The sequence below is a fragment of the Protopterus annectens genome, chromosome 15.part0, assembly GCF_019279795.1.
Source record: "Protopterus annectens isolate FY-2018-M chromosome 15.part0, PAN1.0, whole genome shotgun sequence".
NCBI lineage: Eukaryota > Metazoa > Chordata > Ceratodontiformes > Protopteridae > Protopterus > Protopterus annectens.
Window position 1 is genome coordinate 654,588,623 of NC_056749.1, and position 125,399 is coordinate 654,714,021.

At 40.2% G+C, this 125,399-nt stretch overlaps 2 long non-coding RNA genes across 2 annotated transcripts; both read right to left on the reverse strand.

Annotated features, from left to right (window-relative positions):
* Positions 1-45,893: 45,893 nt before the first annotated feature.
* On the reverse strand, positions 45,894-50,908 carry LOC122789987. The gene is made up of 2 exons (XR_006362899.1): positions 49,084-50,908; positions 45,894-49,037 (listed from the first exon to the last, which is right to left on the reverse strand). It is a non-coding gene; the product is annotated as an uncharacterized LOC122789987 (long non-coding RNA).
* A 3,432-nt stretch (positions 50,909-54,340) lies between these two features.
* LOC122789988 lies at positions 54,341-121,422 on the reverse strand. Its single transcript, XR_006362900.1, has 3 exons — positions 121,313-121,422; positions 95,378-95,456; positions 54,341-55,403 (listed from the first exon to the last, which is right to left on the reverse strand). It is a non-coding gene; the product is annotated as an uncharacterized LOC122789988 (long non-coding RNA).
* Between the last annotated feature and the right edge of the window lie 3,977 nt (positions 121,423-125,399).

Below are 125,399 nucleotides of genomic sequence, written 5' to 3' on the forward strand. Positions count from 1 at the left end.
AGATGTGCCAGGCTAAAAAACTGGTGCATGCGACCTACGGCAGACATGATTGCAGCTTTACTCACAGCTGCATCAGAGAATAGCAACCAGGACGATGATCAGACTGGCCATTGAGATGTACAACTCTCAGAAAATGGACAGTTCAACCTTTCCCCAGAGGACTTAAAAATCCATCTGGAGTTAAAGAGACTTGAGTTTGATGCCAAGTATTTGGAAATAGAAGCAGCAGAGAGACTGAGGCATCTAGAGACTGAGGAAAATGAGAAACTGCAATGCCTGGACACTGAGGAGAAGGAGAGGCAGAGGCAACATGTAAAGGAGATTCTGACTCTTCGCCAGAGTCATGGAGGTAATGGGGAAGGGAGTAACCAAACCCCAGAAGCAAGAAAGGTCAATAAATTTCATCCACAATTTACAGAGGGCTATAATTTCAATAGTTTCATTCATATGTTTGAGAGGGTATGTAAACAGTATGATGGTGGACCAAGGGCTCTGAATATGGTTCCTGACCTCCTTACTCAATGGTAAAGCTGTAACTGTTCTTTCTAAAATGTCTGATAATGACTGCTTAAATTATAATGTTGTAAAGAATTGTTGGCTAGAAATTTTTTTAACAATTGAAGCTTATAGGAAAAGGTTTTTTGAGCACAGACGCAAGGCAGATGAAAGTGTGTGTGGCTACGTTGCTGAGCTAAGCATTTATTTTCATAGGTGGATGAGTGGATGTCAGGTCACCACTTTTGAAGGGCTGGCAGACCTTTTGGTGAGGGAACAAGCCCTTAGCACTTTGCCTGAGGACATGAGGATCTGGTTAGCTGATAGACAATGTACTACTGTAGATGAGTTGAGGAAAAAGGGAGACTTATACCTAGCAAGCAGGGCATCACTGCACAGGAAAGGGACACCCAGTGCTGCTCATGGGTCTAAGGGAACCCATGTTGGGCAGCCTAGACTGCCCAAACAGAATCTGTCAGTATCAAGGGAAGAAACTAATCCAGGTACAGACCCAGAACCTAGGGTTAAATATTTTAAATGCAACCAGTGGGGCCACACAGCAAATAGATGTCCATGGAGAACAAAAGGTGGGAGAGCCAGTAAGTGGGAATGACAAAATGCCAACACTACATTGTCTTTAGACAACAAGTGCACCAAACGACCACCCTGCAGATGTCCTGATAAGGAATGAGTTTGGTAAATCAGTACCATGTGTTCATGCAGCAGTTACATGCAGTCAGGCTTGGAGACAAGCATGTGGCTCTGGTAGCCTGAGGGAGACCCAGACAGACCGCATACTTACAGCCAGGACTGGTGAGGTGGTTACTTCAGGGAGGGAGCTACCCTATAGCAGTGAGACTGAAGGTAAGCCACAGCTGCTTGTGGATACTGGTGTTCCATTGGACAGAGTGACTGCAAGGGCAGAGGTGAGTAGTAGTACCCAGGCTGACAGTGAGGCACCGCTGTCAGAGGATGCCAGACTTCCTGTGGAAGGAGAGCTGGGAAGGGTTACTAAGAGACAACTGCTCAGCTCTCAGACCCTACATTACAAGGCCTGAGAGAGGTAGCTATTGAGGCACCTGATTCTCAAGGGAAGGGGGAATCTGTATACTGGGGTAAAGGGTTATTGTATAGAGAGTGAACCCCCTGAGGGAGAGCTAGAGGATGAGAGAATACAGCAGTTGGTAGTGCCCACAGCTTATCTGGCACTTCTAGCCATAGTCCATGATATTCCCTTTGCAGGTCATATGGGCATAAGACATACAAAGACACATATCATGCAGAACTTTTATTGGCCTGGGATTTCCAGAGATGTAACAAGGTACTGCTGTGAGGAGTGCTAAAAGGTAGGCAAGGCAACAGACAAGGTGAAAACTCCTATGATGCCTTTGCCTGTGATTGAGGAGTTATGTCAGAGGGTAGCTATGGATATTGTGGGGCCTGTGAGTACCCCAAATTGCACAGGGAAACTGTATATCCTAGTGGTAGTAGATTATGCTACCAGATAACCTGAGACAGTAGCTCTGTCCTCCATTGAGGCAGAAAAGGTGGCAAATTCTTTGCTAGAGATTTTTAGCAGGGTAGGTTTCTGAAAAGAAATATGGACTGATAGAGTTGCCAATTTCATGTCAGACCTGCTGACTTGTTTGTGGCAGTACTGTGGGGTAAAGCACCTAAAGACCGCTCCCTACCATCCTCAGACTAATGGTCTTGTTGAGAGTTTAAACTCTACAATCAAGACCATGCTACAGGCATTTGCAGACCAGTTTAAGAGGGAGTGGGGCAAATATTTGCCCCATCTGCTGTTTGCTTACAGAGAGGTTCCCCAGGAATCCACAGGTTTTTCACATTTTGAGTTGCTGTATGGGCATAGGGTGACGGGGCCTCTAGATTTATTTTGAGATGCGTGGGAGGGTGAGCGTGAATTTCACAAGGAGTCTGTTGTGGCATATGTCCTAAACCTCAGGACAAGGCTCAAGGAACTCATGGATTTGGCCCAGGAGAACCTTGCAGAAGCCCAACAGCAGAAAAAGGTCTTGTATGACAGGAATACTCGAGCTGGAGAGTATGCTGTAGGGCAGCAGGCAATGGTTCTCATTCCTGTCAGACACAACAAGCTGCAGGCAGCTTGGGAGGGACCCTACAAAGTGGTAAGGAAGGTCAGTAATGCTAACTACATGACAGAACTTCTAGGTAGGAGGCAGGGGCACACATTTTACCATGTTAACATGATGAAAACCTACCATAATAAAGAGGCCCTTGTGCTGAGTATTTGTAGTGGATTGCAGGAAGAGTCTGAGTGGGATCTGGTGACTGATCATCTCAGTAAGACTCAGACTGACACCTCAGTGGAGGGGGTAGGAACATCCCGGCAGTTACCCCCTACCCAGGTTTGGGAAATCCAAGCAGTGTTAGGAGTTTGGGACATGTTCCCTGAGAATCCAGGGTGAACCCACCTGATGCAGCACCATGTGGTTACAGGAGCCCAAAGGCCTATTAAGCAGGCCCCTTATAGGGTGCCTGAGAGAGTGAAACAGACTATGAGGGAGGAGATGCAGGAAATGTTGGAACTAGGGGTAATTCATGAGTCCAGCAGTCCCTGGGCCTCCCCAGTGGTACTGGTACCAAGGAAGGATGGCAGCACCAGGTTCTGTGTGGACTACAGGAAATTAAATAGTCACACAGAGTCAGATGCTTACCCCATGCTTAGGACAAATGAAGCCCTAGAGCAGCTGGGTGGGGCTAAGTATCTTACCACCACCGATCTTACCAAGAGTTACTGGTGGGTACCCTTGACTCCCAGTACTAGAGAAAGGTCAGCCTTTGTGATTTCTTTTGGCTTGTATGAGTTCACAAAGATACCCTTTGAGATGAAAAATGCCCCAGCAACTTTCCAGAGGCTGATAGATCATGTTCTAGCAGGAGCAGGAGATCTTGCCCTTGCTTACCTAGATGATATTGCTATCTACATCCATTCCTGGCAAGAGCACCTTCAACATGTCAGGGAAGTGCTGGGCAGACTACAGAGGGCAGGGTTGACCATTAAGCCCAGCAAATGTCAGGTGGGTATGGCAGAGTTCCTGGGACATTGAGTGGGAGTGGTAATATCAGGCCAGAACCTGCCAAAGTAGAAGCGATTCAGGCATGGTTTGCATCTGTTACCAAAAAGCAAGTGAGGGCATTTTTAGGGACAGCAGAGTACTACAGAAAGTTCGTCCCAGTGATAGTACCATAGCTGCTCCCCTCACAGACCTAACAAGGAAAAACAGGTCAGATAAGGTAGTGTAGACCCCAGCATGTGAGCAGGCATTCCAGAAGTTTAAAGGAGCTTTGAGAGGACCCCCCTGTGTTAACCAGTCCAGATTACAGCAAACAATTTGTTGTGCAGGTGGATGCTTCAAAACCATGGGGTGGGGGCTGTACTTGGATTTCTTCAGAGGAAGAAGAGCACCCAGTGGTTTATCTCAGTCATAAGGTCGAACCCAGGGAGGAATGCTATGCAGCTGTAGAAAAGGAATATCTAGCCATAGTGTGGGCACTGCAGAAACTTCAGCCTTATATGTATGGAAGGAAATTCACTGTAGTTACAGACCGAAAATCCCCTAACATGGTTACATTGAGCCAGCCAGCAAAATGCCAAGTTACTAAGGTGGAGCCTAGGATTGCAAGCATATATGGCAGTGCAGCAGCAATGCGAATGCAGATGGGCTCTCAAGACAAGGAATAGGGTAAGGTATTCCCAGATAGGCTCAACCCTCTCAAGCTACATTTCTCAAGGGTAACTTGAAAAACTAGCTTGCGTTTTCAAAGGGGGGGGTAGAATTGTGAAGGCTAACAGCCCAGCTAGCCGTAATTTTGTAAATAATTCTGTTATTTGTGAATAGTAATATGATTTGTATGCTTGTCTCACAAATGTTAAAAAAAATATATATGTTCTGTACTGAGCTTCAAGAATGTAACCATAGTGTACCCTGCTGGAAAAGAGGAGAAATGTGTATAAACTATATGCCTATGCAAATGTATGTTTTAATGGTAAAGGCTGGAACATATGGAGTTAACTTGCAAAACTTCAAGAAAATAAGTGGAAATTGTTTACTATTCTGTTATCTCTGTTTCAGCTCAGAGCGCACACAATTCCTAGAGTTGTAGGTTTTTCTATTGTCTGGAAACAGAAATAATTACCAGTTTTAAATGTACAAGTGTGTAACTGTTTTATGACTTCTAGTCCTAGGCAAGCTTCCAAGATAAGTATTTTTCACAGAGAAATGTTAAATTCTGTTGGTATCTGTTAGCCTGGCAACTGAAGGCAGAGATAAAAAAGAATTATGCAATCTGAGTTAACCCAGCAGTAATATCTGATAGTAATTTAAGAACATCTGAGAGAGAAAGGCAGTGCATTTTATAGCTTGTCTTGGATCTGAACACATCCATCTTCAGCACTTCTCATCTGTATTTGCCTTGCTCTGTAAGTAAGACTTAAATCATAGTATCTCTCTTAGAGCTAGATAGGAAAATAGTAAGATCAGTTTAGCCTATTTTCTGTATTTATGCGAGACTGTCCTGCATGTTGTTTTAAAATAGTTCTTGTGATTCTGAACTTTGTTGTCACTGTGTTGAGTAATTGAGAATTCTTGTTCTTTTATTATTATTAATTTATATTTAAACCTTTTAATTGTGGCTGGTTTATTTAGAGATATTTAAGCTCTTAGAGTATTTGCATGTATTTGGTGACACTATATAGGCCACTCTTTAAATAGCCTTGCTGTTAGTCATACTTACCATTTGGATAATAGTAACATTACACAGTATAACTGGTCACCCTTTGGGAAGGGCCTTATAGTAGCTGATAAGTAAGGGTGGTTGGTGGCAGTGATTACTACCTTATAGTCTGTGCAGAAGGGGGCATAGCTAGTGAAGCTGTGACAGCCTTTCCCAGGAGTGTGTGTTTGTATATAAATCAAACCTCAAAGTGTGTGTGTGTGTGTGTGTGTGTGTGTGTGCATGTGCGTGTGTGTGTGTGTGTCAGCTACTTGGGCAGGGACACAAAGCACTGGTTGGACAGAGAGGGTGCTGGTGGTTTTGGCTTGACCACTCAGCTGAGATCTTAACTCTATAGCTGTGCCAGTGGGGAGTCTTATTGGGTCTTGGAGAGAGAGGGAGAAACCAGCCCCAGAGTGACTGTGATCTCTGTGTGCTCTTAAGGGAAATTTTACTTTACTGTGTGTGTACTTGTCATCCTCCCAATGTGCACATCCCTCACTGGTGCTAGTAGTGAGGATTGACACTCCTTGATTACTGGGGCAGTGCAGGAGCATCACACACCCGATGGATAGCCAAGTGGCTCACAGACAGGACCCAGGATGTAGAATTGGTGCATCCACATTTACAAGAGGCAGTCACAAATAGAATTCCTCAGTGATCAGTCCTTGGACTGTCCCTTTTTGGCATTTACTTCTTTGAAGTCAAGGCCAATGTCAATGGTCTCCAGCTGACTAAATTTGCAGATAATTGCAAATCAGGAGGTGCCATTGAATCCCACACTGAACAAACATTCTCCAGGAAGGGCTGACAAAGACAAGCAACTGGTGTCAAAGCCAAGGACTAAAACTAAATGCCAAGAAATGCATAATAGTATCCTTCAGCAAGTCGTCTACCCGTTAACTATCATATTTACAACACACCACTTAGAGCTGACCCAGTAGTCAGGAACTTAGGAACACACATAAGCAGCAATCTACCCTTTGACCATCATGTATCTACAGTACTGAAGAAATAATTCTATGTTCTGCAACTTATAAACAAAGGTATGGCATCTAAGTCCCATGAACTCATTGTTCTACTGTATTTGGCATTCATCAGACCTATCATTTAGTACAATGCCCCCTTTGGTATGTACCTAACCAGGCATATCCAACAACTGGAATGTCCACAGAAGAGGTTCCTCACTACAAGAATACATGGTGTATGCAAAATGTCCTATACAGAATGCCTCAAGGCCCTCTCCCTGTATTCTGTCTATTGTCAGATCCCACTCTGATGGACGTTCTGCATATCCACAAACAAACATCACAATTACCTATTCTAAAAACTTAAGCCTTGTCTGTGATATAAAAAGTATCTGCTGGAGAGACAGAGAAGTATACCTGAGGCTACCCTGTCTCTAGGAACAGGCTCTCCATCTGTGTGAAACAGAGTTCCTCCTGAACCCAATTCAAGTGCAACTTGGACAATCGGATGAGGAAGAGTAAATTCATCCCTGGTTTGATACCTATGTCTCTAATGGACAGAGGCAACCTGTTAATGGTTTGTCTCCCAGGCCTCTGCTTGTAAATGTTTCATCTCCCAAGCTCCTACTTACACTTAACAAGGGTATCAGAACTTGTGAAAGATTTGGGATGATTGGCTAGGCTTAAAAAGGCCCTTGTGGTCATTAGCCTAGTAAACACCCAAGAACCTATTGGTGTTCCCCACCATCAGAGAGTCATGTATATTCCCAAGAAAGAATACCTAGGTATGGCCAATAAACTGTGTGACAGCACACTGACCAAGATGGTACACTTCAGTTACACATCACTCGAAAATGTGCAGGAAGGTCCATGAAGAAGGGTGCATTGTACAACAGTTATTGCTGTGATGAAGGCTGGGGACCATGAAGTTATGGCCTCTGATGTGCATATTCTTCACATACCCAGTAGTTCTGTTACATTAAAGGGAGTAGTCAGCACTGTGACCACATGCTGGTGTATGTATCACTTACCCTCTACCCCAGGACACAGGTCACATACCTATTGGTCTGGTTTTAGGGTGTGATGTCCACATTATAGTTGGGTGGGGTGTCTCTGTCCTGATTCAGCAAATCCCTCTATGTGTCTTGTCAGTGCAGGTGCTGTCATGGCTGTGGCAGCAGTCTCTGGTATCTGTTGATACTATCTGTATTATACTAATATTACAGTTGGAGTCAATGTTTGCCCACAAGTTGTAGTCCTTCAGGTAGCTGTTTGGACACAGCATGTTTATATCATCTTTGATGTCAGTCACTTAACTATTGGTCAGGAAAGGACCTAGCAGATACCCCTAATGTACTGAACTGATCACTGGACCTGAGATATATGTCATGTCACATATTTCTATATAGTGAGATGCCAAGTATGTCATACACTGGTCTACCCATTTGGTGATACAACTGTTTGTGGCCACATACAACAGTGTTGATTGAATACCTAAGTGTGAATTTTTGTCAAATGCCTTAATCTGTTCAAGTTCCACAAGATGAAACTGGAGATTCAACACAGGATATTGGTTCAGTCCCTTTATTAGTAGGAAAAGGAGGAGGGGGCAGGAAACATAAGTGCAGATGGATCCTTGGAAGCAGTGCTGAACCTTTTGAAACACAAGTAAATTCTAAAAATAATGTTCTTAACATTCCATCTGTTTTGTCAGATTCTGATTATATGATACTTGATAAAGGACTGAATTTTATTCCCGGATTTTTTGTGTCGGAGGATACTTTTGTGGAGGATCTGTATTCATTCTGCAGATTACTTGATCTTAAACTGCATTTCCATGAAGATGGTTTAGGTGGTGGTAATACTCATCCTGGCGGCTTCAGGTTTCATAAATCCACATTCATTCCACCTATGAATAAAAATGTAGAGATATTTCAAAAATGTATTTTGAAAGAACTGCATTTCAGTTCTAACTATAATACATTTTTTTTCCTCCTAACTTATCGGCACCAGAAAGGGAAGCCTTGGATAGGTTAAGGAATAATAAAAACATTGTTATTATTCAAGCAGACAAAGGAGGTACCATAGTAGTGATGGATTGGTTAATGTATGCTGAGGAAGCTGATAGCAGCAGGATGCCAGATTTTATACATGTATGCCCATTGACCCTACACCTAAGTTTAAAAAGGAAATAGATCATTTTTTGGAAAATGCAGTTAGTGAAGGAATTATTGATAAGAATACATAATTTAATTTAAACATGAAGGATCCTTTACCACAATATCTATACCTTTTCCCGAAGATTCATAAAGATGATAAATCACCGGGGAGACCGATTGTATCTGGGAAAGGTTCTCTCACTGAACCATTGTCTGTTTAACTAATTATCTTAAACCTTTGTGAAAGGTGTTGGGGCATGTTTGCAAGATACTACTGAATTCCTTAATATCACATCTGATACTCAATTGGAGCCTGGATGGCTAATGTGTACACCCTGGACATGATTTCTTTATACACTAGTATTCCACATCAGGCAGGGTTATGTGCATTGGAATACCGGTTGGATAAAATTCTATTATACAGTCTAGGCTTTAATACCTTTCTTCTGTGTTTGGCAGAACATGTCCTCATAAAAACTGTGTTCTACTTTAACAGTATGTGTTATTTACAACTTAAAGGGACAGCTATGGGTGCATATTTTGCACCCATTTATGTTGATTTGTTCATGGGTTATCGTGAACAAAAGATTATTTATGATAGTAGTCACAATCTATTTCTTGATGAAATAGATATTTGAGGACACTTTTTGGATGACTGCTAGATGGTGTGGAAATTGGATGAAGTGTATTTACAAGAGTTTGTTCAATATTTGAATGAAAGAAATGGGGTATCAGATTTAGAGTCAGTTGTGATCCTGTGTCTATTTCTTTTTTGGATGTGAATCTACTTAGACAGCAGTACGGTACATTGGCCAGTTCTGTATTTAGGAAACCCTTTCATTCAAATAAATTATTGCATGCCTCCAGCTGCCACCCTAAGCATGTTATTAGTAATATTCCCAAGTCTCAATTTATGAGGATTCATCGTATCTGCTCTAACACAGACAATTGTATGCATTTCGACCAGGACTTGATTAAACATTTTAAGGAATGTGGTTACCCCATAGCTAAGCTGGTTAAAACCAGCAAGGAGGTCCAGCAACTTTGTAGAAGTTATCCACTTAAATATAAGAAATCTGATGATCAGAATGATAACATTAAGATTAGATTTACCACAAGCTATGGTAGGAATACACTTCAGTTTATGGATCTGATGTAACACCACTGGGACATCTTATTGGCTGATGACAGACTGCATGACCTGTTGGGAGACAGATGTTCATTCTCGTTTCATAGAGGAAAGACTTTGGGTAGCCACTTCAGTCGTTGCAAATGTAATATAACATCCGGCCATTTGTTGCAGGTCACATTGAATGGTACTAGGGTAGTTGCGTGTTTTCCGTGTGGGCACTGTTCCTTTTGTAAATGCATTCATCAGACTAAGGAACTTACCAGTAAAAACACACTACAGATCTTTTCTATAAACACTTTTTCTAATTGTAGTAGTGACTGGGTCATTTACCTTGCACTATGTACTTGCTCGGCTTTTTATATAGGCCAAACTTCCAGATCTATTAGGCTTTACATTTCTGAACATCTCAGTAATATTAAAAATAAATATTCTACAAATTCACCATACAAGCACACAATTGTACATACTTCTGCTAGTTTTAAATTTATTATTGATAAAATATTGGGCAACAGATGCTTTAAGACAGGCTAGCATAACATCTTGAATAAAAAGGAGAAATTATGGATTGTGAGACTGGGTGGATTGTTTCCACCTGGTTTGAATGATCACTTATAAATTTATTTTTGATAATTGGCCAACTAATTTTGATGACACGTATATATAGTGTGGTTGACTGCAGTTAATATTCATAGGTTCATAGGTAGATTCATAGGTAGGTATTAGATTATTGGCCCTAGGGCCTATATAAGCCTAGCCAAAAAAGTACCCTGGCTTTTGCTACCCAAGAAAATGATTTTCCTGTGCCCCTGTCGAGTAGAGCCATAGAAGTGATCCCCAGGGTGAATTTCCTATTTCCCATCCAATCATCAAGTGCTAATGAGGAGCTTTGTTTGATATACATAGGTAGTTTGTTCCAGAGTATGGGAAGTCTCTGGAACAGGAATCTATTCCTCCAGCATGTTCTGTTTATTGTGGTAACAAGGTTTAGGTCCCTAGAGTGTGTAGCTCAGAGGGATTGGGATTTCTTTAAGTGGAACATGTCCAGCAGCTCTGGGTCTGACATAGCGTTGTATGTTAGGCAGAGATCATCTCTGATTAGGCGATATGTGACGGAGTAAAGCTAGAGTTTTCTGAGATGGTCTGCATAGTGCATCTATTTGAGCCCGGTAATCCTCTTTGTGAAGTATTTCTGCGGCCTTTCCAGTTGTTGTAGATGTCTTGTGAGGTACGTACCAAAAGGGGCATCATACTCTATAATGGGTCTAATGAGTTATGAGTAGAGGGGAACAATGACCTCTTTTTTTCTGGATGAGAAACCTTTTGTGATGAGGTGTGCCACACAGATGGATTTCCTGACTACTGTGGCAATGTGATTATCAAAGGAGAGACTACTGTCAACCTGTGTCTCAAGGTCTCATCACACTTTTGGTGTTAAGTAGACTACAGCCTATGTGGTAGTTCATGGGTACAGAGTTTTTACCAAAAAGGATGACAATGCACATTTTGGCATTGAACTTGAGGCTATGGCTTTGACACCACACATCTGTCTCAGTGAGGCCCTTTTGTAGGATGTCCACATTGTTAGGAGTTTTGATTATGGCTTCTAGTTTGCATTCATCTGCAAACTTCATTAGCCAAAGACCTTCTGTGTTAGCCTGTACTTCAGAGAAGTAGATACCGAACAGGAGGGGACCCAGGACTGAACCCTGTGCTACTCCACTTGTCACTGGTCTGAAGTAGTATTTGAAGTCTAACAGTGAGCCAGTTGTCAACCCATCTTGTGACATAGGGATTTAGGGTCTATATTATAACAATGAACGATCAAATGATCGAACGTTGTTATATCGAAATCAAAAGTTTGAATTCACAAAACATCGAACAACCAGAACAGCGATTTTTTTTTTCAGGGAAAAAAAATATCGCTGTTCCCAAAAAAAAAAAAAAAAAAAGACATTAAAACATTGCATAAAGTGGGAGGCTGCGCCCCCCGCACCACCCTACTTAAATATACCAACTCCGAGATTGCAGTACAGTGCCAAAATTGGCAAAGTGATGGATGCGGCCAAGCGACTTCTTTCCTAGGGAAAGAATTCACTTATATGCCGCTTCATCATTTTGCCTTTTCGCCATTTCAAGTTCAACCAAGACGCATTTGACAAAATGCATCTTCATTCATCTGATAGGAACCCAGGGATTTATACCTAGTTTAGTATGTTTATCAAAAATTCCAGAGTGGTGGATGGTGTCAAAAGCCTTGACGAGATCTAGATAGGCTGTGTGAACCACCTTACCCTCATCTACAGCTCTGGTGACTGCATCAAAAAAGTCTATCAGTTTAGGAGACATGATCTGCCTTTTATAAACCCAAACTGGGTGGGATCCAGAGTTTGGAGATTACCAATGTCTTTGCTTATAAGTTTGATGATGATATGTTCCATGGCCTTACAGACCAGGCTCGTCAGGCTAATGGGGCAGTAGCTCCTGGGGTCCATGGTGGATCCCCCTTTGTGGAGTGGGATAACCATTGCTGTGTGCCATTCATTGGGCAAAAAGCCTGAGTTGAGGCTATGATTGAACATGGTACTTAGGTGGGGTGCTAGTTCATTCTGTAGTTCATGTAGAGTGCAGCCTGGGTTGTTGTCAGGTCTCATGGATGCTGTGTTCTTGGTTTTGGAGAGTGTGGTTTTTACCTGTGCAGTCATAATTACAGGAACTTTGCATTCTTCTGGTATAGAGATGGGCCCTTTAGGGGGTGAGAGGGGGTAAAGTTAGCACTGAACCTATCTGCCAGGATTTTGGCAATATCAGTTGGTTCTTTATATTTCGTGCCATTGTGCAGTAGAGTAGATCTGAGTGTTGCCATTGAGATTCTTGACATAGCTACAGAATGCTTTCTGGATGTCTTTAGAAACAGTGGCAATTTTGTTTTTGTAACTAGCTTTGGAGGATTTTATGAGGGATCTCAACTTTTTACTGAGGCTGACCAGGGAGTTCCTCCAATAATGGGATTTTACTCTTTTTTGCAGCAGTTTCTTTCTTCTGTTGTAGAGTTTGTTTTTGGCAGGGGACCACCAGATTGGCTTCCTTTTTCTGGACGATAGCATCTTGGTTCTATTAGGGATAGGATGATCCATGCACTCGTGCTTATAAAGTGCATTTGTGTAGGATTCAGCAGTTGTACCTCTATTGTCCATCTGCATGGGTGTCGTGAAGTTTGCCACTTCTGTTTTAAGTAGCATGAAGTTAGCTTTGGAGAAATTTTTTACGGTGGTTTCCCTAATGGGGGTGGGGGCAGGATTATGCATTGAGAAAGGCCTTTGGACCAACACTAGTCTGTTGACTGTGGGTTGACTTAATAAAGTCGGTTTAGTTCCCATTCCAGTTGGCGCTGGCTGTTTTTTGTGTTGTATCATGCATGCCCTCAATGACCTTTTTGAGGACATCTATCAGATATAACAGACCTGATGTACCAGTAACAACTCTCAAGTCTGTTGCACACACCTGGAATATTACATTAGTGTACATGTAGAAGAGATCCATGATGACAAAAGTCTACTTCACAGTAAAGGAGAGTCAGGATGTTGCTATACATGCACGCATTAGGTGTTGTCCCCACAACTCAGTTGGATGCATACTGATGTACACATCATAAGTCATGTCATCAGATTGAGAGTTTAGGATTGTATGAAAGCACTGTAGTTAAACCTCATTACAGCACTAACAGAGTATAATGCACATTTGTACATGTAGCAGCTGGAGAGACCAAAGGGCTTTCTCAACAAGATAATATAAGGCCTAATGCACCATGCCAGGATGTATGTGGATAGATTAAAAGCCATGTCACTATAGACTTTACTGTATAGGATGAGATGACTACTTCCTGGCCCCAGGTCAGTCTCTGACCATGCCCTGGTTAGAGTACTGCATATCCAAAAATGTGATACAGCTGATGAAATCAGCAGCATCTGTTGAGGAGAAGATAGTCTCCCACATGCTGGTGTAAAATAGTCTCAGTATTGTCAAGCAACAGCTCACAAACACCCCCAGTTGACTGCAGTGTGAGTAGAACCCATACCTATGTACAGAGACTACATAGCACAGTACTTTATACAAGTGCCACAGCTCAAGTCCGACTTGAAGCATGTTAGACAACACTTTATAGCTGATGACATCGGCAGTGCCTGTTGAGGAGAAGATAACAGTGTCCCACATGCTGGTATAAAATGCTCTCTGTAAAGTCAAGCAACAGCTAGCACACACACACACACAGTTGAGGCAGTGAGAATAGAACCCCAACCTAAGTGCACAGATTACAGAACACAGTATTTTACACAAGTGCCACAGCTCATGTCCGACTTGAAGTCTATCAGACAATACTTTATAGTTGATGACATCAGCAGTGTCTGTTGAGGAAAAGATAGCAGTGTCCCATATGCTGGTGTAAAATGCTCTTTGTAATCTCGAGCAACACACACACACACACACACACACACATGACTCCAGTGAGAATAGAACCCCTAAGTATATGGACTACAGAACACAGTACTTAATTGCAAGCACCACAGCAAAAGTCTCATTTATACAGGAATGCAGGTGAACTTATAGTACATGATATGAACAGACCATGTGGGAGGCTGTATGAAATTCAAAAAGCAACAAAGGCAAGGGTATATTCCAACAAAAACTTTTAATGTAAGCACTTTCAAACACTAGAAATAAGTGAACATCAGACAAAATCTCATTTACAAATGTCAAAATATATAGGATACTCCCTCCATGATGTCATAACCATTTTAATCAATTAAAGGTATAAAACACCCTAAAAACATTTGTTAAAACAATATACATCAACAGTTCCATTTTAAATGCAATAATAATCAGCATATACTTAAAAATATATTTCAAACATACATTAAATAATATATACATATGTATTAATATATACACATATATGTATATACATTTTATGCCCTCATCTGTCTAGTGATTTCATTTTCAAAACACATTTTATACAGTAAATATTATTAAGACCTGGGTACACAAAAGCATTCAACCTGAACTGCCAATGTAGTCCCCTCTCTTCCAGTAAAAGCTGCAGTGGTCCTCCACGAACGTCCTTTTTAACTTGGTCGATAATATAATACAAAAAATGATGTTCTGGGTAGTCAACCACATGCTTTGCTAAAGCATTATTAGGGTTCTTTTTGTTGATGCTGTATTGATGCTCATACACTTTGAAATGCCACTCAGTTTTACCGATATAGAAACCAGGGCATTTCTGACACTGTGCAGCATAAACAACACCAACACTGTTGCAGTAAAATTTCTCCCTAATTTTAAATGTACCATTGTTAATGGAAAATGTCTTTGTAACAGCCATAAATCAAAAAAAAAAAATTTTTCCACATTTTCACATACCAGAAAAAAGGGGAGGGAGTTGTAACTTATTCGCCAAGATGTTTTTCAAATTCCTACCTCTCCTAAAAACTATTTTCAATTTCTCTGGTACTTTAGAATGAATATTAGAGTCTTCCATCAACATAAACCAAAAATTATCTATGATATCCTTCAAACAATAGGAATCTAGAGAAAAAGTGGTAATAAGTTTTAAGGGGAATGGCTCAGGCTCACCATTATTAACTAGTACTGAGACTAAAAAGTTCTTGTGTCGTTCTATTGTTAGGATCATCACAAATCACTGATGGAATAGCTGAGGTAACATTCAAAATAGGTTTAAACCAACCATTATATCTCTTATTTCTAACTTCAAATAAAATTTCATCCACCAGTGTCATAGGGTAATCTCTTTTGATAAACATGTCCCTCAATGTCTCACATTCATTAATGAACTCATGTTCCAAAGAAATCATTCTAGCAGCTCTCACCATTTGACCCTTAACTATGCCCCTTTTCACATGCAGGGGGTGAGAGCTACTAAAATGTAAAAAAAAAAAAAAAAAAGAATATGTTTTCTTTCTGAATATTTGTGATGTGTACATATTTTTTGATAAATCCTTTCTTAACAGAACATCCGAGTAAGAAATAGCCTGGGTATTGAAGTCAAAAGTAAAAGTAAGAAAGGAAGTAGAAGTAGACATGAAATCAACCAATTCTAGAGCTGTCCCATAACCACCATTCAAAATGATAAAAATGTCATCCAAAAACCAGGTATACCACACTACTTTTTCTTTAAATAGTTTAAATTTAAAAAGTATTTCATGTTCCCACCATGCCATAACATAATTGGCAAAACTCCCACCACAGGGAGACCCCATGGCAACCCCGTTTATTTGGAGATAATATTCATCTTTGAAAATGAGATTGTTGTTGGACAATACTATGTCCAACAAATACCCAATTAAATCTATCTCATCACTGCATACCCCTTTGTATGTCAAAAATTCCCTAACCCAATTCATGCCTAAAAATCTGAGGAATCACATAATACAAATCATTGACATCAGTTGTTAGGAAATTAAAATTAACATCAAATCGGACCCTGTTCAGTGAGTCCAAAAAGTCCCAAGAATCTCCGCATATTTGTACCTCTGCTTTTAGATGTTTTTTCAACTTACAATCTACCACTTTGGCACACCTGTATGTCATACATTTCCTGCCATCTACAATGGGGTGAAAAGGTGGATTTGCCATATCTTTATGGATTTTGTGTAAGCCAAAGATAACCAAGGTAACGGGAGAAATCATAACTAGCTAATTTAACATGTCCACATTGATCCTATTTTCAATAAATAACTCGTTAATCAAAAAATTTTCTTTATGTACAGCCCCATTAAACTAATTCAAAGAAACCTTCTGGTAGGTGTTTGTTTCTAAGATCTGCAAAATCTTTTTCTCATATTCATTGTTGTGAATAAAGATCAAACCTCCTCCCTTATCAGGCTTTAGAATTCATATACTTTGAGACCTTAATTCCAGCACATCATTTTTAACATGTGAAACGTTAGATTTAACAAACACAGGAAGTTAGTTGCTTAAAGCCGTTCTGATGTTAATCTCACATATTTTTTCAAATGCTGCCAACACATTATGCAAAGGAGGATTAATGACACTTAAAAGTCATTGCTATATATTTTTACATTTGTAAATGAGATTTTGTCTGATGAAGTTCACTTATTTAGTGTTCGAAAGCACTTACATAAGTTTTTGTTGGAGTATATCCTTGTCTTTGTTGTTTGAGTTTGTTTGTGTTTTAGGTTTTTTACAGTTTGAGATATGGAAAGTGGGTGCTCCAATTCTTTGTCTTTATTCTCTTCACTAATTCTTTGTCTTTATTCTGTCAAGAGAATGTAATTACACCTACTGAGGTGAACACCACAGGAGATTTAACTCAATACACGACTTCCAGAGTGGATGCCTTAACGGATAAAACTGACCATTTTAACTCCCTTCCTTGTGGTCAAGAGAGAGCTGAAGCTAATTCAAGGGTTGCTGAGCTACTTTCTCCAGGTTTGTTACCTTCAATTGGTTCTAGGCATGAGAATTGTCATTATTCCACTGTTGTATCTAACCGTCAAAGAGGTAGAAACGAACCAGGTATTCTCTTAGAGGTGAGGGACCTTAACATTACTACCCCCTCTCTCATTGATTGCTTAAATTAAGTCTTCACTTGATGTTGGTCCAACTGGTAGTGCAGTGCGGTCACAGGTTACAGCACCCAACATTACTATTGTCGACAATTTAAAAACATTTGACAGTAAACTTTTTAAGTTTAAAAAGCTGCAACTCAAAGTGTCTTATCTGCGTGTGTTAGATTAAGTCTCATTCCTATGGGCCTTTGACACTGTAAATATCCAGTTGACCTAATCTGTAACTCTTCCTTGCATAAAGAATTACTTCAACTATTCGATAAGCAAAGTTATGATTATCTTAACGTCTCATTTGGTATTATAATGAGCAAATGGAACTTTTGGTGCTTGAAGAAAACGTTAAAAAAAGACGTGGATTTTTTGTGGTACAAATATGAATTTAACCGTATCTTTGCTAGTATTGGCAACACAATAAACAAATTAAAAGAAAATAAAAGGAAGAAAATGGAAAGAGATAGGTGGGATTATGCTAACGGCACTGTGTATCCCCCTCCTCCTGTTGCTAACACTCGAACAGCCATGGACCAATCTACGTCCTCTGACAAGTGAGAGGATGGGTTTCTTGACACTGATTCAGCTGATAAGCAGGACATTCCCTCTGACAGCAAACAAGACAATGAAAGTGATTTCGGCAATAATGGGGTGAGACAAAGTGAAAGGTTGAATCAGAAGAATACAAAGGGTGACCAACAGGGTTTTCAGGTTGGCTAACAGGGGAATTGGCAAAAGATACCGAGAGGCTGTCAATCCAACCAACCCAATGGTCAGAAGAAGAGGAACAAGTGGCTTCACTGATTTCTAGCAACCATTTGATTTCCAGTTTCCCAGGAGGAACTTTACCAGCATTACGAATTTTAACCAACTCCACTAAGGATTTTAACACTTACAACTACACTAACTTTGAACCGCCTGCTGAACTAATTGAATTTCTTGCTTCGGGTTTGTTGTTTGTTCCTACAAAAAGGGCAGATTTGTCTGGAACCTTACTGGACTTTAAACTATCTATCCGTAAGTTAAATCTTCATATTTTGTTTAGTAATTTTAATAATTTCAGCAATGAGGGTTTCAAGTGTCATTAATCCCCCTTTGCATAATGTGTTGGCAGCATTTGAAAAAATATGTGAGTTTAACATCAGAATGGCTTTAAGCAACCAACTTCCTGTGTTTGTTAAATCTAATGTTTCACATGTTGAACATGATGTATTGGATTTATTAAGGTCACAAAATATAGGAATTCTAAAGCCTGATAAGGGTGGAGGTTTGATCTTTATTGACAACAATGAATATGAGAAAAAGATTTTACAGATCTTAGAAACAAACACCTACCAGAAGGTTTTTTTGAATGAGTTTAATGGGGCTGTACGTAAAGTACATTTTTTGATTAACGAGTTATTTATTGAAAATAGGATCAATGTCGACATGTTAAATGACCTAGTTATGATTTCTTCTGTTACCCCGGTTATGTTTGGCTTACCCAAAATCCATAAAGATGTGGCGAATCCACCATTGTAGATGGCAGGAAATGTATGACATATGGGTGTGCCAAAGTGGTAAATTGTAAGTTGAAAAAACAACTAAAAGCAGAGGTACAAATATGCCGAGATTCTTGGGACTTTTTGGACTTACTGAACAGGTTCCAACTTGATGTTAATTTTAATTTCCTAACAATTGATGTCAAGGATTTGTATTGTGTGATTCCTCAGATTTTAGGCATCAATTGGGTTAGGGAATTTTTGACATACAAATGGGGTATGCAGTGATGAGATAGATTTAATTGGGTATTTGTTGGACATAGTGTTTGTCCAACAAATATCTCACTTTCAAAGATGAATACTATCTCCAAATAAATTGGTTTGCCATGGGGTCCCCCTGTGGTGGGTGTTTTGCCAGTTGTGTTATGGCATGGTGGGAACATGAAATACTTTTTAAATTTAAACTATTTAAAGAAAAAGTGTGGTACACCCGGTTTTTGGATGACATTTTTATCATTCTAAATGGTGGTTATGGTGCAGCTATAGAATTGGTTGATTTCATGTCTACTTCTACTTCCTTTTCTTACCTTTACTTTTGACTTCAATACCCAGGCTATTTCTTACTCGGATGTTCTGTTAAGAAAGGATTTATCAAAAAAAAAAATGTGCACATCACAAATATTCAGAAAGAAAACATATTCTAACTTTTTTTTACATTTTAGTAGTTCTCACCCCCTGCATGTGAAAAGGGGCATAGTTAAGGGTCAAATGGTGAGAGCTGCTAGAATGATTTCTTTGGAACATGAGTTCATTAATGAATGTGAGACATTGAGGGACATGTTTATCAAAAGAGATTACCCTATGACACTGGTGGATGAAATTTTATTTGAAGTTAGAAATAAGAGATATAATGGTTGGTTTACACCTATTTTGAATGTTACCTCAGTTATTCCATCAGTGATTTGTGATGATCCTGACAATAGAATGACACAAGAACTTTTTAGTGACTCAGTTCTAGCTAATAATGATGAGCCAGAGCCATTCCCCTTAAAACTCATTACCACTTTTTCTCTAGATTCCTATTTTGTGAAGGATATCATAGAGAATATTTGGTTTATGTTGATGGAAGACCCCACTATTCATTTTAAAGTACCAGAGAAATTGAAAATAGTTTTTAGGAGAGGTAGGAATTTGAAAAAACATCTTGGAGAATAAGTTACAACTCCTTCCTCTTTTTTCTGGTATGTGGAAATATGGAAAATGTAATTTTTGTAAATTTATGGCTGTTATGAAGACATTTTCCATTAATAATGGTACATTTAAAATTAGGGAGAAATTTAACTGTAACAGTGTTGGTGTTATGTTGCACAGTGTCAGAAATGCCCCGGTTTCTATATCGGTAAAACCGAGAGGCATTTCAGACAGAGTGTATGAGCATCAATACAGCATCAACAAAAAGAACCCTAATAATGCTTTAGCAAAGCATGTGATTGACTACCCAGAACATCATTTTTTGTATTATATTTTAGACCAAGTTAAAAAAGGAGTTCGTGGAGGACCATGGCAGCTTTTATTGGCAGAGAGGGAACTACATTGGCACTTCAGGTTGAATTCTTTTGTGTACCCGGGTCTTGATATTTGTTGTATAAAATGTGTTTTGAAAATGAAATCACTAGACAGATGAGGGCATAAAATGTATATACATATATGTGTATATATTAATACATATGTACATATTATTTAATGTATATCTGAAATATATTTTTAAGTGTATGCTGATTATTATTGCATTTAAAATTGAACTGTTGATATACATTGTTTTAACAAATGTTTTTTAGGGTGTTTTGTACCTTTAATTGGTTAAAAGGGTTATGACATCATGGAGGGAGTATCCTATATATTTTAACATTTGTAAATGAGATTTTGTCTGAAGTAGTTCACTTATTTATAGTGTTCGAAAGTGCTTACATAAAAATGTTTTTGTTGGAGTATGCCCTTGCCTTTGTTGTTTTTTTAGTTTGTTTGTGTTTTAGGTTTTTACAGACTGTATGAAATTGATGTGCAGGCATGAACAAGTACCAAAATACTGGCAATCCATGTAATTGCAGAAGTAACTGAAGGATAGACACATCTGCTCTGGTGTGTAGACGCACACAAATGCAGTTGCCTGCAGTGAGAACGGAACCCCTACCTAAGTACATGGACTACAGAACACAGTACTTAATACAAGAGTGCAGGTGTACATGACATAGGCACACCATGTGGGGGACAACAGGTTCTGAGGCCTGCATAGGCACATAGCTTCATAGGTTCATATATGGGTACTAGCCTGATAGCACTATGGTGTTTAGAATTCTAGCTGTATAAAAACACAAGTACCCTTACTGATCATAGTTGGATGGTCATTTTAGCAGAGCATGTTTATGAGCAACACCAAGTGGCCCTATCCATCAGGGTCATATGTAACAGCCCAGAGGTAACTTTACAATCACCCAACCAGTACTCAAGGTTGCACTTGAACTGGGTTCATTGAGGAACACTGCTTCAAACTCAGTGGGATCCTATCACAGAGGAGTGTGAATCATTGTGGGATATATCTGTCTCCACAGCATGTTCTGTACATCACAGATTAGATTGAGAACCCTGGGGCAAATTACAGTTATTCCAGCTGAATTGCAAATGTGCATCATTTCCAGAAGGGCAGGGTCCGAGACTTCTTTGCAGGGCAGCCATAGGTCACCTCTCAGCTGGCAGCATGATAATGAGTGTAGTGACAAGTATATCAGTCTTTCCATTTATGTCATGGTTGGGGGCCTGGGAGTCTCGCAGGCATAGTCCTGTGTTCTCTCCAATTGCTGCAGGTGTCTGGTGAGCTACAGAGAGATGTGAGCATTGTAGTCCATTATTGGTGTGATAAGGGTAAAGTACAGCAGATGTATGACTATCTGGTCTTAGATGTGATATCCATATGTATGATGTGCACAATTCAGATTGCATGTCTCACCACTATGGGCGCACAGTGGTGAAAGTGTATATTGCTATCAACATGTGTTCCCAACCCTCACAAGACCATGTTTGAGCATAGTGGGGTGCTATGTATATCATAATTAGCAGGGGGTACTTCATTAATAAAGATGACAAAGAGTCATTGTATGCTTAACGTTCAGCACTTGAGTCTGTCACCAATCCTCAGTCTATGCCAGCCCCTACTGTAATATGTTACCATCATTGGGGGACTCTATACAAATGCATCCAGTTAACAGTCATCTGCAAACTTGGTAAAACACAAGCCATCTACTGCTGTCTGTTCTTCAGGGAGGCACTTCTCATAACAGTTGAGGGCCCAGCACAGATCCTTGTGGAATTTCTAGTGGGAGAGGTGCAGTTCCTAACTTTGAGTGCGTGTGCGCACTGTCATTGAGCCAGTTGTCTATCCATCTAGTACTGTGTGGCCTAATTCCCATATGGGATATCTTCACTATGAGACATAGATGGGGGAAAGTGCCAAAGGCCTTGAATAACTCAACATAAACAGTATGTTCTGTTATCCCTCATCAAGGTCTTTGGAGTCAGTATCCAAGATGTCAACAAGGGTCAATAAGCAAAATCTACCCTTGCCAAAACAAAGACGGGTAAGGGTGAAGTGTGTTGAAGGTCACCTCTGTTCATGCATTTTCCTGCAGTAGCATTGCAGAGGAAGCTTTTTAGGCATATGGGTCAGTACTTGTAGTTCTGCATGTTACCAGACTGATGTGTATTGCATAGCATACATTTCATATTACATTTTGTTGTGCGGTTGATATATGTGTGGAAAAAGTATTGAGGCCCCAGAGTTGTAGTGCTTTGTGGGGTGCCAACACATGCATGTATTTTAAATATGACATACAGTCAGATAGGGCCCTCACTTTGTAATGTTTCTACATGTAATTTCATGTCATACAAAGGAAATGGAGAGTAAAGAGCAGTAACACAGCATAATATAAATATTTCCATAGCGTGGTGAGCAGAGGGTTTGAACAATGGTTAGGCAAAGTGCATACACATCAAGATACATGTTTGAGCGTAGGCAAGCAGTGGGTAAATGTGAGCCACATTGCTAAAGTGTGATAGTATTGAGTTTATGAAATACACTGGATGCTTAACCAACTCTGTGGCAACACATTAATGCACTGATGCATTCCTTTTTTGGTCCAGATGGTACTAGGTTCAAATACAGGTGTATGTAATACTTCAAAATACTTTTCATTACAAAATGATAATGCAATGACATGATTTACTGATATGAGTTGTGTTGGTGGATTTTGCTGCCGCTCACCGTCATTGCACATAGGTGTACGATACGCACCTCCTCACAAAACATGGAGCACAAAAGCAGGGGGAAGAACTAAGTCTGACAGTTAGTGTTAAGTCTCTGGAATACACTTGCATCTTAACGGACATGTTGCTGCAGCTAATGCAGAGATGCATTCCTTTCTAGGGCCAGATGATTACTTGTTTTGAATGTAACTGTATCTAATACTTTTAACTACTTTTGCATTGCCATTGCTGTGCACGATGCGTACCATCACACAATAACGCATTAAAGGATAGAAATAGGAAGATAGGACAGTGATGAAATGGGGAGCCAGCAGGGGGGAGAACAAAGGGAAAGCAATACAGGAATGTGCAGGAGGGAGGTAGGAAAAAAACATAGCTATCCATTGCTTCAACAGTAAAAACTGATAATATATGTAGATGCTGAATTTAGACCGTCATTTCCATAGAGAGTGGTGACCACAACATTTATTTATTTTGTTAACATCTGTTTACCAGGATAGTCCAGCTGGACAGCTGGTGTCCATTTTCAGCTGAGTCCTGGGGAGAACAGCTCCAGAGTAATGAACAATTTATAGTAACAATCAAGATGACAGTTTAGGAAACGTGTAGAAAGGTTAACTAGCTATTAATGCAGAGAAGTACAGATAGGTGATCACACATTTTACAGACAAGTGTAGGTACAGTGTTATGATATTACAGAGCATTAGTATATTTAGAATAGAATATTTACAGTATGTACAATGAGAATAAGTGGAACACAGTATTATTTCTCTAAAGCATCAGAAAATAACATCCTCCAGGGTGGGATTTCTGGGAGGTCCATTGCAGTTACATAAATGGTTGGTGTATAGATAAGATTTCAGAAGGTTTTGGAAAATGGATGTACATTTTTGTAGTCTGAGGTCAGGAGGCAGGGTTTCCATATTTTTCCAACTTCGTGAGGGAAGAGAGATTCCCTAGAGCTGTTTTTACATGGGATATTTTCTATCAGAGCTTTGTTACTAGACCACAACTGTCTATTTGAATTATAGAAGTTTAGGAGGCTGGCCAGGGCAATTTTTTTTCAGGATAATATAACATCTGGTGTGCTAGGTTGAGTTGGTGGCATCATAGCAAATTTGGGAATTCTAACCAGTGTACCGTTTTGTAGGGATTGGCAGTGGTGCAAGCATGATCTGGCATTGGTAGTGAACCTGGTGATTTTGTTACAGCATGTGGAGAGTTTATTAATGTCAATTTTATTTAGGTTTTGTTAACACTGGGCAAGCATACAGTAGTGTTGCTAACAGATGGGTTCTGGCTATTGCAATTCTAGCCTCAGCAGTTAGGTACTTTTTACAGCAAGAGGGTCACTATCTTATGTACTTTGGGGATGGTGAGGGATATATGTTTGTTGTGTTTTAGCTATTGGTCAGTTACAAATCAAACATGATCATGTACAGCCAACTGGACCAAATCAAGTGTGTCAAGAAGACACGTGAGAAATGGAGAGCTATGTATGGGAAGATTTTTTTTCTAGGACAGGTGGTCATTATTTTTTTGTAGAGAGAGAGTAATGTTGGGGAAGGGACATACATATGTCTGGGTCTGGTAAGTTGGGAGGATTAGGAAGCAACTGCAGACAGACAAGACAACAGACAGGAATGGTGGTGGACACTATGGATGGGGTCAGGATGGGGACATCCAGGACCCATGGTCATCAAGCTCAGTGGCAGTGAGAACAGAGTACTCATCCACTGGACTATCATCATGGTTATCTCACTCTGCCACTGGCTGGAGTGCCGTCTGCCTCTCCTCCTCCTGGTCCTATGTAAAAATGAGGGAGAGCAGTCCCTGCATCTGGTGTAGATGTGCACAACCCTATACACCCATCCCTGGCAGTTCAGCACAGGTAATAAACTCACCACCTCTGCCACTGCTCCTGGAGGAAACCACTGGACCATCCTCTGGGCAGAACTAGCTTAGGAGGCAGGTAGTACAGGGTCAGCAGAGGCAGTGCTGCCAGGTTGACTCCCAGACTTGCTGGGCAATGGTGCCAGGGCCAGTGGAGTGGGGGCAGGCAGATCTTGTGGGGCAGACCTACCCCACTGTGCTGTGCAGCATTTTGTGATGTGGTATACATGGATGACATGGAGACATTTTGACAACACAATGATATAAAACAACCAAAAAAATAAAATAAAAAACAAAAAAAAAATAAATAAAATGAGAGAGATAAAGGTTGGGCTGAGAGAAAAAAAGAGAAGATTAGTACCGTCATATATAATGTACAATGATTAATACAATTATTTGACTATTATCTTAACCTTAAGACTAACACCTACTAATAGATAACTATCCCTTTTAAGGCTACCAGCTCCTAACAGATGCACATTTACAGACTGCAGCAAGTACTCCTTTACATCTGCATAAATTGCACATATGCATGTTCCAGTTATACAGATGACAGTTTACAGCAGGGCATTTCTGCCATTTGTATAGAACTTTTAACTTTAAACCTTTAAGTTTCATATAATGTAAGAATTAACAGTATTGTGTAGTTGGGAGGTGTGGTACTTGAACCCACCTTCTCTGACTAAAGTCTAATATTGTACTCTTGGTTTGTGCTACAGACTAATGCATGCATATTTGCTTTTATAGTTGAGATATGCATACTCAAAATGGCACAACTATATAAAATAACAAGCAAGTTATCTTTAACTTTTAATGCTACAATAACACTGCTCTTCTGCTGCATACATACCACATGCCTCCCTCATCCTCACCAGTCTAGCACCATGGGTCCTAACTTTGCACTTCCTTTCCATGGCAGGTGTGGAAAAAGTAGAACTGTACAGAATACTACTATGAATACCAGTCTTGCCTATATTCAACTTTTAAGTCTTACAAGTACTCACTGTAGTTGATACTTACACATCTGTGGGATGTTCTCCGTCCTAAATTTCTCAATCCAATGTTTGAGGGTATCCCTCCTCCTCCTCCAGAGGTCATTGTAGTGATGTCTACATTGCTCACCAGTGCAGGGGATACCGGTGGAACTGGTTACAGCCCAGGCCAAACTATCCCAAGCCTCTGACTTATCCTGGGACCCAGAATAGTCCACCTGCAGCAACCTGGCACCGTGGTGTTTCACCAAGAATCCAGCAAAAACCTACACACTCCATCTGTGAGTCCTAAATCTCACACCCTTTCCACAAACACCTGCCATGTCCACCATAGATCAAGAGCATTGGAGAGTGATGGTTTCCTACCAGTTCCAGTTATCTTATTTACTGGGAATGTGCACACTATTTGAAAATGTTGCACACTGCTTACCATTGTGCAAACACGGTGCTCGGTAGGGGGGGGGGCACTGCTGAGCAATGTGATTGAGCTATGGTAAGCGGTGTGCAACAGTGGCAAGCAATGTCATTTCAAGGTTATTTGATGTACAGGCAGTTGTGCAAGTGTGTTAGTCAAGAGTGAAGGCAATGTCAGTCCAGACAGCAGGAATATATTTATAGGAACATAGTGCATAGTATACCCACAGTCAAAAAAACAAAGGTTGCATACCCTGTACTAGAACCCAGGACCATCCGGACTCCAGCCATACACTTACACCTGCTACCACAGAAATAGTTACATGACATTCCCTATTTTAATAATCATTCTTAAGGTCTCATTATTAATTACAGGGCAATGTCATTTAGCAGGTTTGCCCAATGCTCATTAGTATTAATTGAATGCATTTGGTTTAAATTTTTGGTTGTCTGGGTCCTGTCTACTTCCTGCATGGGCCAGTTGTCCAGTTTGTGCATTGCCACACTTTGTGCAAACCACTTAAGCATAGACAAACCTAACATTCATTTTTCTCTATTTCCATTGTTTGTGCTAAGCAGCGCATTGTGCAAACATTGGCAAAGGAAAATGTGACATAACAAAAAAAAAACAAAACAGAGAAAAGGATTCAAACCCAGTACCATCTGGCCCAAAAAAGCAAAGTATCAATGGAAAGTAACATGTACTGCTACAGAGTCGGTTAAGTAGTAGGTGTGTTTCATAGACTCAGTACTGCCAGACTTCAGCAATGTGGCTGTCGCTTGTACACCGCTAAGCAGTGTGCAGACAGGTACATCTCCCATGTGTATACACTTTGCTAATTGCTGAGCAATGGAAAATTAAGTATTACTGCTTATGGCCCATTTCTTGTGTATGACATGACATTACATGTGTAAACTAAAACCTGAAGGCCCTATCTGACACTGTCATATAGTTACAATATATATACTATATATATATAGTTACAATACAGCCATGTGTTCCCCCCTCCCCTTCCCCAAGCACTGCAACCCTGGTGTCTCTGTACCTTTTCCACACATATATCACCTACACTACAGAAAGTAATATCTAATGTATCACATGCAATGCACTTCAATCTAGTAAAATGCAGAACTACAAATATTGACCCATAAGCCTAACAAGCATTATCTGTAAGGCTAGGGAAGGAATCCGTCTACAGGGACATAGGTGCCCTTTAACAATCTTGAGTCGACCCATGCTGTATTTTTCCAGGATAGATGTTGCCTACTGAACCTCGTGGACTTCTTTGATATTGACCCCAGAAACCTGGATGACAAATAACAGGATATACCACCTATGTTCAGTTATCCAAGGCCTTTCACAATATCCACCATTCATGTCTCACAGTGAAATGTACCATATGTGAATTAAGCCATACAGAACTAGCTGGATAGCCAACTGCTTCATCACAGAACACACACATACAAATTTGGGGATTGCACCCCCCCAGCCACTTACCAATGGGATAGTCCAAGAATCTGTGCTGGGCCCTCAACTGTGTGGTAACTACTTTCCTGAAGCACAGGCAATGGTAGGTGGCCTGTAGTTTACCATATTTGCAGATGACTTAACTGGACAGTCAGGTAGATCCCCCAATGATAGTAACATATTACAAAAGAGGCTGACAGAGACAAATGATTGGTTCCAAACTCACAAACTGAAACATAAAGCAAACAATGCCTCATTGTCCCCTTTGGCAATGAAGTGCCCCTGAGAATTATGATATACATAGCAGCCCTCTCAGCTCAAACACAGTGTTGTGAGACTTGTGAACACATGTTCATAGCAATCTACACTTTCATCACTGTGTGTCCACAGTGGTGAGACACACATTCTGCATTACACACATCATACATCACATCCAAGACCAGGGAGATCATAGCTCTGTTGTACTTCATGTCATCAGACCAGTAATTGAGTACAAGTCTCCCCTCTGTCTGTACCTCACCAGACAAGTGCATCAAGTGAAGAAAAAAATAGAGATTTGTGACATAACATACATGGAAAGACTAAATTACCTGTCACTGTACCTACACTCAATGGAGGCACTACTTACTCAGGATGATGCCAATGTTTGTGCAGTCACAGAGACATGGTTTAGGGGTACAGAGAGTACTCTGGCCATGAAAAGCTTTAATGCTGTCCACACATTCAGGCCACAAAATGAACATGAAACTACCAAAGGAGGAGGTGCATCTATCTTCATTAAAGACAAATACATCTCAAGACTGGTTAAGCGGTATGACTCCCTAGAGTTACTTCAAGTCCAACTAACTGTTGGAAAGACCCCCTCCACATCATTGCTAGGTACAGGACCACCAATGTGGATCATGAAAACCACACAGTGCATTCCTGGAGCTACTTGAGTCACTCATAATACAGCCAAACACCCTAGGCATGGGTGACTTAACTACCCTTCCATTGATGATGGGATACATATACGAGCATAAAAGTCTCCCTAAGGTTCATGTACTTTGTAAATGCAAATACTCTGGAAAAGTTAGTCCACATCCCCACAAGGGGCTTGAAAGTCCTTAACCTAGTACTCACTAATATGGGATATTGCTGTACCACCCCATGTGTGAGACCTTCCCTGGTAAGGTCTGACCAGTCACGTTGAATGTAACAATCGTACCTGACCCTACTCAAAATCCAAATGGTTGAAATATTTCTGCAAAGCAAACTATAGCCTCCTAAGCCATGGCATAAATAGTTTCAAACCTCTTGCCACCACTGACAGTAAAGACACGTATACAGAGGTCACAAATGCCCTGTATAAACAACTTTACAAGTGTATAGACTTAGCCATCCTAGAATGGATCAAATGTTGCTCACGAAAAAAACAAGCCACCCTGGTGGATATCTAGCATACATAGATTATACAACAAGAAAAAGAAACTGATCTCCAGGAATTAGAGGGAACAGTCTCAGCAGAACACCATCATTCATAGCTTGAACAAGCAAATTAGACATCTTCCTCTAAAGCTAATTACAAAAGTAAATTAGCATCCATAGCTAAGGATATCACAAGGTATTCTTTAGCTATGTCTGTAATGTAAAATGGAAGGTCCAGCTTTGCACCAAATTCATAGTGGACGGTACCACTCATGCTGAACCCGAGGACATAGCCAACCTATGAGCAGACAGGTTTGAAAAAAATTTCACACCCCTGTCTCCACCAATCATACCCCAATGCATACTTGTCACCAGATGTTCTTCGTGTTTCACTGTTGCAGTCATTACATTTAGGGTAATCTGCTGGCAGGTTGCCCTCAGTCGGCCTGATTAACAAAGTCTTGGGTCCTGCGTCGGTTGCTGTCCCTTCTTCCATGACGTCAGGTCGTCAGGAGTATAGAATATGCAGCCAATGCTATTACATCAGTCTTTCTTGCCATGCAGTGTCCGAAGCAGAAGCAGTTTGCAAGTGCCGGTCGGCAGACTCCTCAAATTTTCATTTTCGGGTTTCAGAACCGAAGTCTTCAACTAAAAAGCCAAGTACCCCGTTGGGGAAACTTTTCTTGCTCTTTACCGATGTCAGTAAAAGTTAATAATTGTATTACTTGTGGGAAGCAAATACCTCATAAGGATTTTCATTTGTACTGTATTCCTTGCCTAGGCCCTGACCATGACGTACCTTGTTGTCAGTTTTGTGCTTTATTTAATCAGCGCACTATCCGTCGGTATATTTTTGCTTCTAAATATTTCGGTACTCAGTTTAATTATGCAGAAATGACATCTGTTAGCAATCAGACTACCAGAATACCGAAAAAATGCAAAGAAAAAGACAGACAGGCCGCTGAGGTCCAAAACTGCCGCTGACGCTTCTCCTAAGCCAGTCACCAGTTCGCCGGTACTCAGTGAGGCGCTTTTGCAGCCCCTGATACCCGCTACTTCTGATTCGCAGGCCTCTAATAAGACCCATTCAGAGTCTGGTATGCCACGAGATGCTTCACCTATGGAATCCGCGGATGTCTCTACCTTGGATGGGTCCAGAGCCTTCTGAGAGTGTATTCAGGCCTACAGATTTGTATATTAAACCAACACCACCTTCAATATTAAGGCCAAAATCTCAATCTATGTCTAAAAAACTGATGCCCAGGCCACATGTTCAGGCCCCTATGCCTAAAAAAACAAATGATCAAAATGGCTGAAGATTTAATTACTTTAATCAGGGGTAGTCAACCCCCCCTTCTAAGAGGCCTAGGGCTGAACTCTACTATGAATCTTCTGAACAGGACTCTGTTTCTTCTGACTCTTCTAATGAACAGGATTTGTCCATACCTACTTATGAGGACTCTGATGCAGAGGATTCCATTCCTTCTGCTTCTCCCCCTGAAGATTTTTCTTTTGGGGAAACTTTACATACCTTAAGGGAGCATTTCCACTGGGAAAGTCAGGATTTTTCTGAATCCAAAAAGAGGCTTGGGGATTTCCTTCTTCTTCCTCAGCATAGGCCTTTGGCTACGCCTCCTGTACTAGACATTGTTGATGATGTGTTTTCAGAATCCAGTATGGCCCCTGATTCTCTGCCTCTGGCCCCTTGTAAGCCAGACAGATACTACAGGGTTCCAGACTCCCACAAATTCCTTTTCAAAATTCCTGTTGCGGACCCTGAAACCATTTCTCAGGGGCCCAAGGGCATTAAGGCTTCTACTGCTAAAAATCCTATCCCTTCTGGTAGACTCCAGGGCACTGGATAGATGGGGTAAAAAAGGTTTATACTTCTGCAACCTTGGCAATCAGGGCTTTAAACTCTCAATTCCATATGCTAAAATATTAGCAGCATATCATGGGACTGCTTAAACAGAAAATGATGTTGATTTCTGACTGTGTGGAAAATAAAGATTTACAGGATTTATTGAATTCAGCTGAACAAGTTGGAAAACATAATTTGCAATGTGGTTTTGATTCTTTGGAGGCCTCTTGCAGGGCTGCTGTTACTGGGTCTGTGCTTAGAAGGCATGCTTGGCTTAAGGAGCAATCTCTGCCTGATCATGTTAAAGCAAAATTGTTGGATGCTCCTTTGCAGCAGGACCGTCTATTTGGCAATAAGACTGAAGAAGTTCTAAAAAAGATGGAAGATAAAGCTAAATTTATGCAAGCTGTGAAAGATTTCTTACAAGTACAACCTCCAAGATTTAGTAGGCACTGGCCTACTAAGAACTGGTCCTTTCCAGTTCCTCCCAGAGCCACTCAAGCCAAACCCAGACATTCCAAAATCACCAGGTTTCAGTCCCAAGGGACTTTCAGAGCTAAGCAATGGGGTGCCTCCTCTTCCAAATCTGGAAACAACAAGACACCTCCCTATAGTAAATAGTCTCAATGACGTTCCTTTAGAATTACCAATCACTTACCTTTTAGCCGCCCCTTTGGGGGGAAAACTGGCATTTCATGCAAAAAACTGGCAACTTATAACCCAGGACAAATGGGTTTTAAATATAGTGTCCCAGGGATACAGATTTCATTTCCACACGTTGCCAACAAATCAGTGGGTAGAGGCTCAGAAACAAGTACTTTCCCTCAAACATGGGGGCTATTCAACTAGTACCAGAAGAGGAAAAGGGACAAGGTTTCTATTCCAGACTTTTCCTGGTACCCAGAAATGACAGATCATGGTGTCCAATTCTGGATCTGTCTACGCTAAACACCTTTCTGGACATTCCAAAATTCAAGATGCTGACTCTTCAGTTACTTCCTATGCTAGGCAAAGATGCCTGGTTGGCAACTCTAGATCTAAAAGAGGCTTACCTGCATATCCTAATCAGGGAATTTTTCAGAAGATACCTCTGCTTCAAAGCAGGTTACTTGCATTATCAGTTCTCTGCACTGCCCTTTGGCTGATCTACTGTGCCCAGGGTCTTTACAAAGTGTCTGGCTCCAGTAATTGCATTTTGCAGGCAAAGAAATATTCAAATATAGCCATACCTGGACGATTGTCTAGTTCAGGCAGAAAACAAGGCCATTCTTCTAAAACATCTGGCGTTTGTAAAAAGGGTTCTAACTTGTCTAGGGTACACCACACCATAAACAAAAAGTAATCACAACTAGTACCCTGTCAAAAAATTACATTCCTAGGTGCAAGCTTGAATACAACTGCCCAGATGGCTTTCCGTATGCCAGAAAAGCAAATTCAGTTGGTGACTTACTTCAAACAGGTGGCCATAAAAACCCTGCTATCTGCGAGACAAATACTGCAAGCCTTGGGGTTCATGTCCTTCCTGCATTCTTCTAATTCCATATGCAAGACTGCATATGAAGAAACTTCAGTAGTACTTAAAAAGTTTATGTAGTCAACATTGTCACAGCCTGGAAACAATGATTCCTATTATACTTTGCCTGCAACTAGAGTTCCTATGGTGGGTAGAGGCCTGCCACCAAAACAAGGGACTGCCATTCACACTACCTCCTGCCGCCCAAACCCTAACTACAGATGCATCAAACTGTGCATGGGGGGCTCATCTGACAGGGAAGTGCATTCAGGGCAAAGGGAGCCCACATCAAATGCACCTTCACATCAATCAAAAAGAAATGCTAGCTGTACAGAATGCACTGACAACCTTCAAGGACTACCTTCATCCAGGGCAACTAATGCTAAAGACGGACAACACCACAGTTATGTGGTACATAAACAAGCAGGGGGGTACACATTCCTACCCCCTCTGCAGACAAACCATGGTATTGTGGAACACAGCCTTGAGCTATCAAGTACAACTACAAGCCCAATTCCTGCCAGGAAAGCTGAATATTTTGGCAGACGATCGAAACAGAAATCTCATGGACCCACACGAATGGAAACTGGAACCACGTTTTTTCGACCTGTTGACATGCAAATGGGGGAGCCCAGACATAGATCTCTTTGCCTCACCCCAGAACTACCAGTTGGACAAATTTTGCACAAGAACTCCTTATAAAAAAGGCTGGAAAGTGGATGCTCTGTCCTTCAGCTGGGAAAAGCTATCAGTCTATACCTTTCCCCCTCTGCCTTTGCTCTCCAAAGTTCTACTAAAAGTCAAACAGGACAAACCAAAAGTGATTTTGCTTGCTCCGAACTGGCCTCACCAACACTGGTACCCACTCTTAAGCAGTCTGTCAAAAATTTCTCCATGGCACCTGCCTCAGACACCTTCCTTACTATCTCAGCAGAACAACCAAATTCTGCACCCTCAGCTCCAAACATTGAATCTTGCAGCTTGGCTAATCACTTAAATTCCCCCTTAGCAACCCTCAGCAAACCTGTGATGGATGTCATTTTGGAGGTGAAAAGACCTAGTACTAGAAAATGTTATGCGGACAAATAGAAAAGATTCTGTGCCTGGAATCTCTCTCAATGGATGAGCACAGCAGTGCCCAATTTACCTCAGATTTTACAATACTTAACTGAGATGCTTCACAAGGGCCTATCTTTTTCTTCCATAAAAATCCATGCCTCAGCCATTTCAGCTCATTACAACACAGAACCCCCCCCCCTTCTCTCATCCTCTGATTAAGCAGTATCTCAGAGGGGCCAAAAACTTAAGGCCACCCAAGAGAGCTCCAACTCCTGCCTGGGACCGTACCTTTGTATTGGAGAAACTCACTCTACCTCCTTTTGAGCCAGCTGCTACTGCAGACTTAAAATTTATTTCCTGGAAAACAATCTTCCTTTTAGCAATCACTTCGGCTAGAAACCCCTGCCTGGGACCTTACCTTTGCATTAGAGAAACTCACTCTACCTCCTTTTGAGCCAGTTGCTACTGCAGACTTAAAATTTATTTCCTGGAAAACAGTGTTCCTTTTAGCAATCACTTCGGCGAGAAGGAAATCTGAATTACAGGCCCTTATGGCAGTGGAGCCTTTCATCATCTTTCATGCAGACAGGGTGTCACTCAGGACCAGCCCATCCTTCGTGCCCAAGGTGGTATCCAGTGTGGCTCTTAATCAGTCCATTCATTTGCCAACTTTCTTTCCCAATCCACAGAACAAGGGGAAGCAGATTCTGCATTCATTGGATGTGCACAGACAGCTTAGATTTTACTTCGGCAGGACTAAATCTCGAAGAAAATCTGAACTGCTGGTAGCATTTGCTGCAGGGGCAGAGGGAAAGGCTATTTCAAAGCAAAACATTTCCAAATGGATAAGCCATTGTATTCATTTCTGCTAAAAGCACCATGGAAAACCTATCCCCCAGGGGATCAGATCCCATTCCACCAAGGCTGCATCTACTTCTACAGCCTTTCTCAGAGGTGTTCCTACCAGGGATATTCTAGAAGCTGCTACCTGGAGTTCTGTTCATACTTTCACGAAGCACTATCATTTACCAATTTTCTCTAAATCCAGAGCTGGCTTTGCCACTGCTGTTTTGCAGGGCCTTATAGCCGGTCCTAATACTGTATAAATCCATCCTTCTAACCTTAGCTTTTGGGAATCTACCCAAATGTAATGACTGTAACAGTGAAACACAAAGAACATAGTACAGTTGTGTACACTTACCATAAATGTAGATGTTCTATTCACTGTTGCAGTCCTGGTTACCCTCCCTCCAGCCCAGTCTTTTCTCTTACTATGCCTCTCCTTTATTTTACTACACTTAAAAGCCATTTTGTTGTATTTGCTTTTCTATGGAGGTATATATTTGTGTGTGTTAATTTATATATTTTGCTCCCCATTTGGGGGGGCACCTAACATCTGGGGCAAGAAAAACTGACGTAATGGCATCACCTGCATGTTTTATACCCCTGACGTCATGGAAGAAGGGACAACAACTGATGCAGGACCCAAGACTTTGTTAATCAGGCTGACTGAGGGCAATCTGCCAGCATTGGTGACCTTCAAACTCTGCACCCAACAAAGTTTGGCTTTGTTAAGGGCAGATCATGCCTGTTAAACCTAGTGGAATGCTTCATGAGTGTCACCAAAGCTCTGGATGAAGGCATATCAGTACATACTGCCTATCTTGACTTGGCCAAGGGCTTTGACACAATCCCTCACTCAGGCATCATTGAGAAAATCACCCAGCTGGGAATTAACCCATACATCATCAGATAGGTAAGCCAATTGTCTCACCAACAGAACACATACAGTCATAGTTGGGGATTCCACCTCTACCAGCAGACCTGTTACCACTGGTGTTTCACAAGGGTCCTGTGCTGATGCTCCTACTGTTTGGAATCTATTTCTCAGAAATTCAGGTGATAACACATGGCCTGTGGCTCACCAAGTTCACTGACTGCAAACTGTGTGCAATCACTGAATCCCCAAACAATGTCAACATACTACAAAATGGACTGACATACATAAATGATTGTTGCAAAAGCTACACACATAAATGTAACCCCAAAAAATGCACTATTACCCCATTTGGCAAAGGAGACGTTCCTGCAAATTATGCTATTACTAATACTCCCCAAAGTTCAAACCCAATGGTGAGAGTTTTGGGAACGCAGGTTGATAGCAACCTCAGCTTTGATCATCACGTGTCCACAGTGGTAAGGCAGGCCTTTTACATTTCACACCTCATAAGTAAGGTTACAGCATCCAAGACTAAGGATATTATCAATCCACTGTACATATCCCTCATCAGACCAATAAGAAAATCCATGGGCTTCAACACATGACCTACACGGACAGACTGAAGGTCCTATCACTGTACTCTGCATCATACAGACTGCTGAGAGGCAACTTGTGCCTAGCCTACAGAGCCCTTTTGAACTCTGCCTTAATAGAAATGCTGCACCTGTGCAAATCAAATGGGACAAGACTCGCTCACTGTAGGGACCATAACTTAGCCTGTGACAGCAACAGAACATGCTGTAGAGACAGATATGTCTCCCAGAGGTTGCCATTCCTATGGAACAAACTCCTAATTCACATGAAACTGAGCTCCTCAATGACAATATTTAAGTGTAACTTGGAGAATTGGATGGAAAATCATAAATTTACCCTGGGGGTTTCATCTATGTCACTCTTAGACAGACAGGGGCAACCAGTGCTGATCATGGATTTACAAATATGGACTACATATCTTGATCTATAAGGGAACAATGTTACAACTTGGCTAGGCTTGAAAAGGCCCTAGGGCCATTAGCGTAGCATCCTCCTATGAACCTTATGAACTTAGGGCCATTATGGTAGTAGCCTTGTACGAACCTATGCAGGCCTGCCAACATCTTGAGTCACACATGGCCTGCTGATGTCATGTACTATAAGTTCAGCTGCAGTCTTGCAAAAGGCAGACTTGTGCCATGGTGCTTCCATTACATAGTGTTACCACCATATTCTCAACAAACAATGCTGATGTCATTAGCTATATCAGATTTTTGGATATTCTGTTATCCCACCAGGGCATGGTTAGACACTGGCCTGGAGGCCAGGCCGATGTCACCTCATCCTATACCAGTCAGATTACAGTGATATGGCTTTCACTCCATTTACATACATCATGGCATGGTTTGTAGGCCCTGTGTTATGCTGAGAAAGTCCTATGGTCCCTCCAGCTGCTGCATGTGTCCTATGAGACACATGCAAAATAGTGCATTATACTGTATTACTGTTTTGATGAGATTTGACTACAGTGCTGCCATACAATCCCATGATTTGAATATGATGCAGTGTGTATGACATGCACCATACAGTTGTACTGGAAAAATCATTAAAGAGGGAAGTTAGAAAGTAATGATGCACATTGCAGTTTCTCACTTCACAACCCTTACAAGAGCATTCAATATAAAGCTGTGAAATTATGATGCTATCAGCTGTATAACTTGCAAGGCCAATATAACTAAAAGGTACAATGACAAGTTTAACACAAATCCAGATATACTAATCATTAAGTTAGCTATGCACCCTCAGCATCAGTCACAGCTTTTGTATTCCTGAATCCAAAGGATAGAAAACAGGGATATGGCACAGCTATTTGCACAGGGTGTTTTTTGTGTGTGTGTGTGTGTGTGTGGGTGGGTGGGGGGGCTAGACTGACACAAAAGGTTGGAGAGTATGTGTGAGAAGGAAAAGAAGGCAGACAATGGGATAAAGCAACAAAAAGCCAGTGAGACAAAATAAGTGTGCGTGTCTGTACAGGTTCTGTAGATGAAATCTGTGTGTCTGAATGAACACAGCTAAGTTCTGTGCTAGCTCTATGTCTTGGTCTATCAGACAGGTGTGAGCAGTGCATGGTGGAGGTGGCAGTTCATTGTTGTCATCCTCAACTACAAGATCTGGCTCTGCCAGGAGTTGCACTGGCAACATCCACACCCATGGTCATATGCAGTGCTGCTACCTGAACAAGACCGATGTCTGCTGGATGAGCTCCCCATGGCCTGCCACATTTGGGTGTGGACAGCACACTCACTGACAGAGCAGTGGCAGTACTGCAACTATCGGAGCGTGATCTGGAACAGCCATGTTGGTGGACAGCAGATGATACGGCTGACCTACAACCACAAGGATGGCATTCCCCTCCAGCAGACATTCCATCATGGACACTGCTCATTCCATGACATACACCCCTCATTCCAACATGTCATTCATCTGATCAAGTGAACTGGCAAGACGGTGGAGCAGTCATGCATGTCAGACTGTACCACATTCACAACTCTGAGCATTTGTTTGGAGCAATTACAGGAATGTGCCTGTGACTCCATGATGGCCCTAAATATTCATTGAGTGGAACGGAAAGTGACACCTGCACTAGGTGGAGGAGAGACAGCTGTCCACCTCCGAGCACCCCATCAATCTTCTTGTGTGGCACTTTACCCACACTGGCTACAGCCAGACTCAACAAGCGCTGAAGCTGCAGTAGCCACACTTCTCTGATCAATGTCCTCTCCCTCCACCTGTCCAAAATCTGTGGGCTCAGTAGACTGGGTGGGTGTAGTTCTACTGGCTGTGAAGACAGGGTGGGTGTAGTCCTACTGGCTGTGTCTGATGGAAATGAAGGGGATGGCTATATGTCAACCTGTGTCAGATTCAACCTCTGCACCCCCCCCCCGACTGTGCCTTAGTTTGACCACTATCATCAGTCTGCTGAGACACTGACATGACATTGCACAAGGCCCACACCCCCCACTGTCATGATCACCTGTGATAAAAGAAAGAAACACAGGAATACATTAATACCTGCACTACTATAGTCCAATATATGCAAGCAAACAAACAGTGATGCCACTATTACAGACAGTACAGCAATACACACAACAGGCCCGAGATCAAAATCACACACTGCAATATTTCTTTAAATTGATCTGCAATACAGACAAAAATATTTGGATTACAGTCTGCAGAAGGCATACACTGCTGGAGTTCAGACAGTTCTGGGAAAAGTTAAGCAAGAGGTAAGAGCAACATCATTACAATTAATGGCAATGGGGGGGTAATACAGTTACTCCTTTATATGTGCTTTAAGTGCACTTTTAGCAAGAATGTGGCCCCCCGCCAAAGAAAAAAGATGTGGCACAGAATTAACATTCATTTCAACTGTTTTACTATACAACAGTATTCAACTGTTCAGATAACAAAGCCTACCTGGAAGCTCCTTCTGGGACATGCTTGCTGTCTCAGAAAGTGTGGTCCCCACATCTAAGACATGATATACTCCACTCTCCTGGAAGTTGTCTGGATCTTGGATATTTGCCAGGAACTCTTCATTGGGGATAAGTGGTGGTTGCCTAGCAGGCCTTCCCCCAGTAACCATTTGGTCATGGGCAACTGCTTGCCTCCTTGCAGTGGTTATGTTAGTGGCCATGTGGTGCACCTGTTCATATGTTCTGCCATGGCTGCCCACAGCATTTGTGTCTTGGATGATCTGCTGCCATATTAGCAGCCACTGTACCATATCTCCACAACCCCTTTCCAGGAGAAATGCACTATGTTGCTGAAAACCATCTATTAGTTGATTCTCTGCATCACTGTATGACGGTCTTCATGGATGGCCACATCTGACTGATATAGTTGTACATGTCCTAAATGACAACAGAAGTATAATACACATAAATGTCACATAACTACAAAATAAGTTTCCAGATAAAACAGAAAAGGTAGCCACTCAGTACTACCCACTGGAGAAACATAAATCAGTCTACAGATGTGAAATACTAACACGCAGGATGCAAAACAAGGAGAGTAACAAGAGCAACAAATCCTTATTTGTACCATAACAGTAACTCATCTTTGCCCTCCACCAAAAGAACAGGCCATTCTTGATTGTGCCATAACAGTAACTCACCTTTGCCCTCCACCAAAAGAACAGGCCATTCTTGATTGTGCCATAACAGTAACTCATCTTTGCCCTCCCCCACAAAAGAACATGCAGATGACCCATTTTGGTAACAAAATATCTTTGAAATGCTAAAAATGCTATCAAAGGTCCTGTCCCTGAAACATTTCTACATATTTATCACACAGTATTTCATTTTTATGTATTGTCACTCGCGTATCTCTGAAATGGCTTGACAAACAAGCCCATGCCATCAGTACACTTCTAACTAATGCATACAGATAAAAGTGTAAAAACCTCTGCTTCACATCATTCTTAAATACATTCCAACATATGTAGCATGTAGGTGACAAAATGGGAGCATACCTACATATGTTCAATACTCCTCTGCACAGACATATCCTGAAGAAAAGCATTTTTGCAGTCTTGCAAACATATAACGACTCTCCTCACCATTAGCTAACTACACATTTGCCTTTTTATAATGGAGTAGATTATTAATGGATTGCATCTGTCTGTTTCATAGATGCTAATCACAGCATAAGCAGCTGAACTGCATGATAATCAACCAATCTGGTGGAACTATTCAACAAGCTATAAAGCATCCATGTAGACTCCATGCTGCTTTTTCCTGTGGATTTCAAATGTTTTGGAGTACAAACATGGAGTCCAAACACAGTCTCTTCACAGACAGAATGTTAGGGCTGCTGTTGCTTTAATCCATTTGATGTGCTAGGGGCTGCTGCTGCCAATAGGCCTAGGCTGAGAAGAGTTATCAGAATTGTAGAGCACTACAGGGGGACAGGGACACACCACAGGAACTCTGCAACATCTGCCCCTCTCAACTGAGAACTAAGCCAACCAAGGGGAACCCATCCCAGTTGAACAAAGGTATGTATAAGCCCTTGGAATCTTAGATACAGGTACCTTTAGGAGACCAGTAGGGGACATGCTGGGGGTGTCACAGGCATCAGCATCCAGGATCCTAAACCAATTTCTGGATGCTATCCTCCAACATGCCAGGGAGGACATATATTTCCCCTGTCGTTCTGAGGAGAGGGCCAGAAATATTGAGCAGTTCTACTGGGTAGCACACTACCCTGAAGTACTGGGTGCCATAGATTGCACTTGTAGAAATTAATGCACCACCTGGGGAAAGGGTAGGCTTTACATTAACAGAAATGGCTACTACTCTATCAACTGCCAAGTCATGTGTGCTGGAAACCCTGGCAGTTACCATGGCTCACATATCTGGCACCTCCCAATTGTACCATATGTTTGCTAGGGGGGATATTCCACATGGTCATTTAATGGGGAATGCAGGCTATGCACTAGAACCATGGATGATGATACCCATCATAAATGCACACAAACCCATGGAAGAATGCCACGATAAAGCACATGCTCAAACCAGAAATGTCATAGTACATGTTTGGGCATCTGAAGTCACGCTTCTGTTGCCTAGATACATCTGGTGGAGCCCTGCTGTGCATTCCACAGACATGTACTGAAATCATCACAGTATGTGCTATGCTACACAACACAATCCTGAGGAAACAGCTGCAGCAGTATCAACAAGGGTAAGGAGCAGACATCCTACCACAGCCACAGGCAGATGAGTCAGAGGGGGAACCACCAGCTGCTGTGGATGTAGGCAAACATAGGTGTGCTCAGTAAGCCTTTCCATTGGCTAAGAGAACACGTAGCACACTCACTCACCACCTAGGGGCAAAGAACCATCCTCCTACTCGCATACATATAGTAACAGTGATTCCAGGCCACTCGCACAACTTTTACCTCCCCATGTATTGGCTGTGTACTGCTTGCATCAGACAGAATCATCACTGAACTAACACTGTGACAATTGCTGCATTTACAAGGCAAGTCCTGAACCTGGAGTGCATTGTCTAATAATAACATATCCTTGTATTTCATCACTTGGTACAGTAAGCAAGTAAAAGGTGGGGGAGTTGTACAGACATTACCTTAACATGTGACAGCGAGACTTATTTGACTTGTATGTGGCCATGAGTAAGTAGGCGGCCTCAAGCATCAAACAGTCATACCACTCAAAAGTACTGATCATCACTGCATGCTCTCAATTTAGCACCATACATTTGTACTGGAAAATCATTTAAGAAAAGTTAGAAAGTAATGATACACATTGCAGTTTCTGACTTCACAACCCTCACAAGATCAAACGGGCAGGGACGCAAAACAAGGAGAGTAACAAGAGCAACAAATCCTTGTTTGTGCCACAGCAGGAACTTACCTTTGCTCCCTGGCAAAAGAACAGTCCATTCTTGTTTGTGCCATAACAGTAACTCACCTTTGCTCCCCCCAGAGAGTAGTCTAGGATTATTTTTTTTTGCCAGTGTTTGTGTGATATGCTGCTTAGCATAAACATGGGAACTGCTGCACACAGCTTACCATAGCATAAACACGGTGCTCGGCAGCTCACACCCCCAACCGTCATGTTTGCATGATGGTAAGCAGTGCACATTTTCAAACCGTGTGCACATTCCCAGTAAACGCCATAACTGGAACTGGCAAGAAACCATCAGTCTCCACTGCTCTTGATCCATAGTACACATGGCAGGCATTCGTGGAGAGGGTGTGAGATTTAGGGCTCAAAGATGGGGTGTCCAAGAGTCTAAGAATTTTGTTAGACTCTTAGTGAAACATCACAGTGCCAGGTTGCTGCAGCAGGACTATTTTGGGTCCCGGTATAAGTCAGAAGCTTGAAATAGTTTGGCCCAGGCTCTAACCAGTGCCACCTGTGTAGGCATCACTACACTGACCTCCAGAGGAGGAAGAGGGGTACCCTTGATGCTTAGAATGAGGAATTTAGGATGGAGGACATCCCACAGATATGCAAGTATGAACTACAGTGAGTACTTGTAAGGCTTAAAAGCTGAATATAGGCAAGACTGGTATTCATAATGGTATTCTGTTCTGGTTTTTCCACACAGCTGCCATAGAAGGGGAGTACAATGTTAGGACCCATGACACTAGATTGGCGAGGATGAGGGAGGCATGTGGTATGTATGCAGCAGAAGAGTAGTGTTATTGTAGGATTAAAAGTTAAACATATTTGTTTGGTATTTTATACAGTTGCATGAATATCTCAACTTTAAAAGTAAGTATGCATGCATTAGTCTGTAGCACAAACCAAGAGGACAATATTAGACTTTAGTCAGAGGTGGTGGGTTCCACACTTCCCAACTATACAATACTGTTAATTCTCATATTATGTGTAACTTAAATGCTTAAAGTAAAAGCTCTATACCAGTGGCACACATGCCCTGCTGTAAACTGTCATCTGTATAACTGGAACACACATGTGCAATATATGCACATGTAAAGTAGTACCTTCAGTAAAGTGTGCACCTGGTAGGAGCTGGTAGTCTTAAAAGGGATAGTCATCTGTTAGCTGGGTGGAAGTCTTAAGATTAAAGGTTAAGATAATAGGATCAAATAATTGTATTAATACATTGTATGTTACATATGAAGGTACTAATATCTCTTTTCTCTCACCCTAACCCTTCTCTTTCTCATTTTATTTATTTTTGGTTGTTTTATATTATGTGTTGTCAAATTGTGTCCATGTCATCCATGTGTATCACATCATGAAATGCTCCACAGCACAGTAGGGTAGGCCTGCCCACAATCAACTGGTCCTGCCACGGTTGCCCAGCATGTCTGGGAGCCAACTTGGCAGCACCACCTCTGCTGCTCCTGCACTACCTGCCCTCTCAGGTAGTTCTGCCATAGAGAAGAGCCCAGTGGTTCCTTCTGGGAGCAGTGGCAGAGATGGTGAGTTTATCACCTCTGCTGAACTACCAGGAATGATGCATAGGATTGTGCAATGCACTGTTGGTGCACACCTATGCCATTTAATGGGCACTCTTCATTTTATGTAGGACCAGGAAGAGAAGAGATGCAGATACAGAGAGCTCCAGCCAGTGGCAGGTGAAGTGAGTGATGACAGTCCAGTGAGTGAGGAACAAATTCTCACCATCACCCAGCCTGATATCTGTGGGTCCTGGGTGCTCTGACCCTGACTATCAATAGTGTCCATCAAACTCATGTCTATCATTGTCCTTGACTCTTGCCTTGTTTGTCCTGGCTGTCTGCAATTGTTTCCTCACTCACCCAACTTACCAGATCCAGACATACTTATGCCCCTTCTCAAACATTCCTCTCTAACAAAAAAAAAATGGGCACCTGTACCACAAAAAAAATAAATTGTCCCATACATAGCTCTCCATTTTGCACACATCTTGACACACGCTTTGGTCCAATTAGTTATACAACATGATTGTGTTGTGGTCACCCCTCACTCTGAAGGAGATGGTCCAAAATTCAGCTAATATTCTATATATATTACCAGTTTTAACTGTTGAAGAAATGGATAGCTATGTTTTTCCTACCTCCTCCCTGCACATTCCTGTATTGCTTTCCCTTTGTTCTCCCCCCTGCTTGCTCCCCATTTCACCAGTCCTATCTTCTCCATTTCTTTTCTTTAATGCATCATTGCGCAATGGTTTGCATCATGCACCAGCGAGCAGCAATGGTGATGCAAAAGTAGTTTAAAGTATTAGATACAGTTATATTTGAGCCAAGTACCACCTGTCCCCCAAAAGGAATGCATCTATGCATTAACTGCATTAGCACATGTTACCACAGTCTCAGTTAAGCAGTAGGTGTATTCAGGAGACTCAGTACTAACTGTCAGACTTTAAGCAATGGATCCCCTCACTTTTTGGGCTCCATGTTGGCGTGGAGGTGTGCACCACACAAACAAGATCAGCATAGCAAACTTCCATTCATTCCTCTGTTTCCAGTGATTGTGCTAAGCACCCATCATGCAAACAATGACCAAAAAATAAACGATAAAAAAAGTGACAGAGAAATCAATTTTGCCAACAAATGAAGAAGAGGTAGGATGTTAATGAAACAGAACCTATGAATTGTGTGCCGTTTACTTGCATTTCCGGCCTTGAAAGACATACAAGTAACACTTCAAGTCTAACCTGGCACACCCATCTGATGTAAGCATTCACAGTTGCCATCCATTAAACACAAACACTGAGGCAGTGCCTACACTATGTTTACATTCCTACATGGATCCATTTTTTTGGGATTCAGCAATTCTAATGAATTCAGACCTCATTTGCATCTTCTCCTTGCTGGCAACCCTGAATCTACACCAGATGGCAACTGTGTAAGCTAGGGAAACTGAAGGGGAGCTGAATTGCTTATGTGTTGAAGACAGGGTATTACTTTGGGATATATCTGCACAGAGGAGTACTGATTTTCTATATGAAATGCCTGCATTTCATCAGCTACATATTGCATATAAACCAAAGAAGGACCAGGAGTAGGCTGCAGATTCCAGTATAAAGATTATTATTGTAGAACAGACCACAGAATAAAAAACATAAGCGCTTTCATAGGTGTGTACCCCACTTCATCAGATGTAAATATGTTGCATCTTAACCTTCATTTTACACTCAGAAAGCACTAGCCACATGCTATTAGACAACCACATGACCCAAATATTTAAAGCCATACATACATATATACCTTCTATATAATTGTAATCACTCTCTTATAAAAAATATCAGCAATATACAATTATATATAAGGTATATATGTATGGCTTTAAATATTTATATTAGTTTTTAGTGACTGGCAAAAGTATAATGGCTTTAGAGGACTCTGCAACTTTCCACTATGTGGCAAAAAGGCAGAGGCAGAAAAAAAAATTAAGTTAACTCCCTAGAAGGTGTAAAGCCAAAGTGCTAGGAAGAATAAAATTTGTTTTTGCTTCCTCCATTTTCCCAGGTTGGTATTTTATTAACTTTTCTAATATAGAGTAAGTTAAGTACTTTCTCAATGTGCCAGGCAAGTTGATAGACTTGTGGTAATGTACTGTGTGGATAAAAGTAAAGAAAATATTTGCCCAGTATACTGTATTTGGAGTTTGGAGCCTCGGTGGTGCAGCGGTAGTGTTGTTGCCTCACAGCAAGAGGTTCTCCTGTTTGATTCTCGGCTGGAGTGCTTTCTGTGTAGAGTCTGCATGTCCTCCTCGTGGTCGAGTGGCATTCGAAAGACATGAGTGAATGGGTGTGCCTTCGTTGAAGGTTGGGCGTCGGGCTGGCAACTCTGCACCATAAAAACCTATTGCCAATCATTAGCAGACAGGAGTTCTGCTGTGGCGACCCCTAACCGGGAAAAGCCGAAAAGAAAAGCTTACTTTATTTGGAGTTTACTATTATGATAAATGCATGTGATAGTTTCTGTAGTATTTGGAGTTTACTATTATGATAAATGCATGGAATAGTTTCTGTATATATGCATGCATGCATGTGTGTGCACATGCACACGCACACAAGCTTCCTTCTGTTATTTTAAATCTGATCAACTGATAAAGAAAGTACAGGAAAATGAGTATATGGCCAATTGCTGCAGACATTTCTTTTTATTTAATGCATCTAAAACGTTGTCTGTCATAGTATCTACAAACATGAACACGGTGTGCTACAAAACAGAAATACAGGATGTTATTTTACAGAATTTATGTCAAACTACTGGTACTTCTGCTATGTATTTGAAGAAAACAGATATGAAAAGTACAAATTTTCATTAGCCCTGCCCCTAGCATCAAGCCATGGACATACTAACCTTCTGACTGATAAAAGATAGAGAAACTTTAAAAAAAATTTTAATGTTATTGAATATTCTGCAAACAAACTATAAATGCCCAGTTTTAGTCTTTAGACACAGGTTAAAAAAATAATACAAACACATGCTACATTGTGCAAAAGGTTTTTGTCTCCAAACATCATGTTGTATTTTATACATTATTTGTTAATAAGGTGAACTGTTACAGTTTCAGGGTAAAACGACTTGAGACACAAACTTCAAGTTGCAATGTCTAGGTGAAACCATATGCACACATTTAGTTTTCCTGTTCTATATTTTTTAGATTTTATATGAAGTTACATTTATCCATTAGCCCAAAAAATAGATTTTTGTTGAGTCTCCTGGCCAGTGCTGTAGTCCATCGTGAATGTGTCTTGAAAAATATCAGTAAAAAATTGCATACTCCAAGTGAATGAATACCCAACAGAAATGGCTGTATTTTTAATATAACATACATTTAAGTAGGTGAAATCTTTAATGATATAACTACCACAACATGAAAAGTATTTTTTTTTGAAGAGTTATCAAAATAAATAATATGAATAAAGTGTTTTGATGTGTCTAATATTAAGATGATATGCAACTACTTTAAAACCAAAACACAGGAAACACTGATTGTATTGCAGACTTCATCTGCATTAAGCTGCAGTCTGCAATACAAAGTCCGTAAGCTGACAGTGTTTGGAAGAAATATAGTGGGTATAAAATGTCACTAATCTTTTAGTACAAACCTTAATAATAAATTGAAATTGTGTGCCTACTCAGAAAAATGTTACTAGATAATGTAATATTCCATGCAGTTTAAACAGAATGTTCAATGCATTTATTTTGCTTTGCACATGCACTAGAAAAAGTCTATACAACAAAAAGAAATTTGTCATGCAATGGGCACAGTACACTACGCTAATGATAATGAATAGAAATAGAATGATACAAGATAGCCTGACAGACTATAAAAAAGCAGCAAGTAATTTATAATCAGTCCAAATGGTCTTAAGCCAGTAGTCACTACAGTAAACGTAAATATACAGATATATGGTTAAAAAATACATTAGAGCACCATTTTTGTAATTCTATTGTAGCAAGTATTACACATAGCAGCCTACTTGTGTTCAGGGAGGGGAAATCAACAGAATATGTTATAGAATTCCACTGCTTACAAGTTATTGCTCAAAGTATTAGGGATGATAACATGGAACCCTTATTACTGTAATATGAAACAGACTGGCAGGGAAAATGAGAAGCCTGTCATGGTTTCAGCATAAATAAGAGACAGTCTGGTGCTATGTTTAAAGCTGAGGAGATAAATGTTATTACTTTATGCAAGCACATGTGTTATGAAAACTGGCTTCTAAATGTATTTTTGTATGTTAAACTGAATGAGACTCAAGACCTCATCCATGCTCCTTTTCTTTTTATTTAAAAATACATTTTTGCATCTAGAATTATTGATTTTGGTTCCTTTTTTATGTATGTGCCTTCTGGATTCAAAGCTGATAGTTTTTGGTTCTTTTTCTGTTTCTATTTATATGCATTTAAGCGTTTTGTTGTTTTAAATGAAGTATTTTTGGATACTGAGTTATTGTTTTTGGTTCTCTATCTGTGCGCATTTAAGTGCTACCTGTATCTTTAGTAGTTTTGGTTTGCATTGGATTTATGAATTGTCACTGTAGACTCCAAAAAGGGCATACTATATGGCCAGAATGACATGATACTGCAGATGAAAAAAAAAAGCTCATCAACAATAAATACAAGAAAGAATCCCACATCCCAGGCAGGAAGCAAGTTATTTGTTTGTTGTTTCAATGGGATCTAAGCCATGTCAGGCAGCAAAATTCAGGCAATGGTAATACTGAAAAAAGAAGCTAGACTTTTAAAAATGGTGTACTGTGTGCAACTCCACATTTTAGCCATTGCATCACTGACTAAGGAAACAAAACAATGTTCAACTGTGGAGCAAACACTTTTTATTGTGTTTTTTTTTTTGAAGCAGTATTCTTTAGTCTGCAGACTGAACCAGTTTAAGGGGAAGATTTAGGAATGAAGGTATTGCATTTCATGAACACGGGCAGGGCCAGTTGATTGTCATGCATCCTACATGCTAAGGAAGGACAACTTGTAACCTATCTACCCCCTCTTGTAATACATCTGCAGGATGCATCAGGAAATGGTACAGAGAAATTCAGGGAAACTGGCAACTCTGAGGAAGTTAAAGTAATACTGCAGGTCCAGGCTGGGAATGACATTTCGGCAAATTTCTATAACAGTAGATTTAGTGCAAGCTATAGTTACTCCACTTATGACAAAACTGAAATCCCTGCCTCAGCCAGATGCAGAAATTTGTACACTGGATTACGAAGATGTTCAGCTCACTTTTTCTGCCTCTAAAAGATCACACCCTGAAGATGATGCAAAAAATGGCCAGGATCAATATGTTAAATGTAATTAAAATGCTGTATACGGCTATACATTAATCAAGAATATGTTTCTCTGAATTCACAACTGAATGTGTAACTAAAGAAATGGCAATGTTCAGCTTAACTGGATTCATGGGCCAAACATCTTAAAGGGCTATGGAGATAGCTGGACTCATGGGCCTAACTCCTTAAAGGGCTGTGGAGAAGTACAAGTTTTGCTAGGTTTGTTTAAGTAATTAATTCATTCATTCTCTGACTACCTGTTTTATTTGGTTCAGGGTCATGGTGGACCTGCAGCCTATCCTGGCACTGAGAGGATGCAATGTACAGAATCTAATCCCTTACATCACACCATTCCATGAGATGATATATGGCATGACTTTAGGATATGGGAAGAACGGAGCCCCCCAAACGAAAAAAAAAAAAAAAAAAGCAGGCACGTGGGAGATGAGCAAGCTTTGCAAAGATGGCACCTCAAAACCAATAAAAAGAAATAAGCAAGCTTTGCAAAGATGGCACCTCAAAGCCAATTAAAAATCAACCATGAAGGCAAAGTGAAGAGAGTCCACAAATAAACACTTCCAGTGGCACAAAGGCTAGGACCAGATGGGATAGCATAGTAAGTTTTAATATCCACTTTTGTAAATACTTCATCAGAACTCAGAGTTCTGTTGAAGTATTTACAAAAGTGGATATTAAAATATACTATGCTAACCCATCTGGTCTATCCTTTGTGCCACGGAAAGTGATTATTTGTTTATTTAAAGGTGGCACCTCACCAAAGAATGGAACTGTGGAACTCAGTGGGTGTGGGGAAGGATTGTTAACCACTGTGCCACATGCTTCTGGAAGAGCAGACCATTCTGCACTGTAACACACTAACATAAGGGGCATGATTCTGCTTCAGCAGTCTTGGAAAGGATAAAGCTTATGCATCCAGCTGCTGAAGTCTATTGAAGAGCAGCATAGAATTCTTTTGAAGAATGATATGATGTAAAAATATTTGTTATAATTACCTTTTCTGCTGATGTGTGTATATGACAGAAGTTTCCCCTTAATGTCACTTATTAAACATGATTGGAAGAAAAACCTTAGAGCATATACCTTGTCAGCTTTAATAGCAGATAGTAGCACTGGTGAGTCACTGTCTGCATACTTCTAAAATCATGCTATAGGTGTGTGGTGGTGAGCAGAGTGCACAAAGAGAACAATGTGATACCACAAAGGAACCTAAGGTTAATTAAAAGTGCTAATAATGTAACGACAACACTGAAAATCATTACTAGAATGGTGAACTATGTGAATACATCTGAAAAAAATGTTTTTACTTGTGTATCAGTGCATGTACAACTATAAAAATTATCTGTTTGTGCCTGTCTAAAAAACTTTATTTTTAGTTATAGTCTATATTAGTCAAAACTGTGCATAAAAAGCTGGCCACCACACTGCCACACCAATTGTGGTACAACTACTGAAAAAATAAATTCAGTCTCTGGCATAAGGCAAATGAGATGCAAGAATGACCGAAATGTGACTAGAACAGGAAACTCCATCCGATTTAGTGATTTATCTTCTTATTTAAAGGTATATACTGTAATGGGTTAAAATGAAATTGCAAGTCTCTCAGAAGGCTGGTGTATGTGACTGCAAAAGTACTGTGCAACTATGAACAAGAACAGAATGTTACATTTTGTTTTTTGAGCCTGAGGCAGCATTTTTTGTAAATCACCTGGTAAAAGTAAACTTATTTTTCACTAGGTAAAACTGTAGATAAGAAGCTGCAGATGTATTTTTACTAAACCTGGCATATTCTATTTCGATATTTAGTAGCGCTCTGAGGAATAAAGTGTATTGTTCAGCTATTTTCTATTGGATGCTAGCAGACGTCTGATAGTTTATTACCTTGATAAGGATTTTCAATAAAATGACCATGAATTTCCTTGTTCAGGGAGATATGACTGAGTACTGGCCCCTGCACAGGTAGTACTTTCTACTTTTTCTGCCACAGACTGAAATATTTTATTTACCCTTAACAATACTGATGCTTTCAACGTGTATACTACATTCATTTTGAAAAGAGAAGAGGTTCCTGACTTATACGTAGCTTTTCCAAGGAAAAAAAATACTACATGGAAGCATCATGAACCTTGGATGGTTTTGCTTTCTATTGTTAAAAGTGAGAAAGAACATTTTGGAATGAACAATGGATAAATCCTGAATTAAAGACCTTTGTTGTTGTTTTTCTTTTTGGCTTTTCCCAGTAAGGGGTCGCCACAGCGGAACTCTGGTCTGCTAATGATTGGCAGTAGATTTTTATGGTGCCGAGTTGCCAGCCCAACACCCAACCTTCAGTGAAGGCATGCCCATTTACACACATCTTTCGGAGGTCACTTGACCGCGGGGAGGACATGCAGACTCCACACAGAAGGCACTCCCCACACACTAGCTGAGAATCGAATGGGAGAACCTCTTGCTGTGAGGCAACAACGCAACCGCTGTACCACCGCGGCTTGCAATTAAAGACCTTTGTCTAGTTTATAAATACCAGTGGGAGAGCTTCCAGGAAAAAAAATAAATAAAAGGACAACTCCGTAGTACAGCTGAGTTCCACTCGACCTTCCCTTGGTTTCTAGGATGACCTTTAATTTGGCTCAGAATATTTCTCTCTCTCTCTCTCTAATGGCAAAACATCTACAGATTACATGGCAGTATTCATTTCTTGTGTTTATACTTTTTCAACTGCCCAAGTGTGGAAATGCTGCTTGTGATGTACCAGCCTTGGAGTAGCAGAAGTGACAATCACTCAGCGTAAGAAGTATTTTGCCTTGCACATAAAGACAGCTTTTGAATTCTTTGAAGTTTCTGTGTTTAACTGAATACACAATTCACAAAGTTGCATTTTACTATCACATCAGGTATCTCAGTTACTATCATTAAATAACTTCAGTCTTTTAAGTTTCTAGATTAATGACATTAAATAAAAGTAGCTGTTGCAGTTTCATGTTTTTTTCTGTTTGACAAAACACATATTACAAATGTTATTTTACTGAGTAATACCAAAATAAAAAAAAAAAAAACATGATTTCAAGGATTTATCCTTATAATTTTGTGCTTCATTCTAATTTTTTTGCGGTAGAAACTGATAAAACTTGCTACAGTGTTACAATTCCACACAGCTGAATAACTTTGAAAAAAAATTAATACAAGCTTGATATAGCACTTAACATTTATATTAATTGCTTTTCAAGTCAATATGTATTTCAGAAGCATTATTACTCTTGCTTAGATAGAAATTGGCTGCTGTCCCTGAATGTCATGCATGTGTTGTCTTATCGCAGCCTTTACAAGTGCTAAATGTATTTAATTGGGAGGGAAACTGCGTGTTATGCCTAACGTGATAGGAAGATATGTGAGAAAGTAAAAACTTTGAAACCCAGTTATCTAAAATCTAGGTGTCAGTTCTGCTAAAACTAAACAGTAATGCAAAGTGTAATGCTGACCACATGCTATTTCAGTACACACTGACTGCCTTTTCTCATTTCCCCAGAGAAAGAGCTCTGAAGGAACTATATTACTCTGACAGTGTTCAGTAATAAAGCTGGTTGGCTCAGACAAAATCCTATAAGGATCAGTACAATGATCGTGGAACATGAGAAACATTTAGATATTATACAAATACAAAAAGTTTCAGATGAATAGAAAAGAAAATTAGGAAGAGCTACTTACTGAAAATGTACTAATACTTCAAAAAATTCTACAATAGAGCAAGACTCGTATGGCGAGGTGAATGTGAATTTGTGGCACAACATTAATCATAAGCCAAGTGTAAGGGGTCTGATTTCATTTACCTCATCATTTATGTCATCCATGCATGTTCTAACTGCATGCAAATGTGGCACGAGGTATATTATCAACACGACTGCTATGCAGCTAAATATTCACCCGTAGGGTGGCACCCTTGCCCCTCATGGACAGGGGTAGCTGGTATTTATCACAGACCCACTCTGTTCATAAATTTGTTCTGTGAACTACCCAAAAAAAGAACAAATGGGGATACAAGGGATTAACATGACTAGGCTTGTAAAAGCTCTAGGGCCAATAGCCTAGTAACCTCCTATGAATCTATGAACCTATAATATAGTGTTAACTTCAGCTGCAACAATCTTTCCACTGCTGTGCTGCTAAAAGTAAATATCTGTCAAACACAGTGAACACTTGCAAATATTCTGTATGCAAAGCAGATGCAAAACAAATACATGTAGGCTAATCTCATTCTACAATGCCCTCTCTTCATGGACATATCCAAGGCTTTTGTAACTATACCTCAATGTCCAAAATGTAGCCTTCTTCCCCTAACTGCAGTTGTGCACCCATGATGGCACATTTTTCTATACAGCAGAACTCAGAGCTGGATCCAGCACTAAGTAACCTAGGCAGCTGCCTAGGGACCACTGGCTGGGGGAATGTCGCATTTACTTTTTTCATTAAAACCAAAAAAATTACATATTTTTAAAAGACATTCTTCTTTACGAATGCCCTTTTCGTTCATGCATCCCTGTGTGCTTCATTGCACACACCTGTTTCTTGCTTCTTCCTTTCTAAGTGCAGGATTTAAATACAAGATATTCCTGCTTGCTTATTCCACTCATGAATGTATGCTTGCTGTCTGGACCTGGTTTGCTTCTTCCATGAAATTAATGGACAGATGGCAGTGTGTGTGTGTTTGTAAAATGCCCCAGTTAGGGATGCCAGGTTAGTTAATTGCTTAGGCTCAAACCCTGTACATTAATTAAAAGAGACAAGAGACTGAATCTTCTACACCAAGTACCAAACTGCTAAAAATAGGAATTTCAGTGCATTTTTAGTTTCAGTGCATTTACAAGGAATTGTAAGCTTTAGTGCATTTTCAAGGAATTGTGAACTTCAAGGGAAAAGAAGTTTACTGCTGCTTATGCTAAGTCTGTTTACAATGTGCAGCTGCTCTGTTTAGCAAAAGGTCATCACTATGGTGCTATAGAATTTAAAAGCATTGCTAGTAGCACAACAGGTAGCATTGTTGCTTTTGATACAGAAGCCTGTGGTGGTTTCTGCTCACACAGCATGCAGATGGATTACTGGTACTGTGTTGCACTTTAAGGGGGAGAGGATGAGGGTGCTGCAAAGACATGAGTATGTCCTCCTTTGGTTGCGAAGCTAATAACTATGAACTTTATCAGTTTGTATCCATTCCTTATTGCAATATTACCAGCTTACCATTTTTTAATGTGACATTGGCAATTTATTCTTCAAGGGCAGCAGGCGCTGAATTTGTAGATGAAACACCGAAACAGAAATTTGTTTGCTAGCATCAACCTCTTCATAAGTTATAGATCTCTTTAATGTGGAATTATTATTCAGATAGCTTTTACTTCTTCAGAAATTGTGCATATTGACCAATGCTGGTGGATTGTAATGACGGAAGTTTGAGTAGACATATGGTTGAAATATTCTGAAATGGGCAATTTTGTCATTACTGGTTCATACATTTTGTTTCATTGTTTACTGGAAAAATTTTCAAACTACAAATTTAAAACGCACTAACAAGTGGTGCTGTATTATACAAGAATTATAATTTAATACAAACAGGAAGGTGAATCAAAGAACACATGCTTGTATGCATGGTCCTAAAAATGTGTGCAAGGGGCCTATGGTTTGAAAACAGCCCAGATGCTAGATGCATTTTCATTGACTGTGGGATTCAATGCCATTTCAATGGGTATGAGTTTCAAGAGCAGAGAAGTTCACAGTTAATGCCAAGTTTGTTTTTGTTTTGAGACTGTATTGGTTTGTTTAGCAAATGTCCATCAGTGTTAGTGCTATAAAAGTTTTAAACTTTATAAAATGTTTACTTAAAACTAAACTAAAATTTATAGAATTCTAAACTAAATACAAATATCTGTAATCAAATGAGAAGTAAAGCAAAACAGTATGCACACTGAGAGGTTTGAACAGTATTTATGGTGACTGGGGAGAACTAGGCAAGTAATGGGACACTGGAATGAATGCTGGGGGGAGGGGTCCAATCCATTACCATGCCTAGCACCCCATTTGACCATGATCCATCTCTGGTCCAACTTTTCAGTATTGAAAATAAAATGCCTGAAATAACAGGCTTAAGCAAAAACCCATTTAGTCAACCTGACCTGAAAAATCAAGTCACTGAACAAAATTCATAAATTAATAGTAAACATACCAGGAATTTACATTCTATCACATATCAAAGCAAAAAATAAATGCATTTTCCAAAAAAAAAAAAAAGATCGTAAGTGTAATCCTACTGCACCCTTACTTCTCCTCATGTGGGAATACAATGACCTCCCTGCCATAAGCCTCCTTCCATTTTCTTTTAACTTGCATATTTAACATGTTTAGAGGGTCACCATGGTTGGTGGCCACATAACTGCATATATTATGTAACGCACCGGAAACAATGCAATCAGATGAACTGCCTACATTTAAGTACATACAACAGTACATACAATATTCCACTTTTGCAGCTAAGCTGTGTAATATAAGCCATCCAAAGTTACTCAACCCATCAAACATATGCCAAGTTTTGCAAAAGATCAGTTCTTTGAAACTGAGACATGGGCAATAATGCAATATAATGGATCCTCTCTTCAGATGGTGTAAGGATAGTCTTCATCCACTGCAGTGGTCCATGGGAATTAACAATCTAGGACACTTCCATTCTTCTTTTGCTGTTCGGGAAGAAAAGGTGAATCGACTGTGATGGTGTCAAGGGATTCCTCCACTGGTTGTATGAATATTGGGTTTTTCTTAAGTGCTTTAGTCCCAGCCTGTAAAACAAATACAGAGCAAAGGTGACCATCCTGTATTTGAACAGTGATGACGTCTCACTCTCGTACATGGATTACATTGCTATTCGTATTAAAAAATAACAGAAGGTAGACATACAATAATTTAAGATGACAGTTGTAATTATCTACACTTAAGGTTTGCATTCCTCCTTCCACATATTTAAAAATGTTTCTGCAAGATTTTTACCAGTAGCAATGTATAGAAAAAAAGAATAGTGTGCAAGTGCACGCATATCTGTTCATATAACTTTGGACTTAAATAATCAAGGGTAAACCTGTCAAAGTAACCACAAAAAACTGATGTGGTGCACTAACACAACACTTCTAACCACAAAACCATCAGTGCACTGTAGAGTCTGAAGCACTATCACCAGATACAATAATGTTTAAACTGATTTAATCCAAAACACATATACATTAAGCACTTTCGGCCAAATTCAATATTTCTAATGGACTTCATCAGAACTAATGGCAGTCAGGCACACTTTGTATTTAAATAATCATGGCTTCTTTAAAGCCATATTCTAAAAATGTCCACTTATACAAATAATACATTTCAGTTCACATGGTTAAGATATTAAATTGTTAAATAGTAATACTAATTTACATTTGATAATTATTTCAAATGAATTCCATAAATATATAAATACATCTCTTAATATATTAAATACAAAAAAAATAAAATGGTAATGAAACAACCATCATAATTTAGTTGTTCTGCTGAGTTTAAGTATTAAGTTGATCGAGACCAACATTAATTCTTGTGGGAGGGTGGTATCAGCACTGAGTCTAAGTTACTATAATTCTTTATACTCTAATTTTGTTTCTCAATCTGGTGAAGTTCTTCAGTAACATAATTTGACCAACTATACCATTGCCAAATATGACCAACATTTCATTGCATGTGGAGATGAATACACAGGTTTACACAAACACACACACACATATACATGAATGCATGTGCCACCCCCACTACAAGTCTATGCATACATATGATTTTTCTTGCGGCCAAAAAGTTAGTGTGTGTGGTCCATTTGTTTTAGCTGTACTATGTACATGGACTTTTTAGCACAGGAATACACCACCTTGAGATGAGAGACTACTCCAGTTACCATGGAGAACAGAAGAGCTGTTCCTGGAGGCAAAAGATCCCTTGGAAGAAAAAGGACAGTGAAGGACTTTTCAGTAACAGATAATTGCTTCCCAAGGGCAACAGCATCTCAATTGTGCCAAGATGCACACCTGTAACTAATAACCAACAATAACTGCCATTAAGATTAGGGTGCGTGTGTGTGTGTGTGTGTGTACACACACATACGAATATAGAAACATATAGATGCACTTCTAAATACTGAAGTACCAAAACAGCAAGCATCAAAACATTGCTCCTAAAGGATTGAAACTCAAAAGAATGAAAAAACAATTCACAGTTTTTGCAAGAAGCTCAGGTCTCTTGCTTCCATAGGTTGGTGGGGGAGTGCATCACCACTTATTTATTTATTTATTGCAGTTGGTTTACCAGGATAGTCCATTGGGCCATAAAGAACCCGTTTTCAATGGAGTCCTGGGGAGAAAAGCTCCAAAAAAGGCAAAAATATACATGAAACAGTAGCAATATAGGTACAGCAGGTAGTAATAAGAAGTTATGTACCTACCATAACGTTCCATGTTAGTTGTCTTCTCTCGCCTTCTTTCTTGCTTGATGGGTTCGGAGCCGATCCTGCTAAGCTCGAGAGTCACTTTTACCAGCTCGAGGCAGCCCCATATCCCATGATGCAAGGCGGTAAGTACCCAGATCTCGTTTGATGACAAAGGGCAATAGCACCAAGCATAAAATACTTCCCAAAGGAAGAAAGAAAAACTTACAGATGGAAGAAGGACCAGGTCTGAATGGTCTTCAGCATAACAGTTTCTTATAACAAGGTCTGTCCAGGCCAGGGGGAAGGAGGGAGGGTCGCAAGAAAGAAGGCGAGAGAAGACAACTAACATGGAACGTTATGGTAGGTACATAACTTCTTAATGTTAAGTTGTCAATCTCGCCTTCATTCTTGCTTGATGGGACCGCCCCTAGCACCTCTATCCTGGGTGGCTCAATGGAACAAACTCTTGAGGACTGTAGAGCCAAAACTGGCTCTGTCCCTGGAGGCCAAGTCCAATTTGTAATGGGAAACAAAAGTGTGAGGAGTGGCCCAAGTGGCGCTGCACAAATAGTGTCTAAAGGAAGTCTAGCTTGAAAAGCTGTAGAAGTAGCTAAGCTCCTAGTTGAATGTGCTTTAGGTTTTGAGCACAGCTGTTTTCCCCTGAGCAGATAAATTTCAGAGATGACCGAAGAAAGCCATCTAGACAAAGTCACTTTAGAAACAGGAAGGCCTTTTTTATTATCCGCATAGGAAACAAAAAGTTGATCAGATTTTCTAAATTTTTTTGTTCTATCCAAATAATATCTAAGTTGACGGAGGACATCAAGATAATGTAGCTTTTGTTCAGCTCTATCTGAATAGTTAGGGAAAAATACAGGGAGATCAATGGATTGATTCAAATTGTTCTTTGAAGCGACCTTAGGCAAAAAGGTTGGGTTAGTTCTCAAAGATACTCTGTCTTTGTGAAAAACCAAATAGGGGGGTCGAACCGAAAGAGCATGAAGTTCAGACACCCTCCTGGCCGATGTAATAGCCACTAGGAATAAAGTTTTCCAAGAAAGATATTTCAGGGAACAAGAAGCAGCTGGCTCGAAGGCCGGAAGAATCAAGGATGTCAGCACTAAATTTAGATCCCACTGAGGAGGAGGATTCCTGATTGGAGGTTTTAGTAGGAAAATTCCTTTCAAGAAGGCCCTGCAGAGCCTATGGGACATAATATTATGATCTGCTATCCCGACATGAAAATTGGAAATAGCAGCCAATTGAACTCTGACTGTGGAAGAAGAGGAGCCTGCATGAAAAATCTCTGCTAAGAAGTCCAGGACTGCCTGAACAGGGGCAGTAAAAGGATCGATATTCTTGGCCTTAGCCCAATAAGAGAAACGTTTCCATTTGCTTGTATAAATCCTCCTAGTAGAGGATTTTAGCGAAGCTACTATGATGTCTCTAACTTGGTTAGAGATCAAAGGAAGCCTGGCTAAGGAAGGAAGAGGAGCAACCATGCTGTGAGGTTGAGAGAAGGGATTGACCGGTGCAGCTGTCCCGATTGGTGTATCAGAAGATCTGGCACTGGGTCCAGATGCCACGGCTGCACCAAAAGGTGATGATGGAGGAACGGAAACCAAACCTGTCGAGGCCAGTAAGGGGCAATGAGAATCAATTTGGCTCTCAAAACGGTAGCTTTCTGGATAACCTGAGGGATCAGAGGAAATGGAGGGAAGGCATAAATAAGTCCCTGGGGCCAATCCTGGGTCAGAGCGTCTCTGGGGGGATGGCCTGATAGAGGGAAGAGGCTGAAGAAGTCTGGACATTTGCTGTTTTGGGGAGTAGCAAAAAGATCGCAACATGGACAACCCCATTCCAGAAAAATCTCTTCCGCTATAGATTGCTTGAGAGACCACTCGTGAGGCATGAGAATAGCTCTGCTCAATCTGTCCGCTACAATGTTGGTTTTCCCAGGGATATGCGTTGCCACCAGAAACCGATGAGAGGAGATCGCCCATTGCCATAGTCTGAGCGCTTCCACACAAGGGGTAGGACTTGGTTCCGCCCTGTTTGTTGATATACCAAACTACAGACATGTTGTCTGTGTGGACTGCAATTGTCCCTACGGGAAGAAAGTCGTTGAGGGCTTGCAACGTTAAAAGCACTGCTCTCATCTCCAGGACATTTATGTGCAGATGGTACTCGAACGGCTGCCACGCCCCATGAACCATCCTGCCCTGATAATGACCCCCACCCGATCAGGAGGCATCCGTGGTGACAGTGGCTATCGGGATGGGGGTACAAAGTACCTGCCTTGGTGAACCTGAGGAGATGTGATCCACCAAGCAAGATGCTCTTTGCATGTCTGTGTCACCAGAATCTGGTGACGCATTGAAGTTGCTGGTATGACCATTGTGTGAACAGCATCCACTGAAGAAGGCGCATGTAGAATCGAGCCAGGGAAGAAGAGTAATGGCCGCAGCCATGAGACCTAATACCTTTAGAACCATTCTGGCCTGTACTTTCTTGTTGGCCAGAATGATCCTGACATGACTCTGAATGTCTGAAACTCTTTGATCTGTAAGGGTAGCTGACATCCGAACAGTGTTTAAGTTTGCCTATGAAGGTAATAGACTGGCAGGGCGATAAGGATGACTTTTCAAGTTGATTGAGATGCCCAAATGAGAACAAAGGTTTATTGTGTAATCCCTGGCTTGTATAAGCTGATGCCTGGTGGTGGCTGACAGGAGCCAGTCGTCGAGATACGGAAACACCTGGAATCCTTGACGTCTCAGGTGAGCCGTGACCACTGCCATGCATTTGGTGAACACTCTGGGGCTGTAGTGAGACCAAAGGGCAGGGCTCTGAACTGGAAATGACTGGACCCCAGACGCTAGCGGAGAAATCTCCTGGAGCGACTGTGAATTTTGATGTGATAGTACGCATCCTGAAGATCTATTGAGCACATCCAGTTGTCCTTCTGTAAGAAGGGCAGAATTGACTGAAGAGTGACCATTCGAATCTTGTCTTCCTGACAGACTTGTTGAGTCTGCTGAGATCCAATATTGGTCTCCAGTCTCCCGTCTTTTGGGGACCAAAAGAACCTTGAGTAGATTCCGGCTCTGAATGGTCTATTGTAACTGGCTGAATGGCTCTTTTGCAGTAGTTTTGAGACTTCTAACTCTGCAATTTCCCTTAGACCGGTGGTACATCTGGAAGGGAATTTGAGGGAAGGGACTTTCCTCGAAAGGAATTATGTAACCCTTGGATATGATCGACTGTACCCATCTGTCTTGAGTGAGGGAATGCCAGGCTTCTGGGTACAGTGATAATCTTCCCGACTGCCTCCAAGGAGGGACAGCCGGGCAACATCTCAGGGATGCTGAAAGGGCTTGTCAGAGAAAGGCTCTCTGTTTCCCTGGTTTTTGGACCCCTCTGCCTCTAGAGCGCGTCTGTTGTTGTTACCCCTCTGCCTGTAGGGGTAAACTGACCACGTGAATGCCGCGTGTCTCCTTGGGATTTACGGAACCACATTTTCCCACCTTTCTGTCCTTTCACATAAGGTCTAGAAGGGGTGGAAATACGGACTCCAACAGCAGAAAGAGTCTTGCCGTCCTGTTCGCACCTGGTCAAGGTTTCCTTCACCTGAGGGCCAAACAAAGCTGACCCATCAAAGGGAGAATTTGTGAAGGACGCCTTAAAGGGATCCGCAAAATCACATAGCCGCATCCAGGCTTGGCGTCTAAGAGCCACACCTGTACCTGCGGCTCTACTCGCTCCATCCGCAGCATAAGATATTAGCCGCATGGAGGAGTTTGCAATGGAATTGAGGGTTCCTAGCTGCGAAGCAATTTTTCTTGAGCCCCTGCAGCTGTAGGATCCTGAACTACTTCACCCAGCTCCTTAAGGATATCCCTCTGGAGTCTGGTGAAGTGACATAGGTAATTCAGCGAACGCATAGCAAAGGTCGCTGAGGAAAACATCCGCTACTACTATCCATGGTCCTAGAGTCCTTATTAGGAGGATGGACGGGCACGGAAGGATCTGCAAGTTCCTTTTGGTGGCCGCAGCCACCACCATGGCATCAGCGGGACACCCTTAGTGAGGAATTGCTTGTCACACGGGCAGTGATAAATTTTGAAGGCCTCCTAGGGACTGGCTCTACAGAGTCAGGAGCTGCCCACGCCTTCGTGCAATAACCTGCATAAGGGGTCGAAGGCGGAGACACCCAGGAGGTGGAGGGCCGAGATCCAAACGCCTCTAGGTATACTGACTCATCCTCAGAGGGATTGTTGGTGGGCCAGTTTCCCCTCTGTTTAAGGAGTTCTAGGATGTCTGAGAAGGAGACATCCTCAGAGGGGATCTAGGGGATCCCTCTGACTCATCAAAGTCAGTATCCAGTGACAGACTCGGGAGACTACATGCTTCCTCTTACAAGTCCTCTTCCTAGGAGGATCTCCCGAAACATCAGGAGAATCCTCGGAAGAAGGGGAAATTCCCAATGGAGAAACCTGAGGCGGAGGATCTCTGGGTCCTGTAGCAAGAGAAGTGGCAGAGATGTCAACAGGTACTATAGAGGGAGGAGCTACGGGAACAGACTGCTGACTGATACCAGTGGCCAGCACACTCTTCATCACCTCGAATGCTCCCCTCCCAGGCAGGTCCGAGAGAACCCGTTCTGAAGAGCTAGGAACTCCAGGGACCACCGAAAGGGAAGTCTCCGAGGCAGATGTCGGAGCCGAGCTCACCAAGGCCGAGGCTCCAAGGGGAAGAGCGGGTTCGGACAAGGGTCCGATGCCACTCACCCCCTCGGAGGAGACCATGGAAGCCCAACCACCGAATCCCTCTAAGGAAGGTCTCGAAGAGGAGATAAGAGTAGAGGCTGAAGGAACAGAAGGGGGTATCCGTCCTCCAGCCGTAGCAGTAACCATTCCCGAAGACTCCAACTCCAAGCTCTGGGGTAGAGTTGAAGGAGGAACTGTAATGGGGTGTGGACCAACAGTCGTCTGTTGAGACGGACTATGTAACATTTGGGCCAGTACCTGTGACTTAAGTAATCTACTGACCACTCTCTAGGTCATGATCTGACAGTCTGGATGACCTTGAAGATCAGCTCAGATGGCTCCGTTCCGAAAGAAGAGGTGAAGCCGGAGCCGAAAGTATCGGCTCCAAGGAAGGAGACCTCGACCTCTTCCTGGAATGAGCCATCGGAACCGATACTATAGATCCTGTCGGAGCCGACTTCGGAGCCGACAGGAAGCTCGATGTATCGGCCCCAGCCGGAGCCGATACAGCCACCAAAGTAACGGTGTCGGAGCCGATCGGAGCCGACACCGATGCCTGTGCCACATGGGGGTCGGAACCGATCGGAGCCGACACCGGCGGTCGATGCAGATTCGGCACCGATAGCCATCGGTGCGGGCCAGAATCGGCTCCAGCCGAGCGATCTCGACTCGAACGAGTCGGAGCCGAGGCCGCAGGCTTAGACACAGAAGCCTGGGCCTTGGAAGATTTAGCTGATTTTGATGGAGCCGACTTAGCCGGAGAGCCCTCCGGCTTAAGAAGGCCCCTAAGTATCAGCTTGTTGTCTTTCCTGCAGGACTCTCTGGCTGAAGGAATGACAAATAGCACAGGAGTCCTGCAGGTGAAGAGGCCCCAGGCAATACAGGCAAGAAGTGTGACCGTCTGTCAGAGACATCTTTTGACAGCACGAGTCACACTTCTTAAAACCTGAGACCCTCTCCTTTGACATGGTGCTTCACAAAACACACACACACACCAGTCAAAAATTTAAATTAAAGAAAATACCAAAAAGGTATTCCTAAAAACAAACACACACACACCCTAACAGGGAGGGGATGGGATGGGTAAAGTTAGACTAAAAAAATATTAAAAGAGACAGGGATTTTCTGTCAGGAAATCTAAATAATTAACTTATAACTAACAATAAAAGGTTTTTTTAACAAAAAGGGGCTTTAATATCAATAAAGTGAATCACTTACCAGGAGCTGGTAAAAGGAGGACCTCATAAGCGAAGCGGCAAACGAGATCTGGGTACTTACCGCCGTGCATCATGGGATATGGGGCTGCCTCGAGCTGGTAAAAGTGACTCTCGAGCTTAGCAAGTGCCGAGTCGGAGCCGAGGGATCGGCTCCGAACCCATCAAGCAAGAATGAAGGTGAGATTGACAACTTAACATTGATAGTTATACAAATGAGAAAGGAAAATATTTAAAATAAAATAGTCCAAATACAACAATTAATACAGATTGAGAAGGATATACAACAATACTACAGCAAATAAAGCAATAACCTCTGCTAACTATATGTACTAACTCCAAGACTACACAACAGATGGGAAAGGGCAAATTCCCAGCAGTAACTTTGGCAGAAGCGACCATATGATCAGACAATCACTTCTGCTGGAAGACATTCAATACTACAAATGTTTAACTATATTGAGTCCTCAGATATATCCACGCACACAGGTAAATATGGGATTCATTAACTAAATTTGGGCAATTTCTGATCTGTTGACTGCTAATCAGTGTGCAAAACCTAGTTGCACCCCCTCCCCACAGAACCCATGACACAGGCCACTCAGATGATTTGACATTTTGTGACTAGTTGGAAAAGGATTGAAGTTCAACTTTTTGCCATTTGATATTATAGAATAAACACACACATTTTTGGAGCTGACAGAAGGCTTTGAATTACCTGGCAACCAAACATGCATGGACAGAATCATGTTAATATAACCACTTCATACGGACAGTCACTGTGCATTTGAGTTAATGTAGCAAAAAAATACACAGCTACAGCTAGACATAATACTGTCTACACAATATGTTTGTGGAGGCCCTTATTACCATGTTTGCAGGAGGAGCAAGAGAACAGTACTGTTTTTTTTTTTTACCAGTTCTTCTTTGCTACTGATATCAGCCAGCAGAAAAGCATTACCACATGGATCACCTTTTTCATTTATGTTGTGTTTACGAGAGAGAGTGAAAGTTATGCAGAGGTTAATGCACCAATGTAGGTGGACAGTCTAAGCAAAAATGCACAACTAGATACATTACTGGCTACATCTTACTGTTGTGTGTTTACATGGTCAGCTGCTATTCTTTGCAATATCTGCTTGCACTTAGCCTAACAAACCTTACTGAACAGTGTGTCCTTGAGCTGCTACTAGCAATGAGCAGAAGTACATTAGTATACAAGCCTTCACTTTGTGATTGCACGTGTGTTTGTATTCATGTATGCAAGTTAGAATGAGTTAACATACATGCTCCAGATAATCAGACAAGTGTGCCTTTAAGTTACTTGTGGAAATCAGCAGAACTATATTACACGATGGACTACAGCTTGTGTTTGCTCTCTGTGTGTGGGTGTGTGTGTGTGTGTGTGTGGGTACACATACATTATACACAAACACACGTGCATTCACATATATAGGGAGGTGGCAATGAGTTTGCTGTTGTTTACATCAACTTGAAATAAATTATTGCTGGCACTTTTTCTCTCCTTTAGCCATTTAGTCAGAATTAATCAGTCAGTGTGCCCTTCAGTTTCTGCTGGTAATGATCAGCAATACATAACTACAATGGGATACTGTCTGTATTTGGTTCTTTAGTATGTGCTAGGGATGTTGGCTTTGTTACTGTTGAGAATAAGCTCAAATGCATTGGCAGTTACTCTCTCCACTAGGCTGTAAGTCAGGGGTAATGTACCCACACACCAGCTGTACAGGTCATGTTCCATTGATTTACTAATGGCAACAAGCAGACACATACATATGGAGAATTCATGCCTTTCCTTGTGTGTGTTGGACAGCTCTGCCACTCCTGTCAACACAGGAGAATGCATTACTCTGGCCAGTTCATCATTCTAGCCAGTCATACTTACCACACCCAGGCATCTGTGTGTCACTGAGTTGCAGTTTAAACAATCTGTAATACATCACTGTAATTTGTGTGTGGGGCAAGTGCCACTACTGAAATTATCAACAAAATGAAAGATATTACTGTGGCCAGTTCTACTCTCCAATACCCATTCGGGGTTACATTATGCTTTGAAATACATTACTTTGCAGACTACACGTTGGTCTCTAAAGCAGAAGCTGACATTCTTGAAGGATTAACATCCATAAGCAAACATTGCTAATATTCAGAACTGCAGGAACAAGCAGCTTATGACAGTCATACCTGGTTTCTGCTTTTTTTTTTTTTTTTTTTTACTACCATCCTGTGCAGGCATGAATGCACATGGATACTTTTGTCTTCAATTCCAGTCAAGAACTAATTAAAGAAAAATATGAAAATATTGCATTGTCCATAACTCTGTACACAACAGTAGCCCAAGTTATATTCCAAAGCTTCAGGCACATCCTGTGGGCCCAAACTGTTAGTCATCTTAAGCTAAGATGACAAAGTCAAGTCTGGATGCCAAGCCCCTTCAGAACTTTCATGCTGAAAGATTATTTTATATATATATATATATATATATATATATATATACACACACACAAAGTTGGGGGGGCTGAGCCCTGAAATGACACTGTTAGGAACAAAAGAAAATAAATGCCCACACCCTGACAAAAAAATACACAAAAAAAGCAAGGAGAATAGAGGGAGCGAGTAGCTACTGTAGCAATGATAACTCAAACATTTCCTGTTATGGTAAGCTTACTTACCTTACTATATACTATGTTCTTCATATTGATCAGTTATGCGGCAGCCTAAGCTATATGGGTAAATTTCCATAGCTTACAAATGGGAGGGGGAAGGGTCCAGGAGTCACTGCAAAATGGTCCTTGCAAAGCTCAACCTAGACCTGCAAAGGAAATATAGCCTGTAGTGCTTTGTAAAAGTATATAAAGAGGACCAAATTGCTACATCTACAATACTTCAAGTCCAACCCTTTCAAAAAAGCCATATATGAAGCCAAGGCCCTAGTAGAATGTGTCTCGACTCTGCTTCCAGTTTTTATTACTGTGAAAGCACTAACCTTCTTTCATTAAACACTCCATTGGTTTTTAATCCATTTATAGTGAAGTGATTCATTATATACTTCTGTTATTCCACATTTTCTCATTGCCATGGTAGTTGGTGGATTCTATTTTGGGATTTTCAGTTGGCTCATTTGCAGCAGCATCTGACAGACGTGTTCACCTTTATTTTTTCATACTTGATGTCTCCAAGTGATTTCTCTTCTCACAAAAATCCCAGAACTGGAACTTGAAAATATAACAGGCTTTGGTGTGGGGACCAAAGAGACTTCAGATACCACTGTAGCTTTCACATGTGGAGTCTTGCCAGAAGTACCATGACAATCATAGATGCCATGAGACCCAGAATCTTGATGCATTCCCTTGCAGTGACTGAAGTGTAAGTGGGAAATCCCTTAAATACATCTAAATATAGATGTATTATTTCAAGTGTAAGAAAAGCTAAGTGTCTAGCAGACACCTCACAAACACAATCCTATGTGAGTATATATATATATATATATATATATACCGCCTCAATGCCCTATCCCTGTATTCTGTCTCCTACAGGCTTTTGAGGGGAGATCTATGCCTGGCATTCAGGGCATTGTCAGACCCCACTCTGTTGGACCTCCTGCATAGCCACAAAACAAGCAGTAGCATAATTACCTGTTCTAAAGTCTTAAACCTTGCCTGTGGTATAAATAGGATGTGCTAGAGAGATAGGCATCTATCAATCAAAATGAAACAAGACCAGCATTAAGGTTAACCGTCTAAGGAGAGACCACTTCAAAGCAGAAAACCAAAACTCCAAAGAAATACGGACATGTACAGCTTTAAAATGTATTAACTCACATGTGAGTTAATAAATTTTAATGCTCTACCTGTCCGTATTTCTTTGGAGTTTTGTTTTTGAGATAGGCATGTATCCCAGAGACTACCCCGACTATGGAACAGGCTCCCCATCCATATGAAGCAGAGTTCCTCCCTAACCCAATTCAAGTGCAAATTGGACAACTGGATGGGAAACCAGAAATTCATTCCTGGTTTGGCACCTATGTCTCTCTAATGGAAACAGGTAACCTGTAAATGGTTCATCTCCCAGGCCCATGTTTACACTTATCAAGGGTATCAGAACTTGTCAGAGATTTGGGATGCATGGTAGGCTTAAAAAAGGCCCTTGTGCTCATTAGCCTAGTAAACACATATGAACCTATGAACAAGTACTAAAAAGATGGACAAAATGTATGTCAACATTAGACAAGTTGTTTGTCTTTTTGGCTTTTCCCAGTTAGGGATCGCCACAGCAGAACTCCGGTCCGCTTATGATTGGCAGTAGATTTTTATGGTGCTGAGTTGCCAGCCTGACGCCCAACCTTCAGCAAAGGCATGCTGATTCACACATGTCTTTCGGAGGCCACTCGACCATGGGGAGGACATGCAGACTCCACACAGAAGGCACTCCAGTCGAGAATCGAACAGGAGAACCTCTTGCTGTAAGGCAACAATGCTACTGCTGTGCCACATGTGAATTTCATTAACGGGTATAACAATATCAAAGATGGGATGAAAGGTGCAAACAGTTAGGAGTCAGAATGAGCATTTCAGTCTAGAATGCAAATGGTTTGTGATCCACAAGGCTGCACCTTTAAATCATTTAAACAAGTGTGTTTATGATTATGGCTAGCTTAAGTGACATTCACTGTTGCTTCTAATCTTCTTCTTTCGGCTTTTCCCGGTTTGGGGTCGCCACAGCGGATCACCTGTCCACTTATGATTGGCAGTGGAGTTTTACAGTGTCGAGTTGCCAGCCCGGCGCCCAACCTTCCACAGAAGCCACACACACACACGCACTCACACCTAGGGCCAATTTAGAGTGTCAGATCCACCTGCAGCATGTCTTTGGGATGTGGGAGGAAAACTGGAGCACCTGGAGGAAACACACGCGACCACAGGGAGGACATGCAGACTCCGCACAGAAGGCACCCCAGCCGAGGATCGAACTGGAGAACCTCTTGCTGTGAGGTGGCAATGCTAACCACTACACCACCTTGGTCGCCCCCACCACTGCTTCTAATAAGCAGTCTTAATGAGTTACTTCCTAAAGATTAGCAAGCTCCTTGCAAAAGTTTTGGATGGTTTCCAAAACTGTAGCTAGGACAGCACAATTAACAAGAAATATACTGAATGGTACAGTTGTTTATTTTTTCCTTATTTGTTGCTCATGCCTGGAGAGGACATTTTGATCTTTAACTCTGGCTTAGAAGGCACCAAATAGAGCCACTGGCCAGGGTGCCAAACAACTTATTTACAGCTCTGTTAGAATTTAAGTTTCTTTTTTATCTGCTGAAAGGACACTGCCTGCCCCAAAGTTAAGGAACTACACAAAATGTTGCTTACAAGAAATGCCTCAGTGGTAAAGAGTTTGTTTGGAATGTCAAACTGTAGTTAACGTCTTACCAATATTATCATTACATTGTCACTGATGAACCTCAACAAAAAGTTATAATTTGAAAAGAGACAGCAATCTGTATCTGTGAAATTAAAGATGACTTCAAAAACAGTAATAACCTTCTTTCATCCAAACTGTGAAATTATTGTAGTAGCAAATGCTAGGCTAGTAGTAGTATCTGCTACAATAAGTTTGACACAAGGATGGAAAAACAAAAGCGTAGCCTCTGCAAGCTTAAACTTAATGGGCATGGATAAGTACTCACAAATAGAAAAAAAGATAGGCTTTTATTTTGTCTTATTAATGCTTTCAGGTTTATCATAATGGAAATCTTTCAGGCTGTTAATCATAAGCTACAAAAGATTATTTTAAACAACCCAAGTCAAAACCTGCAGTACACAGAACTGGACCCAACAAAGTTATCATACAAATGTAAGGTCTGTACAAGGAAGGGAATATTATTATTGTAGATTATGACTCCAGACATCCAGAATCATTCACAGAAAAAGGGGAACCAACATTCAAAAGGAGCAGAAAACTGTCAATATGCTCTCAGTGGCTTCAGTTCCTAGGGCATTAAAGTTGCAATAAACTGACAAATACAGGGTATTTTGTATATCATGTATTGCCTAATGAAATACAAAAATTGGAAACGTGGCACAGTAGAAGCTAATAGTAGCTGTTTGTTGAAAGGAAGTAGTCTGTTAAATTCTGACATTTCAGAGAAAATCAGTTGAAATAGCCGATATACCTCATCTAGGTGTACTGAAGACAAAGGCAATAGGGTAAGACAAGATTTGGTTTACAAGTAGGAATCAGTTGATTGAAGCTATGTTAAGTGATTTTTTTTTTTGAGTAAGGAAAATAAACATCACCATGAACATGGAATGTTTCCTGTACAGATGTCAGATCTACAGAAACAGTATGGACGTCCATCACCCTGTCAACAGAACATCTGTTTGCTGTTATTAATGAACAGTCCAGACTTCTAGTGGTGAGATGTACAGAGCTCAGTCCCAGCAGAGACTGTTTTTCATACTGGATATGATTTCTGCATTACCTAGAATTCCACAGAGTATTAAAAGTGAAAGACTTTCTCCACTCAAGCACTTCTTTTTTTAATCAATTCTGTACAGATTTGTGGATTTATGGCAGGAACATTAACTACCATATGGCTACAGATTACTAGAGTAGAGGAACAGTTCAGGTCTTACCTGGGTAAAGCTGTGCCATGGAAACCAGTTTTTGTAATGCTTACAAGACCTTAGGAATACACTAAAGGTAGCAGGAGTGCCAGTTGCCATCTAATGTCGAAGTATATGTTTGTTTATTTTCTGTTGTTCAAATAGAACCAAGGCCTAATGTAGTTGCCTGGAAAAGATACTAGCTGCAGTAATGTAAAATGAAAGTATATGTGGACAATTAAAGACGTGTTAGAATACATCATTGTATGGTGGGACAATAAGAGAGAATAATCAGTTTATACACTCTCATCTACAGTCAAACGACTTAAACGATTACCAAAACAGAACATGCAATGATTGCCATTATTAATAAGGCCATTGGTCATTTCTGAAACAGGTTTGGGCAAAAATAAAATACACAGGATAGGACAAAAAAGAAAAACATACCAAGCAGAACCCGGCAGGCACTTGTACAATTATAAAGCTTTTAAAAAACTAAATAACAGCTCTGCTGTTTAAAAAACACAGCTTTATTAAAAGACAAGTGCTTTCACAAATTCGGTTTGCTTCATCAGATATAATAACTGATAGTGACATTTTATCAGATTTTGACTTTAAACCTAAAATAAAATGGGATGGATATAATAACTATTACAGCAGTAAAATGTAAAAACAGATCACATACCATGTTTGTTTCGGTGTTAGTGCATATTAAACTCTTTCAAGGCACAGCATATGCTTGCCTATCCTTTTTTATTTAGTCCTTAATTTATATCCATTTTCTGATGTTAACATAACAAACCGGAGCTATTCTCAAATGTTTTTATCAGTTTTTTTTCCATCTTTTTATGACTGTTCACTATAAACACAGGTCCTATAATTTCTTCAGTTTCCAAAGTATTTTGAGAGTCAAGCCACCCAGTGGTGTGACACTACTTCTAGGTGATGGTCACTGTTGATGAGATATCCTGAACCTCATTAAAAATAGAAAAAAGGTGGTTGATGCAGATTCACTTCTCCCACTCTCTTACACACCCATCAACAGTTTTGAATGCTGTTTTTCACTAACAAACTGTGTTGACAGTTTTATTTTTGTAGTGGGCCACAATGCTTGCACCTTACTGAGATATTCACATACAGCTTCTGTACTATTATGCCGTAGCGTATGAAAATATTTACATGTTATTCTAACCTAATAACTTGCATGGTAATTATACAGTGCATATTAAGTAATACCATTACATAAAGCTTACAAAAAACACACTGGCTATTATGATGTAAATATAAATTTATAGTACAAGACAAATAAAATCTTATAGTGCTCAATATAAAATTTAATAATCTTCTCCTATTAAAAATACAATGACTTTCCAGTATAAACTTAAGTACAAAATGACAAACAAGGTAATTAAAACAGAAAAGTTCTGTTTCCTTTTATTTAACAAAAAAATCAAGAAAGTTGTCTCCACTAAAGTTTACTGATGTATTGCAGTAAACAAGTTTAGGATTCACTTATATTTGTATATTAAAACTAAGGTAAATCTACTTCAAACTTCTTGTCAGGAAAAGTATATCTATACATGTAAGTTTTGCAGTTGTCTCCCTCATACCCTGTAACACACAAAAACATGCAATATGCTTCTGAGTCTTTATGACACTTGTGACCTCTCAACTCACAATCACTTTTAGCTAGATCTGTTTAAAGCCTCTGGGAGGGTGGGCTTAAAGTTATGATGGCCCATAACCACTAGATCTCTCAAACAACCCCCCTCTGTGTTCAGTTTTACAATTTAACAGCAACTGCTAAAACAAATGCTAGCATCTACAACCAAAGCCCAAATTACTTCTATATTTAAGAACAAGAGACTGTATCTAAATGCCTGTGTAACAACACTGCAGAGGTTAGTAGAAGGAACACTAGCAAAGTAACTTCTTTAAGAACATTTTTGTTCATTAACATATTTGCAATATATACACACAAGACAAAATCCAATTTCACATTGTTACATTTAATCATCAAGGTAATCTTAAACAATTAACACATTAAGAGTCCTGGTATCTCAATAGCAACATTTCAAGGTTATCCCACTCACTAAAAGTCTTATTCTGATTATTTCTTTTTCAGTTTTACATAGTATTTCTATTAAATTTAAAAATGTCTTTAAACATAAAAAACATGGAAATTGAGCTCCATTCCTAACAACTTTTCTAGCAACTGCCAAGAGAGCCCAAAACATATTTTGCTCTTTGGCTTTTGCAGATACAGGAAGTAGAACATTCATTAGTATTACTGATCTAGTTAAACAATTATCAGACCATCACCCCATAAAAAGCATACTTAGCTCTCCTCAATATACATGTAACTTTTCACAATCCCTAAACATGTGCCCTATCAGCTTTTATATCTTTACTACATCTCCAACAAAATGAAGAAATCATTTTACTAAACAGAGATTTTATAAGGAGTAAAAAACATTCCATGCATATATTGTCACATAAAAACTTTCTATTGTAAACTCGAAGGTTGACTAAATGATTTACATAAAGTTTTATTCTTACCATCTATTGAGTCACTATCGACTACTATCTAAAAAGGTCCAACATTTTGCACCAAAATTATTTATAATTAACTTGTATAACTTGGGCAAGGTCAATCTAACTTCAATGATAGCATTCATATAATGGGGGAATAGTGTTGTTTTTTTCTATTCACTCATCTACAGATTCATTTAATTTCTTACTGATGGATAATATTAACTTAGCAGATTCATCTAACTTGTATTATTTCATTAAATATTCTGTGGACTTAGATTTTCCCTTTTCAAATAAAAAAGTTCTTCATACTAATCTATTCCTTTTTAGTAAATTCATTTTAACATTGTTCTGAGTTTCCTTATAGCTAAAGGTGTGCGCGACAGAAAAGCAAAAAAAATTTTATTTTTGATATTAATAGAGTTTTACAAACATATTTCTTAACTGTTTTAAGAATTGATTTCACATATATAGAGTCTAAAGATTGCAATGAATTCCTTTCTAAGGTTGTTGTTCCTTTGGCTTTTCCCGGTTAGGGGTCGCCACAGCGGAACTCTGGTCCACTAATGATTGGCAGTAGATTTTCACGGTGCCGAGATGCCAGCTCGATGCCCAACCTTCAATGAAGGCACGCCCATTCACACATGTCTTTCGAACGCCACTCGACCGCGGGGAGGACATGCAGACTTCCACACAGAAGGCGCTCCAGCAGAGAATCAAACGGGAGAATCTCTTGCTGTGACGCGACAACGCTACTGCTGCAAGGTAAAGTTTGATAAACAGATGAAAGGATTGTTACATATTTCTAATTTATCATATTTAATAAACATAAGAATTTGGTATAATCTGCTCCTGGATGGTTTTCCATTGTGTAAGTTGAGTCTATACAGAGTATAGCAGAGTTAAAAATTTGCAGCAATAGAATAAGATTCTACATCTGGGAAGCTACAACCACCATAGCTTCACAATCTTATATGATTTCCATAAGCAATTCTTGCCTTTTTAGGATACCATAAGAATGAAGTTAACATTTTTCCAATTTTCTTTAAAAGTTTTCATCAGGTATTAAAAATCTTGAGTAATATTATAATTTTAGTAAGTTCTAACATAGCCTCAAAAGTTAAAAAAAAATGTTACTCACATCTTGATAGATTTTTATTCCTAAATATTTTAGTTCTTTCCCTTCCCAATCATTCTTTTGCTCATCTTTAAACTTGCTATCTAGTAATTGATTTAACACTAAAGTTTCAGTTTTATTACTACATTTCAACATGGATACTTCTTGAAACTTTTGAATTTTCTCATCTGTTTGACTGAATAATTTAAATCTCCTATATAGTTAGTAAAATATCAGCAAAAAAGCTATATTTTAGATTGACAATCTCTGTTAAATAAGAATCCATTTTTTTCATTGCTTCTTATACTATTAACTAATGGTTTGATAACTAATGCAAAAAGAGGGGACAAGGGACACCCTTGCTTTGTGCTTTTGTTTAAAGTCAATCCTTAGGAGATGTAAGATCTAATTTCACCAAATGCTTTAGAGTCTCCATACAGTTTCTTAATATTCCAATAAACAGTTCTGGAAATGCAAACACTTCTAAAGTTTTAAACAAGTAGTTCCACTCTACAGAATCAAAAGCTCTCTCAATATCTAGGCTAATTAGGGCCAGTTTCTTGTTCATTCTGTTTGCTAAATCTAACATAAGATAATATAAAAAGGGTAGTAATTATGCTAATCTATTGACAATAAATCCTCTCTGATCTACTGTATCTCTTAATCTTGTAGAGAAACTGGAAGTAAACACTTTATAGTCTATATTTAATAATGAAATAAGTCTATATGAGGAAACATATTATCCTTTCCTTAAGTATCGGTGAGATTACAAAAAATTTCCAGGACAGAGAAATTATTTTGTCATTCTGAATAATCATGAAAACATCACAAAGTACTTCTAAAATATTTAATGGAAGACGACTGTATAATACCATACTTAACCCATCTAACCCTGGAGCTTTATCATTTTTCCCTTTTTTTTAAAGCTTTCTTAATTTCTGGGTAATAGGCTCATTCAACAAAGATATCTGTTGGCCATTAAGTTTATTAGTAACATTTTTCTTTGAATAGGCTCATTCAACAAAGATATCTGTTGGCCATTAAGTTTTGTTAGTAACATTTTTCTTTGAATACTTGTCAATTTTGTAATCAGGATTATTATTTTTATCTTTAAGATCCTTGTGGAATTTTTTAAAAATGCTAAGCATTTCCTCTATGTCTGAAGTAAGCTTAGTGCGAGGATTTTGGATTTTATTGATTTCTGCCTTTTTGCTTAACATCTTACTTGTTTTAGCTAATCTATGTAGACTTTTTAAAGTCATTGCATAATTTATTTCCATTTTATGTTAAATATGTTTGATATTTTGTCATTAATATTTTAATGATTTCAGTATTATCTAATTTCTGTTTGTTGTTCAAACCTCACTTTGCGTATTTCATCTTATATTTCTAACTCTTTGTCCCATTCTCATTTCATTACTAGCCCATCTTCCCATTCTATCTTCAATATGCATTTTTAACAAGTCCCATAGTATGACTTTATTAACCTGACCATCATTCAAAGATAAAAAATGCTTGATTTGTTCCTTAAGGTAACTCAAATTCTTTTAATTTCATCATATATACTGGGATTCTATAAATAATCTGAACTGTCCTTATATCTGTTAATATATTAATACTTAGTGCATTATGATCAGATGAAGGACAAGAAATAGTTTTAAAATAATTTACTTTAAGTAACTCTGTAGAATCATAAATCCTATCAATTCTAATTCGCATCCCAAGCAGATACGAATGAGTGAAGAACAACAGCTTATCTTCTGCTTCAACTAGTAAATCAGCTAAAACAAAAAGTAAAATACAGTTGTGTACACTTACCATAAATGTAGATGTTCGAGTGTATTCACTGTTGCAGTCATCACATTTGGGTTATCTGCCTGCAGGTAGCCCTCAGCAGGCCTGAATACCAGAGTCTTCGGATTTCTGCTTCGGATGCTGTCGCTTCTTCCATGACGTCAGGTCATCAAGGGAGTAAAACATGCAGCCAACATCATTACATCAGTTTTTCTTGCCCCAGATGTCAGGTGCCCCCACAACAGGAAGCAATTATATGGTATGGTACACCCCCATCAAAAAGCAAATAGACATGAAAAAAAATATATATATATACACCAAACAAGAAGGAAAGCTAGAGCCAAGAGAAGTCAGGGGGCTGGAGGGAGGGTAAACCAGGACTGCAACAGTGAATACACTAGCATCTACATTTATGGTAAGTGTACACAACTGTACTACGTTCTTCATATTTCACTGTTGCAGTCATCACATTTGGGTTGATTCCCAAAGCTAAGGAAAGGAGGAAGTAGTTAAAAAAAGTATTTGGGCCAGCTATTAAGCCCTGCAAGACTGCTGTGGCAAATCCAGCTCTGGATTTAGAAAAGATAGGCAGGTGGTAATGCTTGGTGAAGGTGTGTAGTATGTACAGAGCTGCAGGTAGCAGCTTTCAGGATGTCCTTGGTAGGGACTCCTCTGAGAAATGCCAGAGGTAGATGCAGCCCTGGTGGAAGGTGATCTTATCCCCTGTGGGGTAGAGTTTTCCATGGTGCTTGAAGCAGAAATGAATGCAATGGACTATCCATTTGGAAATGGTTTGCTTTAAAATTGTCTTCCCCTCTGCCTTGCTTTAAAACTGCCTTCCCCTCTGCCTCTGTAGCAAAGCCAACTAGCAGCTGGTCAGATTTTTTTGTCCAAATAGAACCTAAGTTGTCTGTGCACGTCCAGAGAGTGCAGTATCCATTCCCCTTTGTATTGTGGATTAGGGACAAAAATAGGCAAATTAATGGACTGGTTTACGGCCACACTAGACACCACCTTGGGCATAAAGGAAGGATTAGTACTGAGGGAAATGCTGTCCATATGGAAGATAATGAAGGGTTCCCACTGCCATGAGGGCCTGCAATTCCAACACTCTTCTTGCTGAAGTGATGGCTAGAAGTAAGGCTGTTTTCCAAGAAAGGAATTTCAACTTTGCTGTTGCAGCTGGTTCAAAGTGGAGGGAAGAGTGAGCTTTTCTAATACAAAGTTAAGGTCCCAGGCTGGAGTGGGGGCTCTCCTGGGGGGGGTCTTACATTTTTGGCCTGTCCAAGGAATTGTTTTAGCAAGGGATGAGAGAAGAGGGGTGGCCTCAGTATTATAATGTGCTGAAATGGCAGAGGCATGAATTTTAATTGCCAAGAAGGATATACCCTTGTGGAGCATTTCTGTTAAGTACTCTAGAATATGAGGTAAGCTGGGCACCGTTGTGGCCATCCCCGGGACCTGGCTCCAGGAGAAGTATCTTTTCCACTTTTCAGCATAGGATTTTCTGGTACTAGGCCTCCTTGCCGCCAGAATGACATCCCACACCTGCTTACTAAGAGATGCTGGAGGAGAGCTCATGGAATTAGCCAGGCTGCAAGGTTCAGGGTTTGAAGCCGAGGGTGCAGAATCTGGCCCACCTGCTGGGACAGCAGGGAAGGGGTCTGAGGCAGGTGCCATGGTTGTAGCAGTGTCAGACTGTGCAAGAGGGGGTACCAGTGCTGGCATGGTCAGTCTGGTGCAATCAGTATTGCTCTTGGCTTGTCCTGTTTGATCTTTAGTAGAACCTTCGAGAGGAGAGGCAGAGGGGGAAAGGCATAAACCAAGCGGCTTTCCCAGGTAAAGGACAGGGCATCGACTTTCCAAGCTTGACTGTGGGCAGTCTTGATGCAGAATTTGTTCAACTGGTAGTTCTGAGGGGAGGCAAACAGGTCTACCTCTGGGGTCCCCCATTTGTTCAAGAGGTTGAATATTTTGGGTTGTAGTTTCCATTTGTGTGGGTCCATGAGATTTCTGCTCAAGTCATCTACCAGTGAATTTAGTTTGCCTGGCAGGAACTGAGCTTGTAGGTGCACTTGGTCGCTCAAGGCTGTGCTCCACAGAGCCATGGCTAGTCTGCAGAGAGGGTAGGAGTGGGTTCCTCCCTGCTTGTTTATGTACCACATAACTGTGGTGTTGTCTGTCTTTACCAATAGCTGTCCTGGGAGAATAAGGTCTTTGAAGGCTGTCAGAGCATTCAGTACAGCTAACATTTCTTTTTGGTTGATATGCAGGTGCATCTGTCTCGGGCTCCATTTGCCCTGAATGCACTGCCCTGCCATGTGAGCCCCCCATGCATAGTCTGATGCATCTGTTAGGGTTTGGGTGGAAGGGTATAGAGTGAAAAGGAGTCCCTTGTTGTGGTAGCAGGCCTCTGCCCACCAAAGGAACTCTGTTCTTAGACAAGGAATGATAGGAATCATTGATTCCAGGTCCCGAGAATGTTGACACCATAAACTTTTTAGATACCATTGGAGTTTCCTCATACACAGTCTTGCATGTGGAATTAGCAGCATGCAAGAAGCCATGAATCCCAGGGCTTGCAGTATTTTCCTTGCAGATAGCTGGGTTTTTGTGGCCAATAGTCTGAAGTAGGTTGTCAAATAAACTTGTTTCTCCGGAGTGAGGAATGCCATCTGGGAAGTTGTGTTCAAGCTTGCTCCCAGGAATACAATCTGTTGGCAGGGTACTAGGTAAGACTTCTTTTTGTTGATGGTGTACCCCAGTGAGGATAGAAGCTTCTTTACAAATGCCAGGTGTTGTAATAGCAAGTCCTGGCTTTCTGTCTGAATCAGACAATCGTCCAGGTGTGGGTAAATTTGAATATTTGTCTGCCTAAAAAATGCAATGGCTGGAGCTAGACACTTTGTGAAAACCCTAGGCACAGTAGATAAGCCAAAGAGAAGTGCAGAGACCTAAAAGTGTATGGAGCCCACCCTGAACTGTAGGTATTGTCTGCAGGATTCTCTTATTGGGATGTGCAGGTAAGCTTTCTTTAAGTCTAGGGTTGCCAGCCAGGCAACCTTGGCTAGCATAGGAAGAAGCTGTTGAAGAGTTAACATTTTGAATTTTGGAACCACCAGAAAGGTGTTGAGAATGGAGGGGTCCAGGATAGGACACCAGGAGTTTTCTTTTCTGGGTACCAGAAACAGTCTAATAAAAACCTTGTCCCCTTAGTTCTGCTGGGACAGGTTGAATAGCCCCGATACTGAGAAGGGAGAGAACTTGCTGTTGGGCCTCCACCCATTGATTTGGGGGGAGGTCTGGCCAACGATTTGGGGTTATTAGTGTGTGGAAGTGGAAATCTGTATCCTCAGGAAACTATGTTCAAAACTAATTTGTCCTGAGTAATGAGTTCCCAGTTTTTTGCATGCAGGACAAGCTTTCCTCCTAAGGGAGCAAGTAGTTGGGCAGGGCTTGGAAGGGTTAAGGTTCAGTCATTGTGCCATTTTTCCATAGAGGGGTGGCTTACTACTCCCTGCTTTGGAAGTGGGAGCCCCCCCACTGATTAGATCTGTGCGTTGCCTGAGACTGAAGTCTTGGTGGTCTGCTGTTCCTGGGTTTGGACGGAGAAGGCCTGGAAGGGACTGGACAGGACCAGTTATTTGAAGGCCAATGCCTACTGAATCTGGGAGGCTGTACTTGTAGAAAATCTTTAACAGTTTGCATAGATTTAGCTTTTTCCTCCATCTTTTTGAGGACTTCCTCTGCTTTGTTGCCAAAAAGGTGGTCTTGGTTTAAGTGTGCATCCAGTAATTTACCTTTAACATGATCTGGCAGGTTTTGTTCCTTAAGCCAAGTATGCCTTCTAAGTACAGTCCCAGTGACAGCAGCCCTGCAAGATGCTTCTAAAGCATCAAAACCACATTGCAAAGTATGTTTACCAACTTGTTCTGCAAAATGCATTAAATCTTGCAAATCTTTGTGTTCAGCACAGTCAGGAATCAACATAAATTTCTGTTTAAGTAGTCCCACAATATGCTGCTGATACATTAACATATGAAACTGGCAATTTAGAGCCCTAATGGCCAAAGTAGCAGAAGTGTAAACCTTCTTACCCAATCTGTCTAAGGCTCTAGAATCTCTATCAGAAGGGGTAGGGTTTTTGGCAGCAGTAGCCTTAATGCCCTTTGGTCCTTGGGAAATGGTCTCTGGATCTGCAGTTGGATTCTTATAGAGGAACTTGTGAGAGTTAGGTACTTTGTAGTACCTGTCAGGTTTTCTGGGAGCTGGAGGTAAAGTGTCTGGGGTAAGGCTAGATTCCAAGAAAACATCATCTACAATAGCCAGAACAGGAGGGATAGCTAGAGGCCTGTGCTGAGGCAGGAGTAAGAATTCCCCAAGTCTCTTTTTGGAGTCAGAATAGTCCTGGCTTTGCCAGCGGAAATGGTCCCCAAGGGTATGCAAAGTTTCACCAAAAGAAAAATCTTCTGGAGGAGAAGCAGAGGTAATGGAATCCTCTGCATCAAAATCCTCATAAGTAGATAAGGGCAAATCCTGGTAATCAGAAGGAGCAGAAATATCAGATTCCTGATCAGAAGAATCAGAAAGAAAATCAGTTCTAGGTCTCTTAGAGGGGGAAGGCTGGCTTCCCCTAATTAAGGTAATAAGATCTTCAGCCATTCTAAGCATTTGTTTTTGAGGCATTTGGACCAAAGTCATCAGTTTGGTCGTCTGTCTTCTAGGCGTAGTGCGAGTTTTAGGCCTGAAGAATTCAGTACTTCTAGTTGTAAACAATGCTGTCAGTTTAATATGAAAGTCTGTAGGCCTGAATACACCCTCAGAAGCCGGTGCCTGCATAGCGGCTCCGGACGCATCCAAGGTAGAGACATCCGCAGGTTCCATAGTCGGAGAAGCATCTCGTGGCATACCGGACTCTGAATGGGTCTCAGTAGAGGCCTGTGAAGCTGTAGTAGGGGGTATCAGGGGCTGCGAAAGCACCTGAGTACCAGTGGACTGGCAACTAGCTTAACGGAAGCTTCATTGGCAGTTTTGGACTTATGCAGTCTATCTCTGTCTTTATCCTTATTTTTTTTCAGAAGATCGGTAGTCAGATGGTTTAAAGAAGCCATTTTGGAGTATGGAGATAGAGAACGAAAGTATTTAACTACAAAAATAGCCTGACGACAAATAGTTCAGGTGCTGAACAAGGCAAAAAAATGATAGCGAGTGACGTCGTGGTCTTGGCCTAAACAGGTGATGCAGTAAAAAATCTCCGAGGTATTTGTTTTCCACAGGCAAGACAATTGTTATTTTTTTCTGATATCAGTTAGAGCAAGAAAAAAGGATCCCCAATGGGGTACTTCTTTTCTGAAGACTTCGGGTCTGAAACTCGAAAATGAAAATTTCTGGAGTCGTCTGACCGGCACTTGCAAACTGCTTCTGCTTCGGGCACCGCACAGGAAGAAAGACTGATGTAATGGCGTCAGCTGCATGTTTTATACTCTTGATGCCCTGATGTCATGGAAGAAGCAACAGTGTCTGATGCAGAAATCCAAAGACACTGGTATTCAGGCCGGCTGAGGGCTACCTGCAGGCAGATAACCCAAATGTGATGACTGCAACAGTGAAACATGAAGAACATCGCCGTACTGAATGTTACAACCAGATGATGTATTAAAAACTGAATGCTTTCATCCCTATTCAAACAGAACTTTATAAGAAACAATGTGTCAAATCACTTCCTACTAATTAAATACCCTTAAAGGTGCCAAAAGTTTAAAAATATTTAAAGAAATACACATTTAAACCTGTTTTAAAAGTTAAAGCTGCTAGTTTATACGATTCGTGTTTGTAATAGATGATATGGTTTTATTAATTTTGTATTTCATTCATGATGTATGAGTATGTTTTTAAAGATGTATCTCTAAATATTTTTAAACTTTTGGCACCTTTAAGGGCATTTAATTAATAGGAAGATACTTAATACAGTGTTTCTGATGGTCTATTTGAATAGGAAAGAAAGTGCTCAGTTTTAATAAAATTTCTGGTTGTGACATTCAGTGCAGCATTATTTCTTGTTTTAGTAGTGTATGCTCTACACTGGTTTCATGGCTTTGGGTTATTGAGTCTTGGATGGAATGTCACAACTTGAAGCTATTGCCTGGTTCTGTTATTGAAATGGCCACCTCTAACAGTGCAGGTACACCTTTGGACCTGACTTTACTCTTGGATTGTATGGACCAGTTGCAGGAGCAGGTGGATCTTTTAGTTGCTGCTTCAAAGAATGCGAATAGTGAAGCGGTAGGTGGTCCGGGTTTGGCATCTGCTAAAGTTCCATCTTATGCAGTAGTTTTTTTTAGAGGAACACCCAAATTGCTGCAGATGAATTCACGTGGCAACACAAACTATTGCTCCTGGAATAGACACTTATAATAATTTGCAGAACTGATTTGTAGTCGAATATAACTTTGGGGAACCTTTTCTGAGAGGTCGGTTGTTGATTCATTGACTGTTAATGATTATGACCTCACCTGTAATGAGAAGGTTAAGAAGTTCGAAAAAAAATGCTTACTAAATATAAAGCGATTCAAATGGATAATTATTTTTTAAATTTTTGTATCCAAAACAAACACGTCCCCAGAGGTCTTCATATTTTTAAATATCCTAATGGTGGTGTTCCATCACAAACTGCTTGAATTTTATTTATTGTAGTGGTTTTGAATTAATGCAAACTATTCTCAGAGACAATTTAATTTACATGACTAAGCTGGAAGAGGAGATGAAAACATTAGATGTGGAAATCAAACCAGATTTACTTTAGATAATTTTAAATGTTTTTTTTTCATAAAGTGGAGGAATATGAACAGTTGCTTACAAGTGTAAACAGCAAAATAGAGATGAGAATAACTATAAGAACAGAAGGTGTTATGTGTTGGTTTAGTAGTGTATGTTTATACTCTGGGTTTGTGGCTTTGGGTTATTTAGTAAATCAACTATATTATTATTACTGGTCTGTCTGTCTGGTGCTTTAGCTAATGCCAGTATTTTAGATTTCTTCTGTTCACCTGCACCTTCTATACTTGATATGCAGTTAAAATGCCCTACTAAAATTAAACTACACGTCTAATAAATTTGTAATAAGTTTAAGTGCTGTTTAGTCACTCTTGCACCTATTCCATGGATCCAGTAAAAATGAGCTAGTAGATCAAAGTTTGGCATTATATTTAATTATTACAAGTGTATACATTCCTTTGGGATCATTAATGGATTCCATGACCTTGGACATTACAGTAGATTTTCTCCAATGTATAGCAGTTTCTCTCCTCATTTAACTTTAGATATCTCAGTAATGATTTCCTTTTGTTGCCATGATTTAATCCATCTATATTAATAGATATTAGATTAAAACTATCCATACTGTGCATTTAGAAAGATTTATTTTAGAAAATATGACACATGCTGAAAAAGGGCTCTGGCTCAGTCAGACATTCCCGGTCAACAAATGTAAAATAAATGTAAAATGTATTAGGTTCATAGGTTCATACTAGGCTATCTGCCCTAGGGCATTTATAAGCCTAGCCAGAGTGTGTGTGGCTTTTTACACCTTTAGGATGAGAATACTATATACATTAGTTTGCTGCTGTCTGTCCAGCAGTGACAGAGACATGATGATTTCCCTAAACCTACAATCCACCATCCACTTGTCACTTTTTCTCTTGAACAGTCAGTGAGGGGCCTCTGCCTACATGGACTGGGATTCTGTTCCATAGTGTAGGGTAGTCTGGGGATGAAATCTGTCCCTCCAGCACGTCCTATTTATATCTGTGTTGAGGTTTAAGTCTCTTGCCTCTCGTGGCTCTGGTGGATTTGATTTTTTGTGGAGAGTGTGTTAATTCCGTTGACGGTTGGACATGGTCAGGCACATCAGACTCCTCACACTCAGACGCATGCGGTGAGCTGAATGAATAGAGCTGGAATCAGATGCAGCTATTTTGATATGTTTGGACTTTTGATCCTTTTTGTTTCTTTTTTGATGGGTTTTTCCAACTGCAGGTACATGCGGGTTCAATGGGGTATCAACATTTTAGATGGTAAGTGAAGAGTACAGGGAAGAGTACAGGGGTCCAATGATGGGGTACAATGACCATGTGATCAGGGGCAATGTAGAAGGTCTTCCTAGAAGGTTGGCAATGTGAGTTTGTTTACCACCTATGTGGTAATTAGGGGTTACCTTTTTTTCAAAAAAGGTATGACTATACATTTTGGCATTTAGCTTAAAGGCCAAGGACTCGCACAGTTATCCATTTTCTATGAGACTCTGGAGGATGTGTGTGTGTCTGATGGTGTCACCATATGGCCCAGTTGTGTCATCTCATCAATTTTGTTGTCAGCAACAATCCCCTATGTTTGCCCTCTGCTTCTATTCATCATATTAATTTAATTATATACAAGACTCTAATGCACACCTCAAACACTATCTTAACATTTCACAGTTTTTTTTTGAATTCTTCCTTTCTACAAACTAAAATATTAAAACTCATAAATAACAAAAACAAAGATAAGTCTACAACTATAACTGTATATATTTCTAATAAAGCATAACCTACCATGGATGCCAAAGTTTCTAGCTTGCCTATTGAACAGGCAAACTACTATACTATCTCTCTACTTACTTCTTTCGGCTGCTCCCATTAGTGGTTGCCACAGCAGATTAACTGTTTCCATTTCTTCCTGTCCTCTGCATCTTGCTGTGTCACACCAACCACCTGCATGTCCTCTCTCACCACATCCATAAACCTGATCCTAGGCCTTCCTCTTTTCCTGTTACCTGGCAGCTTCATCTTTAGCATCTTTTTCCCAATATACTCTGCATCCCTCCTCAGCTCATTTCCAAACCAACGTAATCTTGCCTCTCTGGCTTTGTCTCCAAACCTTCCAACCTGGGCTGACCCTCTAATATACGTATTCCTAAATCCTGTCCATCCTCGTCACGCCCAGTGCAAATCTTAACATCTTCAACTCTGCCACGTCAAACTCTGACTCCTGCCTTTTTGTCAGTGCCACTGTCTCCAACCCATATAACATAGCTTGTCTCACTACCCTCTTGTAGACCTTCCCTTTCACTCTTACTGGTACTCGTCTGTCACAAATCACTCCTGACACTTCTCCACCCACTCCATCCTGCCTGTACTCTCTTCTTCACCTCTCTTCCACACTCACCAATACTCTGCACTGTTGATCCCAAGTAGTTAAACTCATCCACCTTCGCCACCTCTACTCCCTGCATCCTCACCATTCCTCTATCCTCCCTCTCATTCACACACATATATTCTGTCTTAGTCCTGCTGACCTTCATTCCTCTTCTCTCTAGAGCATATCTCCACCATCTGTTCCCTACTCTTACTACAGATCACAATGTCATCTGCAAACATCCTAGTCCACGGAGACTCCTGTTGGATCTCATCTGTTAACCTGTCCATCACCATTGCAAATAAGAAAGGGGCTCAGAGTTGATCCTTGATGTAATCCCACCTCCACCTTAAACGCATCTGTCACTCCCACCGCAGACCTTACCGCTGTCACACTACCCTCGTACATATCCTGTACCACTCTTACATACTTTTCTGACACTCCAGACTTCCTCATACAATATCACAACTCCTCTCTAGGCACCCTGTCATATGCTTTCTCTAAATCCACAAAGACACAATGCAACTCCTTCTGACGACCTCTGTACTTCAACACTCTCAAAGCAAACATCGCATCTGTAGTGCTCTTTCCTGGCATGAAACCATACTGCTGATCACTAATCATCACCTCCCTTCTTAACCTAGCTTCCACTACTCTTTCCCATAACTTCATGCTGTGACTGATCAGTTTAATCCCTCTGTAGTTACTACAGCTCTGCACATCACCCTTATTCTTAAAAATCAGTACCAAAACACTTTTTCACCATTCGTCAGGCATCCTCTCACTTTCCAAGATTTCATTAAACAATCTAGTTAAAAACTCCACTGCCATTTCACCTAAACACCTCCATGCTTCCACAGGTATGTCATCTGGACCAACGCCTTTCCGTTCTTCATCCTCTTCACAGCTATCCTTACTCCTCCTTGCTAATCCACTGCACTTCATGATTCGCTATCCGCACATCATGCAACCTTCTCTCCCTCTCATTCTCTTCATTCATCAACCCTTCAAAGTACTCTTTCCATCTGCTCAACACATTCTCCTCGCTTGTGAGTACATTTCCCTCATTATCCTTTATCACTCTTACCTGCTGCACATCTTTACTAGCTCAGTCCCTATGTCTAGCCAATTGGTACAGGTCCTTTTCTTCCTCCTAAGTGTCCAACCTTTTATACAACTCTTCATACACCTTATCCTTAGCCTGTGCCACCTCTCTCTTTGCCATGCACCTCATCTCCTTATACTAGTCTACTTTCTTCATCTCTTTGACAATTCCACTTCTTTGCCAACCTCTCTCTGTATACTCTCCTGTACTTCCTCATTCCACCACCAGGTCTCCTTGTCCTCCTTCCTCTTTCCAGATGTCACACCAAGCACCTTTCTAGCCATCTCTCTTACTAGCTCTGCTACAGTTACTCAGCTATTCGGTAACTCTTCACTGCCACCCAGTGCCTGTCTTAACTCTTCCCTGAGCATCACCTCACGATTACCCTTTTTCAATTTCCACCATTTGATCCTTGGTGCTGCCCTCACACTCATCCTCTTCTTGATCACCACTGTCATCCTACAAACCACCATCCTATGCTGCCTAACTACATTTTCCCCTGCCACGACTTTACAGTCTCCAATCTCCTTCAGACTGGCCCTTCTACACAAGATATAATCCACCTGTGTGCATCTTCCTCCACTCATATGTCACCCTATGCTACTCCCTCTTGTTAAAATATGTATTCATCACAGCCATGTCCATCCTTTTCGCAAAATCCACTACCATCTGACCTTCTGCATTCCTTTGCTTAACACCATACCTACCCATCACTTCCTCATCCCCTGTTCCCTTCACCAACATGCCCATTGAAATCTGCTCCAGTCACCAGTCTCTCCACCCTTGGGTACAGTCATCACCACTTCATCCAACTCACTCCAAAATTTCTTTCTCATCCATCGCACACCCAACTTGTGGAGCATATGCACTAACAACATTCATCATTACACCATCAATTTCCAGCTTCATAAACATCACTCTGACACTCTCTTCACCTCCAAAACACTCTTAGCATACTGTTCCTTCAGGATAATGCCTACGCCATTTCTCCTCCCATCCACACCATGATAAAACAATTTGAAACCACCTCCGATACACCTAGCCTTGCTCCCCTTCCATCTGGTCTCTTGCACACACAATATACCAACCTTCCTTCGGTCCATCATATCAGCTTGCTCTCTCCCTATACCAGTCATACTGCCAACATTCAAAGTTCCGACCCTCACTATCACAGTCCTAGCCTTTGCCTGCCTTCGAGCATGCCTTCCCCCTCTTTTCCTCCTTTGGCCAGCAGTAGCCCAATTTCCGCCAGCACCCTGTTGGCCAACAGTACTGGTGGCGGTCGTTGTTAACCTGGGCCTCAACCGATCCGGTATGTATTTTTGTACTGTTATCTGCATGTATGACTTGGCAAAATTTTACTCCGGATGCCCTTCCTGACACAGGCCAAGCACAAGTCTTCCTTAAGTAGTCTGTATGCTACCGAGTACAGTGACCATAATTTTGGTCTGTCATTGTACGACATGTCCCTCTTGAAGTACATTGATATCTTTTGGGAATTCAATGATTGCACCTAATTTGCAGTCGGCAGCAAACTTGTAGTCAGCCACAGCCCCTCCGTTTTGGCCTGAATTTCTAAGTATATTCTAAATATGGAGCCCAGCACTGACACCTCTGAAACCCTGCCAATGACAGGTCTGCTGGCTGAGGTATAGTCCCTAACTTTGACTGTGTGTGATCTGTCGGTGAGCCAGTTAGCAACCAACCTGACATAAGGGTTGATATTCAGCTAGGTGATTTTATCAATGATGCCCCAATGTGGGATTGTGTCAAAGGCCTTGGTTAAGTCCACATAAGCTGCATGCACAAATCTGCCTTTGTCCATCACTCTGGTGACATTTTTGAAGTCATCCACCTGGTTTAACAGGCAATACCTGCACTTGACAAAACTGAACTGGGTCGGATTAAGTGTATGGAGGTCACCTATATCTATATTTATAAGGTCCATCATGATTCGCTCTATGGCCTTACAGATAAGACTGTTTAAGCTTATGGTTCTATAGTTCCCAGGGTCTATTGCTGTACCCCCTTCATGAAGGGCTGCTGTTCTCCTTTCAGTAGGGACAAAACCAGTGCACAGGCTGTGGCTGAACAAAGTAGCTAGTGGAGTTGCTAACTCATGTTCTAGACCATTTAAAACACAACCTGGGATATCATCCAGTCCCATAGAGGCTGTGCTTTTGGCCTTAGAGTGAGCATTAATGACTTGCTCTTTGGAGATGCGAGGTGGTGGAGATGTTGAAGGAATGCTTTTTGGTATGTTTGGAGGGGACAGGGAGGTGAAATGTTCACCAAACCTGTCAGCTAACAGGTTAGCTATTTTTGGAGGATCAGTGTGTGTGATGCCATCCACACACGTCTGGGTCATACCTTTTAGGTTACAAATATAGCTGAAGAATGCCTTATTATCTTTAGCTATGGCTGGCTACATGTTTTTTGAAGCTGCCCTTACAGAATTTTGCGAGTTGTCTTATTTGCTTGTTCAAGCAGAGGAGAGAGTTCTTCCAGTACTGGGACCTCTCATTTTTTTATTCTTGGACAGCAACTTTTTTTTTTTTTTGAGAATCTTCTTGTGATCCTATCAGGTACAGCTGTGACTATACATTTGTATAAGTGTATGTACAGGGCATAAGCATATACCTTAGTATTGTTGTTAATGACATCTGTGGGAATGGGTGCTTGGAAGTTGTTTATGCCACCCCTTAGGAGGATACAATTAGCTTTGGTGAAATCTTTTAGCCTGATATCTCCTAAGAGGGGTTCAGGTGCTATTGATACTTCAAATATAACTGATTTGTGATTGGATTTAACCAGTGAGAGTCTTGTATTTGTAGTGGTACAACGGTCACCCATGTTGGTGAGGACCAGGGCGAGAATATTTAAGCCCCTTGTGGGGCTACACATAACTACAGTGCTTGGTTGTAATTAGATTGACAAGTAGATCCAAATAAGCATAGGGGGTATCTTAGTTCATTGAGGGGGCCTATAACTAATGATAATTTGGAGAGGGATCTTAACCACAGGTAGCTGAACTTTTGAGTAACTCCATGGAGTCTTCCCGTCCAACCAGTCTAGTGGTGTATTTGTCTTTGACGAAGATAGATACTCCTCCTCTGGTTCTCACATGTTCATTTTGCAGTCTAAAAGTGTGGAAGGCATTGCAGTCTTGCTAGTCCTGGGTACTCTCTCCTGCTCTAAACCAAGTTTCAGTGACTGCATAGATGTCAACATCCTCCAGGGAGAGGAGTGCTTCCAGAGAATGCAGTTTCTGATTTAAACTCCTAGCATTAAGTAGCATAATCCTTAATTTATTTGTGAGGGATATTTTTATGTCAGTAATTTTGTTCTTAAGTCCCTGCCTAAAAAAGGCACTATAAGGAAGGCAAGTGCCTTAGCCAGTACCCAAAAGCCTAGAGGTGACAGGTGAAGACCATCTCTGGCAAAGCAGTGTGGTTCATCTACCATGTCGTTCCAGGCTGACGGGAACTGGATCCACTTAGAATGACACCAGAAACTAAGCCAATTGTTGAAGTCAATCATTTTTTGTTTATATTGTGGTATCAACCTAGTTGATAGTAGAATGCTGCTCAAGGCTAGGGACATACCTGCCTGGGACACATTCAGAGAGCTCAGTCATGTCTCTCTTTATATAGTCCAGTGAGGTATGTCTCAAGTCATTCACACCAACATGAACTATGACGGAGTCATAAACAGTACTTGCTGTTGAGAGACTTGAGTGCATGGGTGATGTGACAGATCCTGGCACCCGACAGATGGCTGACCATAACCTTCTCTTTGTCCAGCCTGTTAAGTGGGACATCTGTGTCTCACAATGGAGTCACCTATGACTTAAAAAATTGGTTTAGATGTGCTTTGCCTTAGAAGTTACTTGGTGAGCCTTCTGGTGCTCCTGCTATTGTGTGTTGAGTGCTGTAGGTACAGTATTAGGTGTAACATGTTTGTGTTTAGGAGGTCTCTGGAGTTTAGGTAAGTTTTTGGCAAGTATCTTTGTGTATGACAGTTTATGTATTGAGTGCATGGTTCGCATAGGAGATGCAGTATATGAGCTGACAACCTGCTCAATGTTACTGTTCTGTGCATGAGAGGGAGAAAGGCTTCCAGATTGTTAGTGCAGATGCATCTCTCACAAATTGTACTTGGTTGATTTAGTAGAAGAGGGTTATCAATGTATATGAGGTAGTTGCTACACTGCCTCAGGATACCCATTTCAATCAGGCTGGCAGGAGAAATGAAGGGAAACTGACCATCCATAATGCTAGGTAAAATTCTGTTTCAACAGTGGGGGAGGAATGGAGGGTGTGGTTTGGATGGGTGCTCTAAATGGGGTCTATACTGTGGTTCTCAATAGGGGTCTATACTAATGAGGGCTCTCTAAACAGTATGAGACAATTTGAGATGGAGTAGTTTTTGGGACAATTCAAGTGGCAAAAGCACAGCTGAGGTGCTCTCCGAGCAGCTATAGGCAAATTAAGGACTTCTTGGCTGGATCAAGGCAGCTTCAAAAGGGAAAATTCATCTACTCAAGTTTTGAGTCTATAACTGCCAATTGTCACCCCTCACACACTGTGGTGCACACAGATGAGTACAGCAGAGCAATGGCTAGTTGCCAAAATTTGTGGAGCTGTGTTAAAACAAGCACAAACCCATGCAAATGCGGGGCTTCTGTAGCAACAGCGAGCAAACTTTTTAAACAGTTTAACCAATTATAAAGCTCAAAACTGAACCCTGCTACAGCAACCTTCAATCAGAAAAATCCTAACTTCACTTATCTGCCGCAAGGGTGCAGGGGGGCCCTGTCCAACAAAATATATCCTGGTTTATACAAACAGAACTAAATTTAGCAGGTCATAATCTAGGCTATGCTACAGCAAAGTGCAAAAAATCAGCAAACAGGTCAGAAATCAGCAATATACTAAAAATACAGTGAAGACTTGTACTTATGGTTACCATAATAGGTTCATAGGTTCATAGGTTCATACTAGGCTATCTGCCCGAGGGCATTTACAAGCCTAGCCCATAGTTTTCACCCCTTTAGTATGGGGAACTATACCCATTATTTTGCTGTGCCTCTGTCGAGCAGTGACACTGAGGTAATCCCTGGGGTATATCTGCGATCTCCCATCCATTGGTCAAGATTTCTCTTGAACAAGGCCAGCGAGGTGCTCTGCCTCACATATACCGGGATTTTATTCCACAGCATAGGGAGTCTTTGGGTGATGAATCTATCCCTCCAGCACGTCCTATTAATAGCCGTGTCGAGGTTTAAGTCTCCGCCCTTGTGGCTCTGACGGATCTAGATTTTTGAGGTGAAGCATATTCATCAAATCTGGGTTTGACATGGCCTTGTATGTTAGGCAAAGGTCACCTCTGAGCTGAATAGAGCTGGAGTTCTTTCAGTCGGGCAGCATAGGACAGATGTTTGAGACCCTTTATCCTTTTGGTGAGGAACTTTTGTGGCCTCTCCAGCCGCTGCAAGTGTCGGGTCAGATACATTCGAATGGGGCATTGTACTCAATCATTGGTCTGATGAGTGATGAGTATAAGGAGACTATGACCTCCCTTGATCTAGATGAGAATCCCTTCATGATAAGGTGGGCAATGTAGAAGGTCTTCCTAACTACTTTAGCTACATGGGTGTCGAATGACAGACTACTATCAACCTGGGTCCCCAGGTCCCTGATAACTTCTTCTGTGCTCAGTGGATTGCCACCTATTTGGTAGCTAGGGGTAACCTTGTTTTTAAGGGTATGACTATGCATTTTTTGGCATTTAACTTTAGGCCATGGCTCTGGCACCAGTTATCCGTTTCTGTGAGACCCTTCTGAAGGATATTCGTGTCAGATGTGTTTTCTACTATGGCGCGCCGTTTGCAGTCATCTGCAAACTTTGTCAGCCACAACCCTCCTGTCTTTGCTTCTACTTGGAAAAGTAGATGCCAAACAAGAGTGGGCCCAGGACTGAGCCCTGTGGTACACCACTTGTGACAGGCTTTGAGTCTGACATGGCGCCAGCAACTCTGACCCTGTGGGTTCTGTCACTCAGCCAGTTTGCAACCCATCTTGTGATGTATGGATTAACATTTAAGCTGATGAGTTTTTCAATGATACCCGAGTGGGGTATTGTATCAAGGCCTTCGCCAGATCGAGGTAAGCTGTATGGACTGCCTTTCCCTCATCAATGGCTTTGGTGACTGTTTGAAAAAGTCAACCAAGTTTAGAAGGCATGATCTGCCTTTGACAAAGCCAAACTAGGATGGATCCAAAGTCTGCAAATTCCTATGTCTTTATTTATGAGGTCCATTATGATCCTCTCCATGGCTTTGCAGATAAGGCTTGTCAAGCTAATGGGCGGTAATTTCAGGGTCGGTGGAGGCACCGCCTTTGTGAAGTGGGACCACAGTTGCAGTGCGCCACTCCTATCCAGAGGTAAGACTATGATTAAACAGCTGTCCTAGCTGTGGGTTTAATTCCTCGTTGAGTTGGAGCACACAGCCGGTGACACCATCAGGTCCCCTGGATGCTCTGTTTTTGCTTTGGAGAGCAGTTCTCACTTGGGCATTGGAGATGTTTGGGGGCTGCAATCGCTTGGTATAGATATCTCTCCTTTGGGAGGGAGGGGAGAGAAGTTTAAACTGAACCTGTCAGCCAGTATGTTGGCAATGTCTGTAGGATCAGTAATCTTCACATCATTTTGAACTAGTTCTGAGCATATCTGGGAGTTTCCTCCCAGGTTTCTAACATAGCTAAAGAAGGCCTTATGATTGTCTTTTGAGTCTTTAGCTATTTTCTCTCAAAATTTGCTTTGGATGATTTTATGAGAGCTCTTAGTTTTTTACTGATAGTGATCAAGGGTGTCTTACCTTTTAAGGATTTTGCTCTATCTTGTAGTAGCTTCCTCCTTTTGTTGTAGAGTTTGTTTATGGCTGGGGTCCACCAGACTGGACGCTTGCCTTTGGTACAAAGAGTCTTTGTTTTGCTTGGGATTGCCTTATCCATACAGTCCTGCAGGTGCTGGTAGAAGGCATTTGTAAGTGATTCAGCGGCTTGAGTACTGTTTTCCGCCGCTCGGGGCCTTAAAGGAGACCACACTAGTCTTTAGAAGTGTGAAGTGAAGTTCTTTACTGTGGTCTTTTTATTTCAGGTGGGGTGGGATGAGGACCTCCAGCGAGATTAGTTTGTGATCTGATCTCACCAGTGAGGGGTATACTTCGTGTTGAACATTGTGCTCCCATGTTCGTGATGATGAGATCAAGTATGTTTTCTCCTCTTGTGGGGATGGTGACTAGTTGTTCCATGGCATTTGAGTTTATGAATTCCAGGAACTTTTGGGCTAGGATGTTTGGGCTTGAGTAGTGTTCCCAGTCTATATTAGGGTAATTGAAGTCACCTAGTATGATGGTGTTTGGTGATACATTTATCCCCTCTAGTGTTTTCAGGAAGGCCATGTGAGGTTCCTGAGTTTGTGAGGGTGGCCTGTAACATGCTACAATTTGCAGAGCAGTCTTGCCTATGGTTAATTGCACCTGGATGGTCTCCGATGCATCGTCGTTGCCACCAGTCTTGAGGTGTGGGTGTCCTTGATGAATATGGATACCCCCTCCTTTCTTGGTATTGTCCGGATTTTGGGGCGGAGCATGATAAGAGGTAAAACCTGATAGTGCTGGGGTGCTCTCAGGAGCTTTGAACCAGGTTTCTGTCACTGCACAGACATCGATGTTCTCCATACTGAGAAGGGCCTCGAGTGCGTGCATTTTGAGATTTAGACTTCTGGCATTGAGCAGCATTACCCTTAGTTTTTTCCTTTTTGTGTTCTAGGGTGGTAGGTTTAGAATTTGAGCCTTGCCTAAAAAGGCACTATGGGGTGGCAAGAGCCTTTGCCAATATCCGGAATCCCAGGGTGACAGGTGCAAGCCGTCCCTTGCGCAGCGTGGCTTGTCCAGCATGTCATCCCAGGCAGACAGACATTGAATCCCCTTTGAATGACACCAGAGTTTAAGCCAATTGTTAAAGCTGATCATCTTATCTCTGTATTGTGGCATCATTCTTGGTGAAGGTAGGATACTGCTCAAGGTCAGGGTCATACCTGCCTTGGCTACATAATCAGAGAGCTCCTCAATGTCTTTTTTCATGTAGTCCAAGGAGGTACGTCTCAGGTCGTTTACACCAGCGTGGACAATGACTGAGTCGTATTTGTACCTGCTGTTGAGAGACCTGAGTGCTTGCGTTATGTGGCGGATTCTAGCGCCCGACAGGCAGCTTACTGTGACCTTCTCCTTACTCAGTCTGGTGAGCGGGAAGTCAGTGTGTCTGACTATGGAGTCACCAATGACTAGTGTGTCTGGCATTGTGTTTGGCCTTAAGGGCTGTGACTGTTTGACACTCTGACTGTGAGGTCTATGTGTTGCAGGTGTTGTGTTCTGAGGTGGTGGTTGTTTGGGTGTCTGCTTTGGTGGCCTCTGCTGTTTTGGTAGATTTTTGATCAGAGTATGTCTTTGTGTGTTTGTGTATGATTTGAGGTTGTGATGGTACTATGTGAGATTGGGTCTATAGTGTGTGTGGTAACCTTCTCCTCCTGACTGGTCTTGCTAGTCCTATGTTGAGAGAGCTCAGCCTCCAGTTTGGCCGTATAGTTGCATCTCTCACATGTATTTGTGTTTTGTGGGAGGAGGAGAGGGTTGTCTGTGTACATGAGGCAATTGTAACATTGCCTCAATATTCAGGTTCACCAGCTGAGCAGGAGAGGACACTAGCAACTGATCCTCGACATGCTAGAAGGACTAGACAAAAACTTTAAAAGAGATTCCGGGGGACGTGGGTGACAGAGAAATGGGGGTTTGCCTTTTTGGGGTGCTATCTATAAGAGTGCCGTATCAAGGTAATAAGTACTGTAGGAGCAAGTGCTAGGTTTAACAGATAGAGAAAAGTCTACTTGGAGTCAAGTAGAGATGATCTTTTTAGGTATTAGAGAAAGTGCTAGTAACAGGGATGCTTAAAGGTAAGATTGAAAAGAATGCACTCTGCAGTGTGCACTAGAGAAGTTAGATATGAAAGTAGGTAACTTGAGTTTTACCTGTTTAAAAAGTTAAGGTTTAGTGGAGCCTCAGATGCCTTGGATTTCACAGATGAATGCAGCAGAGCAGTGGCTGGTAACCAAACCTTATGGAGCTGAGTTAAAACAAGCACAAATCCATGCAAACATGGGGCTTATGTAGCACCAGTGAGCAAACTTTTTTTAACCAATTATAAAGCTTAAAATTGAGCCCTGTGCCAGCAACCTTTAATCAGATGAGCCCTAACTGCACTCTCCTGCCACAAGGGTGCAGGGGGACCCTCTCAAATAAAACTAAACACTCCCTAGAGAAGCCCTATATTTGATATGATGTCTCATAAATTATATAAACTGTTTAGAGTTACAAATGACTGCAATTAATGAATATTGTGTATATTGTTTTACTTTTCATTTTTATTAAATATCTGATGTTCCACTAAAAGTGACTGTCTACTGAAAACTTCGAAATGAAAAATAACTTGTACAGATGATAAAAAAAAATGTGATTTGCAGCTCTCCCATGAAACCATGAGGAATAAATGAACTGTTTTTGTTCAATGAATAGGGTTAATTAGAACAGTGAAAATAAACTGCAATGCCATAAACAAATTAGCCTTCATTTTGGCAAATATATAACACATCTATAGCAAGAAGTTACATCCAGCCTGTAAGCAGTCTGAGAAGTGTAAAAATGCAAGACCAGCTTTCTGAAAGAAATGACAGTACTGCAATACAAATCACCACAAAAATGCCTTTTTCTGGTGTGTGTGTGTGTGTGTGTGTGTGTGTGTGTGTGTGTGTGTGTGAGTAAATAATGCACTTTTCAAAATATATGTACCTATCGCAGGAACACACACAACACACATATACTTATATACAAAAACATTATTTAATTAAAAAGTAAGATTTGCTTGCTTACTTTTTCTCCTCCTTGCTCAAGAAAGTGCCCAATATACTTTGCAGGATCTGGAATTGGTGGTAAGATTAACATACACATTCTGCAAGGTCAACATAAAATGCAATGTCAGATAATGAAACAGTTTGAATATTCAATCAAGCATGAGAAAATGTTCTAAAAATATGCATTTTACATTGTTTAAAAACATTAATTTTAATTTTCTGCAAAGTAAGCTCTACTTAAGAAAAATAATTTTTGATAAGAAAATGAATGACTTCTGAAATACAAAATGGGAAAAGATGAATTCTTCTTGGTTCAAACTTAACCTCAAAGTACAATATGCAGAAAACTAATTTACCATTCCCAAGTTACTGGATCAATGGAATGCTAAATGCCGCATAATGATATGCACACAATTTGAATACTATGCCTGTGGGGGTGAGGAAGCCTCTCCACAACTCCCCAGACTTGCATACGGTGACTTGAGTTCAACTCAGAGATTATACAGGCACAGGGTAGCTGTGGCGTGTATATTTTATTTTACATTTGTAGTGACAAGTGCACTGGCATAAGGTTTATTTTCAGGCATGATCAAATCAACATAAAAACATGCTCTCAAGTTTAGGTTAAATTTTGCCTGAACTGCTGACATATTAGTTTACCATTCTGTCAGTAGTGTGTGTAACTTCATACCATGTGTCATATTTTTCCCCATTTCCTCATTAAGAATTTTTATAGTAAAGAAATGAGAAAAAGTCTGAAAGGGCACCCTATGACTGAGGTGCTGACTTGGTAGTAGTTGTCACATGATGGCAAGGGTTTGGCCACTCAGCTCAGAGCTTTTTACTCCTTATTGTCATGTGGCAATTACTAGAAAATCCATGCAAATTAAAGTCAACCAATATGGGTAAGCATTGTATTACATAAGTAGCAGTAGCCTGAGATAGTTGGGTTTTTTTTTAAAGATCCTGGCAGTCAACTTGATAAAAATAAAAATCGCTTAATATTTCTGTCCTGCTTATCTTAAAATTACTGATGATTTAAGTCAGTCAGTGATTATTAGAGTCGGTCAGTAATGCTAGTCATTAGTTTCATATTGTTTATTGTTCATAAAATGTATGTTGATGAAAAACCTGTTGTTCCCTTAACTTTTTAAAAGAATTACAGTTATAATTAAACATTGTCCATTATTTTGGGCCTCTCATCCTCCCCCTCCACATTTTTGGCTTTGTTGCTAATCCTTAAAAGTGGTCTACTTTTGGCCTGTCCATGAAAAAAATATGTGGCTTTTTGGTACGTTGCAGGGGATTGCAATACCTAAATAATAAATGACACTCAAGTTTTGCACTTTCCAACCTTAGCAAAATAAAAGCATACATACATACATACATAATATATATGTTAACCTGTTAATCCACATCAACTCTCCAAGGATGTAATATAACAGCAACATTTTCAAACTGTCATTGATTTTGGGACCTTTATTCTTTAACAGTTTCAGCTTTGTCACAGATTCTGTCTCTGAGACTTTCTTATTTATTTAAAAAAGTTGGGCATGTGGGATGTATTCAGACTAAATACCTATACTTGCTGGGGCTTTCTGAGGAGGAAAATGACTTTGCTCCTTATTCTGGCTTCTGATTTGTGTGAAACAACTTGGAATACTTTAAAACTCATTATGGGGACCATTTGTTTATCATAACTGGATGTCTGAAGTGCACACAGAAATGGCTTTAACTGCTTATTGGGGGGGGTGGGAGCTGCCTGTGGATGAACATAGCTGACCCCCTTGTTGGTTGCTCAGTTTCTTTCTGCTGATGATTTGACTCTGCAAGATTAGTATGCATTTGTGTGATGACGGAATGTTTTATTAATGTGACAGATCTGGAGTGACAGGAGTAGTGTTTAATGATGCATTTGCTAAAATCAGGGTAGAAATAGTACTGCTATGGCAAGTGTGTGTGTGTGTGTGGGGGGTAACATTCTGGCTGCAGTTTTCTCTCATTTTCCATCACATACATCAGCAGTGTATAAAAAAAAGCTATGTTTGGAGATCTGGCAGGAGCAAGAAGTGTGTGAAAGTAACGGATTACTGGTAATATAGTGCAGTGAGTAGGGCGTATTGCTCTGATTGAGTTCTTAGCTCTGGCTTCGTCTGTGTGGAGCCTGCATGACTTCTCTGCATCTGTGTGGGTTTATGTGCTTTGGTCTCTCCAACATCCCAGAGAATTTACCTGTAGTACGTGTGTGTGTGTGTGTGTGTGTGTGTGTGTGTGTGTGTGTGTGTGTGTGTGCAGTGCGTGTGTGTGTGTGTGTGTGTGTGTGCAGTGCGTGTGTGTGTGTGTGTGCGTGTGCGCGCATGTGCAGTGTGTTTGTGTGCGTGCAGTGTGTGTGTGTGCGTGCAGTGTACACGCGCAGTGTGCGCATGTACGTGTAAACATTTGATAGGCCTGGGTTCTCAAGGGTAATATTGGTGTTTGTGTACTAGTGTGATACACCTAGCTTTCATGGGTAGTGTCAGTGTACATTTATATAGAGTAAAATAATATCATTGATTTTTATCTGTGGATACACACAATATTGTTGGACAAATTTAGAACTGTATTTTTGGGTTCAGTAAAAAAAAAAAATGTCATCTTTTTGAAATAAGGCATACAATTATTCTCAACTGTCCAGACTCACACAATGAATGCTTTATATTTTCAGTCTGTTCCAAGTAGAATTTGTGATTTTCAGGGATCTCACTGGAAACTGATGTCACTAAATGAGGACAACCATTTCAATTTCAGACTTCATATCCTTTAGAAAATGTATGCTAATGCAAAACGTTATTCTATTAACTTTCTAAGTTTATTAGAATAACTAAAAACTGTGTCTGATTTTAGACCTTTTAGACCCCCACCCCCACCCATTAGTTTTGGCTTTGCCCAGATTTCTTGCACTAAAGAGGTTGAGAGGTAGACCCAAAGAAGTTCCGTGTCCTGGTGGCCTCAAAACCCCAGGATATTTTAAGTGTATTTTGACACAAGCTTAACAGTTGTCACTGCCTTAAACTTCATAGGTTACTAGGCTAATGGCCCTACAGCCCTTACAAGCTTAGCCATATTTATCCTGAGTTGTCCCAATTGTCAGTGCTTGGGTGAGTGAAGTTCGCAGAGGTAAGGGTCTATGGTAGTTAATACTAACTTTCTCTGTCCAGAAGGGACATGGGTGCCACTCCCAGGAATGAATTTGCAGTCATCCATCCACTGATCTAGGTTGTGTTTGAAGAGGGTCAGGGAGGGGCTCTGTTTAGCATGAATTGGAAGCTTGTTCCAGACAAGTGGCAGTCTCTGGGAGATGTTATCTATTTCTCTAGCATGACCTGTTTATGTCAGAGTCTAGATTAAGTTCCTTGGAGTGAGTGACCCTTGTGCAATTCGATTTATGAATGTGTAGAATTTCCATCAGGGCCAAGTCAGAAACTGCCCTGTAAGCCTTGCACAAGTCACCCCTTAGGAAAATGTAGGAGAAAAAGATACAATGACAGGGCTTTCAGTCTTTCCATGTAAGTCTAACTCTGTGGTCTCTACAATTTTTGCAGGTGAATGGTGAGACATGCAAAAGGGAGCAATGTAGTCAATTATTGGTATAATGAGGGCCGAGTATAATGGAATTATAACATCATTAGGTCTGGACAAGACGCCTTTACTTATAAGATATAAGATATGCCACATAGAAGGATTTCCTTACTACTGCTGATATATGACGGTCAAAGTCATCTAATCTAAAACAAGCTCTCCTCAGGGGTGTGCATAGAAGGCTACTGTAGTGTGTACATGGGGGGCTGGGGACAGTATGGTCATTATTTCTTTAACTTTCCTGATAAATCTCAAAGATGTGCACAAAAGATTATTATAGCTTCTTTAGCGGCAGTTAATTGTTTTAGGACCAACAAGAAAACTAGAACACTGGATGCATAAACAGGTGGCTATTTCTTAGTGTAAGTAGTTATGCTGTTGTATATGTCTAACATCAGCATGTTGATGTGTTACTGTACTCTTATTTGTTCAAGTTTGTACCAGTATGATATCAGAATTGTACATACAAGGTGGCCGTCTGTTAGGGGTAGTGTAAGGAGGTATGCTGTATACATGTTTGACAGCAAATGTGGTGTGTGTGTTTTAAATTCATGTATTGTGTGTGGGAGAGTGAATGAGGAGGGTGCCTCTGATTACATGATGCAACCAAGTAGACTTAACTACCAGAAGAAATGGTGATCTGCCCTCTTTGGTAGTCTACTGTGATTCAGAGACATGTAAATTAGCATATAATAAGGTCATTCCTCACAGCAGCTAAAGTCACTCTGAACCACCGATTAACAGCATAATGGAAAAAAGGCCTTTTTATTACAGTCCTTACTGCCTACATACATTGGGATCTTTACAAATCCTTCAGGCTAAAGTCTGACATTAACGGCTAGTGTAATATTTGATCTCTGGCTATGCTTTATGTGAAGCAAGGTTGGAACTGCCCCTCATTTTACAGAATGTCCTTGTCTTTCTCTAAAATGTTTGGACTGAGCTTCATACAGCTTGTGGTTTTTTGCCAACCCATTGAGGAGTACAGTCACTAAATAGGGGGGGGTCCTGGATGTGGATGAAAGCAATTTACCATCTTGTTGTTTGCTAGTTTACAGGCTGGCTTTACATGAGTAGTGTACCTCTGTATGAAATTTGATGGAATATTCATTCTGTCTGGCTAATCTTTTATGGAATAAGTAACTGTCCCAGAGTTCACAGAATGTCCATGACTTTGTCTCATATTTTAGTAGTGTTTGATTGACTTGCTGTTCTCTGCCCGGCTACTGCTGTCTGTCTGCATTTTATTTTAGACTGAAGTTATTCATTTAAGGTTTGCTTACTTCTATTTTTTATCTTTTTCTTATACTGCATTTTGTTTTTTGTTTTGTTGGTTAGGTCAGTTAGAAAGGAATTCTTTAGCAGATGGTGAATAGCATCCAGCTAATTAGTGGCATGAGCTGAGAAAGAATATTCCTCATTTAACTACAAATATTTAGTGGCATCTTTATTTAGCTGGAGTGCTTGTTTGACTTGCAGTTCTCTACCTATTGCTGATCTTTGGCTGCATTTGCTTTCGATTTTGAGTTGCCCTTCCCTACTACAAATCTGATTTGGGAAACTCCTCATAGTCCAATTTCATCAGCTCATTCCACTGAGCACTGAGAGATCACATGGCAAGGCCCTCCCTTAGTCTCAAACTTGAATTATCTTCTGTTTCTTCCTATCCCAGAAAAAAAAAACTTTATTCTGTTGCTTTTACTGTATTTGTGCTATTTGCACCTTTATTTAGTTTTTTGTGGAGTGTTTTTAAGGTGTTCAGTTGCATTTAATCTACTGCATTTGTTACAGCTTGTTAGTAGCCTGATTACACTGTACATGTTATTGTAAATATTAGTTTTTGATTTAAGCACTTGGGCTCCAAACCAGTTATTTGACATTATGAATGTTTGTGGTCTCTGGTGGTCTGCACTCGAAGCATCACTCTTGCCAGATTTTTTAACTACTAGAGCATCTAGTTTTCACATAGCTGAGCATTGCTCAAGTTCCTTCTCTTATTGACCTATTCAATATTTAAATTTCTTCACTCCTCCCTAGCAGATCAGTAGCCATGGATATGCACTTCCCAACTCTCTGTGTAGCCAAGTCTGGTCAAGATGGGCATTTTGAGAATTGTAGCAATTGCCTCATGTATACTGGCAACCTACTTATTCTTAATAAAACTGATAATATGCAAGAGGTGCAAATACACTAATGCTGGAGGCAACCAAAACTAATCCTATAAATGTTGTCAGTGACACTTGTACCACATCTACTGTACAGGTAGAGGTAAAGACCCTACATAAAAATGTTTTCCTATTATACTGTCATGCAGACGCAGGTTGCTGAATGAGTCTTTGGTAAAACAGTAAAGCACGAAAAGGCAAAATATCGAAGCGGCTGTTCAGTGAACTCTTTCCCTGGGAAAGAATTTGTTTGGCTGCTGTCAGTACGTTGACTTTTTGGCACTGTAGTGCGATCTCAGAGTTGGTATATTTAAATAGGGGGTGTGGGGGCACAGCCCCCCACGTCGGGGGGTGTGGTGTGCAAAGCCCCCCACATTAAGTAATGTGTTACTTTTTTTTTGTTTGTTTCGGAACAGAGATTGTTTTCCATTGAAAAATAATCACTGTTCTGAAGTTTTTCGCTTACATGGGGTCGATTTTCTGTTGTTCACTCTTCTGAGCATGCGATATGATAATATAAACCCCATAAAAACTACTTATGCTGAGGCACTTACAGGTAACCTTCCTAAAATGCTAAGCCATCCTGCATATCACAATCAAAAAAGGGTCCTCAGCCATCACATAAGTGATCTGTTAAAACACCACCCACAGCTACACATAGTAGCACTGTATCTAGTGCCTCCATTGCTAAGCCCTTAAGGCAAACAAGCACACAGGCAAATTTCCTGGTCATTGGTGATGTCCCCTTCACCAGATTAAGTAAGGACAGAATCAGAATTAAGCTGCCCTTTGGGAGCAAGGTTTCATCAAATCATACAGACACTCAGGTCATTGAACCACAGGCACCAGTATGACTCTTATGACAGGTAATGACCTGAAACATACCTCCTTTGATTATATGAAGCAAGGCATGATAGAACTCACTGTGTGTCTCGGGTAGGTATGAAACTGCCACTGAGCAGCATACTACCTTCTCCAAGGATGACGCCATGTTACCAACAGAAGATGACTGATTTTAACAACTGGCTTAGCTTATGGTGTCAGTCCAGGAGGGTACAATATTTGACAGCCTGGAAAGACATGGTTGACTGACCACACTCTGCTTTGCCAGGGATGGACTGCACCGGTCCCCTCTAGGCTCTTCAATATTGGCAAAGACCTTTCCTCCCAATAATGCCTTTTTAGGCAATGCCAAACTTATAAACATACCAACTTAACTGAACCTGTGAAGGAATATCTGAAGGTGGTACTGCTCATTGGTAGAAGTCTTAAGAAACTCCACTCCCCGCAACTCTTCCTCGAGTGTGTTGACATCTGTGTAGTAATGGAGACATGGTTTAAAATCAAGGAGAGTACCCCAGCAAAGCAAGATTACAAGGCCTTTCTCACCTTTAGAGAAGCTACTGCACAGGAGGGAAAAAAGGTGGAGGAGTCGGTCTATATTAACAACCACACATCCAGACTAGTTAAAGTGTATGACCCACTGGAACTCATACATGCGTAACTCACCATAAACAGGGTGTCATACCATATCCTTGCAACCTAGAGGTTCCCCCCCTTCATGTCCCATAAAACCTGTACTACATATATCAATATACTTGAGTCCCTTACCATTCAACACAGAACAACATTCATGAGGGATCTCAAATAACCCTCTACAGACTGGGAATTCTACACCACTTTACAAAATCACTGCCCAGCCATATTGACAGCTGTATAGAGGAGCTGTGCCTACTCATATTAAGAATAAGGCAAACTCAAAAGACAAGCCACCCTGGTGAAATCACTATATTAACTGGTTATACAACAAAAGAAAAAAAATCTTTACCAAGCGTAGGAGGAACAAAGCCATACATACTAAAATCCCCCTGACAAATCTAAACAGGCAGCTAAGAGGGTTAATTAATGCTTCAAAGGCTAAATATGAAGAAAAAAATAGCTTCTCAGGCACAGGACAACCACAAAGCTTTCTACAGCTATGTTGGTAACCTCAGACGAAATATTCAACAATGTGCAGAACTTACTGTAAATGGCATCACCCACACTAAACCAAAGGCTCGTTAACCTTTTGGCTGGCAGGTTCAGCTCACACCCCCCCCCCGCTCCCTCCTGATAGTCCAAAAATACCGCATACCACAATCCCCTCAACTATTAATAGGGAACAGGTTATCAATACACTAAAGCCAAAAACACTGCATCAATGAGCCCCAAAGACATCCCAGAATGTTTAATAAATACCCCAAAACATGATCTCTCTGCTCTACTTGAATCACTGTTCATCTGGTGCTTTCAGTCAGATTTTGTGCCCAAGGAATAGAAGATGGCTACAGTCATCCTCCTGCACAACCACTGATCTGGGTAACTACAGGGCCACAAGTCTTACCAGGCTCATATGTAAGGCCATGGAAAGAATCATCATGGACATGATAAATGAACACATAAGTAACCTGCAAATGCTGGACTCATTACAGTTAGGCTTTAAGGGAAGTTCAAGCCTAATCTGGTGGACTTTTTGAGAGGGTCACTAAAGCACTGGATGAGGCTAAAACTGTGCACACAGCTTACCTTGACCTGACCAAGGGTTTTAATACAACACTCTGACTTAGGCATTACAGACAAGCTCATTAATTTAGGTATAAACCCTTTAATCATCCGATGGGTAGCCAACTGGCTCACTGATGGGACCCAGGAGATCAAAATAGGTGAGGCCACCTCCACCAAGAGGCCAGTCACTAATGGAGTCCCCCTGGTTTGGTACTGGGTCTGCTCCTTTTTGCCATCTATTTCTCTGAAATGGAAGCAAATGCTGAAGTACTACGCATGACTAAGTTTGCAGATGATTGCAAGCTGGGGGTTATCGACTCTGCTGCAGACATCTAAAAAATACATAATTGCACCCTTTGGGAAGTCAGTCAGCTAGGCTAATTACCATGTTAATAAGTCTCTAACAGCTGACCCAGTGTTCGGGGATCTGGGTATGCAAATAGACAGCAGCCGTGCGGCCACAGTGGTGAGAAAATCTTATGTTGTACAATTTATAAACAAGGGTGAGGTATATAGGTCCAGAGAGTCAATTTCACTATACTCCACATTTATCAGACCAGAGTACAATGCTCCCTTTGGTATATACCTGACCAGGTATATGCGGCAACTAGAGTGACCTCAGAGGTTCCTTACAAAAAGCATACAAGGTGTAAAAAACCTACTTTATGCAGAGCACTGTAAAGCTTTTTCTCTCTGCTCAATGTTTTACAGATTGCCGAGTGGTGATCTATGTCTGGTTTACAAGGTATCCCCCAAACCCCATACTTCTGAATCTCCTACATATTTGTAAATCAAGAGTACCAGAAATACAAGGCCTAGGGACATGAATTCGGTCTGTGACAAACAGAACATGCTGGAGAAACAGATGTGTTCAGAGACTGCCCATCCTATGGAACAGGCTTCCTATCCATGTAAAGCGGAGTTTGTCTATTGCCCAGTTTAAAATCAAGACCATTGGATGGGGAATAGGAAATTTACACCAGGCCTGGCACCCATGTCCCTTATGGACAGTGGTAGCTTATAAATGTCTGGTTCGCAATGTCCTATTCAGAAACAGGACATTGTTATTCTTTTGAGAAAACTTGGCTAGCCTGAGTAAGACCCCCCCTGGTCATTAGCCTAGTAAAAATATATGAATCTATAAATTTGTGGTTTTCTGATGCATCATTCAGGGAGTATTGCAGTTATTTAATAGTGTGAGACTGTGGATGAAAGGAACCTATCCTCTTGTTTGCTCATCTTATAGTTTAGCTTTACAGGACTCGTGCATTAGTATGAAATAAGTTTGAATAATTATACTTTGTGCACTGCTTGTGTGAATCTAAGTTGAAGTTGTTCCTTATTTACAGAATGTTCCTGGCATTGGCTTATACTTTGGTCTGCTCCTTATGTAATTTATGCTTTTATTGCAACTCACTGAGGGTAAATCAGACTTCGTATACTTCTGAAAATGCATGCAATTATTGATTTTGTGAAATATAGGGATACAGGCCTTATTAGAACCCAGAGGCCAGTGGAACAGAGGAGAGAGGAGAATGAAAAACAGCTTTGGCTGGCTCTCACATTCTGGGAGGGGTTTCTGTCCCTGATAAACAGACACATCCACAGTGATAGGAAAGTGTGATAATCTCAGGACATACTGCCAGTAAAACTAAGAAATACGGGGAGGTGGAGCCGGCAGATGTGGTGTGCGATGATGTGATGTCACTAGCACTGCCTATAGTTAGCATATACTAAACAAATACTCCCTGATTTGCAGGGTAAGCATTAATGATACTGAAAGCTACTCCACTCCACTCCCCCCAACCCACCACTGGTACAGTTCCAGCCCCAGCGGATAGTACTAGAAACATTTAAATATAAATGGTACACCAGGGTAGCTATTGGTCGGCTGGGGCATGCCAAGAAGTTTAGAGACATTATTTTTTGTCAAAATCATACAAGGTATGCACAACAAAGTGGCTACAAATTCTAGGTGGAGGCTGTTTGTGAATGAAAGAAACTTACCTTCCTGTTGTTGGATCAGTGTGAACAGCCTGGCTTTATAGGACTTGTTTGCATTTGTGTGAAATAAGTTGGAATACTTTGGTCACTATGCATTTGGGTGAAACAAGACCGAAATACATTATTGTAACCATTATTATTTTTTCCAGTCAGGCATTTAAAGTATATACACCCAATTAAGGTATAGCTTCTAGGTGTCATGACTGTGGATGAAAATGGCTGACCCTTCTGTTATGATCAACGTAAACAGTCATTAGTCTGCCTTTGTGGTAGTAGTAGTACAGGCTAGAATACTTTATTGTAGGCTTTTTTTTTATCATGATAGTCATTTGGTGTACACAATATCAAGTGGCTATAATTGATGGGCATGGTCATTACTGGATTACAATGACAGCAGTTCAAGTCATCTTATATCAGAAAGATGAATCCACAAGAACGTATGCATTTATTCACTGCCCCTAAAAAAGGATGCATGTGGGGGTGGAGGGCAGTTTTAAAACAGTCCGGAGACCAAGGTACATATTTAGACCAACAGCAGCACAAATTTTGGCAAAAGGTGGAGGCGTCTCGATCTACATTAGCAACAAACATACCCTTAGGTTGGTTAAACAAAGATACCATGGAGCTCATCCATGTGCAAGTCACCAGATAAGGTCACTCACCATATCATGGCTAGCTACAGGTCACCATCTATGGCTCTACAGTCTCAGAGCTCTTAACAAAACCCACTAGAGGCACTCACCATATAACCATAAACCCTATTTATGGGTGACTAACTATCCCTTTACAGACTGGGAAACTTGCACTGCTTGAAACTCACAAGCACAATGCTATGGATTTTAACACTAACACTCTAGAACATTTAGTGCACATTCCAACCAGAGGATCAAACATACTGGATCTAGTACTCACCAACATGGGATAGTGTCACTGCTTGCAATGATGTGTCTTTAGGATGAATGAATATAGGAGATTCTAAGATATGGGATGCAGAGGAAGTGCAGCTGGTAGAAATTAAGTAACGTTTAGTAAATAGTGTTAGTATTAACTGTGTTTATCTTTAGGAAGACTGTACAACTTAATTGTTAGTTTTAATTTTTCAAACTGTGCATGACTTTGCCTTCCATGTGGGTGTGTTCTATAGTTTCTAAATTGTAGATCAGCGTGTGTGATGTACTTTTAAGAAGCATTCCAGTCAGTGGGCACGTGCAGATAAGTACTGAGCATATGCAACCAAGAGTGCCATTTTGAGTGAGTAGCCAGGGTGATAGCATGCATGTATGTAGTACTCAGTTTAAGTTTAATGTTTCTGCTATCCATCCTGATGTGTTTGTATGTAATAAACTACTTAAATGAACAGCCAAGTCTCCATTTTATTTGTTTGATCTAAATCTCAAAAAATGTATAAAAGGGAAAATGACCGTATTGTTTCACTATAGTACTTTTTCGCATTAACTAAGCTATTCAAAGTATCCAAAGTGTGCAAAGTGTTGGCAAGAGTGTGCAGTATTACACTGCAGTTATTTCACAAAGTAGTTATTTCAAAGAATATTTTGCAAAGTACAAACTTTCAAAGAGTTTACTGTGCATTTGAACATTATTACAAATACCTGGTGTGTGTGCATGTTTGTACATAATTACAAGGGCCAAGACTGCATTGTGTTAAACTATAACTTATGGGCCTGGCAGAAGGATTTTGCAGACCTGCACCTCTTGTGTTTAATAACAATGTTGCAGAAAATTGGAGTATGTTTGAGCAAGAGTACAATAATTTCATACAGGCTTTTTCCGACAAAGACACATGTACAAATGCATTTATTTTGCTTAATTTAGCTGGTTCAGAAGCCACTGAAAGAGAGCATTCATTTGTGTATGCAGGGGAGGTGGAAAACTGCCATATTATGGTACAGACTAAAACGAGAAAAGACCCTGAGTGCTTAAAATGTAAATATAGAGAAATGTACAACTCCAAATGAATATAACAATGGAATGGCAATTATTTTACACTACAGATCAAAGCCTGGTGAAGCTTCTGCTGCATATATAACGGACTATAAGGCTAAAACTTGCAGATTTTGTGATTTGAGAGATGAGGTGATAAAAGACAGGCTTGTGTGTGGTATTAATAATGACATAATGAGAAAGATTTTGCTTCGAGACAGTGATTTAAAGTTAAATAATGCCATTGAGATTTGTCATATATATCAGCTTACAGAAAAGCACACAAATATGCTTACAAATGAAAAATCATGCTTTCTAGTACCATCCAAAGATAAATGTAGACAGTATGCAGGACAAGGTTAAAAGATACAGGCCAAAGGATGTGGTCTCCGCAGCAAAACCTAAAGCAACTTTAGTAAGGCCTACAGTACACACAGCAAAGCACAGGGGTGACTCAGCAAAACCTGTAGCAAGCCTCATAGTCAATTGTCTTAATTGTGGTGGTAACCATGAACCCAAATGAGAGAAGTGCTTAGCTTTTGGTCATCAGTGCCATTCTTGCAATAAGTGGAATCATTTCAAAAGGTTTTGTAAATCAAATAAGGCACATTCTTTTATTAAAAGAGGGCATTCAAAGAGGCAAGTTGATCAATTACAAAGCTGCAACCCTACATTTTATGTTGATGGTGTGTCTGTGCTTGGTGAATCAATCAATGCAGTAGATTTATGGGCAAAGAACAAAATCTTTTGTACTGTTCGGATTAATGGGAGTCCTGTAGAGCTCAAAGTAGATACTGGTTCAAAGTGCAGTGTTATGTCAGCAGAAATGTTTGCTAGAGTAAAAGCTGCAGACACAGTTTGCAAATAGGACTGCTTTCATTTAACAAAATAAGTTCACCATGTAAGCTTGAATGAGAACAGATCAAATATCACCAAAACTATTTATTCTGACTATGCTGATATTTTTGAAGACAAACTAGGCTAACTCCCAGTTGTGTACTCAAAGTTAGACCCATAGGTAAGCCCAGTTATCAGACCAGCACAGAAAGCTCTGGTAGCTATACAGAAGAGAGTCAAAGTCGAGCTAGACAAAATAGTGCAGCTAGGAGTAATTTGTCCAGAAGAAGAACCAACTGAATGAGTGTCTTCCATGGTAGTAGCTCATAAGAAAAGCTCAGATGATGTCAGAATATGTACTGATCTAAGAGATTTTAACAAAGCATTAAAAAGACCTCATCATCCTATGAGCACAGTCAAGGAAGTTGTTGCCCTCATGCCAAATGCCACAGTTTTTTCTGTCTTGGATGCAAAAAGTTCATTTTGGGAAATTTTACTTGAATGAAAATCTTCTTCATTGCCAACCACATTCAGTACACCATTCTGAAGGCACAGATTTTTCAGAATGCCATTTGGAATAAATTCTGCCAGTGAAACCTTTCAGTGTGCGATAGAACAATTTTTTTTCTGGCTATCCATGTGCTATAATAATAGATGATATTCTAGTAGCAGGCAATGGTGAAGTCGAACATGATAGAAACCTCAAGAAAGTTCTGGAAAGAGCTTGTAAAATGAATCTTACGCTAAATCCTCAGAAGTGCAAATTTAGGCTACGAGATGTTACTTACGTGGGTCATTTGTTCACCAGCTCAGGCTTATGACCAGATCCTTCTGAGCAAACAGCAATTCTCGAGATGCCAGCTCCAGACAATGTCCAAGCTTTACAACGTTCACACGGCATGGTCAACTATTTAGGCAAGTTCATTCCAGATTTAAGCCAACTTTCAGCACTGCTTAGAGAGCAAGCACACAAAGATGTAACCTTGCCCTGGTCAGAACAATACCAGGGTATTAGATGTCCTATAACAGAAAATTGCCAGTCCACCCACTTTACACAACTATGATGTTCATAAATCAGTAACTCCTTCTTGTGATGCTTTAAGTTTGGTCTTAGTGCAGTCATTCTTCGAGGGTAGACCAGTAGCCTATGCATCAATAACTCTTACCCAAAATGAGATTCAGTATGCCCCGACAGAGAAAGAACGCTTGGCAATTGCGTTTGCATGTTCAAAGTTTCATGATTGTATTTATGGATGACCTATCCAGATAGAAACTGATCATCAACCTCTAGTCACTATTTTGAGAAAGCCTATGCAGATAACTACTGTGAGATTGCAAAGCATGATGCTCAAATTGCAAAAGTACAATTTCAATCTTGTTTATATAAAAGGCAAACTTCTTTATCTTGCTGATACCCTATCCTGATTGCCCAGGAAAACCACAGAACAGCATGAGAATGGGCAAACTGAGTTTGACGTCATGAAGTGAGAAATTTTTCTTCCACACATTTTGATGAGCTTAGGACTCACACAGCTTCAGATCCAATTCTCCAGAAGCTCAACCTCTTTATGAGTTGAGGATGGGCTTCAAAAAGATCTGGTTTACCAGTAGATGTGCAGCAGTATTTTTCCTACAGAGACAAGATATTGTCAGACGATGGTATCATCATGAAAGGTCAAAAAATGATTGTTCCAAAATCCTTGCAACAAGAGTATATTAAGATCTTGCATTGTGGCCACCTAGAAACTGATTCTACCAAAAGAAGGGTGAGATGAGTAGTATTTTGGCCTTCTATGTCAAAGGTTATTGAGAGAGTACTTTCATCTTGTTCTGTATGTAATAGTACAAAGCTGCAATAACAAAAATAACCACTTCAGTTAAGCCAGATTCCTAAACTATCTTGGTGGGCAGTAGCTACAGATACCTTTGAGTGGAATGGTCAACATTACTTGGTGTTAGTAGGCTCTTATTCAAATTAGTTCAAGATTGCTCTACTTCCTAACCTAACTTCTAAGACTGTCATTACTAAGTTGAAGAGACATTTTTCTGTCCATGGTAGTCTGCACAGTCATTTCTGACAATGGTGCACATTTTACAAGTCAACAGTTCAAACAATTTGCTGAAATGTGGGACTTTGTTCATATTATGAGTAGGCCTGAGTACCCACAATCAAAACGGCTTGACTGAACATGCAGTTAGTTCAAAGTGCAAAACAGCTGTTAGAGAAATTTAAATGTGACACCAATGTTTTTCTAAACTTGCTTAATCTTAAACATTCCTCACGATGATCTAGGTTCACCTACCCAGAGACTTATGTCGAGACAAACCAAAACCACATTACCAATCAGTAGCAATTTACTGGTACCATGTGCTAAAAACAACAAAGCAGTGAAAGCCCAATAGTTAAAGTATTTATCCCAGAAGTCCTACTATGATAAGACCAGCAAACTGCTCAGTCCATTAAAAGAAGGTGAGATAGAGAGGTTGCAGACGACAAAAGGTTTTGATCACATTGGATTTGTGAAAAGTGTGAGTCAAGAGCAGAGATCGTGCATCATGGAATTTAGGCAGAATCGAAAGCATTACCAGTGTCTGAGCCAGTGTTACAACATCTTGCCTGTAATAGAGACTCTTATTCTCAAAGTGACTTGTCCAATGTTCCTGTTCCAGTGGATATCCCATTAGCAATTCTTCTTGCTCCTGAGAATATCCCTGAGTGTCCTGAAGCAGAACATTCCCCAGTGACTATCCTTGTTGCCAAACCAAGCCCTAACTATCACATTACAAGATCAGGTTGCATTTCCAGACCTAGCTCCAGATACGCAGCAGCCTGGACATGACTGTTTTGTTTATTACTGTTTGTATAATTGCATGCCTATTAAAATATCATTGTCAATATGAGACAGCTCAGCAAAGAGGGAGGATGTAGATCAGACTGTGTGATGTACCTTGAAGAAACATTTCAGTCAGTGAGCACGTGCATATAAGTACTGAGCACATGCAAGCAAGAGTGTCATTTTAAGTGAGCAACCAGAGTGATCGCATGCTTGTATGTAGTAGTCAGTAATTTAGTTAGTTCATTTAAGTTTAATATTCCTGCCATCCATCCTGATAAGTCTGTATGTAATAAACTACATAAACGAACACCCAAGCCTCTCTGTCTTATTCAAATATACAAGACGAGTGACAAACTATAGTGAATTCTTCAATGGGGGGGGGGGATAACTGCTAACACTGATTAGTTTTGAATGACAATGGTGTTAATAACAATGTTACCCTAATGGATACTGGCAGTCAGTTTGCAGTGCCATTCATTATAGAGACTTAGATAAATGAACCATATAATTTTGTTTTCGGCCTTTTGTAAAATCTCTGTGTTTTGGGGTGATTGAAGAACAAAGATGGGAAGAGAATGGCAATGATGTGTCTGGCTTCCTTTGAGTGAAGGTGGGTAATTTTATAGTAAGCCTTTTACTGACATTTGGTAGGATGCTTAAGCATTTTCATTGGGTAACAAAAGAAAGAGGCAGTTTAGTGGATTTTACAGATTGGTTGCATCCAGTAGCATAATTGTTCATTTTTCTGGCATTTAGACTATTTATTTTTGTGCAACCTTTCTCATAAATTAGCAAAGTTTTTTTAAAGGTTATATTTTAATCTTTAAGTTGAATTAGTAGTCGCAGTGAGAACTATATCTATATAAAATACAACAAAAAGTATATACAAACCGCTATTATATGTTCTCTGCTTTCACAAGCAAAATGCATTTAATAAAGATAAAAGGTCAGTTACATCTTTTGTTCCTAACAGGACAGAACTTTATTAGACTGATAAAACAATTTGATATAATTACTAAAATGGATTGCTTTAACAACATTAACATTACTCTGCTTATACATCTGTAGAACTAAAGATGGGAAGGCTTGGCTATTCTCTGCTAACTGGGCACACTGTCAGGCAGTACTAGTCATGTGATACTATGTAGCTTTGCCGGTAAATAATGAAAGAGGAGATATTTTATGTTAACCAGGTAACTGTCAGGCAGTGTTAATCACATGATGTTACATAGCAGGGAAAGGACACATGCAGCTGGGAGATAAAGTTTGCAGTATAGTAAAACCCTTGGTACACGAGACTTGCTTTACACCATCATTAGTTTATAAGAAATGGTTTGTATTCATCATAGATTGGGAATGTACATCAAATGGATATCAAATATAGTCTGCATTCATCACAGATGAAGTATATGTGTCTACTGAATATGAAAAAGATAACGTGTTCATTACAGATGGAGAAGTTGTAATAAGTGGTCATGTTGAAAGAAAAGTTAAAAAAAAAAAAAGTAAATACAGTACAGCATTCTAAAACATCCACATGGTCTGACAGATAATCACTTGCTGATTCCGTTTTTTTTTTTCTACATATAAAATGAGTTATAGCTTGGAGTAGTTTAGAGTCACTTTTTTGGTGATTCTCAAGGTGTAGCTGTATCCTGCTCATAAATAAATGCATTTGCTGCAACACGACTGTGTCCAGAAGTGGGTCCAAAGAAGGAAATGTGATGTGATGGTGGAGGCTCATTTTAAGTAACTTGAGAACCAGAGGCATACTTCCTCCAAAAATCTACAGTGTTTTAGTTTCATGACTGTAATATTATGGTCTACGAACTCAAAAGCCATTTTTAGGTATATAAAGATAGCATCCATTAATTTTCCCTGTTCTGTGTTTATACAAATTTCATTTGTAAGACAGAGATACCATTTGTAGTACTGTATTTAGACCCAAAATCATGTTGTCTGTACATTATATTTATAAGGTATTCTAGGATTTGGCCATAGAGGAGTTTTGCAATATTTTTGTCAGTTTGCTGGGAAGGTCATACTTTGCAATATGACAAAAGTCTTTGGGTGTTGTAGTGCTATTTCATTTCGGGATTAAGACAATAGTTTCACATTTGAATTTGTTAGCACATTTTTTTATAGTAAGTGACAAGTAATATATGTGAGCTAGGAGGTTAGAGTACTTCCATTCAGGGTTTTAATTCTAGATAATGGGAAATCTTTATGACAGTGGTCTCAAAATTTGCTGATTTTCCCCTTAAGTTGCTTCTTTGTGAGTTATTCAGAGTACTGTGAGGGTAATCAAGTAACATATTCAAATGTGCACTGGGAGCTGCTGATTGTACCAAGTTAGAGAGTAACAAAGTAGGCTCTGAAGTTTTGCAAATATGATAGATGTCACTGTGTAGCTGTGGTACAAGTATTTTAATTAAGCTTTTATTTGGGAATATGTTATTTGTGGCAATACTTTCTATTGTAATCCCAAACTGTTTTAGTTAGCTGAAATAAGATTGTTGAATTTTTCTAGAGTACATAGCCTTAGCAGTGCTAATACCAAGTTTGGTAGTATTTTTTCATTTTTTGTAAACTATGTGTTTACCCCTACTGTCAGGATCTGTTTTAGTGAATAAGCCTATTGTTAGAAGGGTATCATCTGAAAACTTGGCAACATTTTCTAGGTGTTATGTATGATGGGGAAGTTTCTTCGTTCTTAGTGGTCAGACAGTAAGTATGCGATTGTGCTCATTCAGTGAATCTGGGAGTATTTTTATGGCATGCATCTTTTATGGAACATTTGTCAAGACTGTCTGTGGTAGATGACTTCTGAGTTTTGCAGTTTATCTTAGTGACCATGTTTTCTAAATGGGATTGCCTGTGTTATAGTACGAGTCTGTTAAGCTGCAAGCAAAAGTAACCATTGTGACATAGGTTAATGTCACCTAGTATTATTAGCTTGTGATGCTTAGTGACAGCTAGAATTTTGCCTCCTATAATGTTGGCAATGACGGTGTACCTGAGAGTGGAATGTATAATGTTGCAATATATATCATATTGTGAGTAACAAATGATATTTAAATAAGTGACCAGCTGGGGATCTGTCAATTTTTGTGTTACTCTTCACAATTAGTATTGGGATTAGCTGGCATCATTATTTACCAATGTCAGTACACACCACCATCTTCTACTTGGATCATTCTCTGTAAACATTGTGCAGTTCTGGCAGACCTGGAGTAGGGGCCCATGATTCATCTTTGATGCAGGATTTAGTTATGGTTAATATTTTTGAGTTATGCTGCTGAAGTCAGAGTTCTAGTTGTAATCACATATTATTTATACTACCAATATCCAGGCTTTTGATTGTCAGAAATTTGCTATGAGTGGAATAGATTGAGGTATTATAATTGGGTTTTGGATTATTCAGGAAAGTGGAGGTTGTAGCATTACACAGTGTTCTGAAATTTTGCTGTATGTCTCCTGCTTGCAGGGTTATGACAGCTGCCCAAACTTCTACTACTTTTTGAGATTTTTAATGGGGACTTAAAGGGACAATATTTTTGCAATATATAATATGTTGTTACAAAGGATTATCTAGTACAGACATGCAGGTGTATACATTGTAGTTAAGCAACCAGTTTGGTGTGGCTACCCTATATTCTAATACTTGCTGTGAACATTTAGTTTTATGACTGATTTGTGGGCCATTGTGAAGGGATGGGAAAACATTTGTTGGGTTTAGGAACAGAATTATGACCATTTTTTGTCCCTAAGGTGTACACAGAGTATAAATGATTGATTGAGATCATTTTAAGTGAGGGTTTGTCATAAGAGACAGTGGACAGACCATATATTTTGTGGGAGCGTTTGAATTTTTTTTCTTTCTACACAGCTAAGTCTTCAATCATCAGGTTTACTTACCTCACCTTCTCTACCCAGACTTGCTCCTACTAGGGTTGGGGCAAACAAGGAGATTGAGATGTCCTGGCACAGTGTCACTCTTCTATCATTGGAGCATTTTTTAACTATTTCTATACTTGCTCCATGTGTACACCCAGTAACGCCTTGGGGGTGGGATATGCAATGTCAGCACTGGGATGCCCCTCCCTTCAGCAAGGGGCTGATGTCAGAAGAACACCATATCCAGCCTCAGAGTGGTTGTCTCTACTAAGTAAAACTGAACCCCAACATGTCCTGAGTGCACTTCCCTCATCCCATGCCAGTGTATTAGACCCCTGAGCTAAATTAACCCAGGTCAGCTGTGCTGTAGTTAGGGATTTATCCCTCTGTGCCACAGCACTGGCCAGTTTTTTTTTTTTTAAATTCAAGAAGCTGGTACAGATTATGTTCCAGTAGTAAAGCAATGACCAAGTCAATACATTTTTGATAACACAGATGATGCAAGAAAAAAGATCATTCAAAAGCAGTAGTGTGCATACGAAGTCGGGAACTTGCATTTTTTTTAACAAATGCAATTCCAAATAGTACAGAAGCAAAGCACAGAACAGAATAGCAATACAGAATGCATACATACTGCAACATTGTCAGCAATTAAAACACTTGTGTAGGTGACACGTAGATACAAAATACAGAGCCTGTATCAATGCATCTACAGTACAGTGCAATACTTTTACTAGCCACAGAGTGCAGATGAAGCTAGTTTATGTAAATTGCAGTAATGTGGACACCCTTATAGGGCATAAGAAATGGGAAGGTTGAAAGGGATTCACTGTGGTAACAGAATAAATATTAGATCAGAAAACCAATGCAGTAAGGGTAGACTTAGTGAGATACAGATTGTCAGCTAACTATTAATGAACCCAAGCAGTCAATATCGGTGGCAAACAGCAACATTAAAGATCAAAGGAAAGATGTGCATCTCATCTCCCCGTCAATTGGAATGGTAGCCAGTCAGTGCATAGGTGTGCACAGATGCCATAATACCAAAGCAGAGAACTTGTATTTTGTCTTTTCCTATGTTATGCAACCTTTGCCTTTTCAAGTTGAATTTTGCTGATTGCATGACTTCAAATAAATACACACCAGAGGATTAGCAGTATGTCCTTTATCAAAAACTTGGATAAACTTATCAGCCATGCTTCCCAAGGTGCATGGTTAGGTTACACAGAGATGCTCAATCTGACTGCCTAGTATTCACCTATGAACTCAGATGTTGTGCATACAAGTAACAAGACAATTGAGATACAGATGTGTACCCCCACCTAGTTCTCCATTTTCTAGTTTCAGCTGTACCAGCATGTTCATTTTTCTATGTTTTCAAGATTTCATAAATTGGGCCTGGTGTTTTGACATGACTGAGATTGATTTGGTTAAAGTAGGCCCATTCTGAGCTCATTTATTAAAGGAATGGATCCTTTGCTGATGTTTTATTCTAGCTGTTTAGGTCAGTGTTGACAAACTACACTAACTTTCTTTATCTTGCTCCTATGCAGTGACTCACAAAATGAGTTGTTGCAGACAGAACGTCATAATGCACCAGGCTAAGCCAGCAGCACTTTAATCAGCTTTTATAAGAAAACTGAAATGTCTCATGCTTCATAGTAGATATGATAAAGACGTACAGAAGATTTTGTTCCACAGGCAGGAGCAGCAAATGGGGGTGTGCATTGCTTTGATCAGTTAATCTTCAAACATTGTAAAATTTGAAGAAGAAGAAAAAAAAAACAAACATGAAACATTCACACAGAAACTAGCACCATTCGGGCACAGTTCCTATGTAGATGAAGAACCTCCATAGTATGATTTATTTAATGTAATGTCACTGCAATTCAAATTTGGTGACCCCCCCCCCCCACACACACACAGTGAGAAATCTTATTTTTCTTACTGTGAAAGTTGATTTTGCACATGATAAATGCTATCAAAGTGGCAATAATCATTTTTTTTTAGTTAACCTAACTTACAATGGGCATATCTGAACTCCTTATGGCTGTCTATATGGGGTTCACTTTATGCAAGAGTAATTTCTGAATGCAGATCACTGCAGGCAGGCAATGTAATCCTGCTATGTTAACTTTGATACTAATGCAGGAGTATGATATGCATTTATGAGATCCTAGGGTTTAAAAGCAGCTTCTCTTAAAAGTCCACAGTTTCATAGTTCAAGAACCAACAAAGGCAGAATACTATACAGTGACTATCAAGTGATGCCTCTTTCAACTCATTTTTATCCACTATGTTAGGAAAATTTAACAGGTGACTGTTGGAAATGGCCTTTGACTCGAGCATTGTGTAAATTACATTCAAAATATGTTTGAGTTGGTCAGTTTGCATAAGCAAAGTAAAATGAAATATGATTTCTGAAACTAGTTGCTGTAGCCAATACCATTTTTAGCTTCATTCCAGCAGTTCATTCACTACCTAATTAATTGTTTTACTAATGTTTATTAGCAGTACTTTTAAACCACTGTATTTATAAAGATTTTATAAAGTAAATAACTAAAACATATGGTTATTACTATTAATTACCGCTTCTAACAATGCAGGTCTTAAAGTTTTCAAAATATCTATTTGAATACCCAAAGATAAGCCTCTACCTACTATTTACAAATGCTACTGAATCTGAATAGTATACAAATGTATTATTTTAACCACTGCATTTTAAATGTATTTGATCTGTGAATTAAACTAATATGGACAGATACTACAGTTGAACTTAGCCCAAATGCTTCAAAGTCATTTATGTACCCTGTGGATAGTTTTTCCACTTTACTTTTTTTACTCAGCTTTATAAATGATTCACATAACTCACTATGATAAATACATATAATAATAAACAGCAAGAAAATATATACAAAAAACAACAAAATATACTAATGCGTTTTCAATATGGTTTTAGGATTTTTTTTTCTAAAGTGACCATTCTGTGCTGTTGCATTATTCAACCCAAAACTTGGAACTCCACTGGATACGAGTACTCACAAAGCTGGGTAATCTGAATAAACAAGGATAGAAAACACAGAAAAGAAGAATCCAACACAGACTCCAAAAAAATGGATTCTCTGAAAAGGTTTTAGTAAAAAATCTGCTTAATTCAGTCTTTTAAGAATCTCACCATGTCATACAGATACATTCTGTTACATTTTCCAATATAATGCTGTCATATAGACAAGGACAATATGCATGTCCTAAGAGTCATTATATAAAAAACTAGTATGTCTACATGCCTTGTAAATATTTTTGGGTTCATGCAAAGATCTACTTTCTAAGATATAAAAATGAAGAAAACGTTTCTGGTCTAAAACCTTACATATTTTGTATGAGTTTGACAAAAAAATACCCACACAAACCTCTCAACTGTCCAGATTTTTTGCCTCATATTTTAAGGTCTTTCCTTCAAAATTTCTGGTTTATTATAAATCACTGAGGACTGGAGTGGAATGAAGTCACTAAAAAGTGACATTTGAGTTTCAGACTTTATTATCCTTCAGAAAATGCATGATAATGCTAAATCTACCATTCTATCAACTTTCTAAGTTTACAGGAGCACTATTTAAAAATTATCTCTGATGTTGGGTGTTTCTACCCCCATTATTTTTGGCTTTGCCCAGATTTCTTGTTCGAGGTTGATGGGTAAAACACCTTTTACTTGAACTTTCTTTTGGGAGTTCAAACCTCTGCATCCTCTGTTGCTTATAAGAAACCTACATGTAACAGCTGATTTGGAATTTGATGAAATGCTTCAGAACTGACATGTGCAAAAAACCTTCTGCCTAGCTCTTCAGACTTATCTGCATTTCCTGCTTACATTTAATAAACCGTATAATTTGCTCAAAATTACCCCTCACTGGATAGTGTGTAGCTGCCCATATATGGAAGTCTCTTACACATTGTAGGCAAAAACTTGTTTTAGGGAGATCTTAAATTTTTATATCCTCTACTGCTGTTAGCAGAAATGTTTCATAAACAATCTTTTGTAGGTAGGTCACGGGTGTTAGGAACTGGTGTAGTAGAAGATGTAACATGCTGGCAACCAATCCAGGATTACTTCCCTGCACTGTGCTCCTTCAGTGGTGGTATTCACTACAGCTAACTCACATCCCTGACCTGTATTTAAGTAAGTAATCAGAAAATGGATGCATGTATTGAACATCTGCCTAATTATGGTCATCACTTCCTTTTCCTCCTTCTCTAGATCGGTTAAGATATTTTGAGCTGGTGAAAGTACATCTGAAAATATAGGAATTTATAATTTTGACTCTGGCATCTTCAGGAAGTGACTGGGTTTTAGGCCAAGCCTTTCGCCTAATATTCAGTAGTAATGCTGTTGAGTTAACGGAAGCAGCTGCTGTGCCATTGTGCACATTCTTTCAGATATAGCCCATACCTTAACCTGCAATGAAAAGTAAGTTTCATTAACGTTTCTCTGGTGAATAAATCGGGAATACCCATATATACACATTTCCCTGGAACTTTCTTTGAGTAGTTTAAACCTAGTCATCATGTATTGCACTATGTTCTGTATCTGTTATATGGCAGAATTCTAATAACATATCAACATATTACACAATTCAAGGCTGTAAAGTGTAAATTCTTCTCCAAAGTCTGATCACCATATTGGATTCTTTGTTTGGGTGTAATATTGGTTATTTTCCACCAAAATTGGGAAGTGTTTAGTATTATTGCTCAGATTAAAATTATTAAATAAATCCTGCCTACTGTCAGATCCCTGTATAGCTGTAGTGGTGCAGCAGTTAGTGTCGTTGCCTCACAGCAAGAGGTCCTTGGGTTTGATTCTTGGCTGGAGCATCATCTGTGCAGAGTCAGCATGTCCTCCTCCCATTCGAGTGCAGGTAGGTGCGTGCGTGTGTGTGTGTGCCTTCTGTGAAGGTTGGGCACCATGCTGGCAACTCAACACCGTAAAACTCCACTGCCAGTCAATCTGCAGACCGGTGATCCGCTGTGGTGACCCCTAAACGGGAAAAGCTGAAAGACATCGCTTTTTTGCAAGATCCTTGTACAACTTGTTAGCTTTTTACATACAGGTGTTTGAGAGTCGAATTTACACTGATGGAATTTGAAATTTTATGAATAAATTCTAGAGCTGTTTAACCTGCTTAGCACTGAAATTATCCTGTACCCAAGGACTCACAAGTGATTCTTTAAGCAAACACCCAGACAACTGTTTCATAAAGTGTTACTTTTTCCCAAAACACTGCATTTCTTGGGGAGGGGGGGGCTGAAGGTCACTTTGTACACTCATTCCTGTAGGGGAACAGCATTTATTTCATACAGAAGCTTTACCCCACACAAACACAAGGCAAAAGAGAAGTCTTTCTTTTCATGACTGAATGAAAGTCTAAGTCTCATAGGGCCAAATATTATTTAACCATGTGCATTAACCAGATAAATACAGTAGGCAAGGCTCTCTTTTCAACAGCAAAACTGTCTATTAAAGTGACTTACAGTCACACACTAGACAAGAGACTGGTGGATTCAAACATACAAATACGTGGTGAACCCTTCATTTTCTGATACATCGATTTAAGTAATACTGGACTAGTACTTATTTTGGTGGATGGAGATGCACCTAATCCTGCCCTTCCCTGTACATCATGTGGATATAGGCTTCTGTAAACTTGCATTAGTACAGAATTATAGACTATATCAGTGTTAGTATTGATGTTGAAAAGGCTTATCCCTTGACTGTTGTATATGGATCAACAAAAAAGTCGTGATTGCTTTGTTTCCTCCCTCAAGCTTTTTATTATGGCTAAGGCCTTTCAATGCAACTTCACCACAAATACTTTATCACATACCTCTCCCACCCTTATTTTAGTAAGTAGTGCAATTTATATTATCATGTATGGCACATATCTGGCATAAATGCATCCATTCCGAGCTGTTTGGCTAATACAGCTGAAATAACTGAAGCATTAAACATGGACTTAGCATAGAAATATGAGCTTGATCATACGAGTGCTATATACGTATATGAAACAGAATAACAAGCTTAGCAACAAAGCTACATACATGTTAGAAATGTATTACCTTTTCATATTCACCAGAATGGCTATAGCAAGCACTGCTACAATAATAGGAATGACAATTAGAATAACAATGTACACAGCTGAGTTCTGCTGGGTGTCCTCTCCTACAAAAAAAGTTAGAAACAGTTTAGTAAACTGTAATTCTACATCAGTGCTTGCGCTACAATTGATATATGAAACATTTATTCTTTAAGCATAACTAATCAATACTTAACTCTTCCATCCATGGAGTTTTCTAGTCGTACACCATCTTGTATTAACATTCAGTACTGAACTGCTTTGGGCGGTCATTTAGTACATGTGGATGAAATATTAAACAAAGCATTAAATCTACCTTTTAATTTAATTACAGCATTCAGTCTTCTTGTGTACACACCTACCATCAATTAAAGAGACCGATTAACTGCAAATAAAGTTTAGCTGTCCTAGTAGGATTTTCTTGACATTTACTCAGTTGCCTGCTACAGCAAAAGCCATGGTTCACAGAGAGCTCACAAAGCATCAAAGAGATCTCATAGATGAAAGGTATCCATTAGGAGAAGGGTACAAAAAAATTACCACAGTAATGGATATACCATGGAAGACAGTCGGCAAAAAGTGGAGAAAATATGGGACAACAGTGACATTGAAAAGAACTAGATATCCCTCCAGAATTGATGAAAAGACAAGACAAAAACTGATCAGGGAGGCTGCCAAGAGACCTACAGAAACACTGAAGGAGCTGCAGGAATTTCTGGCAAGTACTGGTTGTGTACTACATGTGACAACAATCTCCCGTATTCTCCATATGTCTGTACTATGGAGTAGGGTTGCAAGACAGAAGCCTTTTATTACACAGAAAAACATCCAGGCCTGGCTAAAATTTACAAAACAATACATCAAGTCTCCCAAAAGCATGTGGGAAAATGTGTTACGGTCTGATGAGACCAAGGCTGAACTTTTTTGCCACAATTCCAAAAGGTGCATTTGGCGCAAAAACAACACTTCACATAACCAAAACACCACCATCCCCACGGTGAAGCATGGTGGTGGCAGTATCATGCTATGGGGTTGCTTTTCTTCAGCTGGAACTGGGGCTTTACTCAAGGTGGAGAGAATTATTAACAGTTCTAAATACTAGTCACTTTTGGGCCAAAACCTTCAGGTGTCTGTTAGAAAGCTGAAAATGAAGAGGAATTTCACCTTTCAACAAGACAATGACCCCAAGCATACATCCAAACCAACAAAAGAAAGCCTTCAACAGAAGAAAATTAAAGTTTTGGAATGCCCCAGCTAGAGCCCATACCTAAATCCAACAGAAAATCTGTGGGGTGACCTAAAGAGGGCTGTGCACAAGAGATGCCACCGCAATCTGACAGATCTGGAGTGCTTTTACAAGGAAGAGTGGACAAATATTGCCAAATTAATATGTTCCATACTGAAAGACTCCTACCCAAGAAGACTGAATGCTGTAATTAAATCAAAAGGTGCTTCGACAAAGTATTAGTTTAAGGGTGTGCACACACAACACACACAACAAAGTATTAGTTTAAGGGTGTGCACACTTATGCAACGAGTGTATTGCATATTTTTTATTTTTCATATTTTCCCCCAACAGATTTGTTTGTTTTTCAATTGAATTGTATAGGTTATAGGTCACATTAAAGGTGGGCAAAGTTTGGAAATGATTTGCTGTCATTTTTTTATATCACAAAAGCTGGCATTTTAACAGGGGTGTGCAAACTTTTTAAATCCTCTGTATAGTGGTGCAGGAGGCCTTGTCCCCTACAAAAAAATAACTTTAGAAAGAATATTTGCCATATATGAAATTTACTTGAATTTGATTCAAAGAAATGTGTATTAGATGCAATACATTTTCAATTAACCTTTTCAGTGATTTTTGATTAGATAAAAAAGCAATTAGATGAAATGTCATATATATATATATATATATATATATATATATATATATATATATATATACATACATATATGTATATATATATATATATATATATATATATACATACACACACACACACACACACACACACACACACACACACACACACACACACGTAGATAGATTCGTGATATTACATCAAAATGTCAGAACACTGAAATAGAACATGGTAAGGCCTTGCTGTCTCTAATTATGGTGGCTGCCAACAAAAGCAATTACTAGAAAATGAACGGACTATATTAGAAGCAGTGAATATATTAACAAAGATAAAATAACTGGAAATGAGATCTTTAGGAAAAGATAGGAGCAAATTACATACAAAGAATGGGAATTGTGGAACAATACATAAGGGGAAGAATGAGGTTTAAAAAAGGGAGTACTTTCAAAAGCCACGTAATGTTTGACTGAAAACAATTGGGTAGATCATAACTGATGTATGAGTTTGAAACTGGCAGTGTGTGCCAGTATAGTCTGTGATGTAAAATGCTTGCAACTAGGATTGCGTCAGTGTGGTTTGTTTTCATTTATATATATGTTTGACTGCTTATGTTTTAACTGATTTTTTAATAAAGATGTTTCTCATTTAAAAAAAAGGGGGGGAGGAACTGAATAATTTATGTAATGTTGCTTAGGTCGTATGATATACAGCAATATATGTGAAGCATAATGTTTGATAATTTTAACTTGCTAATACAGTTTGATTACTTTTATATAAACGTAAATTTGCCTATGTCACAAGTGATAATTCAATAAAGGTATTTTTAAAGAAAATTGAAATAGAAATGATTGAACCCATTAATCATGAACACATTTAAACTAAAATAATCTTTTTTTTAGTAGGGCAAGCCATCCTGCACCCTACACACCTCCTGCTATATGTATATATAAACATATTATACATACAGTGGATATAAAAAGTATACACACCCCTGTTAAAATGCCAAGTTTTTGTGATATAAAAAATGAGACCACAATAAATCATTTCAAAACTTTTCCCACCTTTAATGTGACCTATAACCTGTAAAATTCAATTGAAAAACAAACAAATCTGTTAGGTGAAAATATAAAAAATAAAAAACATATAATAAGCTGGTTGCATACATGTGCACACTCAAACTGATACTTTGTTGAAGCACTTTTTGATTTAATTACAGCATTCAGTCCTCTTGGGTAGGAATCTATCTGCATGGCACATCCTGACTAGACAATAATTGCTTACTCTTCCTTGCAAAAGCACTCCAAATCTGTCATATTGCGAGGGCATCTTTTGTGCACAGCCTTCTTTAGTTCACTCCACAAATTTTCTATTAGATTTAGGCCTGGGCTCTGGTTGGACCATTCCAAAACTTTAATTTTCTTCTGGTGAAGCCATTCTTTTGTTGATTTGTATGTATGCTTGGGGACATTGTCATGCTGAAAGGTGAAATTCCTCTTCATCTTCAGCTTTCTAGCAGGCGTCTGAAGGTTTTGGGACAAAAGTGACTGGTATTTGAACTGTTCATAATTCCCTCAACCTTGACTAAAGCCTCAGTTCCAGCTGAAAAAAAGCAGCCCCAAAGCATGATACTGCCACCACCATCCATACTTCACCATGAGGATGGCGTTCTATTGGTGATGCAAAGTGTTGTTTTTGCACCAAACATACATTTTGGAATTGTAGCCAAAAAGTTCAGCCTTGGTCTTATCAGACCATAACACATTTTTCCACATACTTTTGGGAGACTATGTATTGCTTTGCAAATTTTAGCCGGGCCCAGATGTTTTTCTGTGTAGGAAATTGCTTCTATCTTGAAACACTACGCCATAGCCAAGACATATGGAGAATATGGGAGATTGTTGCGACATGTAGTACACAAACAGTACTTGCCAGAATTTCCTGAAGCTCCTTCAGTGTTGCTGTAAGTCTCTTGGCAGCCTCCTTGATCAGTTTTCATATGGTCTTTTCATCAATTTTGGAAGGACATCCAGTTCTTTGCAACATCACTGTTGTCCCATATTTTCTCCACTTTTTGATGACTATCTTCAATGTGTTCCATGGTATATCCAATGCTGTGGAAATCTTTTTGTACCCTTCCCCTGACTGATAACTTTCAACAATGAGGTCCCTTAGATGGTTTGTAAGCTCTCGGTGAACCATGGCTTTTGG